A 140,039-nucleotide genomic window follows, 5' to 3' on the forward strand; every position below is an offset into this window, starting at 1 on the left:
CTTTGTATCCAAGTGCTTGGTATGTCAGCAGGTCAAAGCAGAACATCAACGCCCAGGTGGGTTACTTCAACCTTTACCGATTCCAGAGTGGAAGTGGGAACACATCACCATGGACTTCGTATCGGGCCGACTATCGCGATTTAATCTGAACCGTCTGATCGCGATTAAAAAAGAAATGAATCTGTACTGTTCATCGCGACGCAATCTGGGCCGTCCGTGCACGTGCAATCTGGGCTGTCTGTGCGCGCTTTTGATCTGGGTCGTCCATGCGCGCGGGAACGGATCTCAACCGTTCAATCGCGCGCACGCGGATCGCCCACGTGGCTCCCTTCCGCGTGGCCTCCTGCGTCAGCGTCTCTACCACGCGGCGCGTTCTGGTTGGACAGGACTGCTGACCGGGCAGCTGATGTAGCGCAATTTTTTTAAATTGTGTTTTGACCTTCGGTTTTTAAATTTTCTTTCAAAAATACCCATAGAACTCAAATTTTCACCCCTTTTTCCCAAAATTGCTTTCAATTAAATCCCTAAAATAATTTTACCATTTGTTATTATTATTTCTTCTATTTAATTAAATTAAACTAAAATTAAAACCATATAAAAATTTATATATTCATATATAAATTACAAAAAATTAAAATAAAATAATACTAATAATAATAGTAATAATTGGGGTGTTACAAAATATGTGTCAAAATTTCTGGTCACCAACTAATATTATTTACAGACAAATTAAACATACATTACGAAATGCGTTACAAGTTTTAAGAGCATTGGTTAATGAAAGTTTAGAGTTACATAATAATCAGTTAATTTGTTTATTACTTAATTTAATTAACGTTTTAGCCTTTAAGACCAATTTACCACATGGTAAAAACCTATATTATATAAATATATACATATTAATTCTAACATAATATTTTTAGAATATATATATAAATCACATCGACTCAAACCCACATGGAAGATGTCATCTGGTCATATTGCCCGATTGTTCGTATTTAAAAAAAAAAAAAATTGAAATATGCTATTTACAATGGGCATCTATAAAATTGAAAAAAACCTAATTAATCTAAATGGAGTTACAAATAAATTTGGGCCTTTACTAATTGCATAAAAAGAAATATATACCTTGTAATTATTCAATTTAATATATTATCAAATAAAATAACTTTTTCATGATATCATAAAATTTAAGGATAAATTTACAAAGTTACTCTTTATTTTAATTTTAATTACAAAAATATTATCTTCTTCTATTTTATTGTAAAAAAATCCTCCACATTTTATAAGCATTTTATTTTTGTAAATTATCAAAATACTCTTTTTTTTTTTTTTTTTTTGTAGATGAAAACAATGTGTCAAAAGATTACATGTTTATGTATAAGTTAAGTTCAAATTTATTATATTATTATATATTTTTTGTTTTTAACTATTTAATATATATATATATAAATTAATAATAATTTATACATCTGATATATAATTAAATTAGCTTCATTTATATTTTTAATTTTAGAACTATAGATCTTTATTTTTAAATATCAATAACAAAAATAATTAATTCGAATTGACTATGTAATTAACTTAGAATTAAAATATTATTTTCATTTAACATTAATATTTTTATTGTTCTGTTGTATTCCTTGTTGAATAATACTCAACTTTATTATTTTATTTCTAAAAAATATACTTTTTTTTTTAAATAAATACGAAATGATTAACTTTTTCTATGGACATATATAGCAAGAAAATATTAATTTGCAATTTAATTGGTTCCATACTGGCTAATTAACGTGCAGTACCTTTTTCTCACAAAAGTTACTAAAAAATTTAACTATATATCGGTATATATATAAATATATTAATTGCATTAACTCAAAAATGCTGCATTTATTTTAACAAATTTGATTAATTTCATTACAATGATTAAGTCATATATATATATATATATAAATACTTTATAAAATTCATCACTATGATCTACGTTATAACTTTTAACTTTACAACGGGTGAAAAGTAATTAACCAACAGAATTAATGGTTGTGCATAAATTCATAAAGCGTTACCCTGGAAATTAAATCATATAACGAACATCCCATACACTATCTTTTATATAAATATAGAGGAACAAGTAAGAATTCAGAACCAACGAAGCTACAATCTAGCTTTATTCATTAATTGATCTCTCTCAATCTAAATCAACATGGCAATTAACTCGAAGAACATGTCAATGTGTTCGATTACATTATTGTTAGCAATTTCTATGTTTTCATTTGCGTTTGCTCGAGATAATGCAAGTCCTCCAGATGAATTTCATTACGATGGCCCTAATGTCACACTGGAATTCGCTAAATTCTTAGTGACATGTGAAGAAGTCATGCCAAACGCACATTGTGTGAAACAAGTTTTTGGATACTACTATGACGATCAATATTTTGTTGATAAAGAATGTTGTTTGGAGCTAATTGATATGGGTAAAGAATGTCATGTTGCTTTGGTGAATATTATATTCTCGATGCGTGAATTTAAGGATGATGCACCTTTAGGTATTCCAAAGAGTAAAGAAATTTGGAACAAGTGTGTGAAACTTTATGGTGGCCAGTTAGCTAAAGCTCCGTCTTCTTTTGAAAGTTAAATTAAATCAGGATTAAATTGTTAAATTTGTATAATTTGAGATCTAACTAAAATATGTAACACTTCATATCAATTTAATATACATATATCATTTTTTTTTTCAGTATTTATTAATTTATTTTTCATTGATCTTTTGAAAAAAAAAAAAAAAAATTGAGCATAAAATTTGAGGTACAATCCAAGAATCTCAAAACATTTCATAAAATATCTCAAATTATTGTTTGACAATTTAATTGAATTAAGTAAATATTTATATTTAATGTATCAAATTGATTCAACCTTTTTTTATTTTTTATTATTTGAATATTTATATTTAATTAAAAAATAAAAAGTTTTATTTGATTGACTTAAATTATCACTTACTAATTTAATTCATTTTGTAAAAGCTCGAATCCTTACTAGGAGATTCCAAGAATATCATTCAGAAATAGTGAGATAAAATAATACTGAAATTTATAATTTAGCAGAAACAGTTTAGAGTTAAGGATTACATTCCTTACACAGTTAACTTAAAATGCCCAATAAAACTACATGAATGCCCTTGAAAAACTTAAGTGAAAAAAAAAGTAATAAAGAAAACAAATGTGATCAACCTCTGCTCGAAACTAGAAAATTAGAGAGGCAATCTACTAGTTAGTTTTCTTATTGTTCAGGATTCGGGTATTGGTTGTGACGACCCCGGAATTTTGAAATGAAACATGTGTATTAAAAAGGTCAAATGCAGAAGCGAAATAAAAATTTTGATTAAACATCCCTTACACTAAAACCAAAAACGTGCTCAAAGTATAAAAGAACAAACTAACTAAAAGAGAAACCCGAAAATAAAAGCTATAAATATGACTACGGAGTCTTCAGGTGTCCCCTTCGCCGTCTTCCTGCGGAACGGACTCAGGAACAATGTCTTCCTGATATGAAATGATTAAATAAGGAATGAGTTACACCAGCCCAGTAAAGACATCACACTATCTCACCGTCACGGAGGTAAAGGTGGGTAGAAAATACAAAAGACCAATGGAGCATAGTTTACAACAAATTCTTTTATCAATAATAAAATCCTTGCTATCCACTTACCTCGGTGAAATTCATAAAACAATATACGAAAGCAATAACATTATCATCATCATGAAATCATAGGAACTGTATAACATAATACTTATCACGCCTTTTGCATCTCAATCATGACACAACATATTTTTCCTTATTTACCAGCCTACTAGTATCCATGGGGATCCATAGGGGTCCCGCTACCCATGAACCTTTAACACTTGTAATCAGATTTCAGGGCCGTCCCCATACCCCGTCCGGTATGGGCGCCAAAACTATAAACCTCAATACCCCGTCCGGTATGAAGGTGAAACGGGCCGTCCCCATACCCCGTCCGGTATGGGCGCCAAAACACATAAGGTCTCCATACCCCGTCCGGTATGAGAGACCACAATCCCGGTAGGGTTCCCTACGGACCCGGTCCGTCCACAATCTCTCTGGATATCTAGTCAAGCTGACCACATTATACAATTATCAATTTACATAACCTTTCATTCCCCTTTTCCTCAGTCAGCATCATCAAATCACACACAAACAAGCAACCAGTAATTCACGCCAAACAAGCCAGCATACAACATCGGGTTCTCAGTCATTCAACCCATAATCAATAAAATAGTGATTTATGCACACGAAACTATGAAATGAGAACATCAGACATCATACTGCATTTAAAACTGTAAAATAGAACAAACAACAACTGACCGACAAATACACCAAACTCGAGCTCCATTAGCGACCTTAAACAATTTCACACATCTACTGATTCATGAAACACCATTTTATCATTTATTGAACTTTAATACCGTGATAGGAAATAGGGTGAGGGGTCCTTACTTATTTCGGGGTCCGAATACGGCTCTACAGTGCGCCTACAGGCTGTCCCTAATTTTCCCTGAATTCTTCCCGGGAAACTGAAACGCACTACTGGTACCTGCACGTGTCCCAAAAAAATTCCAAATTAGACCCAGAGCCCCTTTCGGCCAATATCGCAATTCCGGCACGGCGGCTCCGCAACCCTCGTGTGGATCGGGCTCTAGATCCTACTATTCTTGATCTGAAATTGTTAAATAAGAAATGAGCTACACTAGCCCAGTAAGAATATCATACTACTCGCCGAAATAGAAATGAAGGTTGATAGAAAATCAAAATAACTAATGGAGTACTTAATTAAAATAATGTATTTATTAAAATTAAAATCATTTATCGTCCACTTACTGCAGCAAGATTTATAAAACAATCTATAGAGACAATAACATAACACTTATCATGATTTTATATGCAATCGGTAACATGCACACATTATAAATTCATATTCAATAAATCAAACAATAACTGTCCTTTTTCATCAGACTGCTGGTATCCATAGGGGTTCATACGGACGTCCCTGCTACGCGTGAACCCTTTCTTTGAACATTCTCAATTAAAGGGTCGTTCCCATACCCCGTCCGATATGAGCGCCAAACTACTAAACCTCAATATCTCATCCGGTATGAGGGTGAAATGGGTCGTCTCCATACCCCGTCCTATATGAGCGCCAAATTACCAAGTCTCAAAACCCCGTTCGGTATGAGACAACGTTCATGGTAGGGTTTTCTATTGTACCCGGTCCGTCTACCATCTCACAGAATATCTAGTAAGGCTGTTGTTTCATCCATTCACTTAATCACACAATTTTCCAATTCAATCGTAATCACATAAACAAACAAACATGCTTCAGGGAATGCAATCATATTTCGATTTTTTAATTTAACAGTAGTCACGTAAGACAGCAATATATGCATTCAAACCATAAAATCGATAAATAAGATATAATTATACATTCAAACTGTAAAATAAATCGACAGAAATTAACAGAGAATAATTTTCGATTATACCTCCATTAATAACCCGTAATTAATTATACATATTTTTTAAAGGTTAAAAAAATACTGTATTATTGTTAATTTGGCTTCAATTCTATAACAGACGATAAGGTGAGAGATTCTTACTCAATTTGATGTCCGAAAAGCTAAACTGTTGGCTGCGCTTACTAGCGGTCCCCAGGTTCCCTAAATTTTTCTTTGAGAATTAAAACGCACTATAAGTACCTACAAATGTCCTAAAAAATCCAAAATTAGTCTCATGGCCCAATTTTGGCCAATTCCATAATTTCGGTACAACGGCTCTGCTGTGCTCTGGCGACGGCACCGCCGTTTGCGGCGACGGTCTGCATCGAGTTGGCTATTTTTAACTATTTTTGGCCAAATTTGGTCGATTTTGCATAAACTCCTACAAGAAAACACGTTAAGGGGCATTGGTTGGCCGAAAAAATATAAAAAACTGAAACTCACTGGCAGCGGGGTTCTCTGATGCGGCGGCTCCTCCGGGTCACATAGCGGTTGGGTGTTTTGCTCTGGTCAACCTGTAGAGAAGGAAACATGATCACAATGTAGAAAAATTATGCAGAACGGGAATCAAGAAGGGCCTCATCGGAGGCGTTTTGTGAAATTCCCTGCGACGGCACTAGTAGGCTTTGCCCATGGTTTCTCACCAATCAGTTGGTCTTTTTACTCCGATTTGGCCATGGGAGCGTTTAAAATTGAATTCTAAGCAAAGGGAGAAATTTTTACCTCTTTTAGCAGTCGGAAATAGCTCCGGCGCGACGGTAGGTGGCGGCAACTCTCCTTCCCGGTGGCTTGGTCTTCTTCTCTTGCAAGGGTGTCTGGCGGTTAGGGTTAGGGTTTGGTGTGAAGAGGGTTATTTATATCCGTCTCCATTTAATCTGGACCATCCATCACGTTTGATCTGGACTGTCCGATTGCGATTAAATAGGGAGTGAATCTGAATCGTTCATCGCGATCTAATCTGAACCGTTCATCATGATCTAATTTGGATTGTCTGATCGCGTTTAAATCTGACCTCAGATCACGTTTGGGGAGAGAATACATCCAGGTCGTCCGTGCGCGCAAGAACAGATCTGGGTTGTTCGATCACAGACACGTGGATCACCCGCGTGGCACCACGTCAGCGTCTACTACCACGCGGTGCGTTCTGGTTCGTCGGGACTGCTGACCAGGCATCCTACGTGGCACAAGTTTTCTAAATTATATTTTGACTTCTGTTTTTTTATTTTTCTTTTAAAAATACCAGCAGAACCTAAATTTTCACATATTTTCCTCAAACGTTTTCAATTTCATCATTCATCAAATTTCTTTCATTTTTACACGAAATTAAAATAAAAAATTATAAAAATTATATTTACAAATTAATTTTAAATTACATTAAAATTAATTTTGGGTGTTACAACTCTCCCCCTTAAAAGAAATTTGGTTTCTCAAATTTGTCTCTCTCCATCTTAATCAAACAGCTAGGGATATTGGGTTCTAAAATCTGATTCTAACTCCCATGTGGCCTCTCTCGGTGTGTGATTCTGCCATATGACCTTAACAAATGGAATTTTCCTGTTGCGAAGTAATCTACTCTTTCGATCCACAATACCGACCAGTATTTCTTCGTAGAACAGATCCTCCTGGAGTAAAAGAGGCTTGTGGACCAAGACGTGAGAGGGGTCCGTGTTGTACTTGTGTAGTATGGACACATGAAACACATTACGGACCTTAAAAATTTCTGAAGGTATGGTCAGTCTGTAGGCGGTTGTACCAATTCTTTTTAAGATCTCGAATGACCCAATAAACCGGGGGCTTAGTTTCTCCCTCTTGCCAAATCTACTGATTCTCTTAAAAAGAGTGACCTTAAGGAACACTCGATTGCATTTCTCAAATTCCAATCCCTCATCCGAGCATCCGTATAACTCTTCTGTTTGTTTTGAGCTATCTGAATGTTTTGTCTGATCTTAACTATTTTGGCTGTAGTCTCCTCTATAAGGTCTGGGCCGAACAGTTTTTTATCACTCACTTCTTCCAAACAGATCGATGATCTGCATGGACAACCATACAATGCCTCACACGGAGCCATGCCAATACTTGCTTGGTAGCTGTTGTTATAGGCGAACTCCTATTAGGGATAGACAGTCATCCCAATAGCCCCTAAAATAAAGAACACAAGCTCGGAGCATATCCTCAAGTGTGCCGATCGTCCTTTCTGACTGTCCATCGGTCTAATGGTGGAATACAGTACTAAGGGACAGTTTCATTTCCATGGCTTGCTGAAAGCTAGACCATAACCGAAAAGTGAACCTGGGGTCTCTGTCGGACACTACTGTCACTGGTACTATATGTAATTTGATTATTTTCTGGATGTACATTCTTACCAACTTGTCCAAGGGTTTGGTCATCCTGATGGCCAAGAAGTGGGAAGACTTGAAAAGCTGGTCAATAATTACCCAGATGGCATCATGTTCTGAGCGTGATATGTTCCCACTTCTACTCCAGAATTGGTGATGGCTGAAGTGGCCCACCTGCCCATTGATGTTCTGCCTTGACCTGTTAATATACCAAACACTTAGAAATAAAGTCAGCTATATCTCTTTTCATCCCGGTATACCAAAATCGGCGTCGCATACTTTGATACATCTTAGTGCTTCCGGGATACATGGTAAACTTTGAATTATGGGCCTCTGTCCTGATATCTCTTTTCAACTTACTGTCACCTGGAACACACACTTTGTTATAAAATCTGAGTAACCCATTGGCAGAGACTTGGAATTCTGAGTTAACTCCCTATTCTGCATATTTCTTGAGGGCTGCTAGGGTGGAATCACCGGACTGAGCTTCCTTTATTCTCTGAATTAACTTCGACTGAATAATCAGGTGGCTTAAACATGTGACTCTCTTCAGGTCTTGAAGTCGTACCTGTTGTGCAACCCCTATCTGCTTGCATTCTGAAACCATCATATGAGCTAATATACCTGTATTTTTCCTATTGAGTGCGTCGACTACCACGTTACCCTTACCTGAGTGATACATGATGTCACAATCATAGTTTTTGAGGAGTTCTATCCACCTTGTCTGACGTATGTTGAGAACCTTTTGAGTGAATATGTGTTTGAAGCTCTTATGATCGATATAGATTTGAAATGTCTCCCCATAGAAATAATGGCGTCAAGTCTTTAAAGCGTGGATAATTGCAGCAAGTTCTAAGTCATGGGTGGGGTAGTTTTCTCATGATTCTTCAACTGGCTGGACCCATAAGTTATGACCTTCCCATACTGCATCAAAACATAACCCAACCCTAAGTAGGAAGCATCACTGTAAACTGTATATCCACCCGATCCCTTCTGCAAGGCTAACACAAGTACGGTAGTTAACCGTTTTTTTAGTTCTGAAAAGCTTCTCTCACAGTTCTCGTTCCACTCGAACTTGACATTCTTCTTTGTGAGCCAAGTCAGAGGAGCAGCTAAACTAAAAAACCCTTCAACAAACCTGCGATAATAACCTGCCATCCCCATAAAACTACAGATCTTCTTAACTGAGGTCAATTTTTCCAGTCGAGTACTGCTTCAACTTTTTTGGGGTTCACTGACACTTCATCCTTTGATATGATGTGTCCTAAGAAGGTAGTCTCCTCAAGCTAGAACCCACACTTACTCAACTTTGCATACAACTTCTTCTCTTTGAGAACCTGCAAAACCTGAGTCAGATGGTGAGCTTGTTCCTCTTTGCTTTTTGAATAAACCAATATATCATCGATAAACACAATTACAAACTGATTCAAGAATTATTTGAACACCTGGTTCATTAAGTCCATGAAGATGGCTGGAACGTTGGTTAGTCTAAATGGCATACTAAGAACTCATAATGTCTGTACCTGGTTCGAAAGACTATTTTGGGAATGTCTTCTGTCCTGATTTTTACATGATGGTAACCTGAACGCAAGTCTATCTTAGAGAAGACCTGGGTAGCTTATAACTGATTAAAGAGGTCATCGATCTTGGGGAGAGGATACTTGTTCTTGATTGTAATCATGTTTAGATCTCTGTAATCAATACATAACCTCAACGTTCTATCTCCCTTTCTTAAAAATGTGACTTCAGCACCCCAAGGGGACACACTATATCGGATGAATCCACTATGCTGTAATTCAGTGATCTGTTTCCTCAGTTACTCCATCTCAACGCGGCTCATGCGATAAGGAGCAACCAAAATAAGCTGGATGCCTAGCTGAAGGTCTATGGTGAATTTGACTTCTTTGTTCACTGACAGTCCAGGTAGTTCATCCAAAAATACATCTGAAAAGTGTCAGACTATAAGAATCTCTTGAATACAAATTTCTTTCTTGGGTTTACCTAGTTAGAGAAAACAGTTGGGTTAAAGTACTTGATAATAAAAAAATTTGCCATGAGGGAACAAATATTAAATGATTTTATTAATTTGTAAATGACTCCTCATTAGGAGGGTTGAATACAACATTCTTGCTAAAACAATCTACAGTGGTGTGATACACCGATAGCCAGTTCATTATTAAAATTACATCAAAATCCCCGGTGTCAATTTCTATTAGGTCCATACTTAATTTCCTATCTCCTATATCAATGACACAGGCCCTGTATACAACCTCCTCCAGTAGTGTTCTACTCCCAAGAGTAGACACAAACAACACAGAATCAAGTTTTTCAAGTAATACATCTAATTTTAATGCAAAAATATTTGAAACAAATGAAGGTGATGCACCAGTATCAATCAAGACATGAACAAGATGGTTAAAAATAGTGTGCATACCCTGTACCACGTCCGGGTTAGCTTTTGTATCCAGCTGAGTGAGATTGTAAGCCCTACCCTGGATATGAGGTCTGGGTTGGTTCTGGTTCCTCAGGCACTCCCTTGCATAATGTCGGGTGCTACCACATATACGGCAGGTGTCGTTGAGATGATAGCATGGTCAGTCCCCATAATCCTTACCACAATGCTGATAGATCTTCTCGCGTCCTGCTGCTTAAACCTGAAGGGAAACCTGAGTCATCGGCTTGGGTCTCTTGTTCTGTTGAATAGGTGCAGTAGGTGTTGGTCTGCGGTGTGGGGCTGAGGACCTGAGGTTCCCTGATGCTTGAGGGAAGGTGCGAAGGCTCCTCTCCACTAATTGTGCCTTGGTCAAAACAGCCGAATAAGTACTAAACTCGAACACAAACAACTTGTAATACCCTAAATTAAATTTTAATGTAATTTAAGATTTATTTATAAATATAATTTCTTAATTTTTCAATTTTTAATTTTAATTTAGAGTAAAAAAGGAAGTAAATTGATGGATCATTAAATTGAAAATAATTTTGGAGAAAAGGGGCGAAACTTTGGGTTCTGGGGATATTTTAAAAGAAAATCAGAAACCGGAGGTCAAAATACAATTTAGAGAAGTTTTGTCACGTAAGATGCTCGGTCAGTAACCCCGACGAACCAAAATGCGTTGTGTGGCAGCGGACGCTAACGCGGTGCCATATGGGAGGCCACGCGGGCGATTCGTATATCTGCGACCGAACGGCTCAGATCCATTCCTGCGCACACGAATGACCCAGATGTGTTCCCTCTCCAAAAGTGATCGGACGGTCAGATTTAAACGCGATCGAACGACTTAGATTAGATCGCGATGAACGGTCCAGATTCACTCTCTATTTAATTACGATCGAACAGTCCAGATCAAACATGATCGACGGCTTAGATAAAAAATGGAGGGATATAAATAATTTCCATCCACACCAAACTCTAACCCTAGCCGCCAGACCCCCTCGCCGAAAAAGAAGACCCAGCCGACGGGAAGGTGACCGCCACCATCTGTCGCCACGTCGGAGCTCTTTACGACCGCCAAAAGAGGTTTTCTCCTTTGCTCAAAATTCAATTTTAAACACACCAATAACCAAATTTGGGCAAAAGGTCCGACCGAAAAACGTGGGCAAAGTTTGGTGGCATCGCCGCGGGGAATTCCACAAAATGCCTCCGATGAGGCTCTTTTCGATTCCCGTTGTGCGTAATTTTTTCACCGTTGTGATCACTGTTTCCTTCTATACAGGTTGACCAGAGCAAAACATCTAACCACAATATGAGCTAAAGGAGCCACCGCACCAGAGAGCCTCGCTGCCAGTGAGTTTCAGTTTTTTATATTTTTTCAGCTAACCGAAGTCCCTTAACATATTTTCTCGTATGGATTGATGCGAGAAAGGATGAATCCGTCCGAAAACAGTCGACACGAGGTGGACTGCCGCCGCCCGCCGGAGCACAGCGGAGCTAGCATGTTGGAATCTCAAAATTGGCCAAAATGGGCCCTGAGACTGATTTAGGGTTTGTTTGGGATATTTGTAGGTACTTATAGTATGTTTTGATTCCCGAAGAAAAATTCAGGGAACCCGAGAACCGCCAGCAGGGGCAATCAATAGTTTAGCCTTTCGGACATCAAATTGAGTAAGAATCTCTCACCCTATCCTCTATTATGGAATTGAAGTTTAATTTTAAATAATATAGTATTTCGTGAAATTTAAAAAATATTTATAATTAATTATGGGCTACTAATAGAGTTAGAATTGGAAATTTTTCTCTGTTGATTTATGTTGATTTATTTTACAGTTTAAATGCATGATAGTATCTGATTTATCAATTTTATGGTTTAAATGCATATATTGCTGCCTTACGTGACTACTGTTAAATTGAAAAACCAAAATATGATTGCATTCCCTTATGCATGTTTGTTTGGTTATGTGATTACGGTTGATTTGAAAAAATAGAGGTTAAAGGTAAACGAAAAACTTGTGTGATTAAGTGAATGGATGAAACGACAGCTTTACTGGACATCCTGAGAGATGGTGGACGGACCGAGTACACAGAGAATCCTACCATAAATGTGTCTCATACCGGACGAGGTATGAAAACTTGATAACTTGGCGCCCATATCGGACGGGGTATGGGGACGGCCCGCTTCACCTTCATACCAGACAGGGTATTAAAGTTTAGTAGTTTGACGCTCATACCAAACGGGGTATGTGGATAACTTGCAATTGAGATTGTTAAAGGAAAGGGTTCAGTGTAACAGAGACATCTCTATGAACCCCATGGATACCAACAGGCTGATAAAAATGGGCAATTGTTGTTTTGATGATTTGAATATAAAAGTATTATATGTGCTATGTTTCTGACTATATATGAAATCATGATATGTATAATGTTATTGTTTTTATAGGTTGTTTTTATAAATCTCACTACGGCAAGTGGACGGTAAATAGTTTTATTATTGATAAATGAATTGCTTAATTAAGTGCTCCATTAGTGGTTTTTGATTTTTTTCTACCAACCTTCATTTATGTGTCGGTGATGTAGCGTGATATTCTTACTGGATTAGTGTAACTCATCCCTTATTTAACCATTTTAGATCAAGAGGACCAAGATTCAGAGCCTGATCCGTAAGAGAGTTGCGAGTAGAATGCTAGTTTTCTTTATTTTCCATTCATTTCCTTATTTCTTTGTATTTCTTTCAAAATGGTGAATTTCGTAACACTAATTGGTACTTTAAGTTATTGTATAAGGAATATAAAGCTTGAACATTTATTTCGCTTTCGCACTTTAATTATCATTTATTTCATTTGGATATTTTTGGGGCCATTACAGTTGGTATCATAGCCTAAGACGGAGACCCCACTCGAACCTTCTAGCTTTCCTGCCTTTATCCATCATGCTCTCAAGAGAATATTGACCCAACTCTAGGAACTTGTGAACATATTCTGATACAGTCATGTCCCCCTAGACTAAGTGTATAAACTCCATCTCCTTTAGCTATCGAAGATGCTCTAAGAGGTACCCTGCATGAAAGGCCATCGGAACTGTTCTCAAGTGACTGGAAAGGGCAAGGTAGTCTACTTGAGTTGCCACCAGCGATCTGCTTCTCCCACTAGCATGTAGGTAAAAAGGATGACCTTCTATTCGGGAATCACCCTGAGGGTCTTGAAGGCCTTCTCTGTCTCAGCTAACCAGAACTCGACCTCTTCAAATGAGGATCCCCTTGCAAAAGTAGATGGATTTAGTCTTTTTTACCTTTGTATATAGCTTGGATCTATCATGAGAGGAGCTAGGTCCCATGGATGAGGGACTGGACTGTGTTGAGGATGGACTGGATGGCCTTACAGTGGTACTTGATGATACGGTGGAGGCACCGAATTGTACTGTGGTGGTACCAGGTGATGCAGTGGCTAGGGCACTGGATCATACTGTGTCGGGAGGTACTGTGGAGGAGCATAGTCATATTGGGGTCGCTCGGGATCCTCCCACTGTAAGGGTGGCTCAACCTATGGCAGCGAGGGAGGCTCAGGTAGCTCCCTCATTTTCTTCCAGGCCTGCTGGGCAGTAATGAGTCTCTACACCATCTTAAATAACCGGTCAACATCCTCTCTAAGTGAACCCTCTCGGGCTGCTCAATTTAGTGGGGATCTTCCTCTCCTCATCTATCTGTACCTGCATTTCACAAGGAATGGTTGAGTGACAATTTATTATTTTTGGTGTTTCTTAAGGGTTTTATGTAAGGAATGGGTCCGAGAAACGATGCTCTGATACCAAATGTAACGCCCAAAAAATTCTAAAAAAAATAAATTATGAATTTAATACAGAAGCGAAATAAATAGTTAAGGTTTACATTTCCTTACACATAAACTTAAAGTCCTAAATAGTGCTACAAGAATTACTATTTTGAGGGAAATACAAAAAAAATTAAGGAAATAAGCGGAAATTAAATAAAACTAGTATCCTACTCGCAATACTCTTGTGAATCGGGCTCTGGATCTTACTCCTCTTGATCTGAAATGGTTAAATAAGAAATGAGCTACACTAATCCAGTAAGAATATCACGCTACTCACCGACACATAAATAAATGTTGGTAGAAAATTAAAACAACTAATAGAGCACTTAATTAAACAAATGCATTTATTAATAATAAAATCATTTACCGTCCACTTACAGCAACGAGATTTATAAAACAACTTATAGAGACAATAACATAGCACTTATCATGATTTCATATGCAATCGGTAACATGCACATATTATAAATCTATATTTAATAAATCAAACAACAATTGTCCCTTTTCATCAGCGTGCTGGTATCCATAGGGGTTCATATGGATGTCTCCGCTACGCATGAACCATTTCCTTTAACATTCTCAATTAAAGGGCCGTCTCCATACCCCGTCCAATATGAATATCAAATTACTAAACCTCAATACCCCGTCTGGTATGAGGGTAAAACGGACTGTCCCCATACCCCATTCGATATGAGTGCCAAATTACCAAGTCTCTATACTCCGTCCAGTATGAGACAACGTTCACGGTAGGGTTCTCTATTATACCCGGTCCGTCCACCATCTCCCACGATATCCAGTAAGGCTGTCGTTTCATCCATTCACTTAATCACATAATTTTTCGATTTTCTTTATTCTCTATTTTTCAATTCAACCATAGTCACATAAACAAATAAATATGTATCAGAAAATGCAATCATATCTCGATTTTCTAATTTAACAGTAGTCACATAAGGCAACAATATATGTATTCAAACTATAAAATCGATAAATCAGATATTATTATGCATTCAAACTGTAAAATAAATCGACAGAAATCAACAGAGAATAATTTTCAGTTCTGCCTCCATTAGTAACTTGTAATTAATTATAGATATTTTTTAAAGGGTATAAAATACCGTATTATTGTTAATTTGACTTCAATTCAATAACAGAGAATAGAATGAGGGATTCTTATCAATTTAATTCAATAACAGAGAATAGGATGATGAATTCTTACTCAATTTGATGCCCGAAAAGCTAAACTGTTGACTGCGTTTACTAGCAATCCCCGGGTTCCTTAAATTTTTTTTCAGAAATTAAAACGCACTATAAGTACCTATAAATGTCTAAAAAAACCCAAAATCAGTCTTAGGACCCAATTTTGCCCGTGGTTTTCGGCCAATCGGCCAGTCCTTTTACTCCGATTTGGCCATGGAGGTGTTTAAAATTGAATTCCGAGTAAAGAGAAATTTTTTTACCTCTTTTGGGGGTCGGAAGTAGCTCCCGCGCGACGACAGATGGTGGCGGCTCTCCTTCCCAGCGGCTGGGTCTTCTTCTCCGACGAGGGTATCTTGCGGTTAGGGTAACGGGTTTGGTGTGAAGGGGGTTATTTATATCCGTCCCCATTTAATATGGGCCGTCTATCGCGTTTGATCTGGACCATCCAATCGCGATTAAATAGGGAGTGAATCTGGGCTGTTCATCGCGATCTAATTTGGGTCGTTCATTGCGATCTAATATAGACTGTCTGATCGTATTTAAATCTAACCATCTGATCGCGTTTGGGAGGGAATGCATCTATGTCGTCTGTGCGCGCAGGAACAGATCTGGGCAGTTCGATTGCGGGCACGCGAATCGCCTGCATGGCCTCCCGTCTGGCATCGCGTCAGCGTCCGTTGCCACGCAGCGCATTCTAATTCGTCAGGACTATTGACCGAGCATCCTACATGACACAAGTTTTTTAAATTGTATTTTAACCTCTGTTTTCTAATTTTTCTTTCAAAAATACCTTCATAACCTAAATTTTCACTCATTTTCTCCAAAATCGTTTTCAATTTCATCCTCCATCAAATTTTCTTTAGTTTTACACTAAATTAAAATAAAAAATTATAAAAATTATATTTATAAATTAATTTTAAATTATATTAAAATTAAATTTGGGTGTTACATCCGGTGCGACAACTCAGCCGGGCTCCAAAATTCCTTCCCTACAGTTTATGGCTTTTTCGGTCACCCTGCATCGAAAACAAGTTATTCGGCTAAAGGGCAGGGAAAACAAACCAAATGAGAAAAGGGTACGGCTTACCGGAGCGTTTTTTAGTTTCTGGTGCAGCAGTTCAACCGAGCTTTGCTGTCTCCTTCCTCGTGGTTCGCGGTTGTTCTCAATTCTCCTGCAACGAAAACAAATTATGTGGCTAAGGGCAGAGAGACGGGAAAAAATAGGAAGAAAAACTGCACTCATCAGTGCGTTTTGGGTCTCCGATGAGGCAACGCCGATGGCTGGGTTCTCCTCCGGTCGCCCTTCTTCTTCTTCTTCTTCTCCTGCGAGGGGGTGTCGACTAGGGTTAGGGTTTCGGTTTGGTAAAGAAGTTTAAATACTTTTCTTCCATCGATCTGTGTCGTCCATCCCGAGCCTAAATTATGGGCTCAGGATATTACATATTTGACAAAATATATGAAAATTTTTAGATAATACCCTCTTAAAGTTTTTAATCATTATTACAAATTTGAATAATAATACAAGATAATAATTTAACATATAAATAATGATACACTTAATATTTTAATTTTAAAAACAGTAAGTACATCAATAAGCCCTATGGCATATATAAAAACAAACTTAATTAACATATTTAATTTAGCATTTCAACCTACCCATGTGTCTCCCAAACAACGCCTTCACAACTTGGAGAATTGTTTTCTTTATTTATAAATGGAAGAAAACAATAAATTCACCTCATATATATAAATAACTATAAGACATGTATATATGCATTAAAAATCCGGGATTTCCTTCTAAAAATAAGAATTATATATGCAATTAGTAATGAAGAATATAACAAAAAAGCAATCCAGCTTGCATAAAAATAAAGAAAATAACAAAATTTCTCTTTAATGATAAATTTTTTTTTAAGTATTTTTATTTTTCAATTATTTTAAAAATAAATAAATATATATTTAATATTAATAATATATGAAAAATCAATTATATAAAAAATAATAAAATCTTCAGCCAATCGAGTATATAAAATACTGAAATAAAATATATGTTAATAATTAATAAAATGTTAACCCAATTTTAAAAAGTGAATTGACTTTTTAACATATAAATCTATTTAGCCCAACTTAAAACGAAATAATATATATAGGTGCGTGTACGATGACGTGAATATATTTATAGTTAGGTTGAAACTACAAGCAAACAAGATGATGGGAGCTTTATGATCATGGGAGGCGGGGGCACGGAGCAACAAGCTGCCCACTCAAGCATCTTCGTTGAGCACGAAATGCCGATGGGTCCATCGTAGGTATCCACCACGGTTGGGTTTTTGTTATTATCTTCACCGCCATTGAACTGGTGAAGAAGAGCTTTAAACATGGGAGAAGACTAGCATGCAAGAGGAATCAAGTATCGGATTCTTGATTTGTGTTCGGCTACATAAACGGGCAAGTAGCCATTAGGACTCCTTTCATTGCAGCGATCAGTAATCTTTTTACCAAGCGCAGCTTTTCGCGACATTTTATCATTGTCGCAATTGCTATACATGTATATTTAGAGTTTATATCAATCTTTGAGTTCAGTAAGACGACGAGAGAAGTAGAAAGTGGTTAGTAGAGTATGATATGTACTGGGTGGCAAATATTTATATAGTGAGCATAAAGCATCGACTAGTATATGTATATATTGATATTCATATATAATTCGACTATGTTCCTAATTTGGTAAAAGATTATTATGCAGACAAAAGTATGAAATCATTTTTTGATTTCTTTCTATTAGTGTTACTTTTACAAAAATACTGATCAAATCCCTTTTAAACTTAAGCCTATTGGGTTTTGTTATTTGTTAAATGACAAACAAACCCTTCATTTTATTGGGATTCCACTATTAATTAGTATTTACTTAACCATATAATATATCTATATATATGTTTAAGAAAAACATATGTATGCATATATTATAATTTCAAGTGAAAACGATTATTTCGATTATTTGTTTTTTAAGTTTTATTTTGCTTCGATCATATTATCTAACAATAACATATAACTTTTATTTTTTTATTTTTGCTAATCATTTGTATCATTAATTACATAGGGTTTGCCGAATATAATGTTAAATCTTTATTTTATTTTTATAATATATATTAATACAATAGTCAAGGAAACAATTATTTATTATTATGGGATCCATTATTTTTGTTCTCAATAAGCTTTTAGTTGATTAGTATCATATCCATGATGATCCATACTTCTAATGATTGTATTAGATTCGTATTTATAGTTATTGGTCGAATAAAAATAAATCTTATAGTAGAATTTAAAAAAGTACATTTAGTTGACACTTAATACAAGAAAAATAAGAAAAAGTAAATTTTAAAATAATAATAATATTATTATTATTATCTTCATCCTGGTTCATGACCCATAATCATCGGTTCTCTCTTCAAAATGATATTGTTTTGGAGGAACGGTTTTATCTCCACCACCCCCCCCCCCCCCCCCCCCCAAAGTTGATGAAGAAGAGAAAAAAGAAAAGGCAATTGACACTTAATACAAGAAAAATAAAAAAAAAAGTGAATTTTAAAATATTATTATTAGTATTATCTTCAACTCGGTTCATGACCTATAATCAGCTCAACATCAGCTCTCTCCTCAAAATGATATCGTTTTGAAGGAATGACCCCCTAAATCGATGAAGAAGAGAAAAAAGTAAAGGCAATTGACACTTAATACAAGAAAAATAAGAAAAAGTAAATTTTAAAATATTATTATTATTATTATCTTCATCCCGGTTGATGATCTAGAATCAGCTCTATCCTCAAAATGATATCATTTTGGAGGAATGGTTTTATCTCCCCCTGTAACGGCCCCAAAAATATCTAAAAGAAATAAAAGATAATTAAAGTGAGAAAGCGTAATAAAAGTTCAGGGTTTACATTCCTTACACAAATAACTTAAAGTACCAAACAGTGTTACGGAATTCACTATTTTGAAAGAAATACAAAAAATAAGGAAATAAACAGAAAATAAAAAAATCTAGTATCTACTCGCAATTCTCTTGCGGATCGGACTCTGTAACTTGATCCTCTTGATTTGAAATAGTTAAATAACGGATGAAGTACACTAATCTAATAAGAATATCACACTATATCACCGACATAGAAGTAAATGTTTGTATAAAATTAAAAATAACTAATGAAGTACTTAATTTAAACTAATACATTTATTAAAAATAAAACTATTTACCGTTCAATTACCGTGGTGAGATTCATAAAAACAAACTATACAGATAATAATATTATACAAATCATGATTCTATGTATAATCATCAATCATATCACATATTATAAATCTATGCCCATCATCAATAAACCCACCATAACTATCGCTTTTTTTATCAGCTTACTGGTATCCCTAGGGGTTCATAGGAATGTCTCTGCTACACGTGAATCCTTCATTTAACATTCTTAATTGCGGACCGTCCCCATACCCCATCCGGTATGAGCATCAATTTACCAAACCTCAATACCCCGTCTGGTATGAAGGTGAAGTGGGTCGTCCTTATACCTCGTCCGGTATGAGCGCCAAATTATCAAATCTCCATACCCCGTCCGGTATGAGACAATGTTTACGGTAGGGTCCCTATGTACCCGGTCTATCCACCATCTCTCAGGATATCTAATAAGGCTGTTGTTTCATCTATCTGTTTCATCACATAATTTTTACCGTTTAACATCTATTTTTTTCCGATTCAGCAGTAAACACATAAAATAAACTATACATGTATTCAAAGCAATAAAATCAATTAATAAGGTATTATCATGCATTTAAACTGTAAAACAATCGACAAAACAACAGTAGAGAGTTTCTAGTTTTGGCTCCATTAGCAATCCGTAATTAATTATGTATATTTTCTAAATTCACACAAAATATCGTGTTATTATTTATTTAGACTTCAGTTCTATGAGAGGGAATAGGATGAGGGATCCTTACTCAATTCGATGCCTGAAAGTTATGCTGTTCGATTACGCCTACGGGCAGTTTTCAGATTTTCTAAATTTTTTTAGGAATTAAAAAGCGCTAATAATATCTACAAATGTCCCAAAAAAACTTAAAATTAGTCTCAGGGTCGCCAATTTCGAAATTCCGGCACGGCGGCTTTGCCGTGCTCCCGCGACGATGCTGCCACCTGCGGTGGTGGTTTGCCTCAAGTCGGCTATTTTTGGCCGATTTTGTATTGATTACTGTGAGAAAATACGTTAAAGGATCTTGGCTGGTCGAAAAAATACAAAAAATCGAAACTCACCAGTGGCAGGGCTCTCCAGTGCAGCAGCTCCTCCGGCTCACATTGCGGTTAGGTGTTTTGCTTCGGTCAACCTGTAGAGAAGGATACAGTGATCACAACGGTGAAAAAATTACACATAACGGGAATCAGGAAGGGCCTCATCGGAGGCATTTTGTAAAATTCTCCACGGCGACGCTGCCGAGCTTCGCCGGTATTTTTTTGTCAATTGGCCGGTCTTTTTGTTTCTATTTGGCCATGGGTGTGCTTAAAATTGAATTTTGAGCAAAAGAGAGAAATTTTTACCTTTTTTGGCGATCGAAAAAAGCTCTAGTACGGCAGCGGTGGCAGCGATCTCCTTCCCAGCAGCCGGATCTTCTTCTCCGGTGAGGGGGTCTGGCGACTAGGGTTATGGTTTGATTTGGATGGAGGTTTATTTATATCCGTCTGCTTTTGATCTGGGTTGTCCATCGCGTTTAATTTGGATCGTCCGATCGCGATTAAATAGAAACTGAATCTGGACCATTCATCACGATTCAATCTGGATCGTCCATCACGATCTAATTTAGACCATCCGATCGCGTTCAAATCTAACTGTTCGATCGCGTTTGGGGAGGAACGCATCTAGGATGTTCATGCGCGCGAGAACGGATCTAAGCCGTTCGATTGCGGGCACGTGGATCGCTCGCGTGGCATCGCATCAGTGTCCGCTGCCACGCGGCGTGCCCTAGTTCGTCGGAGTTGCTGACCGGGCATCTCACATGGCATAACTTTTTTAAATTACAATTTGACCCCTAATTTCTTATTTTTCTTTTAAAAATACCATAAAACCCAAATTTTCAACCATTTTTCCCAAAATTGTTTTCAATTTCATCCTCATTCCATTTTTACTTTATTTTTACTCTAAATTAAATTAGAAAATTTTAAAAATTATATTTATTAATTTTAAATTATATAAAAATCCTATTTTAGGGTGTTACAACTTTATATTTATTAATTTTAAATTACATAAAAATCCTATTTTGGGGTGTTATCCCCCCTCCCCCCAAATTGATAAAGAAGAGGGAGATGAAAGTTATCAGTGGCTGACAGATAATGATGACAATGATAATGGGGATTAGAGAAATCTTTTTAACGATTCTAAACTTGATCATCCACATATATTATCTTAAATTTATTAATATAATTGGAGGGTAGTTAGGATTCAAATTAAATTCTCTTACAAATTAATTGATTTGTAATTAATTATTATAAAATTTTAAATTAATTAAAAATATAATTTATTATTTTTAAATAACCATAAAAACTAAATACTGTTAAACTACCAAAAAAATCAATCAACTTTTTTTTAGTTTCACTTATTATTATAATGTGCACCAGCAAAGATTTTACCAAATAGGCATGAAACAATCTACATTATTATAAAAAACAATAAATTCACTTCTAATATAGAGAACATTTATATAAATATATGGTAAAAAATCTCCAAACTTTTTAAATAAATGTTTATTATGGAATATTTAGATTACACTATTGTTTCTACATAAAACTTGACTCACATATTTGTACCTAGATTGAACATATATACACCACTGCGCCCATTGAATTTATTTTCATCTATATATTTAGTCTTTTATAGTTTTTAAATAACAAATGATATTTTATATTCTCATACCATTTCCTATCTCTATTACAATATAAGTTTATCTTTCAGTAAATATTCATGGAGAAAAATGTAGATGATGATCCAATGCAATATTCTGAAGAATGGTTTAACATGGTTGAACTTACAGGGAAGGAGTTTGAGCTTCCTAACATTTCAAGCACTTTTTACAATTGGTGGTTCAGCAAAAATGAAAACTTGTCTATGCCAAATCTCAATCTTGACGGTGATGCAAAACCTTCATTACTCAAGAATCATGAGTTGGATTCAAAAATTAATCAGCATCGTCAATCAATCTCTTCAACAGAGTTTCTCCAACTTCAGACTGATTGTTGTCAAGACACGAGGAGTTTAATGACGAGATCAAAAAGGTATGATTACATTAATGGTTTCACTGCATTGACAAATCAATTACTAAACACTTTAATTTAAATAGTGTTCATAATTAACTTTTCGAAAATAAGCAAATAAGTTCATTTTTCTAGCATTTGCAAGTTTTCTTATAATCTTTTTACCAAGTAGTAAACAATTTCTCCATTTTAGACATCAAGGTTCTATTTTTTATGAGATATTCTAATCTTGTTGGCCCAATTTAAGTACATTATTAATCGAATCATAACGAATAAAAATGAAAACACCCATTTGAGGAAGATAAATTCTTCTTTTCTATTTCATTACTAACTCCATGATTGATCAAGGAAGCTCAAGTAAAAATGCATACATAAAGATGAGTACAGGATGCATATAAGACAAGTATGTCCTTTCCATACTCATCTAACTTTAAAAATATAAACAAAAAACCACCCCATATCAAAAGCAGATAGATAGTTGTTTATCCTTTACCTACCCTACGGATAAAACTTTTCGCCTACCATGTATCCTTTTTATCCATTTTTTAATTTAAAAAAAATCTTATAAAGTTTTTAAATAACAAAAACTTGATAAAAAATCTTAGATATTAATAAATATAAAATATAATTTAAAATAATATCTAAAAATGATCTATTCAATAATAAATATAAAATAATGTTGTAAATATATAACATTTAATATTTGTTTAATTTGAGTAGAATAAGAAATAGACTTATTAATTGTATATATAGTGGGAGGTGCAAGTACGCGGTGTGTATATAATTAAATGTCTATTCGTTTCATACCCATTTTATTATAGATTCACACCTACACTTGTCTTGTACCTTATTTATTGCAAACAATTTCATGGGTGACTTGAATATTGTGTTTACCTCTATCCCATATGGCCAACTAACCCTTTTTTATGTCTTTTAACTTGAACGATTATGAACGATTATGCATCTTCCTTTAATGAAAGATCCAATATATGTAATAAAGCAATATCGTGCCAAGCTTCAGCTAGTTTGATTTCCATAATGCCTAAATAGAGAACAATATATTGACATTATCTAATGTTATATCTAAAACTAATAATATGATCCACATGCTACATGAATTACCATGTGAAGAAAAGGAAAATAGAGAAATGAGCATGGACTAGTTTTGCAGGTTTAACTCAACAAGCTCAAGGTTTAAAGATTCTCATCAAAGTGTTCAAAGTCAAATATTATCAAATGTCACAGACCAGATTTCTTTTACTAAGATCGATGGTTCAACTATCTTACATATTGTTCAAGATAAAGTAACAAATAAAATATTTTCATATGGCACTAACCAAATTTCTTATGCTAAAATTAGTGATTCAACTGACATGCCCATTGATCAAGATGAGAAGACAAACAAAATATCATCAAATTTCACTAACAAGATTTCTTCTATCGAAATTGATGATTCAACTATTGCACTTTTTGTTCAAGATGAGGTGACAAAAATAATAATGTCAGATGTTACTGATCGAATTTCTTCTGTCGAATTTGATGATTCAACTATTATGCCTATCAATCAAGATGAGATGACAGAGAAAATATCATCAAATATCATTGAGAAAATTGATGATTCAACTGTTGCACTTATTGGCCAAGATGATGTGACAGAGATAATAATGTCAAATGTTGCTGATCAAATTTCTTCTGCCGGAACTAATGATTCTACTATCATGGCTATTGATTAGGATGAGACGTCATAGAAAATATAGTCAAATATCACTGATAAGATTTATTATGTCGAAACCAATGATTTAATTATCATGTTCATTAATCAAGATGACATGATATAGAAAATATTGTTAGATATCAGTGATAAGATTTCTTCTACTGAAATAAGTGATTCAACTATTGCACCTATCGATTAGGATGAAATTGTAGGGAAAATATCCTTAGATATCATAAAAAAAGATTTCTTATATAGAAACTGGTGATTTAATTATTGTACATGTTATTCAAGATGAGGTGACAGAGATAATAATATCAGATATCATTGATCATATTTATTCTACTAAACCTTGTGACTTAACTATCATGCATATTGATTAGGATTGTATGATAAAAAATATCATCAGATGTCATTGACAAAATTTTTTATGTCAAAATCGGTGATTCAACTATTTCACCTATTGTTCAAGATGAGGTGACAGAGATAATAATGTCATATGTCACTAACCAAATTTCTTCTGCTGAAACTGGTGATACGACTATCGTGCTTATTGAGAAGGATGAGATGATAGAAAATATTGTTTGATGTCACTGACAAAATCTTTTCTGCCGACTGATGATTAGAATGACATGACAAAGAAAAGATTTTTAAATTCATAAAAAGTAATATATGTGCCCATTATAATTGAAAAGGAAGAGGATTGAACTTCTAATGCTTAAAAAAAATTAAAAGAATATTGGTGGCGAGCATTAAGAGTCATTGTTTTGATTTATAGTATTAATAATGTTTTTATGTGTTCGTGCTTCCATCTTTAACTTTAATGTTTTAATAATTAAATGAATCCATAATATCATAAGAAGTCTACTATTTTTCACCATTAGATTGACTAATTTAATATATAATTTTATGTTATATGCGAATGAATTATGCTTAAAAGAAGAGCAAATTAAATTGCAAATAATAATTAAAGAAATTTGGCTTATGATAAGGGTTCTTAGTGGCTTGAGGTTGAATTGGTACTAGGTAGCACTTAACGACTTTAGAAATGCTTTGGAGTTTAAATAACTAAACTTCAAGAAATTGAGGATGTCTGATAAGTAACATTAATTTTTACGTTAAAAAATTAGAGTTCGATTATTTTAAAACAAGGTATGCAGAATTTTTCATAAATTTCTTAATTTCAAGCAGATTGTATGGCGTTGATCAAATAAGAAAACTCCTATTCTCAATGTATAAAAATAAGTTCAATAATACTTTGATCTTTAAATTCAAGAACAAATTTATGATTAAATATCGATAATTAAGTTCTTAATTCATTATTATTAGTTACCTTAAAAGTTTAAATTAATAAAAAAATTGTTTATATATAAACTTACTAGATGAAAAATGTGAATCTAACTCATGTGTATATGGGACAATTATGACTAGGGAACCATACACTGAAATACAATATCATGTTAAATGATCAATTAAAATAATAATTACAAAAATTTAACTATAATTTATTAACTATAATCTATATGTTGCTAATCTCCCTTTTCTTTTCACACAATTACCTTAATGTTGTTAATTAAAAAATATGGATTTAAAAAACTGATCCAATATATTAAATACTTGTAATTAGATATGTTAATTAATAAGAAACAAAAACTCAAATCCCAAAATTTAAAGCGAACTAATTGAACATTTTTGAAACGCCAAAACCATCTCGCCACCCACAAAATATAAAACCATTATTCACCCCTTACCAAAAGTTAAAAGAACAAGAACAATAGTATACATACATATACAAATAATTATAACAATGACCAAACATCTCTTCCTACTATTAGCTCTCTCCTCTATTTTGATCTCGATTGCGAATGCCACCATAAGCCCAGCAGAAGCTCCCGATGATGACTTCGACGAATGCCCGTATGCATCATCACCCAGGTACTATGATTTCTTGGAAGATTGCATACATAAAATGCCTGAATTTTGTGGCCAAGAGGTGTATGGATACATAGTAGATGATAAACGTATAACCTTGGATTGTTGTCAAGCTCTTGTAACATCACTGGGGTATAAATGTCATATTAGAATGTTTAAGATAATTTTAGGATTTCGTGAATTGAAGGGGAAAGAAGTTGAACTTAGGGTTAAAACTGAGCAAGTTTGGGATCTTTGTGTTTCGGCTGTCACACCAGAATCACCAGAAATATCACCAATTTAAATTTTTTAATTAAATTTATATAAAAATTTATGATTATATAATAATCTCAAATTGAGAAATTATATTATATAACAGCTAGTGCAGTGTTATATATTTTCTAACACATTGTGCAATAGAGATTTGATATTGATGAACAAGTTTAGTGAAATTTTGAAATAGTAAGTTGTAATTTCATATTTATTAATTTCAAAAAATATAGTTAGAAAAATAGAGCATATATCACATTTAGTAGCTAAGCATGCATGTGGCTGCACTGAGAGATCTGATATATGGGTAAATATGTATGTATACGTAGAGCCCATTCGTATTGGCTCGTAAGAAAGGAAAAATTAAAACATTGCAGGGTGATGGATTAAATCAGCACCATACATGTCTCATTCTGCTCCAGACATGCCATGTTAGAATTAAGGAAGCTTCTTTTAGGTGATAACTGGCTATCAGCTGTACAACTTCCAACATTTATGAATTGAATTAATTCGTTGTAAGAAAATATAAATTATTCAATTTATTCTCTCTACTAATCTTTCATTTCAATTCTTGTAAATAATCATTATTCTTTAATTATATTAATATATTCACTAATAATATGATACACATACGACATATAATAATATAATATAAATAAATAATTTGAATTTATGATTTTTATAGAAAATAATAATAATAATACACTAAAAATTTTAACTAAATTGTAAAATGCCAAAAATATTGTTTCATTCATTAATCATTCAATATGTTGTATTGGCAGCACTACTGACGTAACTAACCGTTACCACATGGGACCCTCATGTTTAATTTCTATCTTTTCTCTCTTAATTTTGGATATTATTTTTGTAAACTTTTTTAAATTTAAAATGAAAGTATCTAGAGATCTATTAAATCCTAATTTGTAAATTTTATAAAAATAATTAAAATTAGTTCCTGAAGAGAAAAGAAAAATCTGATTTAATAAATTATTATACATATTAATTTTTACAAAATTATAATTATTATCTTTTAATGTATGACCTCCAATTAGACGATTTTGGTATAACGTAATATATTTTAGGGGCAAAATATATAGAAAGAGACAAATTTGAAAAAATATATATATAGAAGAACAAATATAAATATATTTCAATATTATATAATAATAATTGGGAAAACAAAATTAATATTTATAATTAATCTACGCCTAAAAAATAATTAAAAAACAAAGAAACAATACACATATTAGTGCATTTGGAACAAATAGTCAAAACTTACCTCAACTAATTTTTATAGTGACCCATATATATATATATATATATATATCTGTATTATCTACACTCCGCTCAAATTAGAGACCCAATAGAATGTAATATAATATAGTGATTGGCAGCGAAACTATCATTCCAAATATCACCCTGCAAAACAATTACATATAATTAATTTCACTACGTGTATATATATATACAGAAACTGTATTTAATATATATATATATATGTATATATACATACGCAGTGCTTAAAACATGAGGATGAAGATTATATTCCCTGGCAAAAACGAAGGGAACAATGGCTTGTGGGAGGGCAGCTTGTACAATGGAGAGTTTAAGTACGGTGCCTCTAAGCCCTACTGCAACTGAAGCTATTCCCATCACTCCAGGTCCAACCATAAACCTAGCTACCATCCAATACACTGTAACTCTTTTTCCACAAGCTATCAATCTGGGTTGCAATGCCATGAACAGCCCTTCAAATTTCATTCATCAAATTAATATACTTTCAATAATTTCCCATTTCGTATATACATACATATTCATCAACTTCATCTTACCAAGACTAAACATAGCCATACCCAGACCGGCTTTCGACAAAATTGTCACCGAATTGTCCATTATTTCGGGTTTCTTTATATCCCATCTGCTGACCCAGATTAAATTTAATTAACACTAGTTTGACCAATATTCTCAAATTGAATATATGTATATATGTATATGTACCTGCAAGAAATTAAGGCCCAAGTTATGCCGAGTACGCTGGCGTAAGAGTTGGGATTCCTTAAAAGTTTAAACCATACTGTTTTGAGAATCTGCCAGACCAGCTCCCAGGAGAATATTAATGGAGAAGAAATATCTTTTTTGTTATTCTGATCATCGGGAACTGCTTCTGTTTTCTCATATGTCATCATTGTCTCTACGTTGCTTTCTTCTTTTTCGAAAACTTGCACTGCCTTCTCGCAAACACCTACACTCATTTCCATAATATTATACTCATATATATGTATATATCCAAGCCTGTTTTTAGTAATACATATAACACTACAAGTGATGCAATATGCCACAATATGATCATCATAGTGATTTAAGTTTGGTTTCTGAATCTTGAAATATATATATATATATATGTAAATACCTTGAGAAACGCAACAGCCACATCGCCAAATGAACAAATGGACCTGTTTACAGTCTCCCTCTATGGCTGCAGCTTGGATAGGCTTTAACTTCTGCGAATCCGACGTCGTTAAACCACTCGCTACCACAACGCCGACAACTTCATCTTCCTCAGGAGCGCCAGCCACCAGTTCGTCACCTCCCTGAACCAGCTGAATATTTCTTTCATTACTGTAATTACCAGCCAGCTTCATCCTGTTGGCGACAAGAACATTCCTGGCAGCTCTATACTCAAACAAAAACAGCAATAAGGTATACCACATAATGCACTGCAACACCACGACTTGGACCATGAGAAACTCCTTGTCATCTCCGTACATGGATTTCAACAAAGGAATCCCCATAACCAGAGTGTTGGGGAGAGAGGAGAGGGAGAAAAGTGTTATTGCCCAGTCGAGATTTCCTTTTCGGGAGAAATTAGCCCAGCAAAGCAAGGCAAACAAAATTATAAGCTTGGAGATTCCGTCGGCGGCCAGAAAAAGTAAGTTCATTCTATAAGGGTTTATTCTTGAAATGAACTCGAATGAGAGGAGTGGGACGGCTAAAATGGCGACGAACCTGTTTATGCCGGCGCATTGATCGGGAGAAAATATGTTCCACCATTTTACAGAAGCGTAAGCTAAGAACATGGTGACGTAGAGAGGAACTACGGCTGTCAACACACAGTACAGATCTTTTATGCCAATCATTTCTTCTTCCTTGTGAGTTCTTTCTTCAATTCTCCGTAATCTAATTTTTGGGTGTGTATAATATATATATATATATATATATATATATATATATATCAAGCATAATCAGCCATTAATGGTGGAGTCGATTTCGTTCTCCATTATAGTATGCAGACAAAGATTATTCAACCATCTTATATATATATATGCCAAATGGGTGGATCAAAGACCATAAAATTTCTACTCTAATCTTCTTAAAAAGTATAAATTTATACATTTAAAATAACTATATATCACTTCAATACCAATATCAGTATAATTTAAACTTTAAATAACAAAATCAAATTTCTAATTGTGATCTAAAAGCAGCTAATAATTTTATCTCAGCAGACAGACCGACAGACAGAAGGGGACGTGGATTATTTTCGGCCGCATGGGGTAGGAGCAAAAGCGTTTAATGCTTAGAATTGAAGAATGTACGAATAATTTCCATAAATTTTATATTTGAAAGACAAAGGCTTTGTTTGTCAGAGTAAGATGGTAAAAATAAAATCTGAACTTTCAGGGGGTGACGAAAAGAGCTTCACGTGTATAGTGTATATAATATATATATATATATATATATGTACATGATGTGTGGAGAAGAAACGTTTCTGCCAACTAAATTACGTCATGGTACCAATCCTCGAACAGGGTAACTAAGTTAAGGTGCTTTCAACCAATCACAACTTGGTTTAAGTTGGCATTTTTTGCGGGCTATCTAAAAATTATTTGTATTATGTACTTATTATATATTATTATCATTTTTTTTTTAAAAGTTATCTTTTATTAATTAAATCATACATATACATAAATTATAACATAATATAATAAAAAAGATGTTGAAAATAATAATCTATAAATTTTAATATGTCTCAACTCTTTATTTTATTAAGGAGTTAAGTTAATATATATCATAAATATAATAATTAATTTTTTGAGTTTTCTTTTTTTTTGGACAGTTTATATATTAGATTTAAATGTATATTTTTTAATTTTTTTAATTAAATTCATGTATTAGTATTAAATATATATTTTTTAAGCCTTACACTTAATTATAGATTATAGATTAAACTTGATTATGATTAATGTATTTATAATTATAGTCGTTATATTAGTATCTATATACACGTATAATAAAAAGTTTATAAAAAAAAATATTACAAATTTAAAAATTAAATATTTCTATTAGTTTTATTTATTTATTTATTTATTCTGTTTCTTATAAATTATTACATAGAGGTAATCTATTTTTAAAAAAAATTTCTCAATAAAGGAGGCATAGAATAGTGTTTAATTAAATTTACTTCTATGTAGCTACTAAATGCTAATATTTTTGTTCTTAAACTTATTTTGTTTTATCTTCCATTTCAATTTCACTTGATAATTGAGTAGATTGATAGAGAAGTGTGTGTGTAGAGAGAGACACAAGCATTTGATATTGGTGTAGTTGGGCAAGAAGATGGTGGAAACAGCGATATGAATGCATGATATGTTGTGTGTTTTGAGGCAAAGAACCGACCTCAGGTACGATGTGATTACGACGGGGACGCATGCATGAAAAAAAATTAAAATCATAAAAAGGTTTAAATTATAATATATATATATATATATATACACAAATATAAATAATTGATGGAGGGGAACTCCCTCCCTCCAATCTCATGCATGCATGGTTGGTGTGGAGCAGACGCATGTGAATAGCATATAACCAAAGGGGCCATCTCAGACATGGCCCTCCTCCACCCTCATCTTGTCTTTCTTTCACAATTCATCTCTGTTTCTTTGTAAAATGAGTCATCAACTTCATTGAAAGCTATTATAAAATATACAGAAATGTATATCATCATTCAAATTCACAATTTTTTTTAGAAAAAAAATATATATTAAATATTTAATTAAGAAATAGTTGATTTCATAATAATTTAGAATCGGATAATTATCTTGTTATGTGGTAAAAATCGATAGCATTTTTAACAAACTATACAAGTATAGTAATGGTCAAAGTATGCTATTTTATCATGGGACAATCAATTATATAATATATATATATACAAGCTTCATAGATGAACAGAACGAATTTAGTGATTTGTAAAAACTAGAACCAACTATTAAATTAGCATTTGAAATTTAATATTTTTTTTATAATTTGATTCCTAATTCATTTGTTTTAAACATTTAGTTTTTTTTTTTATTTTCTAAAAGAAAAATTAAAATAGTTTAAGGATATTTAAATGTTTCAAAACTTCATTCAATAATAATATTTTAATTTAATAATTTTAATAATTAATTAAATTAATAGCAATAAATCAAATAATTTTTTGAACTATTTCTTAAAGTACTTAAAAGTGATAAAACTACATTAGTTTTTTTCTGTTAAGAATAAATTGTAACGAAAAGAATATTAAAAATTAAATTATAAGAAATATCATATGTTAATTTATTTTTTTTTTTTTTTAAAACATTATATGTTTATAACTATTAATTTGAAAAAGAAATGGAAGCCCACCCTTTTAAAATTTTCATTGGGTTTCATCGAATTGTAGGTTTAATCAAGGCCCAGCCCCAGACCCAGGGCGAGACCCAGCCCCAGGCCCAGGCCCAGGCCCATTTCTGACACCCCTCTCTCCATCATCTGTCATCGATCACCGACATTATTACCATTTACCCTAAAAAAAAAAAAAAAAAAGGTTAAAAAAAATATCTTCTTCTCCCGATTTTCCCTACTCGCCGGATGCCTATTTAACCTTCGCCTTAATCGTCTATTTCACTCTGTACTCTGTCAGCATAACTCACTTGAACCTTCATTTGAACCGGGGAACAGACTCATCCGTTTCACTTCCCTATTCTCTGTCTAGCCTGGTGAAATTAATCGGTACTTCTACTTCTCAAAACCAATATACTGAAAATCTGGGTGTCCCATAGTTCAATTGTGGTTGATAATAGCCGAATTCGGTTTGTGCTTCCTCTAGAAATATCTGGGTTTTAGGAGTTGATGTTTGGTTGTTTTTGGATAAAAGTTTTTTCATGATTTTTACGCCTAAGTTCGTCGGTTTGTTTGGCGATTCAGCTTAGGTACTGGGTTTTCCATTTATTGCGTTTCCAGTTTCCTATTGCCCATTTGTTGTATTTACTTGGCTATGATTCGTTGATTATTGAATCTGTGGGTGGATGTCTTGAGTTCGTTTAGAAAATATTGATTTGCAATCATCTTAGTGATTAGTTCTTTATATTAATATGCCTGCTTGTGGTGTTGATCTCAGTGTTAATAATTTTCTGCAGCTTTGTTTTTAATGAAAATAATGATAATATATTGATTCTCGTTAAATGGAATGGTTTCAGTGTTTCACTGTTGGTTTATGGCTGGTTGATTCAGACATTTGATAGCAAAGGACTTCATGCATCCCTGTGGCTTAGTTTCTGCTTTTATGGGTGGATGGTGGATGATTTTCGAGAAAATGGGTTTACCATGTGTTTGTATATGGAGTCTGTATATAGAATTGGCAGAATGTATGACTAATGATGCTCGCTGACTTGTTTATTATGTTGATGTTGCATGGATCTTTTTTTTCCATATCGGTAGTACAAAAGAGATTAGGGTTATAAACCAGTTAAATGTCTAAATTCTAGTTCCTATATATAGTGTTCTGCCAGCTGGTTGGGGTTCCTTGCCATAAATATATGCCATATTCGGTTATATGTCGTTGCTTGAATTAGTAGGTATTCACTTCTGCAATTAACCAACTGTTTTGCTGCCAAAGTGGGTTTTGGACCCTTTCCCGATAAACAAATCCATGATTTTCTTGTTCGTTTTGATCATATTGTCTTGGTTGGTTCCTTTGCGAGATCGTACATATACTTGGTGTATGTTGGCATTGAGTTTTGAATTTGATGATATTGATATCCTTTTACTCATATTGGCTGGTAACTCTTCTATGGTCCTTCCCATCTTGCTTGAATGCTAATTCAAATTATTCAAGCAAACAGTGTCCATTTTCTGTTCATCTGCAGATCAGGCCCATTGTCTTGTATAGTTAGTGCTCTGCCCCCAATTTGATTGTTTGTCAATTTTTACATATGGTCATTTGTTGGGAGAAAGATTGACGTGTATTTACAGTGACAACATACCTTAACTTTAGTTAGTGGCATTTCCATTTTCTCTTGTAATTAAATTGTAACTAAAGTGTGATTACTACAGGAGAGATGGCTGGACGAGGAAAGACTCCACTAGCTTATCAGGGAAGATATATCCAAGCTCCAGGGATTCTGCAGCATGGTCCTCCTGCTGGTCACCGGCCATTGGAGGCACTCCCCCATCCTGAGCTATTGGAAAACAAGATTACTGCACAGGCAGCAGAAATTGAACAACTTGCTGGGGACAATCATAGACTGGCAGCTACTCATGTTGTATTGAGGCAGGAGCTTGCTGCTGCACAGCAAGAAATACAAAGGCTCAGAGCTCACGTGGGAAGTATCCAGACAGAGGGTGATATTCAGATTAGGGTTCTAATTGATAAAATTAATAAAGTGGAAGCAGATATTATGGCTGGTGAGAATATAAAAAATGACCTCAGACAGGCACATATTGAAGCGCGAGACTTGGTTAAAGCTAGACAAGAGCTTACTTCCCAAATTCAACAGGCTTCTCAGGAATTAGAGAAGGCCAAGGCTGATATTCAGAATCTCCCGGTGTTGCTTGCTGAACTTGAGAACCTGAGGAAAGAGTACCAGAGACTGCGGTGAGTCCAGTAAAATTCTTACAAGTACCTCTTATCTCTTTCTTTTTAGACGATAATATAAAAAAACATAATTGAATCCTTTCTTATCAATTTAAAATTTTTGGATAACTGGTCACCCAATACAATTATTTCACGTTATTTAGTTCTGGTTCTGTTTTGTATGCACTATTTGACGTATGAATTTATGTCCTTTTGGATTTTCTTCTAAAATGACAATAATGAAGACAACAAGATGGTTTAAGCCAACAAAGTTTCCTCATGACCTCTCTTTTTATTTATGGGAAATCAAATTTTAGGACGTCATAATCCTGGGATTTTTTGTTTATGGTAGTTATTTCTTTCATATTTTCATTTCTTAACGGAGGGATATAGTCCCTTTTTAATCTATTTTTGCATTCATTTGAACATGCTCTCCTTTCTATATTAGAGGCTTATCACATTTTCTAGTTGATTAGCTGTATCTTGTAGTTAGCTTATTCCTGTGGTTTTATCGGAAGGTTTAAACTTGGCTTCCTTGCCAGGATGTGGCAATCACGAAATAATATATAATAAGTATTGGAAAGAAACGAGGGGGAACCAGTATCTTCTTTGTAATCATAAGGACACTGGTATAATGAAGGGCATGTTTGTACGAAAACAAGAAGTTCAAACATTTTCCAGCTAAATCTCCTCATGAACCAGAAGCAATTACCAATATAGTTTACTAGAATGATTTTTTTTCCGGAAATGGTGTCATATTTGCATGCAACATTAACAAAATAGTTTACATGACAAGAATTTTATTTTATTCTAAATTCCAATTTAATTATCATGGCACATAAAAGTCCTTAGTGGAGCCTAATTATTGTTTTTCCACCTATTATTTGGTAAATATATAGTGCAATATTTGAGTATGAAAAAGGGGCAAACATAGAGCAAGTGGAGCAAATGAAAGCCATGGAAAGGAATCTATTTGGGATGGTGAGAGAAGTGGAAAGGCTGCGAACTGATGTCTTGAATGCTGATAACAGAGCACGCGGTAAAAATCTTGTCTGTACATTTTCTTATCTGTTTAAAATCTCCTTGAAATCTTTAATTTTTTCTTTTTTTGGCTGATGCTTGTGATGCTGCAATATTATAGCACCAAATACATATGGGGTTGGCTACGAATCTAATCCTCCCTATCCGTCCCCATTCTACCCACCAGTTGAACGGAAAGGTGGTGCCTATGTTGATGGAAGATCTCTCATGCCCACCGGTATCAGGCCAACAGGTGAGGGGATGACCCAACATGTCAGCAGCAATATTGGAGCTGCTGCTTCCATGGTCGATGGTGCAAGGATTCCTGGTGGTAGTGGTAGTGCTGCAGTTCGGGGGCTTACTGGGAACACTGTACGGGGAGAACCACATGATCCATCACTTGCTTGGAGACGAGAGTAGAAAAGCTAAGAAGTATAATATAACTGTATGTACCTGTTTTGATCAGTAAGCTCTCAAGATTTAAACCCAGCTTAGTTGTTATTGGTTATGGGGGGTTATGACCCATGTTACAGCAAATATTTATACCAGTCAGCAGGCAAAGAGCTGAGAAGATTATTTTTTAGATTCTGTATTTATCTTTGTAGGTTTAGCAACATTGTCAGATTTAAATAAATGGTTCTTCTTCTTGCGATATTTCCCTGTTTTTTTTTTTGCTTCAATGAAGTCCAAACCATTCCAGTCTTGCTTTTGTTTTGAAAAGAGTTGTTTTTAATCAATTAGAATCATTGGTTTACATCTTTTGTTGCCTTTTCTTTCTTAACTTGATTCTTAATCCCAAATTCATGAACTTACGGTGTATATTTTCTCTCTCCTCTTGTTGTACTTGAAATAATTTGCACATTTCCTTTATTAAATGTTCTTTACTGAGTCTATTTGTGTCTTTTCAAATATTTAGTTTCTTAAAAGAGAAACCTAGAAGTTCCATATTTCTTGAATTTCCATGTTTGTGTTGTTTTTAAAGCACTTTTCTTTGTTTTGTGTAGTCAGGATGAGTAAATTACTAAGTGATTTATAAATAAGTTTGTATATATGATTGGATTTACTTTGGGATTCTTGTTCCTTCTTTTTGGAAAAATATTAAGATTTGAGAATTGAATTTTATTAAATCAAAACTAAATTTTATAATTCCCAGTTTAGATTAACATCTAGTAAAACTTATATAAAGATGCTCTCAATCATCATTCCATAATGATGAACTACATATCTAACATAAAAGCAAAATTTATTTATAAACAAATTACATCCTCCCTAGTAAAAATTTATGAAGCAGAATAGCGCTCCCACATAGCGGCAAAAAACAAGAGCAAATGAGAAAGAATGAGGAATAAAGTAATCAAAGCGAGGAATAAACCAAGTTTCCACCATTTACTTTCTAATGTAGTCAAAAACCCCTTTCTGCAAGCTTGACAATCATAGCATAACATCTTCCTCTCGTTCTTCCACAAATCACAGTCCTTATCTCCACCTTCTACCCTTATTTCTTTTTGCTTCTCCCAAACTGTTCCATTCACTTTCTCCATTCCACAGCTTGCTGGAGGTCTGCAACACCCGGACTTTCAAAACAAACAAACCCATGTTAAATATATACACGAACACACACATGTTCTAGGGGAAATATGAATACAAAAGAATAGATATATATATATATATATAGAGTACCTGGACTGATGGAAATGTCCGGATGACCTGAACTCCTCTCAACATGGCATCATCACAAACTCCCCTTTCAAATATGCAAGCTTTAATGCGGTTCCAATTATTGTCGTCTTCAACTTTCAACTCAAGCCACCTCGGCGACGCCGGTATGCTTTTACTTTCCATCTGGTAAGCTCCCATCAGTCCCAGACCCATCGTCATCATCACCATTAACGGCACCATCACCACTATCAGACCCGGCATCGGAAACTTACCTCTCAACAACAACCCTCCATTGCTGATCACGAAAGCCAATATCAACCCCACGCATACTCCGATTTGGTATCTAGGCAATCTGAGAATGTCCTCGCAGTCGTAGTTTTTCATGTAAAATAGCCATATGACGGATGCGAGGATCGGGAGAGAGAGAACGAAAGAGAGCATTGTTAGTAAACCTGAAATTTTCTTGGCCGGCGGAATGAGTCTTTCCGGTAACATGGTAGTGGTGTTTGGATCTTTTTTTGTGTTTGTTTATGAGGATTTTTTGATCGGTTTTTCTTAGTGCAGTAGAATCGGGACGATGATCTAGTATTACAGGTTTAGCATTCTCTGACATGTCGGTGAAGAGAGGAGCAGCTGATTGAAGAAACCATATTAGAAACTACGTGCATGTGCGTGTGTATATATATATTAAAGCCTGAAAGATGTTTATCAGTACCTACATATGTATTGGATCTTATATGGCTTTTTCATGTATATATATATATATATATATACATGCTGAATACCATACCTTTGTTGAGAGTTTACAAAGTCAATATTGGTTAATTTGAGAATTTTAAGGGATATATGGAGAAAAAGTTAGAGAGATATTAGCAACTGTTTCCTGGAGATTTTGATGCTCGTTATTCACTCCACATTTTCAACTAATTCACGCTGCTTTTTACTCCACAGTTTGACTTCGCGCGGTAAATTCTTGTTCTCATTTGTTCCGGATGTGTTTTAGCCGTTTACTACATTTTTCTTGAATTCACATTTTCATTAATAAGTTACTAAAAATTTGAATTAATTTTGCGCAATAACATTATTATGATACAAAATTACATAATTTTTAACAAAATTTTTTAAAAACTACTACAAAATCATCGTCTATTTTTCCTAAATGCCAAACGAAGTCATAATTATAAAGCATGTGAAGGAGAGACCCACTTGGGAGCTACGAAAGCAGCAATCGCGGAGTACAAGCAAGCCAAGACAGCTCGGCTGAGTTGACCATAATCTAGAGAGAAAAAAAAACAGCAGCAGCACAATACAAGAAGCCGAAGCAATGCTCAAAACACCAAGGATTTAACAAGAGATCATCCAAATACAATTCAAAACGGGCACAAGCAGCTCGATAAGACAAACCCGCAATCCAAATCCTGGACTTCTGCAGCAAATGGGATTCTGAAGAGACCAATAATCCTAACACCAGCAATAACAGAACTCATCCACTCTCTTGCAAACAATCAAAACTGATAAAAGCTCCATTGATAACCAAAGATAAGTTGGATCAGCTCTAAATGGAAGCTCAGCAAGGAACACCAAGATACTTGAGCAGGCACACAAACTAATGCAAACACAAAACTCAAGGGAACACCATTATCAACCAGCAGAATAACAGTTCTACGAGAAGTTATGGAAAAAAACCACAATGGGGTTGGTAATAATAAAACCCGCAAGAAAGAGGGACAAAATAACAGCTCAACCCCTTACTACCACACAACAAAATATTGCATTCCGCACATCTCCAGCCAAGCAAGGTAATCTGTCCTCAGCAGACTAACAAGGTCTCTATTGGATTTTGAACAACCATGTTTGTCAATTAAGAATGGTGACAAACTTGATTTTTTTTTTTTTTTTTTTTTTGAGATAAAAAGTAATAATAAACTCGAGCCTTCCCAAAACATTATTCTAAACTTGAAAAGAGAGACAAATCTTAAAAAATTTCCCCATTATGGAAAAAGTAACATAAAAGTTTTCTGTGACTCGAGAACTTCCCTCAATTACATTTGTAGCAGACATGTCTGGCTTTAGAAGGCTCAAGCATAACATATAACATCAAAATGAGTAGAAAATAAAATGTCCTACAGAGTTAAAGCTCGAATGTAATTAGGATTGGTGCTAAAAAAATGTATAGCACCGACGTTAATATATGAACTACAAAGTTTCAGTCTTTATGTCATGTAAAATTGGAAGAGAAATGCTACATGGATAAAGACCTTCAACATATATGCCAACAATCTATGCTTCCACACTTAATTCCAATTTCCCTGTTGCCTCCTCTTCCAACTCCTTGACAGCTCTTATTAGACCTTGTGTAATTCCACTGAGATGCAAACCATTCTCTTTCATCTCCTCCAACAGCTTCTCTGCTCTTCTCCAATCTAAAGCCTTTAGGCACAAGGATTGGATCAATTTATTGTATTCATCAACATTAGCTTGAACCCCAAAGTTCTTCATCTCACCTAAAAGCTTCAAAGCCTTGTCATATTCTTCAAGTTTGCAATACCCCCGAATAAGAGTGTGGTATGTTATAGGGCTAAGCTTAGAATGCTTCTTTTTTGCTTCGGAGAGCACTTCACAAGCATCCTCCATTTGGCCTGCATTTGCATAACCACTCATCACAACTGTGAAACTATACACATCTGGTTTCAACCCCCTACTCTCCATCAACTTTATCATTTCCTTTGCCTTGTTCATATCTCCAGCCTTGGAGTAGCCACTGATAATCATATTGAAAACTGCATTTCCGGGAGCTGGACCCTCTTCTATCATTTTTAGGAGAAGTGTTCTCGCCTCATCAACATTTTTCATTCTGCATAAACCACGGATAACAGAAGCAAATGGTTTGATTGCATATTTTTGTATTTCTCCTGAGAAATCACCCAACATCTCCAAAGCTAACTTCACAGTTTCATCCTTCCTACAGAGAGAACTGATCAAGAAATTAACAGAGGTCCGAGGTGGATCTTCGTTCTTCTCCTTAGCCAACAAATAAACCAAATGGGCTTCTTTTGCCTTATCGCCCTTGCACAACAAGGATATGATCCTACCCACTTTCTCACTATCAGGCATGGTCCCTGCATCGAGCATCTTCTCACAAACACTCCAAGCCGAACCAATAATGGAGCGCTTACAAAGTGCTTCGATAGTGAAATAGTAAGTTTCTGCATGTGGGGTGCACCCAAATTCCCCACATTTGTCAAAAACTTCCAAAGCTGCCTTTCCTTTACCCAACTTTGATAAAGAAGCTATTAACTCATTGAGAATCTCCGTGCTTAATAGACCATCCTCCTTTTCCCCAACCTCCTTAATCAAATCCCACAAAGCATACACTTCCCGCTTCCTCAAACCAGTACTGACACCATGAACAAGAGCTTCCACAACAGGCCTAGTCAATTTGAACCCCGGCTTCTTCATTGCCCACCTGAAAAACCCAATCAAATTCTCACCCAAAACACATGGAGTCCCAAGCACTTTAACGACAAATTCTTGATGCAAGTCCAAACCCATACTATCAAGGCTCGACGCCAGAGAATCGCCAACGGAGCTCTGTAAAAGAGACAGGAGATTCTCCAATTTCTCCACGTCAATTTGATACACCTCCTCTGTACTATCATCAGTACCAACAGTCTCCATCTGGGCATCATCAAAACTCGCAGAAAACCCTTCAGAAATAACATTTCTTTCATCAATGCTATCGAGCTGGAGGTTACCATCTTCACCAGTGCCTCCATCTCCATATGTAAGAGATTCTATCTGAACATCACCATTTTCACCAATGCCCAAAGAAGACTGATCCAATGCCTCAATATTATCATTCCCTGGGGCAATACCCTCTTGCTGGGTATCCCCATTTTGATCAATACCGAGGGAAGAGAGAAATCTACCTTTTTGATAAATAAGTGAAACCCGAGCAGAATTCAGAGGTAACTGAGACTGAGATATGATTGAAGAAGACAGTACCTTAGGGCTTTGAGTTGCACGGAAATTTCGTGCAACGAACCTCGTCCGTGCTGCAATAGATCTCCACATCTCTCCCGCAAAAGCAAATGTTTTAGCTTTGGACTAGTTCTGGTATCCGCAGTGTGTATCGAGTATACGAACTATGAAACTTAGAACTTAGGGCGTTGCTAAGGTGGTTCAGTCAAAATAATCCATTGGGTCGGGTTTACCTATTTGGGTCAAGCCCACCCGACCTTCCAAAGTACCTTTTTTTTTTTTTTTTTTTGCTTCAAAAAAATAAAGAAAATAATATTTATATCATATTTTATATAACTATTAAAATTTTTATCTTGTGAGTAACACGTGAATAACATTTAATTTTCTTATTACTTTCATCTGTATATAATTTAATCAACATTCCAACAATGTCTATAACTCAATATAATATTAATAAATATATCTAAATTAATATTTTAGTCATATATAAAAAATATAAAAATAATTTAATGATAAAATTAAAAAATACATAAATTTAAATTAATTCAAAAAAATTTTAAAACAAACATACTATAGAAAAAATAAAAATTAAAGGCACTAAATTTCTAATTAAACCTCTAAAAAAATGTCGAGACTAAATGGTATATAATCTTACAAATTTTAAGTACAAAATTAATGGTCACCGGGCGAGACGGGGAACATTAGCTAGGTCCTCTCATACCCCCGAGTTTCCTAATTCCTTCTACCGATTCTCGCTTCTTGCTCTCTGATTGGATCAGTCATGGCAGACGAGGTAAATCTTCCGTGTGCTCAGTTTCTTTCTCTTTCGCGGTTTGTTTCCTGGGAAACTTCAAAAGCGAAGGAAATTCTTATTTCTATCTTCAAACCCAATTTTCTAATGAGATTTCAAAGTTTTTCTCGGTTATTTGCCACGATTTCTGTTTCATCATGAGGAAATGGTTTCAGTTTCAATATGTTTTCTATGGATCGCAAGAATCTGTTGAGTTTTATTTCTGTTTAATCAATCAACAACGAAATCCATATGCATTTAGTCTTACTTGTTTGTTATGCATTTATACCTAGCATTTGCGCACCTTAGTTCGATGCGATGGGTTGTTTGGATTGATTGTGGGATTAACTGATATAGGCTAAATGTATATATGAACACATATGAAATAAACACGTTATTTGGAAAATAAATTGATGACTTTATGGTTAATCGTTCAGTAAAACGTGTAATTTTTTAATATCAATGTCTGTAGCATTTTTTAATGAACTGGGGAAAGAGGCATACTTATTGAGAAGGGTTAAGAAAGGAATTTGAAATATCAATTTCATGAAATTTCCTCTTTTTAACTCTTCTTTTCTGCCCGGGAAGCCCCTGGAGATGTGTTGTGCATAATTGTTATGTTGGCTCTAGACGGAACTTGGGAAATCTGTAGTAAAACGGGTTGCTAACATAAAAATTCGAAATTCTACTTGACCATCCTCATTCAAATTATAATTGTTTATTACTTTGTTACATCTTTTAATCATACATGTTGCCAAGAGTTCTGATTATTAGAACTTATCTTTCGATTTGTCATTTTTTAATCTGTAATTTATTACTATTAGGGCTTTTTTATACAAAATTTCACACTTTACTTGCATATGAATGTTTCCAATGAATCCAGGACTGAGCTAGGTTTCTATGGATTTGTGGATTGTGATGAACTTTTGGGTTTGGATGTAGCCATTAAGATTGGGTGGTGTTTTCTTTTTATCCAACTGTCAGTTGTACATCTAAAAATTTTCTCTCAATCAAGGATCAAAATTTATTCTCTCCTTTAATAAGTTCCTGCTATTGTTTCGTTCGAACTTCAGTTGTCCCAGTATTTGTCATGGTAAAGTTACTATACCAGTTTTCTAGGTTGACCTAAGGATCTGCTAGAACTTTTTTTAATCTTCTTGTGTTGCTTTGAGTTGTCTCTTTGTCTGCTTGTCATGGCATTACGAAACTTTCACAGCTGCCTGTTTATTGCAGCAATCCTTCATTTCAATGCATGGGAGGCTTGTATCATGTCAGTCTTAGGATATAATTTTAACTTCCTTGTTTACATTATGTCTCACTGGTGTTGTTTATCAGATTGAACTGAAAACAGTCCCTGTGGATATTAGATTCCCTGCAACGAATCAGACAAGACATTGTTTCACGCGCTATGTTGAGTTCCATAGGTAAAGTAGTTCCACTTTTTGCTACTGTGCTTGATGCATGACTTTGAAATACCCTTTTTCTGTTTTATTCTTTAAGCACCAATTTAATTTGCAGGTGTGTGGCAGCCAAAGGTGAAGATTTTAATGAATGTGAAAAATTTGCCAAATATTATCGGTCACTCTGTCCTGGTGAATGGGTAAGTACACAAGCCTATTGTCTTACTGCAATAACTGAATATTTGTTTAGTTTAAAATCTGAATATGCAGTGCTAGGTTGGGTACTTTTTCTTTCTGAGTATGTTTTTGAGAAGTACTTCTTATCAGCATGGGCATGCGAGTGAAAGCTGTGTTGTTACTTGTTGACTCTCAACATGTGTAGATTATAAGCAATTACTAGTGATCTGTGGTTTTTGATATCAAATGTTATATAGGCAAGTATTTGGAGTCACATGAGGGCACAGATGCCTAGCTTGACATTAGCTGGATAATTGGAACTGATATACTTATAATTGTTGTTATAGAAATATTTCCAGTCTTTATCTCTGTAAAATCATATATTTATTATGGATATCATTATAACATGATTTAGAGGAGAAACATCTACATTGTTGTGTGCCTTTGCATCTTCTTTACATCTCTGTCGAGCATTTTTCTTGAAAGAAGTGAATTTCCTCTTAGAAGTATCTCTTTAAACACATTATTCTATAATTTCCAGTGAATTATTCTTTAAAGATTGCCAGGATGTCCAACAGATTGATCTTTGCACTTCATCTGTGGTAAGTCATTCATATGTCTATTGAGGACATATTATGGTGGATATTATGAAGAAATCATTTTGGTCAATATATTCAGAAAAATTAGCTACTTCTGTTTCAATCATTGTGTTTTAAGTTGGTCAATTCACATAAAAGAATGAGTATTAGATTCTACTATTTGTTAATTCAAATTCGTTAACTTTTCTTCCAGTACCGTGCATTGGTGTTCTAGCTCAATATTGACCATGTGCCTAATTTTGTGCAGGTTGATAAGTGGAACGAGCAGAGGGAAAATGGAACTTTTGCTGGTCCCCTGTGATCCCTTTCCAAGGATTGTTTGACCTTTCACAAGTGTGGGAAGTTCATCTTTCTCTGTTTTATTCTGGTTTACGTTGAATTTTTTTCAGTTAATAAAGAACCAGTGAGGATTTATGGCAGTATTGATACTTGAATTTTGTGCAAAAAGTCGATTGAGAACTTGAACGAAAGCTTAGCAAAAATTTTTTATGTTCTTGTTTATAATTCTTTAATTCTGTGATTCATTTGAGACCATTCAACCTTTGAAAATAGAAGCTCGCTGCATGACCTAGTAGTTGATTACGCACAAATGGTTGAGATGACATGTTATAAGCCCTGCCCTACCTACCTCACTAGAACTTGACAAACGGACCCAAGAGGCTGGAACATTTGTATGACTTGAAGCAATTTGGAGGAAATTGTTGGGTTTGACTAAAATGGAGAAAGAGAGATGGCAATCACAGGAAGTCTTTTACAAAAATTTTGAACCAAGGTACCAGTAAATGTTGATAGAAAAAATCTAGCTTATTTGTTGATACGAGTCTATGCCTATAGCATTTTTCAGTGAAGGGGAAAAAACCTAGAAAGCCACCAAAGTTTCCTGGTCGGGCATGGTTATAAGATAAATGATTATGAGCTGGGCGTAGGCAGCATGGTCTCCTCTTTGAGATGTTCAAGCATTGCGACCTCTGTTGATAGCTACCAAATAAGCGTGTGGAGTGTTGTTGTTGTGAAGTTGTATGTAGAGAAATGGATTTGAATTGTATTATATTTTTTTAAAACTAATAGTCTTAGTTACAATTATAATTAAAGATTTTTTATGTAATTTGTTCTTAAATTACTTGCAAGTTGATATTAATAATTATTTAAATTCTTCTGTTTATATCATGATGATGTTCCAAAATAATCTCCTTAGTCTCAACTTTTTGCTTTTCAGAAATTATTTCTTCAGAGAAGTAATAATAGTGTCTTCCATAATAATCCCTGAATTAAATAATTAAAAAAAAATCACTAAAAATAAAAATAATGTTTTTTGTAATTAATTTTTTAAAAAAAAAAAATTCTCTTAATTAAAAATATTATATTACTCTTAAGAGATAAACAATCAGAATATTTTTAATTAATTTTATTTTAGTGCTAAAAGATATCCTGGAAGTTAAATTAAAATTTCTGAATAAATTAATAACAAAAAAAAAATGCTAGATGAAAAAAATAATTATCATTAAATACTTAATTTAATATATTTAAATACTTAATTGATATAAAGTTACAGCGATCAAAATAAATTAAATTTTACTAAATTTATTATATTTTTTTTAAAATTATTATAATACTTAGCTGATGCTAAAATCTACACCCAATTTTATTTTTTTTAATTAAAAAAAAAAACAAGGAATTCTTACACCCGTCAATTTTGACTCCGTTGGATGGAAAGAACAAATAAACAAATAAAAGGAGGATGCATTCTCGTGTAGACATTTAAAAATGTGATTGTCACGTGTTAAATGCAACATATAATGAAAACAACATCATTATATTACATATGATTAGTTGATGGATTTTGACCGCAGTAATTTTTAAGTGGTTATAAAAAGTTAAAAGGTAAAATATACCCTCCGCAATGAGGTTTAATTATAATTGGGGATGATTTGAGAAATCTAATCATTTTAAAATTTGAAAAATTAAATTGTTGATTATTAAGGTTTTTTGTATTTGACTTTCTAGAGTTTGACCCACTAATTAAGATAATTACATGTTTCAAAGTTTAGGTATAATAATGAAAAAGACCTATATGAACAGTTGACAAATGTATAAAATTAATAATTCTTTCCCCTTTCCTTTTAAAAAAAATCCCAATAAAATATATGAAAAATTACCTAACCGTGTAGGTATAGGTTGAATTAAGAGTAATAGTATAATATATATTTTAATAAACTAATAGAAAAGACGTTTCATAATACTCAAATTACTATTATATAAAAAATACATGTTACATGTAGTGTTCTAATTCTCAATCTTTCGAAAATTTGTCACGGAACGCATCCCGTCTTATAAGATAATGACTGAAGCATACTTTCTTAAATTATATGAACTCGAGTTAAAGTAAAATAACTTAAATTTATTAATAATAAAATAGTCGTAGAAGCGTTACATCCCTTAAATATAAAACATAAATCTATATACGAGACTTTAAATTTTCTTACTTATATTACTAAATAAAAGTACAAAACAGTAACCTTAATATTAGAGTATAGGCTTCAAAAATTTTCTCTGTATCACCGCTCGTTCTACAACGTTACCTCAGTATTTGGAAGATGATAAGAGATTTAGATAAAATATTGCAATAAATAATATTATGAAATTGCAGTATAGTACACGTTTATATAGTTTATTTACACATAACAAAACATATATCATATAATCTTTTCAAAACATATACGAATCAGAAGACGAAAGTACAAATCAGAAAATAGATTCATATTGTATACTTCATTACTATTATGAATAATCAATCAGTTACCATATATTATGCGTAGACATAGATACTTATCACTGGTTCCGCATGTACCCGAACACGGAACGACATATATTAGTACCTTAAAACACTATTATCTTCCGAACATGAAACAGTTAGGACACACAGATCAGATTGTTTTTCGATACACCCGAATACATAACAATTATGTATGAGTACACACTTATCACTTCGCCAATATACCCAAATACGGAACGGTTATATATGATCATATTGAAACCTAGCATAATGTAGGTGATTTTAGAATAACTTCTTTTCATAATGAGTGATGAACACATATCAAAATTACATTTCAAAAATACAAAGCGAAATAATATTTATATTGAATTAAAACTTTATCAAATATTTACTTAGCAAATACGGAAGACGAATAAAATACGTGCACATTTTTATACTGAAAATTCGTAAAATACTTCAAAATTACGTAGGTTACGAATCTATAATATCCACTTATCTTAGATTTTTAGCAGTCGTAGTCTTAATTCTAGTAGAGTTTTGCCTTTATTTATGACTTTTTTTTCTAAAAAATTCGACAGAGTTTCAAGATGATTTTTTGTCACTTTCTTGACTTAAAAATTACAACACAATACTCAAAAACTAATTCAAAATAAAAAAAAAAAAAGAAACCAAACTTCAAAATTTTAAAAAAAGCTTATCCAATGTAATCGTGAGTCTTACTCCTCTTCTCATTTTCTTTCTCCATTTTTATAAATTTAATAGTATTTTTACAAAATTTTTATCTAAAATCTCAAAATACTCTAAAAAAACAGATTTCGTACTTCTCTTTATTCCTTCACCTCTATATTTTTTATTATTTTTTTCTCATCTGAAATGTCTATTCCTCCCTTCTCATATCCCCTATTTATAAGAGTGAGAGCAACGAGGAAAATATTGCCACCATTCCGTCATACTATTTCATTTAAAAGTTATCACATTTTATCATGTCACTTCACTTAAAAAGTTATCACTTTTCACATGTCGTTTTATCTAAAAGACATTTTCATATATCATTTCATATAAAATGTTACCACTTTTTAGATATTATTTTATCTAAGAGTTGTTACTTTCTGTTGTGTCACTTTATCTAAAAATTACTACTTTTTATACGTCACTTTATCTAAAAATTATCATTTTTTGTTATATTATTTTATCTAATAGCTACCATTTTTCATTATAACAATTCATTTAAGAAGTTCTCACATTTTTTCATGTCTCTTCATACTTATTTAACTCTTTTATCTTCATCTATTATTTTTCTGTTTGACTCTAAACTGTATCTTTAATTTTATTATATACTTTCACACACATATAAACTTAAATTAAATATATCAAATATAAAAAATAAAATCAGAAATATTTTCAAACTATCACATGTATAATCTATATATATCATAAAAAATATTATAATATTAATTTAAATGCATACATATAGATAGAAGGCCAAAACCAAAGCACAAAGTCTAAATTTAAATAGTTTGTTTTTGTTTTGTTTATTTTTTTAAGTAATTATTATTTATTTTTATAATTACAGCTAATTAATTTTCTAGGAAAACAAGAAAAAAATTTGAACCTGGAAATTTCAATTCCACGCGTAAAGGTGTTAGAGGAGATTGATTTTACACGGCATATCTGTTTATGTTTGGTTTGAAAATTCTTAAATGGAAAGAAATTCACACACTTTATGTTAAAAATAATATTTGAACAAAATTATAAATCGTCGATTGACATTAAAATTTTTTTTTAAAAAAAAATTAAAACAGCTTGATTTTTGGGGCACCATAAATAAAAAGTATAATTCATAAATAGTAGTTAAGAATTACATATATATTTAAAAATTTTAATTAATTCCAAACACAGCAGTAATTTTGAAATAATCATAAATTATATTTTTTAAAATTTATTTAAATTAATTATTTTAATTTTACTAGCATATTAATAAATTAAATTTTTTATCTAATTAAATAAAATATTATATTAAATTAATAAAATAATAAATTATATGAGTTAAATACAAGTGAGCGATGACTACAATAATTATTTATATTTATAAATTAAATAATTTAATTTTTATCTTAGAAGTGACTATTAACCCATAATTATAGTAATTATATATTTTTTAAACTAAATATTATAGTTTTTAATTTGTTTAATATAAAATAACATCTAATAAAAATAATTTATGTATTATCAATTGTGACGTAACACCTTAATAATTAAAACATTTTTTGGGTTCAAAAGATTTTTCTGTGTCAAATCTGGAATTTTCATCAACCCCCTGCTTAGTTGGCGTCGTATAGACGCGAGTATACATAAGTTGCGGTAAACGCGTTAAGCGCGTAGGAAATCAATAGTTTACAAATCCGTTACTCTCCTAATCCGTCATACTAGTCAAACGAACCTTCACTGCAACCTCTACATTTCAGTCGGTTCCGTTCCTAAATCGAACACGAGAATCAGTATTTTGACGCGCAAATACACGTATAAAACCTATCTCCATCTTCTTCTCCTCTCATCATCTCCATCATAATCTTTTGTTCCGATTTCCTGTTTTTTCTCTCTAGGTATTTTTCGCTTTCGCAAACTTCCTTCGCTTTCCCTTCCTTTTCTCGCTACCCAAACAACCGCCTCGCACCGTCATGTTTCGTCTCAGCAACAACCTCGTCGGGATTCTTAATTTTCTAACGTTTCTACTCTCCATCCCGATTCTTGCGGGTGGAATCTGGCTGAGCAAGAATGGCGCCAGCGAATGCGAGAAATTTCTTGATAAGCCGGTGATTGTGCTCGGCGTCTTCCTCCTTCTGGTCTCCCTCGCCGGACTCATCGGTGCCTGCTGCAGAGTTTCATGGCTGCTCTGGCTTTACCTAGTTGTCATGTTCTTGCTGATTGTACTCGTTTTCTGCTTCACCATCTTCGCTTTCGTCGTTACCAACAAGGGTGCGGGTGAGGTGTTGTCTGGTAAAGGGTATAAGGAGTACAGGCTTGGTGATTACTCGAATTGGCTTCAAAAAAGAGTGAGCAACGCCAAGAACTGGAACAAGATCAAGAGTTGCTTGATCGACAGCAAGGTCTGCACCGAGTTCCATGATAGGTTTGCTAGTGATACTGTTAACGACTTCTTCAGCGAGCAGTTGACGTCTATTCAGGTATGGATTCATTTCTTCTCTTTACACCTGTTTGGGATCTGAGATTACAATTCGGAAAACCTTTCATCTATGGGTTTTTGCTGGTCTTTGTGAAATGATTATCAATTTTTATGTGGGTTCAATCTTCTCAGATCTGTGTTTACCTTATCTTCCTAACACGTGAATTTTGGGTTTTGATTCAATTGTTTGAGATCTCAATTTAACTTCTCTATCCCACTTCCATAGTTAGGCAACCAAATGAGAGTTGCATATGGGTGTTTTCCAAAGTGCGATTGTTTGTGTCTTGGCATAGTTTTTGAATTTGGATTAAGGTCAGAGCCTCAATTTTAAAGAAAAAGATTCTGTCTGTTCTTTATTAAAAAGTTGTGTGTCTTTTTGTTTTTCTTTTATATTCTCCTTTCAGATAACATATTTTTTGTGAGATTAAAGGTCATCGTAAATTTCTATTTTGATATTTAGAGTTAACTTTATCTGGAAACATAATCTTTTGCTCCATAACCTGAATCTTTTGTTCAATAAAATTCAAGTTTTCATGAAAAAGACTGATTTCTCGTAGGAAAAACTTTTTGACCATATCAAGGGCATAAGTGGATTTCAACTAATGACCTTCATTCTACTTTATTATCTTGTTTGCTCTGTAATCTATGTGGCTCCATGATCAAGTTGCAGATCACAGAAACGAATTTACTCAGTTTTTTTATTGCAGAAATAAACTCATAATTGGATTCCCAATTCTTTGATACAATGATTCATTAACCTTTCAGAGTTCACAATATTTCTTTGCGCCAACTTTTTTTGGGGTTAAGAGTAGCATGCTTCTCCGGTGTTGTTTTAAGTCTGTCTTATTTGTTATGTGCATATATCTATGGCTCTTTACTGGGTTTTGTGTATGATTTATGTGTGTAGAGGGTTAAGATTAGCATTCTTCTCTATTTTTATTCTGAGTGTATGCTATCTGTTATGTGTTTATATTTTATTTGCGTCTATTCTGGGTTTGTGTATGCATATATGTGTACGTGTATGTAAATCTATATATCTGGGTACTGGGTTTCTGAGATACACTGAATTTGGGTAGTGAACTGACAATGGATGTTGTTTGTTTATTGACAGTCCGGTTGCTGCAAGCCATCAAATGACTGTGACTTCACCTTTCAGAACCCAACAACCTGGACCAAAACCACCGGGCCATTCAACAACACGGATTGTGATGCATGGCAGAACGATCCAAACATTCTCTGCTTCAACTGCCAAGCCTGCAAGGCTGGACTTCTTGACAACATCAAGAACTCGTGGAAGAAGGTCGCTATTGTCAACATTGTCTTCCTCATCTTCCTCATCATTGTCTACTCTGTAGGCTGCTGTGCCTTCCGGAACAACAGGCGAGATAATGCTTACAGAGCCGGATGGAAGCCTTGAGGTTTTTAATTAATTGTTTTATTTCCACAATTACCTAGCCATCTAGCTTTGTGACTGGGATATAATTAGAGCTGCTTAGGAGGTGGTAGTGATTATTATTATTATTCTTGCTTTTGATTTCTCTTCTTCAGCTTCTGTTTATGTTGTATAGCATTCTATGCTACATTTTGGTTTGTTTTGTGGAGACATAAGCGCAGATATATCAGCCTTGCTCTGTCTATACACTTGAATAATATATATCATATTTTCTTCCCTTAAAATATTCTTGCATTCTTATCTTTAGTGCTTATGTATTAGAGATCCTTGAATAGAATTAAGCGACGACAATTCAAGAACTCAAAAAACCAAGGTTGGAGAAACTGACTTGATATGGTTTGTTGAGTTGATTGGAATTTATTGAGTTGCTGGTGTTGACGGCAACTAGACAAGTTAGATATTTTAGGGGTATTATTGGTCCCACCAGCTTCATATTCCAAAAAATGAAATTAATGGTGTTGTTCAGTCTTGGTTTTGGCCATTTATAAAAAGTGGGAATCAAATTCAATGCGTAATTGACTGGTTTTCGAAGCAGTTGAGAGAAGGTAAGAAAACTTGCATATATGGATCTGTAGTTTTCAGTGTACAAAAATTTGGTGGAAAAAAAAGCCTGAATTTCTATTAATTTAAAATTGACAACACAAGCCCCGTGTCTTTAAAGGATATTTACAGCATATAAACTACTTTTAAATAAAATAAATTATCATCTTGTTAAAACGCATCTGTACAATATTTTGTTTAATTTTTATATTTTAAAATATTTTTCTTTTATTATTGATGCATTTTTTATCAAAATTTATTATCATTTTTTGTGGAGCACTTTTCTCCGATTTTAAAAAGAAAAAAATGAATAATTTTTGGTACATGTCCAAATCTTTTACAATTAAAATATTACGATTATTTTTATGCTAACAATTTTTCATCATCTTTGTCTTTTTGGCATGCTTAGTATAGTGAAAATTTTTTGTTTTTTGTTATTGACAAAGATTTTTGACATCTTGAGCTTCTATTATTTTTTCACCTCCAATTGCTTTTCTTTGCTTCACGACTTGCAAAACATTGATTAATTTTACAACTGTAATTTTTTAGAAATTCTTAAACTCTTTAAATGATAAAAACAAGAATTATTTCAATAATTCCATTGTTTGAAAACACTTCACCAAGCAATTTAATTTTGTTAACTATTCTTTGATATCTTCTAATTTATTCATTTTTCGAATCTCAAATTCTCTTTTAAAATTCAAAACCTGTATCAAGCTGGTTTAGTTTGTAACGCCCCCATCCTAACTAGGGAGACGTTATCGTATCGTGTTATCTCACCTCAAGACAACATGCATCATGCGACTAAGACACATCATCCTATTCATCAAAATATACAAAATATCTTTCCAGTAACGCTTAAAGAATCCATGATCAATCAAGATGATACTCTATATTGTACGCTTCTAGTCTCAACTACAATAGGGTGTATACATTTATGTTATTATTGAGAAAAACATCTCATACTAACAATCACTCCCTCCTTAAGTGGTATGTTCCATTGCTAGGTATTCTGATTCAATCTCTTATTTTGACACATCTGAAAATAAAAATAATGAGCATAAATAGGTCTAGTAAAACAAATGTAGAACTTGAAATTAAACAATAGAAATTGGTTAAATTCCTATCCCGATACCCCTACCCCTTCCACTTTCAGTTGCTATGCCTATTCCCCTCCTACAGTACCATAACTCACCCCAAGAGGATCCCTTCCGCCATTTCGCTCAACCAGACAGACTACCTGACCATAATCCTTTTTAGATGCTCCCATCGGACGTCGAGCGTCCCTAGCACTCACCTCTGTCATCCGCGGCCACCGAATGACCACACCATCACAACTAATAACACTAGAACACACATACACCGACCATTAATTGTCCACTCACACACACACACACTACGTTCCACCTATATCAACACTCTAAAACTAGCAACCACCAGCCCAGAAGAGCCACACACACACACAACCATACCAGTATACACATACACCGGCCATTAAATGATCACTCACACATATACTTCATTCCATCCATATCAACACTCTAAAACCAGCAACCACCGGCCCAGCAGAGCCACAAACACACCACTCACACATAACCCTTGCACTGCGTCAGTTTTAATAACATCTGGCCTCTTCAGACCACACACACACCACACTTCCACTCTGGTCTGGAGAGGCCATCCACATACATCAACCAGTCCACCATTCATTTCAAAACTGGAACTAACGACCTGTAAAGGCCACATTACCACTCCGGCCTGGAAAGGCCACTCACACTGACTTATAAAACATGTCCCCAATCCACACTGAACCTGCAAGAAACCTGGCTTGTGAAGCCACACACACACACAAGGCATACCACACATCTCACGACCTACAGAGGCTACCCCAAACTGCACGCACCTTCTGTAAAAGCCACACACATACACACGCATGTCATACAATTATCCAAACTGACCTATGAAGGCCACGCACACACTAACTGAGATCATCGCACTCTCATCCCTTCCCTCCTACCACACTACCTCACTCTTTTCCTCAATTTCTATGACTTTGTCCTAACCTACCTTATGTGCATTCAGCTCCAGCTCCCCACCCACACTCATTCAGTCATATCCTACCTTTCTGCCAAACTAATCCTACTCCCAAACGACATCAGCCTGGTGTCTCTGGCTCAATTTTGTGTCTCTCACATGACTATCTCTTGTTCACATGACTCAATTGTAACAGTCCAAAATTTTAAAAGAAATAAATTATAAATTGAATGCGGAAGAGAAATAATAAATGTAGAGTTTATATTTCTTACACAATAATTTAGAATACTCAATAGGGTTACAAGAATGACATTTCTAAAAGAACAACGAAAAATCAAAGAAATAAATAAAAAGTAAACAATTGGACATCTTATTCGCAACCATCTTGTGGATCGAGATCTGGATCTTGGTCCTCTTGATATAAAATGGTTAATGAAATAGTGATCTACACTAATCCAGTAAGAATGTCACACTACTCATTGATACAGAAATGAATGTTGGTAAAAATCATAAAAACAACTAATGGAGCTCTTAATTTAAGTAAATTCATTTATCATAAATAAAATCATTTATTGTATACTTACCGTGGCGAGATTTTCAAAACTGACCTATAGGGGCAATAACACAAATAATATCATAATATCATATTCAATTAAGCAGAACAACTTTTCATTTTTATCTATCTACTGGTATTTATAGAGATTTATAGGAATGTCCCCACTATGCGTGAATCCTTATTCAATATTGTTAACTAACTAGTCGTTCTCATACCTCATCCAGTATGAGCGCCAAAATACAAATTCTTAATACCCCGTCCGGTATAAGAGAATGTTCACGGTTGGATTTTCTATACACCCGGTCTGTCCACCATCTCTCAGGATATCCAGTAAGGCTACCATTCATTCATTCACTTAATCAAGCAATTCTCTATTTACATTTAATTTTCAGTTTTATAATTTAACTATAAATCATGCAAAATAAGCAATACATGCATCAAGGAAACACAACTGAATCATCTTACCAACTCCAGCATATTATCATGCATTTAAAATTGTAAAATCAATCAATCAACTAAAACAGGATAAACAATGATAAGTAACTGGTTCTGTCTCCATTAGTAACCTGTATTAATTATCAAAATTTTCTAAATTACACAAAATGTCGTATTATTTATAATTAAACTTCAATTCCATAACAGAGAATAAGGTGAGAGATTTTTACATGAATCGGTGTCTGAAACACTAAACTTTCAGCTGTGCCTACTAACGGTCCCCGAGTTTTCTAACTTTTCCTGCGAAGATTGAAACACGTTTTAAATACCTAAAAATACTCCAAAAATCAGTGTTAAAGATCTTTTTCGGCCAATTTCTAAATTTTGGCACGGCAGCACCGCTACCTGCAGCGGCGGTTTGACTCGGACTGACTATTTTTGACAAGTTTTGGCTGATTTCGACCGATTTTATACTAATCCCTGTGAGAAAATACATTAAAGGCCTTGTTTGGTCGAAAAAGTTGAAAACTGTAAACTTACCAGCGGTGGAGTTTTTCGGTGCGGCGGCTCCACTAGCTCACCTTCGCAGTTGGTGTTTCTCTTTGGTCAACCTATATAAAACAGAATGGTGAATACAATGGTGAAAAAAACACACAAAACGGGAATTAGGAAGGACCTTATCGAAGGCAATTTTTTATTTTTCCTGCAGCGGCGGCACCGAGCTTTACCCACAATTTTCAGCTCATCCACCAATCTTTTTGCTTTGATTTGGCCATAGGGGTGTTCAAAATCATCTTACCAACTCCAGCGTATTATCATGCATTTAAAATTGTAAAATCAATCAATCAGTTAAAACATAATTAAAGACTTTTTTCGATCAATTTCAAAATTTCGGCACGGCAGCACCGTCGTGCTCCAGCAATGGCACCGCCGCCCACAACGGTAGTTTGCCTCGGATTGATCGCTTTCGGCCAGTTTTAGCCGATTTCAGCTGGTTTTATACTCATCGCTGCAAGAAAACACATTAAAGAACCTCATTTGGCCAAAAAAGTCGAAAAATATAAACTTACCAGTGGCAGAGTTTTTCGGTGCAGTGGTCAAATTTTTTAGTGCGGTGACTCCGCTGGCTCATCTTTGCAGTTGTGTATTTTTCTTTGATCAACCTATACAAAATAGAATGATGAATACAATGGTGAAACAATCACATGAAATGGGAATCGAGAAGGGCCTCATCGGAGGTGATTTTTAGTTTTTCCTGCGATGCCCGCGCCGGGCTTTACCCACAGTTTTCGACTTATCTGTCAGTCCTTTTGCTCCGATTTGGCCATGGAGGTGTTCAAAATCATCTTACTAACTCCAGTGTATTATCATGCATTTAAAATTGTAAAATCAATCAATTAGTTAAAACATGATAAACAGTGATAAGTAACCGATTCTGTCTCCATTAGTAACTTGTAATTAATTATCAAGATTTTTTAAATTACACAAAATGCCTTATTATTTATAATTAAACTTCAATAAGGTAAGAGATTCTTACCTGAATCAATGTCCGAAACACTAAATTTTTAGCTGTGTCTACTAGCGGTCCCCAGGTTTCCTAAATTTTTCTGTGAAGATTGAAACACATTTTAAGTACCTAGAAATACTCTAAAAATCTAAAAATCAGTGTTAAAGACCTTTTCTGGTCAATTTTAAAATTCCAGCACGGCACCACCATTGTGCTCCGGCGATGGCACTGCCGCCCCTGGCGGCGGTTTGCCTCGGACTGACCGCTTTTGGTCAGTTTTGGCCGATTTTGATCGATTTTATACTCATCTATGCGAGAAAATATGTTAAAGGGCCTCGATTGGCCGAAAAAGTCAAAAACTATAAACTTACCGGCAGCGGAGTTTTCCGGTGTAGCGGCTCCACTAGCTCACCTTCCCAGTTGGGTATTTTTCTTCGGTCAACCTATAGAAAACAGAATGATGAATACAATAGTAAAAAAATCACACGAAATTGGAATTAGGAAGGGCCTCATCGGAGGTAATTTTTAGTTTTTCCTGCGGCGGCGCCGTCGGGCTTTACCCGTGGTTTCCGGCTCATTCACTAGTCCTTTTGCTCCGATTTTGCCATGGGAGTGTTCAAAATTATCTTACCAACTCCAGCGTATTATCATGCATTTAAAATTATAAAATCAATCAATTAGTTAAAACAGGATAAACAGTGATAAGTAACCGGTTTCATCTTCATTAGTAACCTGTAATTAATTATTGAGGTTTTCCAAATTATACAAAATATCGTATTATTTATAATTAAAATTTAATTTTATAACAGAGAATAAGGTGAGGAATTCTTACTCGAATCAGTGTCTGAAACACTAAACTTTCAACTGTACCTACTAGTGGTCTTCAGGTTTCCTAAATTTTTCTGCGAAGATTGAAACACATTTTAAGTATCTAAAAATACTCCAAAAATCTAAAAATCGGTGTTAAAGATCTTTTCCAGCCAATTTTAAAATTCTAGCATGGCAGCACTGTCGTGCTCCGGTGATGGCACTGTCGCCCGCGGTGGCGGTTTGCCTCGAACTGACTGTTTTCGGTCATTTTTGGCCGATTTCGGCCGGTTTTATACTCATCCCTGCAAGAAAATACATTAAAGGGTCTGGGTTGGCCGAAAAGGTCGAAAAATATAAACTTACTGGCGGCAGAGTTTTTCGGTGCGACGGTGGAGTTTTCCGGTGCGGCGGCTCCACTTACTCACCTTCGTAGTTGGGTGTTTTTCTTCGGTCAACCTATAAAAAATAGAATGGTAAATATAATTGTGAAAAAATCACACGAAACGAAAATCGGGAAGGGCCTAATCGGAGGCAATTTTTAGTTTTTCCCGCGGCAGCGGTGCCGGGCTTTACCCGCGGTTTCTGGCTCATCCGTTAGTCATTTTGCTCTGATTTGGCCATGGGGGTGTTCAAAATCATCTTACTAACTCCAGTATATTATCATGTATTTAAAATTATAAAATCAATCAATTAGTTAAAACAGAATAAACAGTTATAAGTAACCGGTTCCGTCTCCATTAGTAACTTGTAATTAATTATTGAGAATTTTCAAATTATGCAAAATACCGTATTATTTATAATTAAACTTCAATTCCATAATAGAGAATACGGTGAGTGATTCTTACCCGAATCAGTGTCCGAAACACTAAACTTTCAACTGTGTCTACTAACGGTCTCCAGGTTTCATAAATTTTTCTGCAAAGATTGAAACACGTTTTAAGTACCTAGAAATACTCCAAAAATTCAAAAATCAGTGTTAAAGACATTTTTTGGCCAATTTCAAAATTCTGGCATGGCACCACTGTCTGCGATGGTGGTTTGCCTCGGACTGACCATTTTTGGCCAATTTTGACTGATTTCAACCAGTTTTATATTCATCCCTGCAAGAAAATACGTTAAAGGGCCTCGATTGGCTGAAAAATCGAAAAATGTAAACTTACCGGTGGCGAAGCTTTCTAGTGCTGCGACGGAGTTTTTCGGTGCGACGGCTCTACTGTCTCACCTTCGCAGTTGGGTGTTTTTCTTCGGTCAACCTATAGAAAATATTATGGTGAATACAATGGTGAAAAAATTACATGAAATGAGAATCGAGAAGGACCTCATCGGAGGTAATTTTTGGTTTTTCCCGCTGCAGCGCTGCCGAGCTTTAGCCGCGGTTTCTAACTCATCTGCTAGTTCTTTTACTCCGATTTGGTCATGAGGATTTTCAAAATCAAATTTTGTGCAAATAAAAAAAAAATTTACCTTTTTGGGCGATCGGAGGTGGCTCCGGTGTGGCGACGGGCAGCGGTCGGCTCCCTTTTCCGACGACTGGTTCTTCTTCTCCAGCAGGGGGCTGGCTGTAACACCCCAAATTTATTATTATTTTTATGAATATTATTTTGTTTTATTTTAATTTTTTGTAAATTTTATATGAATTAAATGATTATTTATGTAATAATATATAGTTTTAATTAGTCTAATTTAATTAAATGGAAATAAAAATAATAATAATGATAAAAATGGGTAAAATTATTTTTGGGACTTAATTGAAAATAATTTTGAGAAAAATAGGTGAAAATTCGGATTCTAGTGGTGTTTTTGAAAAGAAAATAAAAAATCGAGGGTTAAAACGCAATTTAAAAAAATTACGCCATGTCAGCAGCCCGGTCAGTAGCCCCGGCCAACCAGGTCAAACCGCATGGCAGAGACGCGCAATTTGTCATCGTGTTCATGATGATATCTTAGTTTACTCAAAAAGCAGAGAAGAACATGCTCACCATCTTGCCCAAGTTTTGCAGGTCCTTAGAAACAAGAGGTTATATGCGAAGTTGAGTAAGTATGGATTCTGGCTTGAGCAGACCGCCTTCCTAGGATACATCATATCGAAGGAAGGGGTATCAGTGAATCCTGAAAAGGTTGAAGCGGTACTTGGCTGGAAGAAGCTGACATCAGTTAAGGAAATTCGTAGCTTCCTGGGAATGGCAGGTTATTACCGCAGGTTCGTTGAAAGATTCTCCAGTCTAGCAGCTCCTCTAACTCGACTCACAAAGAAGAATGCCAAGTTTGAGTGGAATGAGGACTGCGAAAGAAGTTTTTCAGAATTAAAGAAGTGGCTGACCACTGCACCTGTGCTGGCTTTACCGAGTGGATTGGGAAGATATACAGTTTATAGTGATGCCTCCTATCTGGGCTTGGGTCGTGTCCTGATGCAGCATGGAAAGGTTATAGCATATGGGTCGTGTCCTGATGCCATTATTTATACGAAGAGACCTTTCAGATCTATACCGATCATAAGAGTTTAAAACACATATTCACTCAAAAGGATCTCAACATGCGTCAGAGAAGGTGGATGGAACTCCTTAAAGAATATGATTATGATATCTTGTACCATCCGGGTAAGGGCAACGTGGTGGCAGATGCTCTCAGCAGGAAAAGTGCAGGTATCTTAGCCCATGTGATGGTTTCAGAATATAGGAAAATCAGGGTCATACAACAGGTTCGACTTCAGGACCTGAAGAGAGTCACATGTTTGGGTCGCCTGACCGTCCAGCCTGAGTTAATCCAGAGAATAAGGGAAGCCCATTTACTTGACCCCGCCCTAGTAGCCCACAAGATTGATGCAGAACAGGGAATGAGCTCAGAATTCTGAGTCTCTACCGATGGTTACTCTGGTTCCAGGACAGGGTGTGTGTCCCAGACGACAGTGAGTTAAAGAGAGACGTCATGACAGAGTCCCATAGCTCAAAGTTCGCCATATATCCCGGAAGCACCAAAATGTACCAAAGCATGCGACCCCGGTTTTGGTGGAATAGGATGAAGAGGGACATAGCTGACTTTGTATCTAAATGCTTGGTATGTCAGCAGGTCAAGGAAGAGCATCAGCGCCCAGGCGGGTTATTTCAGCCTTTACCGATCCCGGAGTGGAAGTGGGAACATATCACAATGGAATTCGTAACGGGATTACTCAAGGCACGTTCAGGACATGACGCCATCTGGATAATTGTTGACCGGCTTACCAAGTCTTCCCACTTCTTAGCCATCAGGATGACCGATCCCTTAGACAAGTCGGCAAGAATGTATATCCGAGAAATAGTCAGATTGCATGGAGTTCCAGTGACAGTGGTATCCGACAGGGACCCCAGGTTTACTTCTCGATTTTAGAGTAGCTTTCAACAAGCCATGGGGACAAAGTTATCTCTCAGTACTGCCTTCCATTCTCAGACTGATGGACAATCAAAAAGGACAATCCATACACTTGAGGATATGCTCCGAGCTTGCGTCCTTGACTTTAGGGGCCATTGGAACGACCATCTGCTCCTGATAGAATTCGCCTACAACAACAGCTACCAAATGAGTATTGGCATGGCTCCATATGAGGCGTTATATGGGCACCCATGTAGATCGCCGATTTATTGGGAAGAAGTGGACGATAGAAAATTGTTTCGTCCGGAGTTGGTAGAGGAGACCACGTCTAAAATAATTAAAATCAGAAAGAACATTCAGACGGCTCAGAGCAGGCAGAAGAGTTATGCGGATACCTGGAGGAGAGATTTAGCATTTAAGAAAGGCGACTGGGTGTTCCTTAAGGTCACTCCTTTCAAGAAAATTAGTAGGTTCGGCAGGAGGGAAAAACTGAACCCCCGATTTATTGGACCATTTGAAGTCTTAGACAGGATTGGTACTGCTACCTACAGACTAACACTGCCTCCATAGCTCTCCAAGGTCCACAATGTGTTCCATGTATCCATGTTACGTAAGTACAACCCGGACCCCTCTCATGTCTTGACTCATGAACCGCTTCCACTGCAAGAGGACTTATCTTATGAGGAAGTACCAGTTGGTATCATGGGTCGAAAGAGCAGAATACTCCGCAACCGGGAAATATCATTTATAAAGGTCGTGTGGCAGAACTACATGCCAATGGAGGCTACATGGGAGATAGAATCAGACTTTAAAATCCAGTATCCCCATTTATTCGATCAAGAGTAATGAGAGAAATTTGGGGGACCAAATTTCCTTAAGGGAGGGAGAGTTGTAACACTCCAAATTTATTATTATTTTTATGAATATTATTTTGTTTTATTTTAATTTTTTGTAAATTTTATATGAATTAAATGATTATTTATGTAATAATATATGGTTTTAATTAGTCTAATTTAATTAAATAGAAATAAAAATAATAATAATGATAAAAATGGGTAAAATTATTTTTGAGACTTAATTGAAAATAATTTTGGGAAAAATTGGTGAAAATTCGGATTCTTGGGATATTTTTGAAAAGAAAATCGAAAACCGATGCTTAAAACGTAATTTAAAAAAATTACACCACGTCAGCAGCCCCGGCCAACCAGGACATGCCGCATTGCAGAGACGCTAACGCGGGAGGCCAAGCGGAATGGAGCTGCGTGGGCGATCCGTATGCGCGCGATTGGATGGCTGAGATCTGTCCACGCGCGCACGGACGGCCCAGATTCATTTCTAATTTAATCGTGATCGGACGGTCTAGATTAAATCACGATGGACGACTCAGATTAAAAGTGGAATGTTATTAATAATCTCATCCACCCCAAACCCAAACCCTAGCCGCCAGAGCCCTCGCTGGAGAAGACCGCCCAGCCACCCCAGGAACCGACCGCCGCCACCCGCCGCCGCACCGGAGCACTTTCTAGCCATCAAATGAGGTAAAAATTTTCTCCTTGGCTTGGATTTCGATTCTAAACCCACCTGTGGTCAAATCGGAACCAAACCACCAGCCAATTGGCTAAAAATGCCGCCGAAGCCCAGCGGCACCGCCGTGGGTTTCCTCGATTTTTGCCTCTGATGAGGCCCTTCCAAATTCCCGTTCAATGTAATTTTTCCACCATTGTGACCACTGTTTCTTCCTCTACAGGTTGATCAGAGAAAAACGCCAAATCGCGACTCGCACCGGAGGAGCCGCTGCACCGGAGAGCTCCGCCGCCGGTAAGTCTCAATTTTTTGTGTTTTTTTGGCCCACCGAGGGCCTCACGTGTGTTTTCTCGTAGGAACTGGTGCTAGTTTGGCTGAATTCAGTCGAAAACGGCCGAAAACAGCCAACCCGAGGCGGATCACCACCACGGGCGGTGACGCCGTCGCCGGAGCACGGCAGAGCCGCTGTGCCAAAATTTTGAAATTGGTCGAATAGGCCCTGGGTCTAATTTTGAGTATTTGGGGACATGTATAGGTACAGAAAATGTGTTTCAGTTCTCGGAGAGAAATTCAGAGAATTTAGGGACTGCTCGTAGGCGCAGTGAAAAACCAATTTTAGACTCCAAATCAAGTAAGGATCTCTTACCCTATTTCCTATCACGAAATTAAAGTTTAATAAATGATAAAACGGTATTTTATGAATCAATAGATATGTATAATTAATTAAGATTGCTAATGGAGTGGGAATCTGATATATTTTTTGGTCAGTTCTTGTTTTATTTATTTTACAGTTTTAAGTGTGTTACGGTATGTGGCTTATTTATTCTATGATTTTGAATGCATGAATCACTGTTTGCTTCACTGCTGCTTGATTTTGTGAATTTAATATATACTTGCCTTGTGTATGTACATTTCTTGCTTAAATAGTTATGTTTGAATGGGTAACGAAGACTAAGGATAAATAAGAATGGAATTGAATTGATAATTTGGTAAGTTGACAGCCTTACTAGATATCTTGGAAGATGGTGGACGGACTGAGTCCATAGGGAACCTTACCGGGAACGTTGTCTCATACCGGACGGGGTATGGAGACTATAAATGTTTTAGCGCCCATACTAGACGGGGTATGGGGACGGCCCGCTTCACCTTCATATCGGACGGGGTATTGAGGTTTATTATCTTGGCGCCCATACCGGACGAGATATGGGAACAACTCTGAAATTAAGTTGTTAAGGTGAATGGTTCACGTGTAGCGGGAACCCCTATGGATTCCCATGGATACTGGTAGGCTGATAAAAGAGGAAGTTTGTTGCCTGATGATTGAAATATAAAAGTATGACACATGTTATGTTACAGAGTGCATATAATTTCATGATATTTATAATGTTATTATTTTCATAAGTTGTTTTCATGAATCTCACCGAGATAAGTGGAAAGTAAAGGGTATTATTATTGATAAATGAATTTGTTACAAATTGTGCTCCATTGGTTGTTTTTGTTTTCTACCATCTTTTACTTCTGTGACAGTGAGATAGTGTAACGTCTTTACTGGGCTAGTGTAGCTCATTCTTTACTTAACCATTTCATATCAGGAGGACTTGTTTCCCGAGACCGTTCCGCAGGAAGACGGCGAGTAGAAGCCTAAAGATTTTATAGTTTTCCTTATAGCATTCATTTTTAGTATTTTCTTTAGTTAGCTTATTCTTTCATATCTTTAATACGTCTTTCATATTTTTAATACGTTTTGGTTATTGTGTAAGGGATGTTAACCATAATCTATTTTATTTTGCTTCCGCACTTAGAATTTTTAAATACATCTCCTTTTAATTTCCGGGGCCATTACACTGGCGGTTAGGGTTAGGGTTCGGTGTGAAATGAGAATTTGTACCTGTCTCCCTTTAATATGGATCATCCGTCACGTTTGATCTTGACTGTCCGATCGCGTTTAAAGAGAAAATAAATCTGAACCGTTCATCGCGATTTGATTTGGACTGTACAATCGTGTTTAAAAAGAGAACGGATCCGGACTATCCACGCGTGCGGAAACAAATTTGGACCGTCCAATCGCGGGAACACAGATTGCCAGTGTGGCCTCCCGCGTGACACTAAGTCAGCATACCTTGCCACGCGGCGCGCTCCGATTCGTAAGGGCTGCTGACTGGGCGGTCCTACGTGGCACATTTTTTTAAAATTACGTTTTGATCTCTAATTCCGATTTTTCTTTCCAAAATACTCCCCGAACCCAAATTTTCACCTATTTTTTCTAAAAATATTTTTAATTTTATCGTCCACTTATTTTTTCTTAATTTTTACATTAAATAAAAATTTATAAAATTAAAATTTATATTTCTATATATTAATTTTAATTTTTAAAATAAATTCCAAGTATTACATCAATAGACATTGAAGACTAGAAAAGAAGGGATTCGGCAAGTATTACCATAATTGAGTTTGAAATTCTACATTTTTTTACCTCTCGCCTCCATTTCCCATTCCTCAGCAACCGTTCACTCAATCTTCCTCTTCCTCAAACTCTCCCTAAAATTTCACACCAGTTTGTTTCCTTCCTTCTTCCTTTACCTTCTCGGACTCTCTCATTCTTCTCTTTCTATTTTACCCTTTTTCATTTTCTTCCTTTTATACGCAACCCAGCTTCCAATCCTACCCGTTTGAAAATCCCTCCCCTAATTTCTACTGTTCATTTTATCTCTCTATATCTCTCTCCTATTCTCTCTCTCTTCTTCACCTATGCTAAGTTATTACAATTTAAACGAATCTCATATTTTTTTAGAGTTTCACAAGCTGGTAAAAATCACTTTAAAAATAATACAAATAAATTTTTGTTTTGGACTCTTTAATTACATTTTCAATTACATTCCACAGATCAAATTATTGTTAACATATTTGCATATTTAAATTGTAAAGATTCAGCAGCTATTAAATTTAAATTGTAAATTTAAACATACAGTTGTTCCAGTAAAAGATTCAGCAGCTACCGCAACCTCAGGTGGAACTCCAGGTTTGATAGTCAATTTATATTTAACACTTGCTTTTTTAGTCTCTGTTTGTGGGTGACATAAGAATTCTCGCAACAAAACAACATTTGTTCGACATAAATTCACAAGATTTCTTTGTATTTTTTGCACAAAATATGACAATTTTAGTTGCATTTAAAATTTAAAATTTTATTTGATTTCTACGTTTTTTTGAGATAATTTATTTTTTGAGATATTTTTAAAATATTAAAACTATTTTTTCAATAAACTAAGAGATATAAAAAAAATTCTTATGGAATTTAAAAAAAAAATTGTTCCAAGTGAATTTTTTATTAGGGCATTTTAAAAATTTTATATGTAAAAATTTTGTTATTTAATAAAAGATTTCTAAAAAAGTTTCTCAAATTTATGTGTTAAAAAAATGCATATATTCTTTAAAAAAAATCATATAGAAAAAGATATTTGAGTGAGGCTGTAACGAGAATCAATTAACACAACTTGTGTTATTTAATATTAACCGGTCCAATCAAATTATCCCAATTGAATAAATATATATATATATATATTTAAAATAAACAAAATTCACCAACATCTAAGCTGGAACAATTCGACCTCACATCAAAAAAACACACCACCCCCCCAACCCTAAAATCTCTAATCCCACCACCATCCAACCGCTCTTCAAATTAACACCACTACTCGTCGGAGCAACAGCAGGTCCCTCAAATTCCGCCGGAGAATGCGCTGGAGAGATCCCGCTGTATCTATGCCTTGCCGCCATAACCACCACAATCACCTTCTGCCCTTTCTCGCAATGCTCCTTCGCTCCGCTGATGAAATAGAATGCTCCTGATCTGTCCAGCTTGACCTTGCTGTTGCCATCTTTGTACTCTGCGATTGGGTTCGATGTGCTGCAGCTCAGGTAAGCTTCCCTAGTTACTTGCATCACCGAGTCTTTTTCAGCGTCGTACTTCCACACTGAAACCACAATAGAATGTCATATCAGATAAGGAGGTTAAGTCTGCAATTGAGGAAGAAGAAGAAGAAGAAAATTACCAAGAGAATCGCCAATGTGAAATCGTGAGTTTTCGGCCCATTGATTCAGGGATTCGGACTGAGAGGAGGACGGGATCTTCCACGCATCCGTCTGGCCACCGACCAAGAATTCTTTAGCTTCAATAGAACTGAAGAACACGGAAACTACCAGCACCAAATAAGAAAAAGCTCGAGTAGCAGCCATTAACAGAGAAGATCAAAAACAGCAAGAGCTCAAGTTGCAGAAAGAAATTAAGAGAATATGAGAGTTAAAAGAGAGAGAGATTCTAACTTTGACGATGGACATGAGCCGGGGACTTGGGGTATTTATAGGGAAAAGCCAGAAATTGAAAGAGAGAAAGAAAAAGTAGCCGTTGAAACTAGTTGTTCGGCCATGATTGTATTTAGAGAAAAAGCCAAAAAGAAAGTATATAACCGTTAGAAGGTGAAGTGTCAGTGTGACCTCCTAGATATCTGCGTCTGTTCGTTTCAACTCAACGGTCAAAAAAAAGGAGGAAGAAGGAACATCAGGAGCCCTTTTATTTATTTACCGGACCGGTTCGCGATGACCGAACCGGAATAAATATTTTACGGTTGGACTAACAAACCGAATCGGTCAAATTGAACCGACCGGTTCGTTACAAGCAGATTAACACATGGCGACTTATTACATCTGCATGTAACAGCCTACGTGGACGAACAAGAAACTTTTCCAACCAAACGTGGCAAAACCCCACTGCATGCAGTTGCCGATATGAGTCAAATCGGCAACTGGAAATCGAGTCTTAGTACAATTTTGGAGATGACAGAGAGGCAAGAGTGGAGGAAAACGGCCGACACCCACAAGATGAGGCCGGAAGATGTCAAAGCTGCAGGTTTAGATTCATCTAAACGTCCACCAGGTCAGAATCCCGGCGAAATCCTTCACCAGAGGCGCATATTACCTTACAAGCTCTCAAACATGGCCATCGGCGGCCTCCTCATCACCGCCGCCATCGGTTACTTTGTTTTGTACGTCAAGAAAAAGCCCGAAGCCTCCGCCGGAGACGTCGCCAAGGCCGCCGCCGGCAGGAGTTCTGATTCTGATAACAAACCACCCAACAAATAGTTCACATCATTTTCTTTTCTTTCTTTCTTATGTATCCTTTTCTTTTCTGGGTAATTTTTAAATCTTGTGTTAATTAAGCTTATAATAAAAAATTACGTCGCCGAAAGGTTATTTATTGAATTACTCAGTGATGATTGAGTTACAAACACAAAAATACTAGTTCTAGAATTATGAACTCTGTTTTTCCTCGATCGTTCTTGTTCAGTCAATATATATATATATATACAAATATTCATGGAAGGAGCTGGTTGCCGTTTTGATCGACATTAATTGAATAGTTATCAGAGAGGAGAGGTTCTTGTAGATCAGATTTGCTCTTCTTCTTATTTGAAGATTCATCTTCCAAAACTTGAACAATCATGGCATCGCCATTTTTGGGGTTGGACTTATCTGTTATCTCTTGTTTCATCTCTTCAAAGTCTCTGGCTTTTCCCCAAAGAACAACGTAGAGACCAATTATGACAGCTGATGCACCCACCAAGCTGATGACAATTACACAGATAACATCAGTTTGTGTAAATCTACCTACGCCACCTTACATCGTTTCTCATACATTTATACAGATATAGATATAGATATTATATTACCTTCCAATATACGTTTCCTCGTGCAAAAACAGAGCCGCGAAGACGGCGACAATGACAGTGCAAAGCGGGTTGAACATGGCGGCGAAGAGAGGACCCCTTTGCGAAATGCACCATGCTTGAACGAAAAACGACACAGCAAGTGCTATTCCCTGGTTCACAAAGAGCCCGTCACCTTTAAAATCTACACATGATTATACGTCGGACTTGTTTTTTCATTAGAAAGAGAACATATATAAGCAACGAGAAAATATTTACAGTGTATAGGCAACAAGAAAATTCAAAAAATGAACCAAGAGCGAAAGCTCCCAGCAGGTTTTTCTCGGTGAGTAGCGCAATCGTCGTTGATTGTATCGTCGCCAAGAAACACATCCAGGCAGATGAGTACAAGTGATCGGGGCAGCTGAGTGAAATCGGAACCTGTAATTTGAGCGTTAGAAGACAGACAGGCAGGTTTTCGGAAGTGATAAAAAATGGAGAGAGAGAAAATTTTGAGGTCGGAATACCTGCAAGATCATCCAAAACGACCAGCAGAAACTGCTAGCTAGCAGAAGAAGACAACCCAGAAGCCAGTTGTCCCCTTGTTGGCTCAAGAAAGACTTTGGTGAGTTTAATAGCTTTGGACCTTTGACCACCGCCATGGTAACTGCTCCACTTACACATACAACTGTTCCTATTATCTTCACAATGATTCTTCGATTCACTTTCTCCCATCTAAATCAACAAAATTTATCATAATAAAACTATTCTCGTAAGTTAGATTCAACAATTTCCGAAGGACATTCTCTGAAACAGAGAGGAGAAATTATGTTTACCCAAGAATAGCTGCCATAACAAAGGTGACTGCAGGGATGAGATTAGTCATTGAACTTGCAACAGTTGAAGAAGCCAAGTAAAGTCCTTCAAAGTATGCATTCTGATTGGCTGTCACTCTACCAATTTTTAATAATTAATCAAATAATTAACCACCAAAAAGATTCAATTATCGGCAAAACAATTACCCAATAAGAGAAGCCAAAGAGATCCAACCAAAGGTCTTTAACCCTAAACAAGCTCCTCCATCAGGATTCCTCCTGCCACACAAACCCATTTAATAAGAATTACACAGAGACTCTCAATTGCTAATTTTTCAGTCTTAATTACCTTCTTGAAAAATAAGCAATGGGGACAATAACAAGAGTTGCTATGCCCTGCCTGTAGACTACAAAGACTCGTGGGCTCAGTCCTTGAAGCAGAGCAGCTCTGGTAAACAGAGCAACTCCTGCATAAGTGAATTGTAAGCCAATCATACCCAAAGCTGGCTTGTAAACATCCATTCTTCTCCACCACATGTAACCCTTTGTATGATAATATATATGTGTGCGTGTTAATAGAATTATATACTTACATATGTACAGTGATCAAACGAGAATTGTTTGGCCGTATATAATGATTAACATTGTGACGCGGTGATTAAACAACGACAAAATCTGATAAAGAAACGTGGTGTTCAGTAGCTGGTAATTGTTGACGTGGAGTTGAATCAGTGATAGAGAAGCATGAGTTGCCGTCTTTGAGTTTTGCTTTGTCATTTTCTCACATGGGAAGGTCCTCATCCCTTTTAAAAATTTTGGAAAGGAAATGCCCATGTGAAGTTTTCACGTGGAGATGCCGTAGATACATGACTCTATAAACGTCCCGACAAGTTTTTACAGAAGGTAATTTCTTTTTCATCTTACAAAATCGATCCTTAAGAGCTTGTAACCATGTGGGGTTTGAATAGGATAGGCTGTAAATCAAGTCAAAAAGAATTTTGGTTCTTATCTTCTGCAGATGGTATGTGGGTGTTCTTCTTCTTTTTTAAATAAAAAAAAAAAATTGTTTCATGAAATTTGTGGTGATTCATGAAGCTGAAGACTAGAATTTTGATGGGTCTAGAAGTTCGTTGGCTGCATTAGGCTGATTTTGGGATATTGCTACGGAAGATGAGGACACCCAGTAACATTATCAGAACCTTAAAATAATTTTTTACATAATGATATTATGATTGATGACGATCAAAATAAGTTGAAATATATATATATATATATATTATTTTTGAAAATAATAATATCAGAAAATTTCTCTGCCTATCAATTGACTTAAACAGAAGAATACAACAATTGTAGCTGTCATTGTGAGTCATTCTGATTCATGGTATGAGAGGGAAGATGTTCCTCCAAATCAAGCTTGCAATTTTGTTTTTCAACCAAAATTTCCACATCTTCTGCTGTTTGATCTATCGGGGCGCTTCAATCTTTACCCGATCTTCGGATTTTCCCCAGAGCACGGTATATAAACCTATAATCACGCCGGTTGCTCCTATCAAACTGAAACAAAATCGAAACAAGTTATATCTAATTAATCTCCCAAGAATTTTGAATTCAAAATAGGATAATACCATGTTAATAATCTATTACCTTCCAATGTAAACTTCTTCATGAAAAAATATTGCAGCTAAGATTGTAACAATAACTGTATTTGAAGGTCCGAACATGGCAGAGAAAACAGGACCTCTATGTGAAACACACCAAGATTGATGAACGAAGAATGATAGTGCACATCCTATGATTCCCTATTTAGACAAAATTGAGTGAATCAATACATGCATTGAGTAGTTTCTTTAAATACAACTCTCCCAATCCGGGAAAAAAAAAAAAAAAGATTATTCCGGTTGAGTAGTTTTTGGCCTGGGAGCAATGCCATTGAAATTGCTCCACCAACACATATCAAGTATTAACTATATATTTACCTTCTCCAATCAACATTACAAAATCAATCACTCATATTTAGAATGTAAACTAGGATAGTTAATAATAAAGGGAATTCTAAGTAGAAATTTAAAATAGTTTCTCCAGATTTCATATCTAATTCAAATTACTTCACCCGAGAATAGTTGCCGGCAGAAAAGTGATGGCAGGGACTAAATTACACATTACACATTGCACTTGCTATTGATGATGAAGCCACCAAGTACATTCCCCTCAACAAACATGTTCTGTGACTCGTTGTTATAAATATTTCCGTATATTATGTCTAAAGTTTAACACAGTAATTTAAGTACAGCATACCCAATAAGTGAGGTAAAAAAATAACAAAGAGAAGCTCTTTAATCCCAAACATCTACTGGGTTTTCTTCTGCCAACAGAAACAAGAAAATGGTCAGCAATTATTTTGAAATTATGTGTATATTTACATGACATGCATGTAGTGGTGTGTGTGTGTGTGTGTCTGTACACCTTGAGAAAAAAAGCTATGGGTGCAAGAACAAGAGTGGCTATGACTTGTCTCTGTATACAACAAAAGACTCTGGGACCCATTCCTTGAAGCATGGCAGTTCTAGCGAAAAGTGACACAGCTGCAAAACCCAATTGTAATCCTATCAAACCCACCCATCTCAATGTTCTTCAATTTTGCTTCTCTCACCTACTACACACGCGCGCGCGCACACACACATATATGGTATACACACATGCGACGCAAGATTTGTATGTACATGCACGTGAGTATATTATTAAGAACGGCAAGTGGAAATACAGTCATGATGTTCATAAGAAAACAGAGCTAATGACAATATTACATATTCGTACTTTAATAAGGAATATATATATATATATATATATATATATATATATAGTATATCATCATCATTTTTATTATTATAATTATATTGGAGTGAGGTGACATTAACATGCAAATAAATAAAAATTCCTAAACGTGACTTTGGGTTTTGTCTATTTGTTTTCATCAATTGGTTTTGTCTATTTCTTTCGTCCTAATAATAATAATAATTGAAAAATATTTTTTATAATTAATTATATTTCTAACACACATTTTAATTATATAAAGTACCAAAATAATTATTTCAGCGAATTTTTTGCCTCAAATTTTAATTATTGAAAAGCTTTTTAATTTTATTTCATTTTGCAACATGTTATATTTGTAATACCCGAATCCAAAATTTAGTTCAGAATCAAATTTTAGTATCAAAAAAATAAATAATTAATTATTTTTAAATCAATTTAAACTTAATTTTGTTAATTAATTAAAAAAATAGGTTATGTATATAATTAAAAGTAATTTTGGAAGAAAATAGTGAAAATTTAAATTCAGCGAGTATTTTCAAAAGAAAAATTAGAAACAAGTGGTTAAAGTACAAATAATAAAAAGTTCGACCACGTAGGACTGCTCAGTCAGCAGCCCCGACAAACCGAAGCGCAAAGCATGCTGATGTGGGTGCCACATGGGAGGCCACGCGGGCAATCTACGTGTCCTACAATCGGACAGTCTAGGATCGATCCCACGCGCGTGGACAATCCGAATTTCTTTCTCCCTTATGCACGATCGGACAGTCGAGATCAATCACGATGGACGATCCAAATTTATTTCTTTTTTAAACGCGATCGGACGAACAAGATCAATCGTGATGGACGGTTCAGATTAATACGAGATTGGTATAAATATTTGACATCACATAGGAACTCAAACCCTAACCGGCAGCCCCCGCTAGAGAAAAAGAACCAAACGCCAGAGAAGGAGGCCGACTGCCAACCGCCGTCGAACTAGAGCCACCGCCGACCACCAAAAAAGGTAAAAATTCTCTCTACCTGCTCGGAATTCGATTCCGAGCATCCTTGTAACCAAGTCGGAGCAAGAATGACAGCGAATGAGGCGAAAACCTCCGGCAAAGACCAGCAGAGCTGTCGCAACTAAAATTCTAAAATTTCTCTGATGAGCTCCTTTCCGATTCGCGTGTCACACAATTTTTTGATCATTGTGTTCACCGTCCTTTTCTGTGCAGGTTAGCCGAAGAAAGAACCCCAGCAGCAAAATAAGGACCAATGGAGCCGCCGCACCTGGTGACCCCACGCCGATAGGTTCAGTGATTTTGGTAATTTTCTGACCAACTGAGACTCCTAACGTATTTTTTCGCAGAGATACGGGTAAAGTCGGCCAAAACCGGCCAAAATTGATCTGATTAAGATGGACCACCGACGTGGGTGGCAGAGCCGACACTAGAGCACGATGACAGCGTTGTGCCGGCCAAAATTGATCTGATTAAGATGGACCACCGACGTGGGTGGCAGAGCCGACACTAGAGCACGATGACAGCGTTGTGCCGGAATCCCAAATTTGGCCGAAAAGAGTTTTGAACACTGATTTTAAATTTTTTTTGGATATTTTAGGTACGTGACAAGTGTTTTAAATTCTGTAGAAAAATTTCAGAAAATTCGGTACCCGTTAGGAGGCGTGGTTGACAGTGTGACGTCTCGAAATACTGATATGGATAAGGACCTTTCACTTTATTCTCTGTTACAATTTAGGGTTTCACGATATATAATTTTGTATTTTTGTAAAAAATTAGAAACTCTAAAAATAATTACATATTGCTAGTGGAAGCGTAATCAGTTAGTTCACAATTATCTTGATTTTTTATTTATTTTTCTGTATTGTCCTACTTGCTCGATTTTTGTATAGTACATGTTCTTAATTTATAATTTAATGGTTTTATCAATTTATCTGATTATTTTGGTTATATACCGTCACCATGAATGTAGTTTAATTGATCTGTGAATATGATATGAGATATTGATATACGTTTGTTAGTTGTTTGTTGATGAAAATCTGTGTGTGAAAGATTTATTGGTTACTTAGGAAAATGGTGGACGGGTCCGGTACATAAGAAACCCTACCGTGAACGTTATCAGACGGGGTTGAGAAGTCCCTTATCGGAAAAATTTGAGAGATACGGTTCACCTTCATACCGGATAGGGTATTGAAGTGATGGAATATTTAACGCCCATTATCGGACATGTTATGGAAACAACCGGTCAATTATAAAATTAGATATTTAGTTCACGAGTAGAGGGGACATCCCTAAGGATCTTTAGGGGTACTAGTAAATAGGTAAGAAAAGAAAGTTATTGTCTCTTATTCTCCTATGCATGAAAATGAAAAGTGGTATTGATATGGATCTTCATAAGTTATTTTTGGAAAACTCGTTACAGTTAGTATCAAACAAACGTTTTCAAGTTTAAAAATATTTAAATAAAGTAAGGGTTCCATTAGTTATTTTTTTAATTTTTACCAATCTTCAATTTTTCGTATCTGTGATTAGTGTGATATTGTTAATGGAGTGGTATAACTCACCTTTTCATTAATTATTTTATATCAAGAGGATTAGGATCCAGATCCCGATCAACAAGAGGGTTGTGAGTAGTTTACCACCCGAACTCACTTCAAGTGTTAGTGAAGGCTGTCTTATGGTACTTTTGTATTCGCTCTTCTTTTTATTTCTTTAATTACCGATTGTCTTTTAGAATGAATATTCTCGTACCTCTATTGGGCATTCTAAATTATTGTATAAGTAATATAAACTTTAACTTTGTTAATCGTTTCCGCATTTAATTTTATGAATTAATTTCCTTCTAAAGTTTTGGGGCTTTACAACATTTTAATTTATTTTTCAATAATAACATAAAATTGACTTAAATAAAAATTTAATTTTATAAACATAATCAAATTATTTAAAATTTTAAATAAAAATATTATAATTAAATTTTAAAAATTAGTTTTTGAAAGTGTACGTAAAGACTTTAATGTTAAGATGGAAATATTTTGTTAAGATGAAATGCCCATGTGAAGTTTTCACGTGGACATGTCGGGGACACATGAACCTGTATATATCCTAACAAGCTTTTACAGAGCGTAATATCTTTTCATCTTCCATATTTGAGCAGGGTAGGCTGTAAATTTATGGTGATTCATGAAGAAGAAGAAGAAGAAGACTAGAATTTTGATTGGTTTAGAATTCGGTTGGCTGATTTTGGTATCTTGCTATTGAAAGTGAAGACACCCACTAACGTTATCAGAGCATTGCAATAATTTTATATATGATTGATGATGATCAAAATAAGTTGAATTATATATATATATATATATTGATTTTCGAAAATAATAAGAACAGAAATTCTCTCAGCCTATCAATTAACTAAAACAGAAGAATACAACAATGTAGCTGTCATTGCGAGTCAGTTCTGATTCGTGGAGTGAGCGAGAAGACATTCCTCCAAATGAAGCTTACAATTTTGTTCTTCGATCAAAATTTTCAAATCTTATACTGTTTGATCTCTCGGCATATCGATTTTTACTTGATCTTGGGATTTTCCCCAAAGGACAGTATATAAACCTATAATCACGCTGACTGCTCCTATCAAGCTAAAAACAAAACCAGAGCAAATTAAATCTAAATAATCTTCTAATATTTCGTGGAAGATAGGATGTTACTATATTAATCCATTACCTTCCTATGTAAACTTGTTCACGAAGAAATATTGCAGCCAAGATCGTGACAAGAACTGTATTTAAAGGAGTAAACATAGCAGAGAAGACAGGACCTCTGTGTGAAATGCACCAGGACTGAAGGAAGAATGAGACTGCGGATCCTATGATTCCCTATTCATACAAAATTGAGTAAATCAATATATATAGTGTTTTAGTCTTTTCAAATCCATTTATTAATTTAATTAATTAATTAATAAAAGTCTTTTTTTTTTTGAACTATTAATTTAAATCTTTTTAATTTTTTAAAAATAAATAAATAAATGTTTGAAAAACATCGAAAATAACATTAAATTGATAATATGCATAATCAAATTGGGTTTTAGTAATATTTCTTATTAATAATTTTTTTGAGCAAAATGGTAACTCACTAGAAATTTATTTTTACTTTAGGTTCAAACAATTCTATTTTAGTTCTAACCAAAGTGTGGTCTGATCTAATTTTTAAGTCCTTGGATGGAAAATATGAACACCCTCAAGTCATAATGGAAGCTCAAAATGTTGTATAAATAAAAACAAATATAAAATACCGCATAGAGACAGGTAACAAGTTCAAGATTTGAATGGAAAGTCCATCTGTTTCCACCAAAAGTGTAATGGCTGCAGACTGCAATCCACCCAAAAAGCACATCCAAGCCGTGGACGAAAGATGATCAGGATAGCAAGCAGAAAGCGGGACCTATTTTATATATATATATATATATATATATATATATATATATATATATATATATATGAGTTCAAAGACTATTTAATTTAAAATCATTGTAGATGATCAAAATAAAAGAATAATATTTTATTAAATTCAATTACTTAACGTACCTGCAAAATTAACCAAAGAGACCAACAAAGAGTGCTTCCAAAAAGATAAATACAACCCTAACAACCAGTTTTCCTCTCCCAATCCGAACAAAGACTTCCCCGTAAGAATCATATATGCATTGAGCAGCTTCGGACCCCGGAGCAGTGCCATTAAAATTGCTCCGCCAGCCAACACACATCAAAGTTCCTATAATTTTCGCATTACTTTTCATGCTTCCAATGTTTATCTTCTCCAATCTACAACCCAAAATCAATCACTCAAATATTTATTTCTGTAATACAGTTTCTCCAGATTTCATATCTAATTCAAATTACTTCACCCGAGAATCGCTGCCAGCAGAAAAGTGATGGCAGGGACTAAATTACACATTGCACTTGCTATTGATGATGAAGCCAAGTACATTCCCTCAACAAACATGTTCTGACTCATTGTTATACTGCATGAAAACCCCAACATATTAATATTTCCGTATATTATGTCTAAAGTTTAACACAGCAATTAAGTATAGCACACCCAATAAGTGAGGTAAAAAATAACAAGGAGAAGCTCTTTAATCCCAAGCATCCACTGGATTTTCTCCTGCGACCAAAAAGAAGAAAATGGTCAGCACAATTTTTTTGAAATTATAAAGTGTGCATATTTACATCATGACATGCATGTAAAGCTAGCTGTATATACGTATATGTATGTACGTACGCACACCTTGAGAAAAAAGCTAAGGGAGCAATAACGAGAGTTGCCATGGCTTGTCTGTAGACAACAAACACTCTGGGATTCATTCCTTGGAGGACGACAGTTCTAGTGAGGAGTGACATGGCTGCATAACCCGATTGTATTCCTATCATAGCCATGGCTGGCTTGTAATCATCAAACCCACCCATCTTAATCTTCTTCAATTTTGCTTCTCTATTCTACTACATATATATATATACACACACACAGCACATATATGGTATATACATATGCGACGCGAGATTTGTCTGTACATGCACGAGTATGTAAATATATATATATATGTTATTGAGAAGCGCAAGTGGAAATACAGTCAGGATGTTTGTAAAAAAACAGAGCTAATGACAATATTACTTATTCGTATTTTAATAAAGATTATATATATATATATATAATATATATAATCATCATCATTATTATTCTATTCAGGTGGGATGACATTGACATGCAAAAAATAAATAAATAATAAAAATAAACTCCTAAACGTGACTATACAATGGTGGTTCTTTCTGATTTTGGGTTTCTTCTTTTTTATTTTCATCAGTTAGGCCCGTTATACGATGAACATGGATGGGCTGTTAGGTAGACGATTATACTCAAGGCCCACTAATAATAATTACTGGACTATATTTTTTATAATTATTTATATTTCTAACACACACATGTTAATTATGTAAATTACCAAAATAGTTATTTCGATTAATTTTTTAAAAAATTTTAGTTATTAAAAAATCTTTTTAGTGTATTTCATTTTACAACATGCTATCTTTTAATTTATTTTGCAGTAATGATATAAGATTGATTTAAATAAAATTTTGATTTTAATAATATAATTGTATAAAATTTTAAATAAAAATAATATTTTAATTTAAATTTTAAAAATTACTTTTTGAAAGTGTACGTAAAGACTTCAATATTAAGATGGAAATATTTTCTTTTTTTAAAAAAAAAAAAAAAAAGAAAAAAAAAAAGGGCTAAATCTTAGTCTAAAATCTTGGTCATTAAAATGTCTAAATCAAATTCTACAAAAATGTGACATTGCACCGGTAATCACAGACTGATCGCACGATTGGACGTTGGAACATGACACGTGGCAAAATCAGAGTGGGTAACCGAAACAGTACTGCAGTCAATGAACTGGAGAGAAAGCAGGACCCGATCTACTCCCAAAACACCCCATCCTTCTTTTCCCCTTCTTCTCTCCTTTCTCACCTTATTTTCACGAATTACCCCCACCTGACAAACAACACCCCACCCCGAGATCTGCCACCGTCTCTGTAAATCCATGGAGTCTCGAAGGAGAAGAGGATCTCACTCGCTTGATAAATCGATTATCGCTGCAATTCTCGTCCTCCTGATCCATGGCTCATATTCTTTCTATCTCCCCGGCGTTGCTCCCCAGGATTTCAAAAAGGTGACCTCTCTCTCTCTCTCTCTCGCGCTCTCTCTGCTGGTAATCTCTGTCGTGCCTATGCTATGCAAATGTAGTCCCCTATACATATCTGTTTGCACTTGCTTGATCTGCTTCTATCCTTTATTACTTGGATATGCGTTCAAGTTTGATCTGCCTTTGATTTCAAAATTTAACATGAACCGTGTTTGTTTGGGGGAGAAAGTGAAGGATTACTTTTCTTTGCTTTGCTGATCGAAAATTAGGAGATTGCATTTCTCTAGTAGTCTCTTGGAAATTGATGATATTGTGAAATGTCTCGATTGAATGTTAATATTTCGCGTTCTCTGCAATCAGAGTTATATATTTAGTTTGTGCTAACAGCTTTTGTGATTGTTACGCATATATGTGTTTGTATTACTTAATAAGGTTGCATTTTAGGATAAAGGTATGCTTACATTTTAGTTTCAGTTTCATATCAATTGATCTTTCTATTAATCGGGTACTTAGTGCTATGATAAAATCTGGTCGGTAACTTCTGGTCGAATCTGCACTCGTTTGCTTTCAGAATGCAGGACATTTGAAAGCAAATAAAACTTTTCCTTCTGTAAATCCGAAGAATATTTCAACAACAAGATCAGATGCTTAGAGCAGTTTTCTTTATATTGATGTTTGCGTTAACTTAGCTCAAATTCTCTAGGTTATCTAATTAGTTTTCTTCTTGTCATAAAAAGGCATTGTCTGCAATCAAGAGGGAACTCTTATTCTTGTTAGTGCTAGATTGCCAGAACCACACTGCCTATATAAATAAGCTCCCTGTACTCTTTAGGTCATAGGGCGAAACAGCTGGAGGGACTATTCTCTTTTAAATTAATAATCTTTTCTTATTAATCCTGGATTTGTCCGCACCACATTTCTTTAGAAATGCTCTTTGTTTACCTTAAGGTCATAACTAGAAATAGCAAGAGGAAACTTCTAGTCGCATTTATAATTATCCATTATTAGTGCTGGACTTGACATCACCACATTGCTTTAGAAATGAGCTCTTAGGTCATAATGGTGAAATAGCAAATGCCAGCTTAATTCTTTTGTTATAGTGCAGTTGTTTGGATTTTGGATTGTTATTGCTTAACATCACTCTGCAGTCCTTTTGTGAAGAGGATGAACTGAATCAAACATATTGTTTTTGGGGTTAAAGATAAATTGCCTAACACAGAGACTGTATGCTTGACTTGCAATTGAGCGATTTAGTTTTCTTTCAATCTCGGGCTGTGGTAAAGATACTTTGTATATTCCTGTATGCAAGAAAAAAGCAATTGTTTTTTCTTATTTACGTATATTTTTATGTCACTGGGTGCAGGGAGATACATTGATGGTGAAAGTGAACAAGTTAACCTCTATAAAGACTCAGCTTCCTTACTTGTATTATTCTCTTCCATACTGTCGCCCCAAAAAAATTTTGGACAGTGCAGAAAATCTTGGGGAAGTGCTTCGTGGTGACCGTATTGAGAACTCCCCTTATGTGGTTGGTTTAAAAGTTTTGAGTATATGCCCCCATAGTTACCTTGTAGGGCAGTTTGATTATTTGGCTATCATTTTCTCTTGCAGTTTAAAATGCGGGAACCACAAATGTGCAATGTTCTTTGCCGGCTTACACTTGATGCCAAACTTGCTAAAGAGTTCAAAGAGAAGATTGATGATGAGTATCGAGTTAACATGTATGATTGAGAACATGAATTCATTTATCAATTTTCTTGATAATTTTGATGAAGTAGTACTTTCTAATTTATTTGCTGTGCATGTGGCAGGATCCTTGATAACCTCCCTCTGGTTGTTCCCATTCAAAGGTTAGATCAGGAGTCTCCTCCTGTTTACCAGCTTGGCTATCATGTTGGACTTAAAGGCCAATATAGCGGGGTAAATATTTTACCTCTGAGTCTTAAAAACTTTGTTGTGCATAAAGTTACTTTTGATTGAAATTTCTTACTTGTTCTGGGTTTATGCAGAGCAAGGAAGAAAAATATTTTATACACAATCATTTGGCATTTACTGTCAAGTACCACAGAGATTTGCAAACTGACACTGCGAGAATTGTTGGATTTGAGGTCAAGCCATTCAGGTTAGTTCTCTTGATTGACATTTCTTCATAAAATGGTTTCTTCTTGTTGATCTGATGATTTCATTTTTTATTTAAATTCTTGATTTGCAGTGTAAAACATGAATATGAAGGAACATGGACAGATAAAACTCGTTTGACAACTTGTGACCCACACACAAAGCGTACAGTTTCTAGTTCTAACTCTCCTCAAGAAGTTGATGTCAAAAAGGAAATTATATTCACATATGATGTGGAGTTCCAGGTCAGATTCTGTTTGTTGAAATTTAATTACGTCCAAACTGTTGTCTACCATAAATGACTTTTTATTATTGTTTTCTTACTCTCTTGTCTGTGTTACAGGAGAGTGATGTGAAGTGGGCATCCAGATGGGATGCATACCTACTCATGAGTGATGATCAAATTCATTGGTTCTCAATTGTCAATTCTTTGATGATTGTTCTCTTCCTGTCAGGCATGGTAGCAATGATAATGCTGCGGACGCTTTACCGTGACATTTCCAAGTATAATGAACTTGAAACCCAAGAAGAAGCCCAAGAAGAGACAGGATGGAAGCTCATCCATGGTGATGTTTTCAGGCCCCCGATTAATTCAGATCTACTATGCGTGTACGTTGGGACTGGTCTTCAGTTTTTTGGCATGACACTTGTCACCATGATTTTTGCCATTCTGGGCTTCCTATCCCCTTCAAATAGGGGTGGTCTTATGACAGCCATGCTTCTACTATGGGTCTTCATGGGCCTGTTTGCCGGTTATGCTTCTTCTCGCTTGTACAAGATGTTTAAAGGAACAGAATGGAAGAAAAATGCTCTGAGGACAGCAATCATGTTCCCAGCTGTTGTCTCTTCCATTTTCTTTTTCTTGAATACTCTCATATGGGGCCAGAAATCATCCGGGGCTGTGCCATTTGGGACAATGTTTGCTCTGGTCTTCTTATGGTTTGGAATTTCAGTTCCACTTGTGTTTGTTGGTAGCTATATCGGATTCAAGAAGCCAGCAATCGAGGAGCCGGTGAAGACAAACAAAATCCCAAGACAGATTCCAGAGCAGGCTTGGTACATGAACCCAATTTTCTCAATTCTGATAGGAGGAATCCTCCCATTTGGAGCTGTTTTCATTGAGCTCTTCTTCATTCTTACCTCAATCTGGCTGAATCAGTTCTACTACATCTTTGGTTTCCTTTTCTTAGTCTTTGTTATCCTCGTTATCACCTGTGCCGAGATAACCATTGTGCTTTGCTACTTCCAGTTGTGCAGTGAGGACTACTTATGGTGGTGGAGGTCATATCTTACTTCAGGCTCCTCTGCACTCTATCTCTTCCTTTATGCTACTTTTTACTTCTTCACCAAGCTTGAAATCACCAAGTTGGTTTCTGGTTTATTATATTTTGGGTACATGCTAATTGCCTCATATGCATTTTTCGTGGTAACTGGTACAATTGGATTCTATGCTTGCTTTTGGTTCACAAGGCTCATCTACTCTTCTGTGAAAATTGATTAACTGATGCAATTTGTGTGCTAGACATCCAATCTCTCTCTACAGCAAGTAAGAAGCAATATGGGAGGTACAGTTGTGCTTTTTCAGCTGTTAGCTTCTCTGCTCGTTTTTTCTTTTTATTTTATTTTTTTTTTTATTTTTTTTTTTTGACAGAAACAAGATTCATATATCCTGTTTCTATGGTAGCTTTCAATTTTTATTGTTATTGAAGATAAATGTCTAATGTAGTGAATTTTTGTTATATTTTTGTACTTTTTCGATATATTCTTTATTATGACAATTCTGAAGATTGAGGAGTAAATCAGAGTTATATGTTAAATTCTGAATCCTTCTTTCCTTGTCTTGGATCAATATCTGTTACACCCCTGAGCGGGATTAAAATCATATACAAAATGCTGTTCTCCTGAACCTGGAGGATCCATGAGACATCTTTTGTCTCACAGATTTTGTTCATATGAAAACTGCCGACCTGCAACGCAACTCCGCTTGACATAAATGATTGAAAGCATTGACTATTATACTTTTGTTTAATTTGGTAACTTTCTAATGGCAGTCTGATCTTTTTGTTTAATTTTTGTAGCCTCACCTAAATTATTAGCTTTTTAGAACACTATTTTTATTTTATTTAATTTAACTTAATTCAATCTTGAACTTCAATCTGTTTGCATTTAGTAGTTTAAATTCATGCAAATAATTTTTATTTTTTTTAAAAAAAAAAAATTAATAATAACAATTCCATTGTATAATGAGAGAAAATCAAATTATATGGTACTAAACCCTATACAAAAATTAAAAGTATAAAACTGCAATAAAGCCCAATGATACACAGGTGGAATTCTAATATTTCCTTCAATTTATGTTTTTAGACTCTTTATGTGTTTAGTTTTTGCTCCTAAAAATTTTAATAGAATTATTGGCCCTCACCCACCCAAAAAATGAATGCGTAGAAGCAATTTAATGTTTGTCAACAATTCAAATCACCAATACAGATATAAAGCCTTCGCCTAAGAAGACATATGTATATATCCATGGTATGTACATACATACATACATATATATACATGTGTGATTGACAGTCTTCGCTGTCATATTTGGATCTCGTTTGGTAATTCAAAGTTCCCTGTCCCCTTGAAGGTACATATTTCTTTATATTCATATTGATGGCATAAATGTGATATGTACCAATAATATGTTATTAACAAGTCTCCAAACTAATGCGTAAATTACTGCCAAGTTATACCACACGGGACTATTCATTTTCATGTTCGTGGCCTTAAATCATAGGAATAGGAAGAGCCAAAGATGACGAGGGAGATGCTTTATACCATATATCATAATATATATTTATAATATATCAAAAATTTTTACAGGGGAATTATTGCAAATCTGCCGTTTATTTTTTTCAACTAAAAAGTAACAGAAATTTTATTATTCAAATCTTTTTGTTGTACTAATATAATTTATATATTCTCATAATTAAATTAAGCATAGATTAACAGATAAAATTTTCATATTAAATATGAATTAGGAAATACCCACGAGCCTCTAAAAATAAGTTGGAATTCAGTCTAGACTCGTAAATTGCTTCGATCTTAATTAGGTTATGCATTTTATTTTATATATTTTTAATTCCCTTCATGGGTTGGACGAAACCATTTAGCCCACATCCCAGGCTCAGAAAAACCCGAGCAAATAGAGCACAAGGAGCCCATTTACCTTGAACCAGTCGATGGTAAAATTACTAATTTGCCTTAATAGTAAAATTACAATATAAATTTTTTTAAGTTTTTTTTGCCTTACCCACTCTTTAAAAACCACTTGTAAGGACCCTTTTAGATATAAAATAAATTATTATATAACTTTATGTATTAATATATTAAATAAAAAGTATGAACTGAACAAAAATTAAATACAGCAAAACCTTTGTGTTCAACTCCAAAGTGTTGTCGTTTTGTAAATATCTGCATTCACACCTATTAAGATTAAAAAAAAGCCAAATATGCTTTGGCATACATATCTACGCGGGTATGTATTATATTCATTCATATGCGAGTGAGTAGTTAGTTGGGTACACATAAAATCATGTCGAGCTTTAAGAGCATAAAACCTGGAGAGAGAATCTCCACAAGTTGAAAATCCAAACAGCACTTACCACTTCGTGAGACACACATAAAACATACAAATATATACATGTACATATACATACATATATATATATATATATATATGTATGTGGGGTGAGCTTTTTAATCTTAATAAAAAGAGAAAGAGAAAAAGAAAAAGAAAAAGTAGAAAGAGAAAAAAAGAGGTTGGGCATAAAGGGAGCCATTTGGTCCCCCCACAAGGGCCATTGCCCAATGGGACCCTCTCGCCATCATCATTTATTAATGATGGTTTATGCTCACGCTTATTCATTAATCAAACTACTTATATTTTACTAATTACTTATAATATTTGATTTTTGTCCTTTTCATCCACTGTTGATTAAGACTTGAGTCTGCCTTTTTTTTTTTTTTTTTTTTTTTTTTTTTTTATGCTTTGGATTCCTTTTGCTCATACCACCCATTTCTCCTTATTAACATATTTCTTAATTTTAATTTTGAATTTTAATTTACGTTTTTTTTCTCTCTATGTAATATACATATAATTATTTTATTTTCATTGTCTTATTTATTAATTTATTGTTGTTAACTTTTTTATTTCATTTCTTGTGGAAAATAATTGATGAACTTTTTACTTTTCACACATCTTTAAAAGAAAAACATTAAAAAGTACTATATTATTTTAATATTTTTTTTATAACCATGACCTTTATTTATATTCTCATATCTATTTGTAAATGATTTTGAAAAAATAGTTATATGTCATATATTGTAAATATTAAGATTATACTCAATTGATTCGTTCACACACTGAGATAAAAATATTGTAACATGTTAAAAATATATATATTATTATAATATTTTTTTATAACAACGACGTGTATGAATATTATATAATTTAACTAATCTTGATTGTTTATTTACATTGTCATATTTATTTGTAAACAATTTTAGTATGTATAGTATTATTTTATTTTTAAAAAATAAATAAATTATAAGAGACGAATATTTAATTTGAATAATGTTAAATTCAAATCACCAAAATTTTCTTGTTTAGAGTAGAAAAATTAGTTATATATCATATTATAAATATTAAAATTATATTCAATTCATTCATTTACGCATGATATAAAAAATTTTGTACTAAAATCACATTCATAATTATTTAATACAATAGGATAGCGAGATAGTTTTGTTACTTCTTATGCGTGTGATTATATTTTAGTTCTTGGTTTACAATCACAGTCTTCTTTTTTCTTCTTCTAAAAACTTGTTGGATGCTCAAATATTTTAATTGGGATGATAAGTAAGTCTTGTGGGTTCTCTTTGCTAAAAGCTTGTCTGTACAAATTTTCAATTGTTCTTTAATTGATATCAATCTTGTTAGGTGCTTAAATTGAAGTTATGGGTCCCTCTAAGATTTTACTAAATTGCCCCCGTTGGGATTAAAATTGGTAGGTACATGCTTTGAGAGTATGAGAATATTAAAATAAGTCTAGACTCACAATAATATTTGTATTACTTTTTTTTAATATGAAATAATAATATATATATTTAAACAATTATAATCAAATTATTTGAATATAATTAATATTATAAGTTTAAAATTATTTTAACACTATATACTTGGCAAGTTATTTTTCATTGCATATTATTCACGACTAATAAAAAAAAATTTTATACGATCAATCGTTATTTAATTTATTCGTTGGTACGTCTATTTTTTTTAATAAAAATTGTGAGTTTGAGTTGAATTGTATTCTGTATATCTTTATTTTTTGTAAAAGAAGAAAAAAAAAAAAAAATGTATCAACCCCATCAATTATCTAATGGAGTTCAAAATATTAGATTGGATAAATAAATTATTTGTTTTAATAAATTATATTGGTGTATATAAGTTACTTTATCCAATATCAAAATAAGCTTTTTAAGTTTTTTTTTATTCATAAATATGTATATAAAAATTGGAGGACCTATTAATTAAAATAATTAAATTGATTATTTGAGTAAGGAGACATACAAGTAGTTGTTGGATGGGAAAGGCACAATTATTAGGCAGCTGTAAAGGATGAGTCTTGAGAGGAGACCTTGGTCCAAAACCTTATTATTAATAAGCCCAATTAAGAGGCATGAGTGGGTGCACATGTGCAATTTAGGTCCCCCTCCTTTCCTGCACCACAACTACATATACATACACACATATATATATATATATATATATATAATATAATCACAATTGGGACTGACGTTCGACTTTTATGTCACATTTTACCATATGGCTTGAGCGAGTATATTCATTTATGGTTTCTTTTTTCCCCTATGGATGCATAGTCAATTTTGTTTTCCTATTCAAATACCATTTATTTATTAACCTTATTTATGTTTCTTTTAAATTAGTGGTCCGATACATATCAAGATTTTGTAATCATAAATGTTTTGTTAATGATGGTATTATTAGTATTGTATATTGTTATCGTCGTTACTATTCTAAATCCAACAGCTCACGCTATAAAGATATAATAGTCATAATAATTATACTGATAATTGATAGAATAATTAAATTACTGACATTAATCGAATAATGATCATTAAATTTTCTTTTTTAGTGGTTTTATCGTTTCTTAAAATTTTAAATTTTGAATTATAAAGTGGATTAAATTAACAAAGTACGCGACAATTGAAAGTTCATTCATATTAAAATGATTTTTGTTCAAAATATCTTGATTTACTCTGCTGGATTTTTTTGATATTGTTTGCATTTAAGTGTCAACTAATTATTTTCATAATCAACAACGGAATATTGATTCTATTTGTTTAGTTAACAAAATATATACTCTAACATCAATTTATAACAATGAATAGAGAATTTGAGTTATTCCCATTGAGTGACTCAACCAAAATCATCATTCAAAGTAAAAATATAATAAGGTGATTCAAATAAATCGAAATTATTTATTACGAAACACCTTAATATTTAATTAATTAAATAAAATATATTTTTATTATCATTTAAATACTAAGACAATTTTTTATTATAATAATTTTAAATACCTAATCTCTCGTATCAATATGGTATATTTAAAATTTAGCTTTCAAATTATTAAATATAAAATAAAGTAATTAAAAAATTATTAAATTAGTTTTCAAATTTTAATATTTGTTACATATTAACCTTTAATATTTTTTTGTTATAATTTAATGTTTCATATTTTTTTATTTGTTTCAATCCTTTTTTTTTTTTTTCATTTTTTGTCTTAAAATTGTTAGACACTTCAAAAAATAATTAAAAATAAATAAAAATATTATTAAAAAAATTAGAAATCAAAAAATGTACAAGTGTTAATTTTGAAAATAATATATTAATCTGCTCAAATAATTAATGTGTAAAATATACTATTATTACCTACTAGGCCAACTCTAAGGAACCGGAACTATAAGAAAAATAAATTTATAAATTTAATGCGAAAACGATTAATAGAGTTACAATCTACATTTCTTACACAATAATTTAAAATGTCCAATAGAACTACGAGAATATTCCTCCTAAAGATAAACGAAAATTAAAGAAATGAAATGAAAAACGAGTAACTAAACATCTTAGAACAACCTTCATTAGCACTTGAAGGGAGTTTGGATAGTGAAATATATTTTGATAGTGAACTACTCACAGCCCTTTTGCTGATCGCAATCTGAATTTTGATCATCTTGATATGAAATAATTAATGAAATGGTGAGCTACACTACTCCAGTAAGAATATCACGCTAATCACATATACGAAAAATTAAAGATTAGTAAAAATTATAAAACAACTAATGAAACACTCAATTTGAGTAAATTCATTTAATATAAAGAAGACCGTTTATTCCGAACTTATCGTAACGAGTTTTCTAAAACAACCTATGAAGACTCATATCCATATCACTTTTCACTTTCACATGTAAGATAACAACAAACAATAACTTTCATTCCTTACCTGCTTACTTGTACCCCAGGGGGTCCATAGGGATGTTTTCCCTACTCGTGAATCCAATAACTAATTTCAACAATTAACCAATCGTCCCCATACCTCGTCCGGTAATGGGCGCCAAACATTCCATCGTCTCGATATCTCGTCTGGTATGAAGGTGAATCACATCTCCCAAACCTTTCCGGTAAAAGAGTTTTTAGTTTCGTCCAACTAAGGTAAATGTTCACGATAGGGTTTTTTATGTACCGGGCCCGTCTGCCTTTTTTCTAGGTATCCAATAAGTCTTTCACATACAAATTTTCATCAATAAACAACTAACAATGCATACCAATATCTCATATCACATTCACAAATTAACTGAACTACATTCATGCTGACGGTATATAACTAAAATAACCAGATAAGCTGATAAAGTTATTGAAGCTATAAATTAAGAACATATACTATACGAAAATCAAGCAAGTAGGATAGTACAAGAATTATTAAGAAGGATGCGAGCACTCTCTCACGTAATATTGGGTATCCCATATATGTGACAAGTATTATTAAGAAGATAGCAGGGTCGGTCCTGATAATTCTTACCATAGTGCTGGCAAGTCCTACCGCGGCCTGTTACTGGAACTTGAGGAGGAGCTTGAGTCACTAGCCTAAGCTTCTTGTTCTGTTAAACCGGTACAATTGATGCTGGTCTGGAGTGTGAAATTGAAGGTCTAGGATTTTCCACTGCTAGAGGGAAGATGCGAAGGTTCTTACCTACTAACTGTGTCTCAGCCAGAACGGTTGAGTAAGTATTGAGCTCAAACACATACAGCTGTTGTCTGATCTCTGGATGTAGGCCCCACTTGAACCTTTTTGCTTTTCTACCTTCATCCATCATGCTCTCTGGGAAATGCTGGCCCAAATATAGGAACTTTCAGGTATAATCTGACTCAGTCATATCACCCTGAACTAGGTGTACAGACTTCATTCCCTTCAAATGCGAAAAGTGCTATGGGAGATACTCGGTATTGAAGGCTTATCAGAAATTATTCCCAGATGACTGGGATGGGTAGGGTGGCCTGCTCTAACTCTCACTATCGACCTGCTTCACCTACGGACATGTAGGGGGTAAGTACAACCTTCTATTCGGAAACCACTCTAAGAGTTGCGAAGACCTTATCTGTCTCTGGTAGCTAATGCTCGGCCTATTCGAAGAAGGATGCCCTTGTAAATGTAGATGAATTTAGTCTCTTATACCTCTCGACATAGTTGGGTCCATCATGGATGGAGCCAGACCCCGTTAAAGAGGGACTAGATTGTGCTGGGGAGGCACTAGGTGGTCCCGTGGCGGCACCTAATTGTATGATGCGAGCACTGGATTGTACTGTGGCGGCAGTAGAGGGCCAGACAATTCCCTCCTCTCTTCCCAGGCCTGCTGGGCAGAGATAAATCTTTCCAGCATCCTGAAGGATTGATCGACATCCTCTCCTCATATCCTGGTACCTCCACTTCACAAGAAATTGTTAAGCGACATGTTGAGTTTAGTATCTTTAAGTTTTTGTATAAGAAATGGTTCTGAGGAACGCGTCTCTGATACCAACTGTAAGGACCCAGAACTAGAAGAAAAATAAATTCATAAATTTAATGCGGAAGTGATTAATAAAGTTAGAGTTTACATTTCTTACACAATAATTTAAAATACCCAATAGGACTACGAGAATGTCCCTCATAAAAGATAAACAAAAATTAAAGAAATAAAACGAAAAACGAGTAACTAAACATCCTAGGACAACCTTCACTAACACTTGAAGGGAGTTTGGATAGTGAACTACTCACAATCTTCTTTGTGATCGGAATCTGAATCTTGGTTCTCTTAATTTGAAATAATTAATGAAAAGGTGAGATACACTACCCCAGTAAGAATATCACATTAATCACAGATATAAAAAATTAAAGATTGGTAAAAATCATAAAATAACTAATAGAGCACTTAATTTGAGTAAATTCATTTAATATAAAGAAGACCGTTTATTCCGAATTTATTGTAACGAGTTTTTCAAAATAATCTATGAAGATTCATATCCATATCACTCTTCACTTTCACATATAAGAGAATAAAAAATAATAACTTTCCTTTCTTACCTGCTTACTAGTACCTTGCGGGGTCTATAGGGGTGTCTCTCTTACTCGTGAATCCAATAACCAATTTTAATAATTAACCGGTAGTCCCCATACCCCATCCAGTAATGGGCGCCAAACATTCCATCATCTCGATACCCCGTCCGATATGAGGGTGAATCATATCTCCGAAACCTTTTCGATAAGGGACTTCCCAGCTCTATCCGACCGAGGTAAACGTTTATGGTAGGATTCCCTATGTACTGGGCCTGTCTAACTTTTCTCTGGTATCCAATAAGTCTTTCACATATAAATTTTCATCAATAAACAACCAACAATACATATCAATATCTCATATCACATTCACATATCAATTGAACTATATTCATGCTGATGGTATATAACCAAAATAACCAAATAAATCGATAAAATCATTGAAGTTACAAATTAAGAACAAGTACTATATGAAAATTAAGCAAGTAGAACAATACACAAAATAAAGACAACTGATAACTAACCAGTTTTGGTTCCACTAGTGACTTGTAATTATTTTTAAAGTTTTTCAAATTTTCACAAAACATAAAATTATACATTATTAAGCCTTAATTTATTGTAAAGGAGAATAAGGTGAGAGATTCTTACTCGGATCGGCGTTTCGAGATGTCGAGCTATCTACTACGCCTCCTAACAGGTACTGGTTTCCCTGAATTTTTTTATGGAACTCAAAACACTCGTTACACATAAAAATACTCCAAAAATCTAAAATCGGTGTCCAAAACTCATTACGGTCAATTTTTAGTGTTCCGGCACCAGGATGCTGCCGGCTCCGCCGCCCACAGTGGTGATATGCCTCGGCCTACCCGGTTTTGGTCAATTTTGACTGGTTTTGGCCATATTCCTACAGAAAAATACGTTAGGGATTTCGGTTGGTCGTAAAATCTAAAAAAAAACTGAACCTACCGGCGGAGGGACCTCCGGGTGCGGCAGCTCTGCCAGTTTTCCTTTGCGGTTGAGGTTCTTTCTTCAGCTACCATGCACATAAAAAATTGGTGAGCACAATGATAAAAAAATCACGTAAAACGGGAATTGGGAAGGGGCTCGTCGGATGGGTTTTGGGGTTTTTACCGTGGCGACTTTGTCGGACTTTACCCATGGTTTCTTGCTTACCTGCAATTCCTCTTGCTCCGATTTGGCCACAAAAGTACTCAAAATCGAATTTCGAGCGGGTAGTAGGAAATTTTACCTTTTTTTTAGCGATCATTCTCCTTCTCCAGTGTTTGATTCTTCTTCTCTGGCGGGGGCTGGCTGTTAGGATTTAGGTTTTCGTATGATACAAAGTATTTATAATAATTATGAGTTGATCTGGGACGTCTATCGCGATCGATCTCATCCATCCGATCACGCCTAAAGAGGAAACGAATTTGAACCGTTCATCACGATTAATCTCGACCGTCCGATCGCGCCTAAGGTGAAAATAGATCTAGGTCGTCCACGCATGCAGGATCGATCCTGGGTCGTTCGATCGCGGGACACATGGATCGCCAGCGTGGCCTCCCGCGTGGCATTGACATCAGTGCACTTGACCATGTAACGGCTTCGATTCGTCGAGGTTGTTGACTGAGTAGTGTACGTGACTGAACTTTTTATATTTACACTTCTGCCTTCTATTTTTAATTTTTCTTTAAAAAACACTCATTGAACTCAATTTTTTACCAATTCTTCTCAAAATTATTTTCAATTTTGTTCCTAATTCGTCTTTCTCAAAAAATTCAGTCAAATTAAAATAAAATAATTTTTTTTAATTATATATATATATATTCTATAATCTGTAAAATTATCCCGGACCAATTTTTTGGACTCGGGTGTTACACCAACTATTGTATACAAATTACAATATAGTGATGAGTTATATTATAGAAATTTTAGTATTTTAAATATTACATTTTAATGGAAGTAATTTATTTCTAATTTAAATTTAAAATAAAATACCGATATATATATACATATATATATATGCACACAGGCGCATACACGTACTTGTAGCTGAGTTTTTGGCCAAGGATGTTTGCTCATTTTTGTGGTTCTAAATTGTGGAATGCCCAAAATCATATACAGATATATATATATATATATATATCTATACACTAAAAATTAATAGTAACTTACATATATTTATACTCTTTCTAAAAATTGTGGACCCATATGGGACTAAGACTGTACACAAATCAACTTTCGTTTTTAATGCAGTTTTTGAGTTTATAACCTCTTTTTATCCACTTTCATTTTCTCAATTACTACTTAGATATTGACATGATTATGGATTTTGGGCCACTACATTCGAAAAGCTACGGCTACTTTTTATTACATGAATATATATATATATATGTACATGAAATTTCAATATATATAATATTAAAACAATTAATAACAATGAAATTTTAAATCTTTAAATATTATTTTGTATTCTTAAAAAATTTCGTTTTGGGTATTATATATATATATTTTATAAATAAATAAATATTAAAAATAACAATCACAAAATATTTTAACATGAGAAACGAAATATAAATTCTTATAATTTTTAATTTTATTAAATTTAATATTATAAATTAACTACTATTAATTTATAAAATAATAATCATATACATTTCAAATAAAACATAAGGTCTTAAAATGGTAATATCAAACGTAGTCCTCAATAAATCATTAAATTTGGCCGTAGAATAATTTTTATAATGATTTTTGTAATCGTGACTTGTTAAAAAAAAAGAAAAAAAAAAAAAAAAAATGGTGCAAAGGCACATGAAGCCACATGGATCATCACTTCACATCGTACGAAATAATAAATGATGGGATTATCAAATTTCTGCAATCATGAAGTGAAATTTGAAATTGTACTATTTACACTTAATTTATTTACGTTGAAACTGTGGAAAGAGATATTTTAATAAATATATAAACTTTTATTTAAAAAATAAATAATTATTATGTACACTAATAAAGTTCTGATTGTTTTGTAAATTTATTTTTTATTAAAATTATAAAAATACTCATTTGTTTAATTTTAGAATAATTATATTTTTTTATAAATATTTATTAATTGATTATAAAAATTAATTATAATATAATATAAATAATTTTTAACTAAAAACATGTAGAAAGGCACAATTTACCTCAACTCGTAAACTTAATTAAGTGTAATGTACATTATTATTAAAAATTTAATTGTATTATTATTGGTTTATAAATATTATTTAAAAAAATATAACTGTGGTAAATAGTTGAAATCAGATTCTGTATTATATTTTGTTTTTTTGAAAATAAGTCTTTCATATATGATTCTTTCTCGCTGCTCCACAAATTCGAATATTACACTCCTTGACTACTTTCCTTTTTTAATTAATAAACATAATTTAATATATAAAGCGTTATTAAACTAATTGATGTTTCTTTACTGCTCAGCTTCTTACACGTGTCGTATTCTAGTTGCTCGATGATAGAGAGTCCCGTCACAGTGCTGTCCAAGGAGCAAACGCCGATCCCGTAAAAAAGTCAAAGGACAAAAAGCTACGCGTCAAGAATGCAGCAAACAGTAAAAGCCAGGTGCTAAAGCGAGCAATGATCCCACGCGCGAGTGATGCAACGCTTGCGATTCACAATGACACGCGCGGGAAAAACAGGTGAGAAGCAAGGGTAGAACGGGAAAGGAAAAGGTGCCGTGCTTTAACGGCATAAAAGTCCTCAGAGCCACCCTGTACATAGACTACCCAGTTCCCTACTACCTGTTCATACATTACTTGCACAACAAACACCACAACGTATTCACACACCACTTTGCACAAACAAAACACACAATCTTCTCTCTTTATTTTTCCTTTTTTTTTTTTTTCTCTATTTGCTGCAAAAATTTCAGGGAGCCGAGTCAGGGTCGAACCTCTCTTCATTCATGGCGTATTGAGTAAACAGAACAAAAGAAAGGAAAAGAAAAGAAGGAGAAAGGGTGTGGATGTGATGTCATCGAGATTTGCGCTGCAGAGAGAGAAAGGGAGGATCTCCAGCAGATCAGGTTGATTTAAAAGCAAAGGCGGCGAGAATTTATTGATATGATATTTGATAAAGAGCATTAACCTCGCCTCCTCCCTACATTTCCATTTTTTCTCTCTCTCCAAACAGTCCGTTTACTCTCTCCCTGACGCCATCTTTTCTCATCTCCCTTTGTTTAGTCTCTGTTGCGATTTTCCTGTAGGGGATGATTTACTCCTTGTAGCTGTACGTACTCTCTCTCTCTCTCTCTCTCTCTCTCTCTCTCTCTCTCTCTTTCTCATTCGTTTCCACCCTACATGTTTCTTCTTTCTTAATTTTATTTCTGAAAGAAAAGGAAATTGCTAATTGGTCTTGTATATCTAAAGAGAGCGTCATCAGTGTCATCATAATGGCTGGAAATGAAATGGGAGCAGCGTGAAATTCGAGGAGCTGGTTCATGGGGGAAGAGGCATGGCATGGGAAGGCGGGGGTTGGTTGTCGTCTCAGTCCAATCACCAATATTCATAAATGTAGCGTGTTCTAGAGAGATCGAAAGGGGAGAACAGTAACTTCTCCGTAAAAAAGGTGAAATCACCCTGTTCTTTGGTCTCGGTTTGTGAGAGGGAGATAGCCTTGGACTCTTGGGTATTTTGTCCTTTGTGTGGTGTTTGGTGTTAACGGGCTGCTTCAGAGGAAACAGAGCTCTGCTTCGTGTACACGCCTGAAGGTTCGTCTTGTTTTTTCTTGGGTATTTTACTCTGGGGGTATTTTGGGAAAGAGAAAGATGAAGTTTATGAAGCTAGGTTCGAAACCTGATACGTTTCAAGCAGATGGCAAATGCACCAGGTAGGATTAAGCATGCTGCTCCCTTCATTTGCTGTTAAATTTCCCTGCTGTTTTGCAAACTAGTAGGCATGCCAGTTTTTTTTTTAATGCTCAGTTTCTCTATTTCTTTGTTTTAATTTTCTTAGTGCCCCTTCAACCTTGGGCTTGTTTTCTTTTTTTTTTTTTTTGGTTGCTGTTTAGTCTTTATCTTGCTATAATGATTTGTTTGCTCATGCTTAAGCAATCTGCTCGTTTCTTTGATGTGCTTTTGTTTTGGTGAAATTGTCTGGATTTCTTCGCGTTTATATATATATATATATATATATATAGTTGTACTCTTTTGAGATGCATATTACGTATTAGGAAAGTATTTTTTGTGGGCATTATTTTTGTAATGTTTTTAGAAATTTGGTTGTTGTTGCTATAGTTCCAGGCAGAGGTTTAAAGAGGACAAGTTAATGAAAGATCAACCACACCTATTTAGAGAAAAATCATAAATCTCAAGGAACTAAAAAGCTTTTCCTCAGTTCCTTTCTGGAAGTATATATTTATTTGTGCAACTTTATGATTCTCATTTGTTATTATCATTATTTTTATTATTATTTTTGTGGGGAGAGAGAAAAGAGAAAGAGAGGGGCTTATCTGAGATGGTGGTCCAGCTGTTCAAACTGTCCTCTTTTTCATGAGTTGGTGGTCCAAATGTGGGAAAGGTATAGGGCATAGGACATCACTATGAGAATCTCTTTCTATGAAATGCTCATGCTGTGAAATGTAGCATTCACTATCCACCTAACATCGGGGTTCTCCATCTCTGAACATAAAGTGATTGGTGGTGTTACAGGAAACTTGGATTTTACCTGTTGGCTGCTGCATGTGAAGATTGATATGTTTCATCTTTTTCCTTATCAAGACCGTAAAGGATCACATGGAATTGTTACTGCTTTGATTTTGCCGAGTTAGGACCTCTAAGTTGATAAATTTTGATGATGTGCATTGTGCCTACTCTTAAGGCATTATATCCCCGCAGTTTGGACCCCTAGTTTGATAATCTATGATGAATTAGAGATAAAAAAAAAAAAGAGCTTTCTGATGAATGCTTTTTGCGTAAGGATAATTCTCTTTACTGATAGATTATTTCTCACTGTATGTATGCAATGACCAATTGAGACCTCTACTTGTAGCTGAAACAGAAATCAGTTACTGAATCGGACCTGAGTGAGTGTGTGGTCATGGTGCCACCATTTTTTCACGGATCGACCGTGGAATAGTCTTTAGAAAATCGGTCCCCCCCCCCCTCTAGCTTAATGAGATTTGTTTGGACTATCCTAGCTGATCCTTGTGGTTTCTTTTTTGGAAATTGTTCTTATGAAAGGTATGGTTTTATGTGGACCTATAAACTGGAATTGGGTAAATAGGGGTAGCCCAATGTCGTTAATGTCCAAGGATGTTGTTTACATTCTCTTTCATCTACGCAATGACTTTCTAAAGTCAGGCTAGTGGCTTTGAGTATCATGGTTGCACTTCATATTATGTCTGACTTGTTTCATGCATTTATTATTATTTTTTTTCTAAAAAAACATAATCCAGTGCAGAGTAACTATTGGGTTTTGACTGATTTAAGATTTGAAAACGTTCATTTATTGTCACCAGACTGCAGACACTGTATTGAGCGAACCTAGTAAATAATTGGTTAATATGCCTAGTCAGCATTTGGATGTGTCAAATACATCTTCATGTAGTTGCTGAAGGACGGGGTTTGAAATTTGTGCACTAATATCTGGAAACTATTGTTGGATAGGTGGATGATAAACAGACATTTCCCTGTTATCTTTTCCTCTCTGAATTGCAATATTTGCCATATTACATTTATTTATTGCTCCAGTGTGGGCTTAATATGATTCAGCTGCCCCTGCAGGTTTGTGACTTCTGAACTGGCAACAGATATCACCATAAATGTTGGTGAAGTGAAATTTTACCTTCATAAGGTATATATTTCTTGTCATACTCTTTCTGCCAACAAGTTGGATATATAAATTCTCTTTTGATGGTTAATTTGTAATTTTTTTTTTATATTTTAGTAGGCAGCAATTAAATTTTGAAAAATTCATGGGAAGTTCATATCATTTTTTTGTTAGCTTTTATCCAGTAATTAGGAATTAGTTTGTCTGTCTCTTCACTCGCATGAATTATGGATCTTTACAAGATAACTGGGATTCAGTTTTTGGCTTGGCATTATAACTCCTACCAATTAAAGGAAAATACTTGATACGGATTCAGTTTTTGCTAAATTAGGTGAAACACTGTTATCATATTAAAAAATCTTCAAATAAGTTCCTATACATTTCAAATACACCTGAATAGATCATTATAAGATCACTGGGATTCAGTTTTTGGCTTAGCATTATAACTCCTACCAAGAAAGGGAAAATACTTGACATGGATTTAATTTTGGCCAAAATAGGTAAAACACCGTTATCCTTTTCAAAAATCTTGAAATAAGTTCCTATACATTTCAAATACACCTGAACTTCTAAATAATGAAAAATGTTATGTTATTTGCCAGTAATTAAATGTCATCTGTAGATAGCATTTTAGTTCTTCTTTGTTTTTGATTTCTCTAATAATTTAAGATATTATTTTATAAAAAATAACAATATTATGTTATTTTCCATGTCAGCTGCCGCAAATGCAAAATTTCACATCACCTGCCACACACACACTAGCTACCAGAAAACATATATTTTTAACATCGTTAATTTTTTCATCTACCGAAAGATTTATTTGAGCGGAAATAAAAAACTTCACATGGAGAGCAGTTTTTTTGAATATTTTTAAATAATAGAAAGGTGTTTTACTTATTTTGGCATTTTAGTTTTCCTAAGAAAATGATTCAAAGCAATTATCCCTTTGTCCACACAAGCATTGGATTGTTGAGAAACTTATCAAAACTTGATATGTTAAACTTTTTCTTATATGATTACCTACATAATTAATTGCTTACTGGAATCGGTTCCCTCACTGAAATCAGTGGTTGAAATAGTGATTTATGATTTGATGCTTCTGTTTATGTTTGCAGTTTCCTCTTTTGTCTAAGAGCAATCGGTTGCAAAAACTAGTTATGAAGGCCAATGAAGAGAATTCTGATGAAATTAATATGGCTGATTTTCCTGGAGGACCGAAAGCATTTGAGATTTGTGCAAAATTCTGTTATGGGATGATTGTTACGCTTAATGCTTACAATGTTGTGGCTGCTCGTTGTGCTGCTGAGTATCTTGAGATGACTGAAGAGGTTGATCGGGGGAACTTGATTTTTAAGATTGAGGTGTTCCTCAATTCAAGTATCTTTCGCAGTTGGAAAGATTCCATTATTGTTCTACAGACTACCAAGTCTCTTTTACCATGGTCTGAAGATTTGAAGATTATTGGAAGATGTATAGATTCCATTGCATCGAAAACCTCTGTGGATCCGGCAAACATCACTTGGTCCTACACATATAATCGGAAATTATCTGTGCCTGATAAAATAATTGAGGATGGGGTTAAGTTCCAAGAGAAAAACGAACCTGTTCCAAAAGATTGGTGGGTTGAAGATATATGTGAACTTGATGTTGATCTGTACAAGCGGGTTATGATTGCTGTCAAGTCAAAAGGAAGAATGGATGGAATCGCGATCGGGGAAGCACTGAAAACTTATGCAGTTAGATGGTTGCCAGATTCTGTAGATGCTGTGATTTCTGACACTCATGCCAAGAGGACCAAATATCTAGTAGAAACAATTGTTTGTTTACTTCCTTCAGATAAGTTTGTGGGTTGTTCGTGTAGTTTCTTACTGAAATTGTTGAAAGTTACCATTTTGGTTGGAGTAGATGACTTTGCACGGGAAGATTTGATGAAGAGGATTAGCTTGAAGTTGCACGAGGCTTCTGTTAGGGATCTATTACTTCCAGCACGCCCTCCTCAGACCACTTTATATGACATTGAAATGGTGCGATGCATTTTGGAACAATATATGATGCAAGAAAAATATAATCGCGCCTCAGATGACAAAAGCGAGAGGGGAATCGATGATTTTGTTTTAGGGCATGGATCATTGTTGGCCATTGGAAAATTAATCGATGGGTATCTTACACAGATTGCACATGACCCTAATCTTACCCTCTCAAGTTTCATTGACGTGTCTCAGTTAATTCCAGAGTCTGCAAGGCCAATTCATGATGGTCTGTACAAGGCCATTGACACCTACTTGAAGGTAAGACTTTTACACTTCAATGCTCCTCAGTAAATTGCAATTGCAACCCAAACTAATGAAATGCACCTTGTTAATGTGTTATCAGGAGCATCCTAGCATGACAAAAGCTGAACGGAAAAAGATATGTGCAATGATGGATGTCAAAAAACTAACGACAGAAGCCTCAATGCATGCCGCACAGAATGAACGGCTCCCACTGCGAGTTGTGGTACAAGTTCTCTTCTTTGAACAGATTAGAGCAAATGCTGGGGTTCAGGCCCATCATAACAATCACCATGGCATGTCAAACTCAACAACGAACACTGACGAAGAGTGGGAAAAGAGTGTATTGCAAACTTGCAAGTCAACGAAGAAACATATGGGAGAAACAAAGATTAAAGATGAAGAGCCGGGGAAAAATGGGAAACTAGCCAAGAAGAACAGTAAGAACAGCAGAAGTGGTGTACAGTTGCTGCCATCTCGCTCGAGAAGAATATTTGATAAGTTGTGGGTTGTAGGCAAAGGGCATGGAGAGAGCAAGAGCTCAGAGACGTCAGGAAGTTCACAGAGTCCAACCTCTTTTGCTCCCGGGGATACCAAGTCTTCTGGTTCGTCTTCCAGACATAGGAGGCACTCCATATCGTAGAGAGCGATTGTGGAGGTCTGGGTTAGGACTCAGTGGTTAAAAAGCAGAGCAGCAGATCCAACTGTTGAAAGTGTAAAAAGAGGTAGGATTTTGTTGTAGCTGGTGACGAGAGTAATTTTTGCGCCTCTGCTTTAAGGTTTTATATCTTTCTTTAGTAAGGAATTCTGATGATGCAGGAAAATGTAATCAATTTTAGTCTTTCCTTTAATCAAATCCCAATTGTAAGATTATGCATCTTTTATATGAAGATTATTGAAATTTATCCTCGCTTTTTAGCCCTTTATACCCATTTGAAAATTTAAAAACTATTTACTTAAAAAAAAAAATGTAAGCTTCTTAAATTAACATAAAAATTTGATTTTTTTTCCATAAATATTTTTAAAATTTTAAGATAGATTATTAACAAATAGAAGATTAAAATTAGCAAAATGAATGCCAAGAAATCTTTGTTTAACAGCGTAATCGTTTTTAGTAAAGGTAATTCTTGTAAATTTGATCCCTGAAATCAAAAACAGTATATTTAAAAAATCTTTACAGGCATATTCGTTGACCTTCCCTGTACGTTGGCCGTCTCATCTCTTATCGATGAGTTTAATGTCTACAACTCAGACTGATAAACGAGACAAAAACGAAGAAGAAGAGAGATGGTTTTCGTATTCAGAATCAGCGTATTGCTTATTCTCTTTCTCTCCGCCACTCTATCTTTACCAAGAGTCTCTGGATCATCTCCACTTTGCAGAGCATGGCTCGTCCAGTCTATCCCCACCGACATGCCTCACCTCCCTCGCGTCCCCGGCGTTCTCTCCACCGGTAATCCTCGAATGTTTCATTATCTCTTCCTCTCTTTGGTTCCCGAGAGAACCTCTTCGTAGGCAAGTAAATGAAACTGGAAATTCTGTTCATGCTTTTACCGTTGGTTATGTGATTAAACGTTCACAGGACATGTGTTCAAGTGGCTGGCCGGTAACTCTACAGAGAGATTGGATATAATTGCGCAGTATTGGCAGCTAAGAGCGCACCCTAACGATCCTCGCTCCGGGGATTACGGTTACTCAAAATCTGATATGCAACGTTTTGGTGCGCCTGTGGGTTCCCAGGTTTATAAAGCAATTGATGATGCTGCTGATCGCAATGTTAGTATCAGGCATGTATTTCGATTCTTAGCGGCTTTTGATGAAGATCTTTTCGTTTATATGTTTCAAGTAGCAGCCTGTTAGATTAATTCCCTTATTATAATTTGAATCATTTGCTTCTCTCTCCAAAACACTTTTGAAAGTTTGCCCACAAATCTAGTTGTTGAGAACATTCAAGGTGAATGGTTGTTTGGTGAGAATTTTGAATGTAGTTTGTACGAGTCTATGATTTTATGTATCTCAGTAAATTATAGTTAAACTTGATGGACTGGACAAAGGACATGTATGGGATTAATGCGATTATTTCACACTCTATTTGGCCAACAACTAAATTCTGCAAAACAAAGTGTAATACATTTGAGAATTCATATTTTTATGTTTAGAATAATTTCATTCTATAAAAATCATTTTGAAATGAATTAAGTGTTGAATAACTAAATGCATTTTAAGTAGTAATAAGTTCAAAGGTATTTGGAAATGAACCTGGAAGGTTGGAGAAAGAGCTTCAGATATTCCACATAAATTTTAAAATGTTGCTGTTTATATTGAGTATCAATTTTCATTTCCAAATGAATTCCATTTCAATTAATCTTTTCCAAACAGAAGCCTAGTGCTTAGTAATGCTTAGATGGATTCCATTTTACCTTGTATTCTTCTGTGAATATAATTCTAGGACTGTACTAAATTTTTTCGTGTCTGTAGGTGTTTTACTGTCTAAATTATATATTTCCCATACTTTGTGCTATTGAATTTCTTTGCAGGCTACTATCACACTCAGGAGTGTATCCTGACTACACCAAGGAACCTTCGGACCTTGCTTCAGGAAGGCCAAATGTTAAGAATGCAACTTTATTACTTGGTAAATGGTGGGGTTCAGGAATAGTCCATACAAAAGTTTGGATATCAGATTCTCGGGACGTCTACATTGGGTCTGCAAATAATGACTGGAAATCTCTAACACAGGTTTTAAGAATAATGCAAATTAAGCTTCAAACTTGCTCATTCTTCATGTATTTCGTTGTTATAATGCTGTTGTCTTTAAGGTGGCAAAAGATAAATATTTTGTAGCAATGCCTAGGATATGAATAGTCAATCCTAGCAACAGCTTGGATACCAAAAGCACCCATATCATCTCTCCCCTCTCTCAAGCTCATTCTCTCATGCTACATCATGAATCTGCAGTCTGAACATTTTCTTTCATAACTTATCCTAGTTCGCTTGGAGATTATTTTGATGTATATCCTGGATTGTAGGAAGGAAATCTTAAACTAGAGGAATGTGAGAGAAACCTTAAGAGGGTCCAAATCACTGACATAATATGGATTGATCAATGAATTTTTACTGCTAGAATTTGTGTTTTAGACTTAGGGTTGATAAAAAGATGTCTTCTTTAGTTACTGTTGGTTTTTAGTTTATCCTTGTGGTATGTTCTGATCAACAGATTCTTATAGGTAAAGGAAGTTGGAATTTACCTTACCGGATGTCCAAGAGTGGCAAAAAAAGTCATGACCTACTTTGATAACCTGTGGAAGTTGACAACTCTAGATTCCTCTTCTTATACAAGAATAGTATCAGACCAGCAATGGCAGGTTAATAGGACAGTTCCATGCTGGTCCCATTTTCTTGATGCCAAAGAGAGATGCAGGTATTTCCATGATCCCTTGTTAAAAATCTATTTTGGTTGAGTTGGTGATCTGTTTTCACATGTGTATAACGCGTAAATATCACTCAATTTTGACTTATTTTTCACATGAAGAGATTATTACCTGGAAATCTCATATAAGATCACAAGGAAACTAGAAAAAGAAAGCATTTCACACGTGATCATCTAAGCTAGTACTTTTTTCAATGCATCCATAACCAAATTAACAGTCTGTTTTGAGTATATGAACAGCTTCCATGAGACATAACTTCTCTATTTACAAGTTATATTGCTTAAACTTCAATTCACAGTTTGCAAATAAAGATGAAGCATTATGATTAGTTACCAATATATGTTACTGTAGGTCTCCTCTTCGGCGATCTGTGGAGACTCCCCATGTATCAGGCTATCCTCCAATCTCTGACCCTTATTTGTTTAAACTTAAATTTGAGACACCTGGATACAATTATTCAAATCTGCAACCTCAATTCAGCTATCTCTCCTTTGCTCCACCAGAAGTGAGTTCTCATTTTGTTAAATCTTTTTGCATCCTATGTTATGATGTCTCTTCTCCATAATGAATTATAGGCATTTATGGAGAAACTGGATTTTTTTTTTTTTTTTTTTTTTAAGAATCAACTCCAAGCCTGTATGTTAGAAAGAAACTATAATGAACAAAACCTAATAAGATGTAAAAACATCATTCTACCCTACGCTGATGACTGAATAAACTACTTGTATCCCATAGACAACTGTAAAGGTCCGGATTTTAAGAGAAAATAAAATTATAAATTAAGTGCGAAAGCGAAATAATAGAATTTAGAGTTTACATTTCTTATATAATAATTTAAAATAGTCAATAGGGTTATGCGAATGATCATTTTAAAAGAAATTACAAAAATCAAGAAAATAAACAAAAATGTAATAACTGAGCATTTTAGAACGACTTTTACTAACTTTTGAAAGGAATCCGGGTGGTGAATTATTCACAACCCTCTTGTTGGTTGGGATCTGCATCTTGGTTTTCTTGATCTGAAATAATTAATGAAAGAGTGAGTTACACTAATCCAATAAGAATATCACACTACTCACTGATACAGAAACTGAAAGTTGGTAAAAATCATAAAAACAACCAATGAAGCTCTTGATTTAAGTAAATTCATTTATTATAAGGAAAACTATTTATTGCATATATTTACCGTTGCAAAATTTTCAAAATCGACCTATAGAGACAATAATTCAAATAACATTTCAATCTTATTTTCAAGTGAGTAATAGTAACAACTTTCCATTTTTATTTGTCTACTGGTATCCTTGAGGGTTCATGAGGATGTCCTACTACACGTGAACCAATATTTACCGTTGTCAACTAACTGGTCGTCCCCATATCCTATCCGGTATAAGTGTCAAAAATACCATCCTTCAATACTCCGTCCAGTATGAGGGTGAATCAGGTCGTCTTCATACCCCATCTGGGATGAACGCTAAAATACCAATTCTCGATACCTCATTCGGTATGAAGCAACGTTCATGGTAGAATTTCCTATGTACACAGTCCGTCTACCATTTTCCAGAATATCCAGTGAGGGTACCATTCATTAATTCACATGACCAATCAATTTTTTTTTTTTTTCATATTAATTACTAATTTCACAAATCAACCGTAAATCACGCAAGACAAACAATATATATATTAAGGAAGCACAATTGAATCAATTAACCATTCCAGTATATTATCATATATTTAAAGCTGTAAATTCAACCATCAGTTAAACATGACAACAAATAAATAACTAACTGGTTTCCGGCTTTATTAGTAACCTATAATTATTCTCAAATTTTTCTAAATTATACAAAATACCATATTACCGATTATTAAGCTTCAATTCCATAACAGAGAATAAGGTGAATGATTCTTATTCGAATCGGTGTCCGAAACACCGAACTTTTTACTGCGTCTACTAGCGGTCTCTGAGTTTTCTGAATTTTCTTGCGGAGATTAAAACACGTTTTATGTACCTAAAAATACCCCAAAAAAATTCAAAATCGATGTTAAAAACCTTTTCCGACCAATTTCATAATTTCAGCACGACGGCACTACCGTGCTTCGGCGACGACATTACCGCCCACGGTGGCGGTTTGCTTCGTCCTGACCGTTCGGTCGGTTTTATATTCATCCTCACGAGAAAACACGTTAGAAGATCTTGATTGACCGAAAAAAGTCAAAAAATGAAAACTTATCGGCAGCAGTATTTTATGGTGTGGTGGCTCCACCGACTCACCTTCGCGGCTGAGCGTTTTCTTCAGTCAACCTGTAGAATGGTGAACATAGTGATAGAAAAATCGCACGAAACGAGAAATGGGAAGTGGTTCATTGGAGGCGGTTTCAGGTTTTGCCCGCGGCGGTAATGGGCTTTACCTGCGATTTTCGGCTCATCCACCGTTCTTTTTGCTCCGAATTAGTCATGGGGGTGCTCAGGATCAAATTCCAAGCGGATAGGAGAATTTTTACCTTTTTTGGTGGTCGGAGGTGGCTCCGGCGCGGCGGTAGTCGGCTTCCTTTTCCGGCGACTGGTTCTTCTTCTCCGGCAGTAGGTTGTCGACTAAGGTTTGGGTTTGGTGTGATGTGAGATATTTATACCTGTTTTGCTTAAATTTTGGTCGTTCATCGCTTTTGATCTCGACCGTCCAATCGTGTTTAAAAAGAAAATGAATCTGAATCGTTCGTCGCGATTTGATCTCGACCGTTCGATTGCACTTAAAGATGGAACGAATCTGGGCTGTTCATTGTGTTTAATTGCGATCATTCGATCGCGCTTGAGGAGAGAATTGATCCGGACCGTCCACTCACGTGGGAAAGCTTCAGGGCCATCCGATTGCAGGCATGCAGATTGCCGGCGGGACCTCCCGTGTGGCACCGAGTTAGCGTGCTTTGCCACACGGCGCGCTTCGGTTATTCGGAGCTACTGACTGAGCGGTCCTACATGACACAATTTTTTTAATTGCGTTTTGGCCCCCAGTTTTCGATTATTCTTTCAAAAACATCATCCAAACCTAAATTTTTATCTTTTTTTTAAAAAAGTTGTTTTCAATTTTATTCTTAATATATTTTTTTCTTAATTTCACATTAAATAAAAGGGTATTACAAAATCAGACCGAAAGGAGTTCATTTCCAGCAAATTTTAGGTTCATTGTCTGTCAAAAGAACAGATACATGATGGCTAAATTCCTCTGGTGATACCTTGGGCTATATTTGGACAAATTATTTGTAGAATTTATTCAAAAAGTCATTCTTATTTTAGCTAGGGAAGGATGAAAAATTCTTACAAAATGATAAGATTTACCTTGTCGGTAATTATAATTAGAATTTAGACAAACCATTTCAAATTCCATCAAGAATTGCAGTTTTTCATGCTTAATATGAGGATGGATCTTTTTAGCTTAAGAAAAAAGCAATGGATTTCCAGATGGATTCCACAATGAAATTCATTTATACCAAATAGCCCCAATCTTAAGTAATAAATGCATTATTTACTTGTCACCCCATTTAATGCGGATGCATTTGCTGTTAGCTATTGTTTGGCAGGTACCAGGCTGATGAGCAGGCATGGGTGGATACTATTAAATCTGTTGGAGATGGAGCAATTGTAAGGATAAACACCATGGACTGGCTTGGTCAATCCCAATATACAAAGCAAACAATTTACTGGTCATCTCTTTCTTCTGCCGTATCAGAGGTGCCTCCTGACACACTTAACTCTTCTGTCTATCCTTTGCTGCTGTTATGAATAATTAGTTACTAAATTAGCGTGCAAAGAAAACCTTTAGTTGCTCCTCTCGTAAAAAAAATTTGATGGTTGATGACTAAAAATCAACTAGTTTCAAAAACGGAGGTCATATTTGAAACAGATCAATTTGAAAATTTCATACATTAAGCGTGTATGAGAATCTTATCTGAAGTAATAAACTTGAAATTCAATTTCAAGTTTAACTGAGAGATAATGAACTCCAAATTTACTTAAAAATCCGCATATTTTAATTTTTATCATTTTCTAATAAATTTTAACATCTCTTCATTGAACTGAAGTGTTAATTTTCAAGTGAATCCTTCAAAAAAGAATTCTTGATTCATCCCAAACATAACCCAAAAAGCATCATTGATCTATTTTTCTTGCTAGGCATCTGCACCTTGGTTATTGATCTTTCTGTTTTTTATGCCCCCATCTTTCTCAATGTATATCCAAGCTAAAGTTTTTCTTTTCCTTCTCGTAATTTTTAAAATAACAGGTGATATTCTCCAAACATGCCAAAGTGAAAATTTTGGTGGCATACTGGGCACATTTTATCAGCAACACAGATCAGTATCTGAAGTCTCTTCTATACAGCAATGTCCTCTGCTCCTCTTCAAAGTACAACAAATGCTCTGGCAAAGTCGAGATCAAGTACTACAGGGTACCAGGTTACAACCTGACTGGACCTGCAACTAGCAACGGAACCAACACCGGAAATATCTATCCGGGCTTCACGAGAGTAAATCACGGAAAGTATGCAGTGAGTGATGTACGAGCCCATATAGGTACCAGCAATCTTATCTGGGATTACTTTTATACTACAGCCGGTGTTAGCTTTGGCACATACAATCCCTCCATTGTTTCACAGCTTCAAGAAATCTTTGATGCTGACTGGAATTCACCATATGCAACTCCCATTGAGGAAATTGGTGGAGCTCATGTTTATTCTGGCAAATAAATGTTTGATGGTATTCTAGTTTTAGTTTAGGGAGGACAAAATAGCAGTTGAACCTCCGCACTCTATGTTAAAATAAGTGAATTATATAAATTTACAAGTCTTTTAAAAGAAAATAAATGCATTTTATTGAAATATATAATAATATAAATTTTTAATAAATAATTATAAAAAAGTATAATTTAATTCAAATTCATAATTTTTTATATAAAAAAAAAAAGAAATGTCAACTTTAATTTTGATAAAAAATCTGATTATTTTATTTGAATTTATCTGGACTAGAAACTAGCTTAATGTACATCTAAATACAAATTTATAAAAGTTCAAAATTAAACAAATTGAAGTAAGAAAAAGAAATATTGTCGTGTAATTGTTTAGATAATAAACAATTTTATAAAAAAAAACAAAACATAGTTACTGAACTGTTAAAAAAAAAAAAGAAAAAGACCAAGTTATGGTAGAACTGTAATTTGAGGTAATTTTTGAGAAACCATTGTGTTAAAATTTAACCTACGCAAGTGTTTCCATTTTACCGACGGTGAAGGCAAACTGGAGATGGCAACATGGATGAAACCGAATTTGGTTTGGGACGGGCTAACGGGTCGGATCGAATTTGGTTGGGGTCGGGTTCATTAATTCGAATTCAGGTCCTGAATCTTTATGGCCCACAACTACCGCGTATTGAATCCTGTTTTGTCTGTTTGCAGAACCAACTCTCGACCTCAATTGCTTCCAAGAGAAAGAGGATTTCTTTTATTCACTCTGACTCTCAGAGAAGAAACTCCGATTCCTTACCCTCTCTCGCTCTCTCTCGTTTATCTTTGCAACATACAAAACATCTTTATGGAGAAGAAGATTTGTATGAGGAGAATCCGTTCATCATCATCACCATCAACGTTGAGGTCGTCGTCGGAATCTGTTTTCGGAGTGAAAGCTCGGGTACAACTACAGCCGTACAATCTTTTGGTTTCTTTGGTATCTCAGCCCTCTGATCGATTGACACCTTGGTTCCATCTTCCGAAATAGCACCCAATCTATTTCTCGTTCGTCGTCTCCATTATTGACCCGAGAATACAACAATTAATCAAGAAGGTTTAGTTCATCTTCTTTGTTATCAATAGCGCGGTTCTTTTCCCACTTGTTTTCATGGAGAATTTGAATTTGAAATATGTTTGAGTTTATTTTTGGTTAGTTGATTACATTGGTAGTTTCTAGTTACAATCTCAAGTTGAATGAAGAATTATGTTATTAAAAAAGAAAAAAAAGCTTTTTTGTCAGTGAAACAAGCGTGCCCATTACTGATCTGTAATCAATACTGATAAAGAAAGTCAAAAAGCTCGGATATTTGATTTGGAATTTGTTTTAGACAGCGTAGGAGATTAATGACATAATTGGGTGGAGAATCGTAGTCTAGTAAAACTATAATATGTCCGTACATTCGTTTGATTCCTAGAGTCAACGACTCGGTGCTTGATCAGTTGACTTGTGTATTCTGGAGACTGGAAGCTGCTTTTGTTGTGACTTAACCTCTCTCTAGACTATGCGATCTAAGAATGATAACTGCAAATATGTGTTTAATTAATTTTTTATTTTTCTCCCGTAGTCAGTTGAGTATTTGTTTCCTCATAAAAGTTAATTCTTTGTTTTGTGTTTTGCTCAGCTTAAAGTGGTTTATCAACCTGTGATGCTTACCGAATGAATGCTTCTGCAAGCTCATCCAATATGAAGACGTCGCAGACACGGACTAAATCATCTGGCTGGGCTGCCTTTAACATCAAGCAGCGAGAGAAGCAAACCCTCCCACCAAAAGTCAATAAAGATCCTTTCCCACCTATCCCGGGCACTTCATCCACTCTGGATCCCTCAAGAAACTTAGCCAAAGTTAATCATCTTTCAATAAAGTCCTTTTCATCTGTGCTTGCACCTTCTGTGGAGTTTCCACCCTTGGCAAAGAATAATGATCGGAAAAACCAAGTTCATGAGAGTGGTTATGTTAGTCACCATAATGATAAGGTTCTTGAGGAAGAAACTCGTGATTTGGCTTTTAAAATGCTCAAAGAGATGCACTGTTGGGCAGATGATCGCTTGATTGAGGATGTATATGTTGCTACAAATAACAATTTCGAGAAGGCATTAGCTTTGCTGGAAGGAATGGTTTCCTCCAGTAGCTCTGAGGAGAAAGAGGAAACAAGAACTTCAGAAAGGAGTTCAATGATTAACGAGTTCCAATACAACAGAGAAGGAGACAGAAGTTCTTTACCAGGGAAGACGACTAAGCTTACTGATATAAGCTCGACAATTTCAGATGGTCTCAAAGGCACTGATAAAGATCTGTCAGATGGACATGCTTCGGACTTTGAACTGATCATGGAGTGCTTAAAGTCTATGCCTATTGAGCCTGACTGGGAAGAGGATGATATTTACTTAAGCCATCGGAAAGAGGGGCTCAGAATGATGAGGTATATGCTCTTTATGATTGAATAAGTTTGAATCTTCAATTTATTTTTTCTGCTGGGCCGCCATTGAATGGCATTTCTTCCAGGTCTGCTGTATTAAATGCATGACCATGACCATGACCATTTATATTTCTCATGAACGATGAATGGGTCGAGTTCAACTTAAGTCACTTCTTCTCAACTCAGCTTCAGGTTAAGTTGCAATACTGAGGTCATGGCTTTTGAAGTAGTTGGGACCATAAGTTTAGTCTTCCAGTAGCACATCTATTCTAATTCACTATTTATATTTCTCATGAAAGTAAACTTCAGAAAATGAGGGTGAAAAGTCAAGGATGATTTATTTCACATAAGACCTACTGAAAATCATGGTATCCTTAAGTCTTGGAAGGTAAAACAACAATTTATGAAATGTTGGCATAAAGTTTTCTGCACAATAGTTGAGATGGATTTTCAGTTGTTTTGGGTTTGATTAGATCGGTGATTTACAAATGGATCTTACAATTTTTTTGAAATCCATTTATTCCATATACTCTGTAAATGCTTGTGAGAGGACAACTGATTTGATTATTTTTGCTCGTTTTACATGATGGAATCAAATTCTCAATGAGAAGTAGAGCCATGTAATCAACTCATTTCATGATGGAATTAGCTGTGTATGAGTTGTCCCTTTAATATCTTATTTCTCTCCTGTGATCATGGTGAATTTAAGGATGAATAGTTTATCCGTACCATGTGGTACATAGTGAGATATCATATTATTTCTTTTGAACAGGTCAGCATCACAGCATTCGAGGACAGCCAGTAATGCCTTTTTGAGAGGCGATCATTATGCAGCTCAGCAGTACTCACTAAGGGCTCAGGAAGAATGGTTAGCTGCTGAGAGGCTTAATGACAAGGCAGCTAAAGAGATTCTAAGCATCAGAAATAGCAGAAACAACATCTGGAAATTGGATTTACATGGTCTTCATGCAGCAGAAGCTGTTCGAGCCGTGCAGGAGCATTTGCAAAAGATTGAGACCCTGGTAACATTCAGTCATTCAGTATCCCCAACTAGAGTCCAGGAAAAGAATGGGATCACACGCAGTCCATCATTTGAGTCTTTTGATAGTATGAAAGTGGAGAACTCACATAAGATTCGGGCACCATTTAAGCAGAGACAAACAACATTAGAAGTTATAACAGGTACCGAGGGCTATGTTTGGTTTTACTATCAATTTTTCGTAATAGAGTATGACTACAAGTTAAAATTATTCTTTTGAACTAATTGTACAACAACTGGGTGTTTAAGACAGATGAAAAATATTTGGACTAAATTGTAACAGAAAAATATTATGGACTAAATTATGAAAAATGTTAACCTTCAAGGACTTATTTAGTAATTTGTCCAAATTCTAGTTCCAGGAATAAAGAATTAGGGATAAAATGGAATTGATATAAATGGGTTGTAAATGACTTCAAAGGAGCACGTAAACAATATTATCTGCTCTTATTTGAAGTTTCATTCTGCAAATGCATAATGTGAAAGAACACTGATTCCCACTGTTTTCTCTTCCATAGGCATAGGTAATCATAGCCGAGGACAAGCTGCACTTCCTACGGCAGTGAAGAATTTTCTTAATGAAAACAGGTGAAGCATTTTCCATTACATAACAACTTCATCTCTTCCCACTTCCCCTCTCTCTTTTCTCACTGGATTTGCGAGAATAATTTGGAATGAACGGAGGCAACATGTAAATTAGTTTGCTTGTTTTTCAGATACCGATTTGATGAGGCAAGACCTGGAGTAATCTCAGTTCGGCTAAAATTTCGTCACAGGTGAATCAGAGATTGAGTTTGATTCCTGCAGCCAACTGACTCAAGGCAGGATTTTTTCCTAAACCTCCAAGAATGGAAACCAAGTCTTGATGATTCAGACTAGAGCCATGTATATTACTTCGGTAAATTACATTAGAGGGATTTATTTCCCTGCTTAGATTTTATTGACACTCTTTACATTTTTAGCTGCAGTAGACAACTATTTGTATCATAGCATGGTATTATGGACCAATTCTACCATTATTATTGTTTATTATGAGCTTGAGGAACTCTCATGTGTTTTAGTTTAATGCACGAACTTCTACATCTCAGGCACTATTTTAAGAGATAAAATTACTTTTTTATATCTTAAAACATATACATATATATATTATCTAATGACAGCAATATAAAAATTAATATTTTCTAAAAGAACAAAAAAATAAAAATTATATATTTAAACATAAAAAGTAAAAATATTAAATGAGTTTGATAATAATAAAATTTCATTTAATATTTAAATAAAAAAACTGGCATATAGAAATATATCTACTCAAAAACACGTATATATTACTCATTTTTAATATTTGTAATCTATTCTTAAATATCTAAATCAGTTATGGGCAACCAAAACCACTAATCTTGGATCATAAAAAAAAAATGGACTGGTTAGGGATTGCTCATGTTATTCTTAGCATTCATGTATTTAGTCAATAAAAGGAAAAAGAAAATGAAAAGCTTTTATAAGCTCAAGTAAGTAACTTCCACTTTAAATTTAATGGAGGATTCCAAACACGTTTATGGACTTGGATTACAGTTGGTTTTGGGCTGTCAAAAATTTGGGGATCCATGATTGAAGTGTTATTCTCGACCCGTGAACCGATCCAACAAATCCAGAACTCGGTTGTTCGATCCGTTTTCAACCAAAAGCAGACGAGAGAGACTGACTCCCTCCTTGATCACAAACCCGAAACCCCCACCTGTCACAAAGGTTGAAGGAACTGTCGGAGTAGGGCGGGCAGCCAGTGTGGACACGAGCCGTCGTCTTCACTTAGAAAATCTAAAAGAAGAGGAAAGCGAGGATCAAAACATGCAGAGAGTGAAAGCTTTGGTAACAGTGAGACATTCCCTTCAAGGTGTCCGGTCTTTCGCCAATCAGAGAAGCTTTTCTTCTCAACCAAACTATGCTTCGGATGTTGATACGCAAGAACAGGTCATTTAGTTCATATAATGTAGATTGTATGTATGAATATTTGCAGTCTTCTTCGACTTTAACAGTTTTTATGTGCGAAATTGCTCAATCATGCTTATATTTTGTAATTTCTTTTGTTTCTGTGCCTTAATTTCTGTATTGCTTGATTTATTTTCAGCAGAAATGGAGCAAACTATTTCCTTTGTTTTTTGGGAAATGTTATTTATCATGTTTTTATGATTTTAGGTTTTAGTAGAAGGAAGAGCTAAATCTAGAGCTGCCATTCTCAACAGACCCTTTGCTCTTAATGCCCTCACCTCTTCAATGGTTTGTTCTCTTTTTTTCTGGATGTTCATTGTCATGGGTATGAAGTAAGGTTTTAAGACAGACTTGATTCTTTGTTTTTCTACCTCTTGAGTTATAGGTGGCTCGGTTGAAGAGATTATACGAGTCATGGGAAGAAAACCCGGATATTGGATTTGTTCTGATGAAGGTATGATTATTTAACATTGTATTTATACACCTAAGAACAAGTAGTGTTCTTGATAACTTAGTGGGCATGCTCAAACTCATTCTTGAAAGCATTTTTGTCACTTATTTAAATTAATGAAATTTGATGAACTTGCATGAAGTGCTTTAAGAGATGGATCAGACATTTCCATCATGTCATTTTTCATGTCTAAGCTGCCATCTTGAATTTCCTTGAAGGGTAGTGACCGAGCGTTTTGTTCAGGAGCAGATGTAGTTACTCTCTATCAGTTGATTAGTGAAGGTAGGTTACCACTAAGTTTTGTAAAAGTTGATTCAGACAGTGCAATTTTTGTTCCTGCATTCAATAGCTGGCCAGGGTTGGTAGATATCAATTATCTGCTGTAAGTGAGAATGGATATATGGATTTCCAAATAACAAGTCATCAGTGTGCAAATTTTTCGAAGGCTCATAGGCATGCATACTTGATAATTTGCAACTAATGTTACATTGACTGCTCTATTTTCATAGCTTGAAACTCCTTGTGTAATGTTTCTTCTGCTTAAATTACATTATTGCTGTTTTTGCAACAAAAATGACTAGTATACTTACTAATGCTGTCATACATGCAGGAAATGTTGAAGAATGTAAACAGTTTTTCAATAAGTTATACAAGTTTGCGTACCTGCAAGGGACATATTTAAAACCACATGTGAGCACCCGGCCTGCTTTATTTGTTTCTATATGTCCAGCCATTAGGTATATTATTTTAGGTACATGTAATTGCCTGGACAAAGAGCTCTTTCTCTAGGAATTTCTTTTCTTGCATTTTTGGACATCTTGCAAGAAACGGCTTTGTTAATGTGTTACTCAAGAATCTCTTGGGTTTCTCCTTTCCATTAAAAAAAGCAGGTAAGTGGGATACTTTGCAGGTTGTGTTAGAGAAAATGTAGGTTGATAGTTTATCCTCCAGCCTAACAGTGGTTCTAATAGAGAAAATTTTATGAACCAGTGTTATGCCTTTATTATTTCAAAAAAGAGTGGCTCATAAAATTCTCTATTAGAACTTTCAAGTCTCTTATTTGTCCTATAAGTTTCAAAGAATCAATAATTCATACCCATGCAGTTACTTTTGAAGTGTATCAACATATAGTGAGTATCCTTCATTCATTGGTCTTACAGGTGGCTATCTTAGATGGCATTACCATGGGATGTGGTGCTGGAATCTCTCTGCCAGGGATGTTTAGGGTCGTAACAGATAAAACTGTATGTCCTATATACTTGCAAATGCAACTTTAACAGATGTTTTGACATATCTTTTGTGAGTTGATGATAAAATCTTTATGCGATTGAATATTATTATGCTTAGAACCAATCAGAAGTAGAATTTTCTTAGTAAAGTTGCTTTCAGTCTTTTGTACTGCATTCAGGTGATAGTTCTTTTGCAGGCTTTTTCTCATCCAGAGGCCCAAATGGGGTTTCATCCTGATGCAGGAGCTTCCTTTTATCTCTCTCGTCTACCTGGTTACTTAGGTAATTATCCAACTTCAGTTTTCAGTATTTAGTTGTTTGCATAGCTTGACAATGTTCTTTGGTTTGAATTGTTTTTCTTATTGTATTGTGTGCTTGTCTAAGGATTAAATTGAAAATTCCTTCATTTAGTGAACCTATGTTCTAGTTTACCTTTGGATGGCTAACTTTAGTTCTCAACTCAGGTGATCGGATTAGAGAGAGAACCTTATGAAACATTTTTCTCTAGAGGTTTATGCACTCTTTTTCTAGTTAGAACCTTAAGTCAGAGAGCTTCAACCCATATCTTTTTTCAAGAATGTCTCCGCAGTTGGTTTATCTTATTTTTTTTCGTTCTGATTTCAGCCAAATGATTGCTAATTGGTATAGGGAATGATATACGGGAAAATAGTTCCATTCATAACCGTAGGATAGGTACTTGGAGAAACCATCATTCAAATATGTCGTAGCAACATATTTTGAATCCAATTGGAACTTTGATGTGCATGCTACACATCATCATACACACATCACCAATGGAAGCCTCATGTCCTATATCCACAAATGTTTTGATGTTACCTCATCAAGGAATCAAATGCAACAGAAACAATGTTTTTCTTTTTTGTGGATGGTTTTCTTATCTCTGCAATATTGTCTTTAAGATTTTGGATACTGGATATTCAGTATTAGGATTGCTCTGGGAATGATATCTGAGATATGCTATTTTTGCAGGGGAATACTTGGCTCTGACGGGAGAAAAACTTAATGGTGTTGAAATGATTGCTTGTGGCCTAGCAACTCACTATTGCTTAAATGCGGTAAATTTGTTCATATCCTGTTTTATGTTTCGATAGCTTTCTTACATTCTGCTACACAGCCTTAATTAGTGAAAATATTTGGCAGAGACTTGGTTGGGTTGAAGAACACATTGGCAAATTGGCAAATGATGATCCTTCTGTTATAGAAACTACTCTTGGACAATATGGTGACCTTGTTTACCCAGACAGAAGCAGCATCCTTCATAAGTAATTTCTGACTGTAGCTTAATTGTGCCTATGTAATACTGTTAATCTTGTTGAATATGGATAATGGAGTTTCAAGTGCATGAATAAGTGTTTCTTTTTTCTTTTTCTCTCTTTTGGGTGAAAAAGAAATTTCTTTTTATCTAACATAGATTTTTTTCTTTTTTCGTTCAGGATTGACACAATTGATAAATGTTTCAGCCATGACACAGTCGAAGAAATTGCTGATGCGTTGGTGAGCTTGTCTCGATGTACATATATGTCCATGCATAAATATATAAGGAAATCTTCTTGTGTTCATTGATGAGGTTGAACTGAATAAACTAACAACTAATGTGAGAGTTGCCCACACTCCCATCTTAGATTGTCTCCATTTTCTAGGGGAAAAATAGTATCACACTTATGTGTAGCATAGAAACAAAGTTAAGATAGTTATTTATTCTGCATTTGGTCACTCAAACAAATGAAAGTTTGGTGTTAAATGTTGATTTCCACGTAATCGTGTTGAAAGCAACTTTTTGTTTATTGTTGATCCAATTTCCTAGTGAATTTCTGTTTTAGTTATATTAAAATGTTGCTCAGGAAAATGAGGCGGCCACTTCCTCTGATGAATGGTGTACAAGAATGCTAAAAAAAATGAAGGCGGCCTCCCCTTTGAGCTTAAAAGTCATTTTACGATCAGTAAGTTGCCAATTTTAGCATATTGTTTGTTACCGTTCAAACAAGAATTTCTTTGACTTTGATTCCTTTTGTTATATTTTAGATAAGAGAAGGTAGATTTCTCCCTCTTGATCAATGTCTTGCACAAGAGTATCGGATATCCCTCCGTGCTATCTCAAAACAGGTCTCTAATGACTTCTACGAGGTACGGACTCTTTAGTTTCTTATGTAGACTGAATATTACTGAATTGAGAAAAATTACAGTGTTACTTCCTGTGTTTTATAGCCTTAGTTTCTGTTTGCTATAGTTTAGTGTCTTATCATTTGATTTTTTGTCGTCTTGTCTAAGGTCCTTAATTTTTTAAAACAATGGTCTTTTCTTTTGATTATTCTTTTGTTATAATTTTAATTTACTTAGCATTGAACTTCAATGTTTTTATATTTACAAACTCAAAAGCCTGTAGGTATCTTATAGAAAACTAAGGTTTTCATAAAATGACCAAAATCAAAGTACAAGATACTAAACTCTTACTAAAAAAAAGGTCATAGAATTTGAACTACAATAAAACCAAACCACAGATGACTAAAACTGTACTTTGCCTTGGATTTTTTCTTATTATATTATCTTTACAAATTATTTATATAGGGCATTCGGGCACGTTTGGTGGACAAGGATTTTGCTCCGAAGGTACTGAAATCTGATTGTACTGCTCATCTCCAAATTGCCTATATTCTTCTTTGCTTATGAATCTGTAAATCCCAAATGTGCAGTGGGATCCCCCAAGTTTAGAAGATGTGAGTAAAGACATGGTGGACTTTTATTCCTTACCACTTCAGGAACCTGAGCCTGAGCTGGAGCTACCGACAGCAACACGAGAACCTTACATTTGAAGTGCATTCACATACAATTAGAATATGAATGTTATAATTTGTGGTCTAGACATGTGAAAGTTTTTCTGATTTTTTCTAGTTTCCTTTTATTCTTTTTCTTAGGACCACGGTTCTTGGATCCATTGATGTCTGAGAGAGATGAGGTTAGGAACTATTTTATAGAACAGGCATCTAATGATGTAATATCTTTTTTGTTACTGTTAGTAAGCTATCAAATAACTTCATATTCAATGATCGTTTTAATTTTTCTTCAAAAAATAAAGAAAAAATAGCACCAAAATATATTCTGTAAATAATTTCTACTAGTTGCATTAACCTGTGTATTAATATAATTTGATATGATTTCGCATGGACAATAGTTAAAAGCATCAAACGTTATTTACATAAACACAAGAATCCTGACTGGTTCAATGCCAGACCTAACATAAACTGAAATGATCTTGTGATTCTAACACAATTTAAGATTACAAAACATCTATCAGCTTCGGTGAATTTACATATTGCCTGAGCCTGGCCTTCGTGCTAAAAGCTCAAGTGAAAAACAAATCCTGATCTAATCAGCATGAATAACTCTGAACTTTACAACCAGCAGGCAACAAAATAAAACAAGTTCTTTTAACAGTTATGTGACAGTAGATGGTTTCTAGTGACACCAGGAACTCAACAGAGTCGGGTTTCAAATTTCAAACTGATACCCATGCTGAAAAGTTCCTGGCACAATAATTTGGCTCCATATGGGACATTAACCCTAACAATATGATCCACAGTTTCGCAGATATGACAATATGGACCTCTTACTTTGCGGCCACCAGGAACTGCCCTCTGGATCACATTAGCAACATTTTCGCACTTTTGGCAAACATGCATTTGAGAGGAATCACTGAGCGTGAAAAGACGTTCGTGCAAATTTGCTGATGCACCATGAGCTATGAGGCAATCTCGCTCCATCTCGCCAAACTTGACCCCACCAAATCGCTTCCGGTCGGCTACTGGCTGTCGTGTGAGGGGGTGGACAGGTCCAGTGTTGCGGAATTTCACTTTGTCTTCGGCCATGTGAACCAGGCGCTGATAAAATGTTGGGCCCATAAATATGAGGGACTGGACCATTTCGCCGGTTCGACCATTATATACCCTCTCATTTCCCCATCTTGAAAATCCAGTCCTGCCAGATATTCGATAAGAAGAAAAAGACTTGGCCATTAAACATGGAAATAATCTGTAATGCATGTCGATTAATCTGAAAAATCATGCAATCTGGGAAAGAAGACTAAACAGAATCTAAATGAGCATTTGATTAAGCTTAAAATACAGGCTGTTGAAGATTTCTTTAAATAAACTTGCATTATTTTAGTTCCATATTTACTGAAAGTATTATAATAAGTGGTTGTATTAAAATAAAAAAAATAACAACTTTATTACATCTAAAAGAACTTGGACTTGAAAATGTAACTACCAAATCATTTGACTGTAGTATGCATATTTACTTTGTCAACTACAGTTTTTTATGAAGGTTGTCATTGCACCTTAAAAATTGCCTAACTTATAAGCTCTTCAATATCCGCCAACCACATTAATAAATTAAAAAATGTCTCAAAGCATATACACTCTTCCAAAATAAGAGCCATGTGTCCTTTATAAGGTTAACTGTCTGCAATCAGCAATGGAAGGGGAATAGACCACACCATCTATGATTGGTATAGATGTTTCCTAAGAGGGGTAGCATCCTAGCACTTTCCATAAACAAAATGAAAATGGAATGAAAAATCTCAGCATACTATAAGCACGATGCACTCCCAAATGGGGCAAAGCTTGATAATGATACCTGTGGAGCTGCTCTGTGATAGCCTCAACCGAGAGGGTAGAAAAAGGGGTGGCATATTTCATCACTCCACCACAAGCAATCCCCTTACCAAGAGCAGCTTCTAATAGTTGACCAGGTGTTTGTCGTGAAGGAAATGCGTGAGGATTTATCACAATATCTGGAACTATCCCTTGCCTTGTGAAAGGGAAATTCTCTTGTGATTCCAAAAAGCCCAGAACACCCTTTTGCCCATGCATACTAGAAAACTTGTCTCCAAGGCAAGGAGAACGAACCTGCACCACCAAGTAAAGATCATTACAAAGGTACGCAGGGGTTTCTACCGAGATTTATTGATGCCATTATAGTTATGTTTTGTCCACACCATTGATTGTACAAAAAGAATCAAGTCCAGTAATACAGAGATGTCCTACCTGCCTCAGGGATACCACAGCAAAATTTTTTCCATCATCATTAGAAGACAGTACTACTTTCTGCACCATGCCCTTTTCTGTATGTTTCAGTTTTATACTGTGATCAGCCCCAGATTCAGCACATCTCCCAATGACAATATCACCACTTTGCAAGTTAGCACCAACGAACGGAAAACCATCATCATCAATGCTGTCAACTCGACCAAGTTTACTTTGTATCTTCCCAAAATTCACAGGATCATCAAATTTCCGTCTCTTATCCATCAATTCCTTGTTTTCAACCTCAGCCTTGTAACTTCTAATGTGCTCAGTTCGAAACATACCACGCTGTAAAGAAGCTTGGTTCATCACCAAGGAATCCTCTTGGTTGTACCCCAGGTGGACGTTGACAGCCACAATAGCATTCTGGCCATTGAACAATTCTGGTCTTGGAACTATTCCATCATGACCTAAAGGATATCCTGCTTTGCCAAGACAATCAGAAGTCGTTGTCCGAAAAAGGGGCCTTTGAGGGTAGAACAATTGGTGAGACAGGGTATCCACTCTAATGCTAGGATTCGTGGTAGAAAAACCAATAGCCTGCTGAGAATGCTTCTGAGCCTGGTAGAGAACCCTCCTTGCATGATCATGATTTGCAAATGGTATAATTCCACAACTTAAACCTAGTAAGAAAGACATGTCCAGCTCACAGTGAGTATACTTCTCAGGCTTTTCAGGCCGCTTCCCATCATTTGCAGTTTGCTTTCTATCAACTTCCTCTAAAAGATATTTAATACTCCATGCAGTATGACAGTCTTCTTCTTCTTCTGTCCCAACAAGCTCAATGATCCCCATGTCCAAAAGACTTTCAAAAGAGTACTGTTCTCCCTTGAGCAAATTTGTTTTGCTTAAATTCTCCACAACTAGTAGAGGACGAAGTATCCTTCCAGCATCAGTGAATATTCGCACCTCTTCTTCCTTTACATCTCTCTTTATTTCCATCTATAAGGAAAATTCATTATTAAATAATTACAGAAGAAAGAACTTGGTAAGATAGAACAGAATTATATGCACTGCATAATTACTCCGTCTAAGAACCAAATCAAGCATTTTAGATTTGAGATTTTGAGATTATATTTTGGCATTTATGAATAGGGTATCCTAGTTTACTTATTGGATAGATTATAACTATGATTATTACACAAACATTGAGTACTACTTTGACCATTGAGATTTGAGTCTCTAATTTTGGTTCTTAATATATTTCCCTTGAGTGCTACTCCTATATCAGTAAGGTTTCCTGAACTCTCTCTCCTCCGTGATTAGTTCCAACTGCCAGCCTCTAGAGTGGAATAAATATGGCAACCACATTTAAAATGAGATAAACTGAAATTCTAATATTTGTACAAATATTAGATAAAGAGAACCTGATGATGTAACTCCTGCTGCCGTCTTCTGCTTCTCAACTCAGCTACAAAATAAGCAGAATCTTCACAAACTCCAATCCAATCCCCATTGAGAAAAACTTTATGTTTTCCTTTCAGGGAAGTAAAAGTATCATTTACCACACTCTCCATTCCACACTCAAACAATTTGTCAACTATAGGTTCACGTATCTCTGTACTAACAAGTCCTGTAACAGACAAGTTTTTCACAAGCCCACAATTTTCACCATCAGGAGTAGAAATAAAGCAAACTCTGCCCCAGTGAGAAGGATGTCTGCATTCAGAAAATAACAGTATAGATAAATCAAAACCATTCTTGACAGATACCTGAAACATCAAACACAGTCTAACAGTCCAAGCTCTTCAAGAATCAAGTCTGCTCATATTGGAGCAAAAAAGAATAGTATCTCCACGTTCACATTCAAACATCTGATCATGTTAGATGCCAACAGAAAGAACAAACACAATACATCAACATATTATACATAGATGATTAGAGAAAACATTAACAAAAATTTCAGATAACTATCCGTCAGTTATATGTAAACCAGTTATGTTTATCAGTCACAAAAATATTCAAGCAACCATATCTGACAGTTGGAAACAGTTGGGTATAATGATGAACGCAACAAAGATCATGACATGGTCATCACACATCATTGAGTTAAGTAAGGTTTCGACAAAAAAGTTAACCATAAGGATGAGCATAATCCATTAAATGATAAGAGCAGCATAGTTCAAAAGAACTTACGGGTATCTGGCATCTCCCACCTTCCCTGTGTACTGAACCTGTTGTCGTGTTTTCCTCATATCAATCATTGTCTGTAAGGGGTTTGCTCGCCCAAGATTAGCCACAACGCCGGAAATCCTTTCCATCCGTTTGAAAGGGTGTGACCATGCCCCAGTTGAGAATGCTCTTTGAAGGCCATTGGTAATTATTGACGCATCCAAGTAGTGTTCAATAGGCTTTATATCATCTCCATTTAGGTTCTTCTGAAAAGCCTTTGTCATGCTCTTCCTTGCATGTGCAAGATGCACCTTTAGCTCTCGCTCAAGCAACTCACCAGCCAATTCTAGCCTCTTGTTCCTAAAATTATCCCTATTATCACATTTTCTTTTTCCAGTATAGGCTAATAAAAGACACTTCACCATGTAACCAAGAAACCGAGCCTTTTGTTTTAGGCCATGGAGAGTGGGAAATAGGTACAAGCTCAGGCACTCTTCTATACTGTCACCAGGTGGAAACCTAGTATCTTTTATTAGTTTGCCTACATAATGTAAAGCTTTCTTCCCTCTCCGGAAGCCCTCACATTTCTCATCAGCATCATGAATTGAAGCAAAGAGCACATTTATTATATTGGCATCATCACCATCATAATCAATCAGACCTATTATTTCCCTGTCTGATGAAACACCAAGGGCAAAGAACAATATCCACAGAGGGATCTCTGTTGACAAAAGGTATACAGCAAGAACTTTCTCTCCTCCTTTAACATCTTCAATTTTAGAAACCCCTACGAGTCTAATGATTAATCTGTTCCTCTTTACTTCCGATCTATATGCAACTGTCCAGCCCTGACTATTTGAAACCCACAGTCTCTTCAAACAGATTTGCTCTTGTGCAACAAAAACCTGCAACAGTATGACGTAAAGTAACATAGTGGCAGCAGAACGAAAATGACATCCTTACAGAGAAAACAGAAACTGTGTCATATTTACATCATAATCAACACTCTCTGGTGACTAAGACCATATAGAAATGAAGCCACAAAAAATTGAAAGCTAAAGCACATATGGGCAGTAACATCAGATACCACAATTTAGGTTCACTTGACTCTAATACTTGCTAATGGTACGAAATTTGGGATCTGGCTCCAATATCTAAAGCCAACACATAATTTAAAGGTCAAGCCTGGCAGGAAGCAGTTGCAAGTACTGATAGTAGTGTACATATCTCCGGTACACACAATTACGAGAAAAGTTTCAATCTTGAACTCTGTAATTGCAGGCCCTCTGAAGAATGTAGCTTAAAGTAAATGGGTAAATGTTTATTTCAGAAGATATTCGGTTCCTTAAGATTACAATCCTGAAATAGTTATTTGATTAACTGAACAAATTGCATGTTTGTAAATGTTCACCCCAGTGAGAGAGGGGGATGGTGAAGAGGTTAAAAATGAAGTACATAACAAAATGCCAATAAAAATTACATAACTTTATAGCTAACCTTTTCTGCGCCCTTAATAATGAAATAGCCCCCATGATCAAACTCACAATCACCTTTCTCAACCCCCTTCATCCAGCACAAATCAGATTTCACCATCACAGGCAACCTGCCAATTATGATCTCCCGATCTTCATCTTTTATTATAGTCTTGTCAAGAAGTTGTTCATCTTTTCCAGTTTTGAATTTATCACTTCTAACAAGTTTCTTAGTGTATACCTGGTCAGTTAAAAGGATGTAAGTAACACTATTAGACATTGAAAAAATTCAGGAACAATAGGGGGAGGTCAAACTGTAGGGTACAAACATAAAAGGTCCACGCGATTTAAGCACACCACAGTTAACTTCTGAAAACCCAAAAAGAGAGAGGGGGGGGGGGGGGGGGGGGATACTACAGCTAGTCAATTGATCACGAGAATGATGTCAGGCAAAAACTTCCGGCAAAGCGTTGTTGTATTTGGGTACAGAAGCCATGACATGTTACCCACAAAGGGGTATTAGTACCGCTAGAGCCAGAGGCTCTTGGTTGATGTTAGGGAAAAGCTAGCAAGAGAATATGATAGAAGTAGCATTATTTATGCATTTAGTAACAATTCCCATATTCAATTCAAGATTAGTTTCCCATGAGAAGCAAAACAGGAAATATTAACGGGGATGTAAGGAATATGTTTTGAAGCAAACACATCAGCTTCTTAATTGTAAAGAATGTTGCACTTATATTACTTTACTGGAAATATTAACTTTTAAATTCTACTCCTTGCCAGCCAGGTCTACTACGCCAGACTTTTTTAGAAAGTACTGAAGGGGTTCAAGCATATACTTTAGCTTGTTCGTAACAAAAGATACTACCAAATATAGTACAATATTTACCATTATTAATATCAAATGCGAACAATCCAAAAGGACAAAATAGATACAAATTTATAAGATAAAACAATATTTCTGTTAACCTGCACATGAACATTCACTTTCATCCTGGACGCGTAAGTCATATTCTGAAGCCTGGCATGCCTAGGGAGCATATTCTTTTCATCACAATTAGTGCCACCAACAAAAGTTGGTTGATCAACAGTGACCTTCCCAAACCTCACAGAAGCATAACGCCAATCATTATCTCCCTTCTTTGATGGATCGTAAGTAGGCTCGATTGTCATCTCGCCATAAGAATCAAAAACCTTTTGGAGGCCGTGCTTGACGAAGTCATTATATGAGTTGATTTGATGACTATTGAGACCATACTCCTTAAAAAATGAAATTGACGCATTTCTACAGAGCTTTTTCAAAAAATCTTCCCCCAGGTCATGTATGTTGACTTGTTCAATATGATCAAGATCATTCATATCTACATCATCTCCATCTGAAGACTCTAAACCCTTACGAGTCATACCTATATCTTTCTTAGCATCTGATGACGCACCCATATGACTGAAAATCTGGCCAGAAACAAACAAGAAACGAATAAATTAACTATCAGAAAAGGGAGAAGACCAAATTTTACATCCACATACCCTGTTTGACAATAGAAAACATAAAAGAAAATAAAACTAGCACCATTCAGCCATTTCCTATTGATTTTGAAAATTTCTCCACAACCTTGTAGCATAACCCAGGCCCTAAAAAGTATACTACTCATTCCTAAGGGAAAAAAACAAACAAAATCGTGAGCTGAAGCAGAAGAATGCATGAGTTTCTTCCTCTGCCATCTTACTCAAATTTTTGGAGGAAACAATTCCCCTTTGCTAGAAGTAGACAAGGGGAGAGGGCAAGAAATAATTCCCTAACAAAGAACAAAGTAACTTCAGTTTCAAGCATTATGAAATATGGACACGTGCGGTTTACCTGAAAATTTCATGCAAGTAATCTAGAAACTTTAGGTAAAAATCGGTTCAGGATATAAAAAGAAAAAAAAGCCCAGGTCTCTGAATATGGTGTTTTCTTTAAAAAAAAATTATTCTTGCCTTTCTGGTTCTGCTCAAGTAAAATTAAGTATAAAATCCCTAATACATATCAGGCATCAACCAACTGAATTGTTAAAACTCCTAATAAATTCTGAAGCATCTTACTCTTGAACAATCCTTAAAACCATACAACAATATAAGCATAGAGTAATCTGAAAGGAAATAAAATTCCAGTTTTTTTCCCGTTCTCGTCAAAGATGTTTGTCAATCAGGCATACCGTTTATATCACACGTTTCTTCGTTGAAAACGATAAATTTAGAGAGACGAAAACGCCTTCTCAAACATCAGACTCCTAAATGGACGTGGGAAAAAGTTACATCCAGTTATACATTCAAATAAAGAAACCCTTCCAGAAATCACAGAACAACGTGAAACTTACACTTGAACTCAGTAATGCACTAATGCTCGAAAGCAATACTAACAGTATAAAGAGAATACTGAAAATATAAGATGTATATCTGGCATTTCAGTGCTAAACAACAGTAACCTAACGAAACGAAGAGAGGCGCTAGACATCAAAAGCAAAAAAAACAGTAACTAGAGAGAGAAGGCGTTACTAAAGAGAGAAACAAAATCAGCGACTTACATTGAGTTTCTCCCAAATGTGCTGTCAACTAGAGTATAAACCCTAAACCCTTTTGCTGTAAATTTTTCACAAATCCTGAGTAGCAAAGTGGGATTTTCACACTGTGCTGGCCAAGTGGGAGAGATTTCTGGGGTCTTTCTCTTCTTCGTCTTCTTCCACGATCAGTCCCACGCACAGCGCGGGTGCATGTATGTCGTCTGTGTTTGGAAAGAGAGAAAATTTTGGCAGGAGTTATTTTTGAACAGCGAGAAATGAAACGTGAGCTCATAGGTGAAATGACATATATGCCCTTTAAATCTAAGATATCTTGTACCTACAAGGGAAAGGGGAAAGGGGAAAGGGGAAAGGGGAAAGGGGAAAGGCAAAAGGCTCAGCTCCCTTGTCGAGTCTTTTAATTTTCATCAAATTAATTGAAAATAAATATCAGTTCTGAATTTCGGTTAAATTTTAATTTCATCAAATTAATAAACCCAGGTGTAATTATCCCGACTTAATGATTTTTTTTTTTTTAAGATTATGGCTACTTAATTTAATCCTAAAATTATGAGTGGGGTAATTTATAGCAATTTATTTATAGACTTTTTTTAAAAAAAAAATAACCAATGTATTGTATTAATATATAATATTTAATTTAATAAGAATAATTATTTATTTTAATAGTGTATCGATGGAATAGTTATAATCAAATTAAATTATTATTATTATTTTTTTGTATAAAATAAAAATTTTATTGTGGTTAAATTTATTTATAATAATCAGCATTTTTAAAAAAAAAATTAAAAGTAAAAAGTTTGAGGATCGCAATAAATTAAATTAGTAGTATTTTATAAGTAAAAACATTAATTGAAATCAGACGAATCAGAAAGTTTGAAAAGTGAGAATATGAAAGCTTTTGACCCAATCACGCACTCTTTGGCTAACTTGTATTTATATGGTCAACTATTCAATTTTTTTATGTCAATTGTCAATACTTGTGGATTCGAAGCAGGGGTGAGATATTAAGGTTTAAAGTACAAACCCATTAATTGTTGAGGGTGAAATGCTTGTAAAACTTAAAAAGAGTCAGTTAATTCTTTATAAAATATGTTGAGATGCATGAGTTGACTGAGTATTTAAAAATAAAATATTATTTCAATAGTTTTATGACCTCAACTGAAGAAATTACAGCCCCACTTCAAATTATATAAAGTTTTTAAGTCATGGTAATGTTAAATGGACAGAGCCACAGTTGTGTTCATCAAAAGATTATATAATTCGTTCGTACTCCTCGGTAGTCTTTTTTCAGTCGAGGCGGCGGAGGAGGTACTCAACTTGAACGAGTTTAGTAAGAGGCATCACCCACTCTTCATAGAGACGAGAAACTACGGATGGATCAACCTTGGGCTCCCCTACAGTCTTATTGTCACTCAGAGTCACTTCTTGCCCAAATGTCATTGTTTTCTTCGCAACCCTCTTTCTTACCATCTCTTCTACATCTGGGAATGTCAATAACTTCATCAAAGCATCTCTGTCCTGAAAAAGCATTATATGGCAAAGCAAAAAATATTATGGTCGAAATAAGTCAGAGAACAGGAATTAAGAAGATGAACAATGATCAACTCGTTCAAAAAATATTAGAAGAGCAGTTAAGGAATCATATGACATGGTGTCGGACCTCATTGTTCTTTCTTACTGCCGAGTGAAAAAGTCAGTGCAAAATTTAGTTTGCTAAGGACCCATCTTTACCTTAGCACGAATTGCTGGCTCGTAGTCCTTCGGTGCATCCCTGAACTTGATCTCAGCAACAAATTTTCCATAATGTATTCTTCTGGAGAGGGCCTGAAAGAAATATTTATAATTTTCAATTAATTTAAATTTTTTTTCGGATCATAAATTATCTTTTATAAGTTCAAATTTTTGTAAAAATCCGTTAAAACCCACTTGTTTAACGTCCATGGAAAGTCAAGTTTTAATGTTTAAATCTTGTGCGATGCAAAGAAGGACCTATGTTGATCAATATATAAATAAGCTTTGGGAAAATAAATCGGTTAACTCTACTATCTAACATCTTGGTCCTATGAAATTCTCCAAGTTTTATGTTGACCAGGGGAATTCAATTATCTTAGTGCCTAAGAAACCTAACAGATTGGTCAGTAAGTAGTAATAGTTTTGTTATTTTCTTCGACATACTCATTTGCTTCAACCTTGAAAAACAACTTACTTGCAGACACTCCATATCACTTGCCGCCGTGGATGCATAGTTGCCATCATCACCGGCTTTAACAAACAATGGCAGCAGTTCCTTGAAATACATATGCCATATGTCTTTGTTTATGTTAATGGAAGCAGCTGCGGGATGCAAAATCTGTAGTTTGGGATTAGCCTAATTGATAATACCTAAGCATTGAAATGGTTAAAACAACGTTTTGGAAAACCAACTACCCGCGGATATTTGTGAGGAGGCACCAGTGGATGTGGTAGATGATCAGGGAAGAAGGGATGTTCTTCCGGATTTACATATCTCCCTGCCTGTAAATAAAAGATGATCAAGAACCAGAAGTAGAAATTAACTGAAGCTGATTGTTATAGTTCCAGTAAAGTGCGAAAAGAGAAGTCAAACATATCCTACAGAGACTAACTTATGGACAGTGGGACATGCAGCTAATTGCCATAAAGTGTACTTGGAAAAGTCGAACAATTCTACAGGGACATGCAGCTAATTGCAATAAAGTTGCATCAATTATGAGAAGAGAAGTCAAACATATCGTACAGAAACTAAGTTACTGACAACAGAGCTAGAAAAAAAATACCAAATTATGCACAAGGGTCTGACTTGCTATTGGGTGAATTTATTAAATTTTGGTGAACATTTATTGTAGAAATCATCGCCGCGATTGCCCTTTCTCAGAATACCCGTAAATCCAAAACACGGCCAATCTGTTCCCTTGATCACTATAAAAAGCTTTATTAGCCTGCTTTAAGAAGAAAATCAATTTGTTCCGCGTTACAATCATGTTTTGGCACTAATACACCGCGTTTCTCTGTTTGCGATAGAGCCATAAACATGTCGCACGATTATTATATTTGATTTGACAGAAAAAAGAGAATCGGGTATTGATCTTATTATAATGGTAAATAACCACAGGGGAAAGCTGACCTGGTAACTAACATCCAATTGAAAGGGCATGAGTTTTCATGAAACCGGGAAGAAACTTTTGATTTTTTAAACGATAATTTCAACGTGAAGATAAATATTCCACTACAAGACAACGCAAAGGACAAAGAACAAAGAAAGCAAAAGGCTAAAAGCCAAAGCAGAGTGGAGGAGGAAAGAGACGAGACTTGACTTTACCTTGGCTTGAACGGCCTCGGTTTCTCTAACAACAAAGTGTACCAAAGGACCGCGAAATCCATGAATTAAAGAGGGAGACTCAATGTAGGCCGGAGAATTGAGAGGAAATTTAGCTCTCTCTATCAAACTGAAAACAATTGTGTCCTCTTGCCTGATCAGTGCGTCTCTCACAGTATCGAGAGTAAACTCATTAGATGAGCCGAATATAGAACTTGTATCCGCTTTCGCCATGCTGCAACAAAGAGAGTATAAACAGAGAATTGCCATCACCGTTAGCAGAGACATTTTCTGTTTAAAACCCAAAAGAGAAGAAGAAGAGGAAGAAAAGGACGAAGAAGAAGAGGAATAGGTATAAGCACAAGACAGAGGGATTCAGTTACAGCAACCTACCCTGAAATAGAGGTCGTAGTTCTCGGTTCCTCGCCCGCTGACTTTTCTCTCGTTGACTTTCCTAACGCAGAGAGGAGCTGGAAAGTCGCAAAAAGAGAGAGGCCTCGAGTTTTTTTTTTTTTTTTTTTTTGGTTTCAAAGTCGAGTTGAAATCTTTGATTTTGGTTTTGTGGTTTGGTTTTCTGCAAAAGGGAAAAATAGGTACGTGAAAAGATGAAGATTGAAGTTTTTAAGTGCGGCAGGTGAGGGGTGCGTAATGCGCACTCTCAGTGGTCACCTTTTTCCGTTTGAGTGGCTTAAAAAGTGTCGCATCCACGTGGCATGGCGTGATTGCTGGAGATCGCTTGGGAAAACGGTAACTGGGAGGGGGCCGGTTAGCTTCCGAAAGCGGAAACGCGTACGCGGCAATTTCTTTGTTCGGGCTGAAGCTTGTATCCCAAATCTATTTATATTGAGCCCACTATGATCATATAACTTATGAATACAACCTATTTGTTTGCTTTTTTTTTTTTTCAAAATTTAATCTTAATGAAAAAAAAATAATATATTTATTAAATTTAGTGTGCATATATAAGATTTTTTTTAAAAAAATTAATTATAAATATATAACAATATTTATATATAATTCAAGTTAAGTTAAATTTATCGAGAATCTCGATTGGTCTAAAAATAATATAAATTTTGCAAAATCTATTTCGGATTTAAGATACATAAAATTTTAACACAACTTGTTGTCATTTTTATAATTAAATAACAATTTCTTGAATTACTGAAATATATATATTTATAAAATAAAAATTTCTATTACACATTACTAATCTCCTAACTCTCTCTCACGAGTTCAATCATTCAATATAAGAAATATAGTAATATATTTATGCATTTGATAAATAATGTTTATATTTTTAATTTATATAGTAATAAACTACAGTTTACTTCATATATAAATAACTAATTTAAATAGGACATAACCTAATTTTTAAAATAAAAAATTATTTTCATTAAACGTTTTATTCTCTGTATAATTAAAATTTAAATAAAACTGAATTTAATGATAGTTAAAAAAAATATGACGATATTAGTCCAAATCATCAATGCAATTTTCTTAAATGAGAAATTTTTATCTTTTATTCGCAATAATAGAGTTCTAGTAATGATTTTATTTATAAGATGTCAATCTTTACAATAAACTTTTTAATATTTTTTATCCTACGCAAGATTTAGACATCTTAAATTTCAGTAATAACTGATGAAGTTATACAAATACTACTTGTAATGCCAACAAATTCATCTGTTAGTTCTTATTTCTAAATAAACTCTTAGTAATAATATAATATGAGTAGTCTAACACAAGATTTTGAGCATTCAATTTAAGTCTATCATCAAAAGATATGTAGTAAACACTATTTGTCATTCTTTAAATTAAAAAAGTAATATAGTTCACCAAATTTAAATCTAATTTAAACTCCAATATTTTCAATCTTACACGTAGTGTAAATTATAATAACATATCCAACTGCACCATAGAGCATAAAAAAATGCAATAAATGTTACACCATGCCAGAGATGACTATAAAACTCCAAGGTTTTTCAACATGAATCATTTTTACATATGTATAACACTCTTTCACAAATCCTTAAATTCCAAGAGAACGAGAAAGAAAATTACAGCAAACTTGCAATTCCAAACACTTGCTTCAAAGCAGATTCAACTTACAAACTTCCAATGGGCAAACCAACAGCAATGTTCCTTTTTTTTCCTTTTCCATTCTTTAAACTTGTCTAATATTGATGTTATTTATCATTACAGTTTTGTAAATCTGTAATGCACATACTATGCAATCCTTTGACCAAAAAGGGCAAAAGGGTAAAAGCAATTCAGCCAAACACAGTATCAATTTAATCGATCAGCAACTTACAGATCATTAATCAATTCTAAGAAGCCATTGTACAAGTTGATGCTCACCTCAAAAAGGGACAGATTTCTGGCCCACATTTGGAATAAGCTGTGGTTTCTGTTATTGAATATGCTGTGAAACGAGTCTTGCTGTGTCTCTCCACCAAGAAATCTCCTTTTCTTTCTCATGAAGCCTCTGATTTGCACATTCTAAAGCAGCTTCTAGCTCTCTTATTTGTTCTTGCTGCCTGGCTTCCAGTAATTCATGCAATCTTCTTTCAAGTTCACGGGAAGGAACTCCACAGTTCACATCACAGTGCACCTCTTGAGAGTCACTTGCAGGATCAATGACTTCCGGGGAGCTAGAACCAGGGCTTCTACTGGAAGCAGTGTCATTAACACGAACCTATCATTTAAAAAAATTCAACTCTCGTAACCATGTTGGATTCAATTTAAAATTTAATCCTAAAAAAGCTAGATATAAAGCTCCAATAGGTAATTTAGTGGACTGGAGAAATCTCCACAGGTAAGTTTGTCCAAAGCATAGAGATTTCTCATGAGTTGCCATTAAGGCCACAAGCATGGAGAACTTAGAATAAATATCTAAGACAATGAGATACTCTTTTTGTTATACATGAACAAACACTACCTTCATTTTTTGTTCCTCTGGATGCCTCAGAAACTTCTCTGCGTCTAAATGGAGTTGCAGGCGTTCTAGCTCAGCCTGGAGTTCTACTTCAAGCTCATCAATTCCTTCGAGAGTTTCTCCCATATCAGGTATGCTAAATCTCAAAGACTTATCACATGCCGTGATGGTGGATACTTCTGGTAAAGTGAAAGATCTTGGCAGGATTTGAAGGGGAAGATTTTTATTAGATTCTGGACTCTCTGGAGCATCTTCGGAATATGCATATGCACCATCTGGGGCAGGTGGTTCAGGCAGCAGATGTTTCCTCTCAAGTTCTTTGACATTTCCAAGGAGCATTTCCATTTGTTTCCGCAACTCAACCATCTTTTCAAGTTCATTTTTGCTACAAGCCATAAGGTACAAAAGACAACACCCAATTGCCATGTTGAAAGAGTTTTCTGCCCTTCGAGATCCTGCATAATTTTTTAAACATATTAGCACATCAATGAAAATTATTTAAATAATTACCTGGGAAATGAAGAAATAAGATAAGGTTGTCATCCATTCCATAGTCAACTATGTGACATCGTTTAAAGTAGAGAAGCATGTTAAAAAGTTCTACAGATGGCATGTCAAACAGAACTGAGATACTTCCTGGGCACACGTGCACTAGTGAAATTAAATGAGAGGTACAACTCACGCGCATACAAAAGGGAAGATAAAGAAAATTACTTTCCAAATCTACACTTAGAAATTTCTATAAACTGTAAACAAAAAAATGGCAATCGATCATTCAGATGAATTAATTGCAGACTGAATCATATAAATGAACGTCAGAGAACCACAAGGACAAAGAAATTATCATCATGGCAAAGTATTACAATGTAAGACTGCATACTTTGTTTGGAGCTGCATTGGCTGGACTGGTGACAGGGGGATTAGTTCATTACCAATGCGTCAAGTAATTGTGAATATGGCACTTGATTAAAAGCAAGTGACAATAATGTTGCAAAAACATATTCTAAAGTTTGTGTTATTTTCTTGATGATACTTGTTGGTACCAAATGCAAACCAAGTTCTAGAATGTACAAGGGAGACTAATAAACACCCCAAGAGCAGGACAATAAAGCTCAGTACTATATGGAATAGAAAAAGTATTTGTTATTTCCATCAAAAGAAAGAGCTATTAAGTATTAAACTTTGAAATCCAAGTTCTTCTTCCATAACCTTGAGCATGTCAAACCATGTAGAGTCGGAGATTTCTCTTTTAAAACCAGTAGGAAATAGCAAAAAACCAAGAAAATTATGTAAAATCACCAGAGACCTAGTGGTGTCTTAAGATTGCAAGTCTTTACAAAGGAGTCCCTTAAGGCAAATTTTCAGTATCCTGTATCCACTAAGTCAGGTTTAGAAGAGCTTGAAACAAACAGCCAAACAAAATCAAGTAATACTTTATTTACCCAATGGCAAGGTGGAGAACAAAAAAGTAATTGAGATAACTAGATTTGTACTTAATATTTACTTAACCTGTTGGAGTAGAAATAATTAATCGAATTATTAATCAGTTCAATTAATTGTTTAAATTAATAGTAGATATGGCTTTATCGTGTTCGAATGCTAGCTGCCCTAATTCTATTAAAAATTAAGTTTGCACAAGAGAGACTGTATGATATAGTCCTTCAGTCTGTTAGTACTACTCTTTAGCTTACTTTTTAAATAATCTGTTCGATCATTTATTTAACACAATTAACCAGTTAATCCTTATTTAAAACCAATCAGAGTTGTCTACAGTAATTTCTTTCCAACCACCAGGTCAATTACCAAAGTCCTGCTTAATTCTCCTCAAACTTGAACCCTAACACACAATTTCCAGTTCTCCTAACCTCCGTATAGCTCACCTTCTATTGCGATCAGGTAACATTCCAATAACATCTAAGAAGCTATAGATACAAGTATACTCAAATTACAAACCGAATGACGCAAAACAACACAACTATAATCGACCAGAAAAGTAAGCAATCAATTCCAACAGATCCTTCCACATCCAAAATAAAACCAAACAATAAAGAAAAATAGAGGAAAATGGTAGAAAACAAGCTTCTAACCTGACTCCTTACTTTCCGGTAGTGAAACCAATGAGTCACTCCTATTCAGTCCATTCCTCGACCCACTGACCTCCGCCGCGTCATCCTCCCTCTCCCTCTCGTTCCTTCTCCGCTGGCTTCCCACCGCAGGGTTCCTCCCCTTATCCCTCCTCAACCCGGACATCAACCGGCCAAGGATCGTCCTCGGTGTCGAGCACTCCATCCGTAACCACCTAGTCGCTCTCCTCCCCCTACTATCGTCCATCAGAAAATCAAGAGAAAAGCACCCTTGGCCTCCCTCTTCTTCGTCCTCTTCTTGGAGCAGAGTATCGGCGATTCGCAGAGGAGTAGGTTTTTGTGATTCAATGTGGAATATAGAAGGGTTTAAATCGAAGGGTTTGATCTTCATCGGGAATGAGCTTTTTGGAAATGAAAATGCAAACACGGCAGGGAATTAAATGTGGAGGGTCAGTGAGAAGACTGGGAATGACAGAGCAGAGGCATGAGTGGTTTTTATATGGAGGGAAATGTTCAAATGTTTGAAGATGCTTCCTTTACTTTTTATTTAATTTGCCATAAAAGCCCACATTTCTACTAATTTTAATTTTGAAGCATTACATTTTTATTTTATTAATTTTTACTTTTTTTCCCATTTAGAGAGAAACCCATTTTGTCAAATTTTATATTTTTAGTAAATAGTTAATTTTATTTTAAATTATTTATTTATATATATATATATATATATTATAAAGTAACGAACAAAGAATGGGTGATTAGTATATTAATGGTAATTTTTGCTTGCTAATAAAAATACAAATTTATATCTATTTCATATTTAAAGTACTAACCGAAATATAATTTTAAAAAATATTTAGACATGATAATTCAGTAATAAATATATAATATTAAATATTTATTAATTGAAATATAATTGTAACGCCCAAACAATTGGGCATTTTTGTTATTATATTATTAATTTTATTTATTAAGTTTAATTTAAAAAAAAAAAGAGCGTCACGTCAGCGGCCCAGTCAGCAGCCCTGGCCAACCAGGACCTGCCGCGTGGCAAGACCACGTGGGCGATTCACGTGCGCGCGATCGGACGGCCCAGATTCAATAAAAAACGGACGGCCCAGATTTAATCAAAATGGACAGCTGAGATCAAAAGGCAAAAGGGTATAAATAGAACCCCCACACCTGACCACAAAAACCCTAGTCGCCTGCCCTCGCCGGAGAAGACGAACCAGACGTCGGAGGAGCCGGCCGCCGCCACCCGCCGCTGCACCGGGGAGATTTCTGACCGCCGATCGAGGTTGATCGGAGTCGAATCACCAAAACACGAACCTCGCCGGAGAGCCGCCGCACCCGAGAGCACCGCCGCCGGTACCAGTAGTGCATTTCAGTTCTCCGGAAAAAATTCAGGGAAAATTAGGGACAACCTGTAGGCGCACTGTAGAGCCGTGTTCGGACCCCGAAACGAGTAAGGACCCCTCACCCTATTTCCTATCACGGTATTAAAGTTCAATAATGATAAAACGGTATTTCTTGAATCAACGAATGTGTGAAATTGCTTAAGGTCGCTAATGGAGCCCGAGTCTAGTGTGTTTGTCGATTAACTGTTATTTGGCCTATTTTACAGTTTTAAATGCAGTATGAGGTCTGATGTTTTCATTTCATAGTTTCGTGTGCATATTTTACTGTTTTATTGATTATGAGTTGAATGACTGAGAAACCGATGTTGTATGTTGTCTTGTTTGGCATAAATTACTGTTTTGCTTGTTTGTGTGTGAATTGATGATGCTGACTGAGGAAAAGGGGAATGAAAGGTTATGTAAATTGATAATTGTATAATGTGATCAGTCTGACTAGATATCTTGGGAGATGGTGGACGGACCGGGTCCGTAAGGAACCCTACCGGGATTGTGGTCTCTTATACCGGACGGGGTATGGAGACCCTATGTGTTTTGGCGCCCATACCGGACGGGGTATTGAGGTTTATAGTTTGGCGCCCATACCAGACGGGGTATGGGGACGGCATTGGAATCTGATTACAAGTGTTAAGGGTTCACGGGTAACGGGACCCCTATGGATCCCCATGGATACTAGTAGGCTGGTAAAAGAGGAAAAATATGTTGTGAAATGATTGAATTACAAAAGGCGTGATAAGTATTATGTTATACAGTTTATATGATTTCATGATGATGATAATGTTATTGCTTTCGTATATTGTTTTATAAATTTCACCGAGGTAAGTGAATGGTAAATGTTTTATTATTGATAAAAGGATTTGTTGTAAATTATGCTCTATTGGTCTTTTTGTGTTTTCTACCCACCTTTACCTCCGTGACGGTGAGATATCGTGATGTCTTTACTGGGCTAGTGTAGCTCATTCCTTATTTAATCATTTCAGATCAGGAAGACATTGTTCCTGAGCCCGTCCCGCAGGAAGACGACGAAGGGGACGCCTAAAGACTCCATAGTCATATTCATAGCTTTTACTTTCGAGTTTCTCTTTTAGTTAGTTTGATCTTTTATATTTTGAGCACGTTTTTTGTTTTAATGTAAGGGATGTTAATCGAAATTTTGACTTCGCTTCCGCATTTGACATTTTTAATACACATATTTCATTTTAAATTTCCGGGGCCGTTACAATAATTAAGAATAAAAAATAAAAATTTATTAATTATACATTAAGGGATGGGACTTGTGTGGGATAAATCAATTATTAAATTTAAATTCATTCTATATCCGTTTTAGGTGTATAATTTTTTACTTGATTATGCCTCATACTCTATTAATTTTAAAATTTTACTTACTCTATCCGGAATGAGTTGTACATTTTAGTGTCGGTCCGCTTTAATATATATCTCTTATGTTACATTATTAGTAATGACAAATTATTATATTATAATAGTAATATACGTATAATATTCAGAGCCAACTTTACCAGAACAAGTTTATTGAAACTCAAATTATTTCAAATGATATATATTTCTAGCATATTTCTATTGCAAATTTGCAAAAGAAATACCAACGATAATAAGTACCCCTTTTGTTATTCTTTTCCAATGAATTATTGTTTGTAAAACTATACTAAATTTTTGTTGAATAATTTTTATAATATATTTTTATATCGATAAAATAATTTTATTTTTAAAATATTGTTTATAATAATATTTTATTAACTGTTTTTAAATATAAAAAAATGTCCAAGTACAAACAAACATTTATATTTATGACTGATGTGAATAAAAAGTTTAAGTTACCTTCTTAGATATAGAATAACAATTTATATTGCCTAATGAAGCACTTGTCTAATGGTATGGTTTTAACTCTGCATTTTTTTTATCGATCTTTATTTCTTATGATATGATTTTATTTTAATTTCGTTTTTGGGTTCTGGTCCGAGATTATGATGATCTAGTTTAAATGTCTTTCTATATACATTTGCTCAATAACTATATATTAATAATATGATTAAGAAATAAATACATGTGAATTAATAGTATTTATTTAACCTTTAAATTATAATTTTCAAGGAATAAAATGTCAAATTTAACACTTTAATTTGTTTATTAATTAAAAATAAAAATAAAATTATATCTATACATAATTGTAGAATTACTTACGTTGAGTCAACTACTGGTAAAATTAGTTAGATGTGCTGGTAGGTAATTTCAGTTTTAGATGAAGTGACAGGTAGCTTTAGTATAATGTTTTCTAGTCATACAACTTGTATATAAGGAGAGTTATGTCTCCTAAAAACACAATTAATAAAGAAGTAATTTCTTATTCTGCTTCAATATTTTGAGTTTCTTTACTCTTTATTTTGTTCATGGTATCAGAGCTCTCGATCTACTATTATTGCTTTTTTTAAAGAATTTTCTTGTTAGATCTATTGCATTTTTTATTGTTCTTCTTACTTATTGAATGATGGAAACTGAGAAAGAAATATAGAATCGATCTGCTGAAACAGTAATTGATCACATGAGCATTAAAGATGAAGATTCTTTAAAATTGCAGAGTTCTGATCATCTAAGAATGATTTGGTCACTAATCCACCAACATGTAATAATTATTTGTCTTGGTCACGTGTTATGAAGATTGCATTGGGTGCAAAGATGAAATTAGGGTTTATAAATGGAAAATGTTCTAGGCCAGAAAGTGAATCAATTGAATTTGAGAAGAAGTGGAATCGAGTATATTACATGGTGACTTCCTGGATATTGAATTGTATTTCTAAAGAGATAGTTGAATCTTTCTCTATACAAATTATGTTAGAGGGATAGAATTAGAGGAGAGATTTGGTGAATTTAATGGGTCTTTACTATATCAATTATAAAGAGAAATTGCCTCTATCAGTCAAGGTAATTTGCATATAGTTAAGTACTATAGAAAGTTAAAAAAATTATGGGATGAAGTTAATTGTTTGACATATACTCCTCAATGTACTTGCCAATGTTGTTCTTGTGGTGCTTCTAAAGCAGTTGTTGATATGATTGCATCTACTAGACTGATTTAATTTCTCATGGGACTCAATGACTTCTTTGATCATATGAGGAATCAGATATTGGTAATGGATCATCTACCAACAGTAAACAATGTTTATTCTATGATCTTTAGGGTAAAAAGACAAAGAGATGTGCACAACGTGTTAAATGAAAATACTAAACACAACGCAATGTTAGCAATAAATCAAGTTGCTAGAAGAGGTGTTTTTTTTGGACAACAGCATTCCAATAAAAGCAATAAAGGTGGAAGAAGAAGACGAAATTCATTTAGGAAAAAGACAGATGTGCATTGTAGTTACTGTAATCAAGATGGACATTTGAGAGAATCTTGTTTCTAGCTATATGGTTATCCCGATTGGTATAAGGAGATAAAGGAACATAAATCACAAATAACTGGAAAACGTTATATAAATGCAGTTGATGCTCCATTAGATGATGAGAAGTTACATAATGCAGTGAACGATAATTGGGGAGTAAAGTTGAGTTATATGATCTAAGAGGAATTTAGTGAGTTCATGAAGAATAAAAATGTCCAGGTTAAAGATGTCAACTTTACTCATTTCAAGGATTTTATAGGTTTTGTTGTTTTATATGCACTAAATTTAATTGCCATATGTGTGTAAATCTTATACAGGGGCATCTAGTCATATGTGTGTAGATCTTACACTAATTCATTCATCCACATAGATTATTAAACCTACACCAGTATGTTTACCTGATGCTTCTGTTAAGTTTGTTCATTATATAGGTGATGTACAACTGAATCTTAATCTTATTTTAACAGACATTCTTCATATACATGCCTTCAAATTTAACCTTTATCCATAAACAAATTATCTGTTTCAGCCTTAATTATTGCTTTTTATCCTAACTTTTGCATATTACAGGACCTGAAGACTAATCAACTATTAGCAGTTGGAAAAATGGTTGCAAGGTTATACATTTTAGATCACAAGTCATTTCATTTAGACACTATCAAGGTCTATACTATGTCACTGGTACAAGAAGTGCAAACCATTCCTAATTCCACTTTTGCTAATATAAACACCGAGACTTGTTCTTAAAATAATATGTCAATAAATTCCTTTTCTCTTTGACATCACATATCAGGTCAGTCATCTTCTATTGTACTCAAACATCTACTTTTTGTATCCTCTCAATTTTTTGATAATAAAATTTGTGATACTTGTTCATTTTCCAAACAAGTCGATTACTTTTTACTCCTCGTATTATTCATTATGTTAAGTCATTACAGCTCGTTCACATAGATATTTGGGGACCTTATAAACATTCTTCAACTACAGGTGCCAATTACTTCTTGACAATTATGGATGACGATACAAGAGCTACTTGGACTTATCTCATACATCATAAATCACAAATTGTTGGACTTTTAAATAATTTTTTAAAAATGGTAAAAACACAATTTAACACTTTGGTTCAATAAATAAGAACTAATAATGGTTTATAATTTCTTAGTCAAAATTGTCAAGCTTTATTTCATCATAATGACATATTGCATCAAAAA

General features: G+C 34.8%; 20 protein-coding genes across 26 annotated transcripts; 11 read left to right on the forward strand and 9 right to left on the reverse strand.

Annotated features, from left to right (window-relative positions):
• Positions 1-2,203: 2,203 nt before the first annotated feature.
• LOC148253067 (protein DOWN-REGULATED IN DIF1 11-like) lies at positions 2,204-2,635 on the forward strand. Its single transcript, XM_088208522.1, has one exon. It carries the CDS (start codon positions 2,204-2,206, stop codon positions 2,633-2,635), a length of 432 nt encoding a protein of 143 aa, XP_088064648.1.
• A 23,538-nt stretch (positions 2,636-26,173) lies between these two features.
• LOC148253068 (protein DOWN-REGULATED IN DIF1 11-like) lies at positions 26,174-26,581 on the forward strand. The gene has a single exon (XM_088208523.1). It carries the CDS (start codon positions 26,174-26,176, stop codon positions 26,579-26,581), a length of 408 nt encoding a protein of 135 aa, XP_088064649.1.
• Positions 26,582-27,687: 1,106 nt separating this feature from the next.
• Positions 27,688-29,920, reverse strand: LOC110809220 (putative auxin efflux carrier component 1d). The gene is made up of 5 exons (XM_022034977.2): positions 28,958-29,920; positions 28,546-28,789; positions 28,380-28,465; positions 28,061-28,295; positions 27,688-27,966 (listed from the first exon to the last, which is right to left on the reverse strand). The coding sequence occupies exons 1-5, from the start codon at positions 29,682-29,684 to the stop codon at positions 27,900-27,902; spliced, it is 1,359 nt and encodes a 452-aa protein (XP_021890669.1). The 5' UTR covers positions 29,685-29,920; the 3' UTR covers positions 27,688-27,899.
• A 2,459-nt stretch (positions 29,921-32,379) lies between these two features.
• On the forward strand, positions 32,380-36,094 carry LOC110809219 (protein FLX-like 4). Of its 4 annotated transcripts, XM_088207730.1 has the most exons (5): positions 32,380-32,577; positions 33,045-33,212; positions 33,901-34,441; positions 35,320-35,459; positions 35,562-36,094. In XM_088207730.1, the coding sequence occupies exons 3-5, from the start codon at positions 33,906-33,908 to the stop codon at positions 35,858-35,860; spliced, it is 975 nt and encodes a 324-aa protein (XP_088063856.1). In that variant the 5' UTR covers positions 32,380-32,577; positions 33,045-33,212; positions 33,901-33,905; the 3' UTR covers positions 35,861-36,094. The 4 variants fall into 4 exon arrangements, with proteins under 4 accessions (XP_088063856.1, XP_088063858.1, XP_021890668.1 ...); XM_088207732.1 differs by lacking the exon at positions 33,045-33,212 and having other exon boundaries at positions 35,628-36,094; XM_022034976.2 differs by lacking the exon at positions 33,045-33,212 and having other exon boundaries at positions 32,381-32,577.
• A 617-nt stretch (positions 36,095-36,711) lies between these two features.
• Positions 36,712-37,785, reverse strand: LOC110809214 (tetraspanin-15-like). The gene is made up of 2 exons (XM_022034971.2): positions 37,121-37,785; positions 36,712-37,014 (listed from the first exon to the last, which is right to left on the reverse strand). Exons 1-2 carry the CDS (start codon positions 37,592-37,594, stop codon positions 36,721-36,723), a joined length of 768 nt encoding a protein of 255 aa, XP_021890663.1. The 5' UTR covers positions 37,595-37,785; the 3' UTR covers positions 36,712-36,720.
• Positions 37,786-39,070: 1,285 nt separating this feature from the next.
• Positions 39,071-41,256, reverse strand: LOC110809240 (small ribosomal subunit protein mS80 (rPPR6)). The gene has a single exon (XM_022035002.2). The coding sequence runs from the start codon at positions 41,171-41,173 to the stop codon at positions 39,380-39,382; it is 1,794 nt and encodes a 597-aa protein (XP_021890694.2). The 5' UTR covers positions 41,174-41,256; the 3' UTR covers positions 39,071-39,379.
• A 457-nt stretch (positions 41,257-41,713) lies between these two features.
• On the forward strand, positions 41,714-44,535 carry LOC110809239 (cytochrome c oxidase subunit 6b-3). The gene is made up of 4 exons (XM_022035001.2): positions 41,714-41,873; positions 43,206-43,294; positions 43,389-43,470; positions 44,294-44,535. Exons 1-4 carry the CDS (start codon positions 41,862-41,864, stop codon positions 44,345-44,347), a joined length of 237 nt encoding a protein of 78 aa, XP_021890693.1. The 5' UTR covers positions 41,714-41,861; the 3' UTR covers positions 44,348-44,535.
• Positions 44,536-49,307: 4,772 nt separating this feature from the next.
• On the forward strand, positions 49,308-51,680 carry LOC110809199 (tetraspanin-8-like). Its single transcript, XM_022034953.2, has 2 exons — positions 49,308-50,004; positions 51,115-51,680. The coding sequence occupies exons 1-2, from the start codon at positions 49,498-49,500 to the stop codon at positions 51,418-51,420; spliced, it is 813 nt and encodes a 270-aa protein (XP_021890645.1). The 5' UTR covers positions 49,308-49,497; the 3' UTR covers positions 51,421-51,680.
• A 14,003-nt stretch (positions 51,681-65,683) lies between these two features.
• Positions 65,684-66,703, reverse strand: ENODL15 (early nodulin-like protein 15). The gene is made up of 2 exons (XM_088206994.1): positions 66,260-66,703; positions 65,684-66,181 (listed from the first exon to the last, which is right to left on the reverse strand). The coding sequence occupies exons 1-2, from the start codon at positions 66,441-66,443 to the stop codon at positions 65,817-65,819; spliced, it is 549 nt and encodes a 182-aa protein (XP_088063120.1). The 5' UTR covers positions 66,444-66,703; the 3' UTR covers positions 65,684-65,816.
• A 38-nt stretch (positions 66,704-66,741) lies between these two features.
• Positions 66,742-67,466, forward strand: LOC110809234 (uncharacterized). Its single transcript, XM_022034995.2, has one exon. The coding sequence runs from the start codon at positions 66,993-66,995 to the stop codon at positions 67,344-67,346; it is 354 nt and encodes a 117-aa protein (XP_021890687.1). The 5' UTR covers positions 66,742-66,992; the 3' UTR covers positions 67,347-67,466.
• Positions 67,444-69,314, reverse strand: LOC110809233 (WAT1-related protein At4g28040-like). The gene is made up of 7 exons (XM_022034994.2): positions 69,074-69,314; positions 68,932-69,003; positions 68,746-68,862; positions 68,437-68,644; positions 68,189-68,350; positions 67,934-68,082; positions 67,444-67,828 (listed from the first exon to the last, which is right to left on the reverse strand). The coding sequence occupies exons 1-7, from the start codon at positions 69,259-69,261 to the stop codon at positions 67,579-67,581; spliced, it is 1,146 nt and encodes a 381-aa protein (XP_021890686.1). The 5' UTR covers positions 69,262-69,314; the 3' UTR covers positions 67,444-67,578.
• A 5,538-nt stretch (positions 69,315-74,852) lies between these two features.
• Positions 74,853-77,066, reverse strand: LOC110809218 (WAT1-related protein At4g30420-like). The gene is given in 10 exon segments (XM_022034975.2): positions 74,853-75,166; positions 75,252-75,403; positions 75,820-75,878; positions 75,881-75,968; positions 76,112-76,168; positions 76,170-76,277; positions 76,279-76,348; positions 76,432-76,548; positions 76,626-76,691; positions 76,815-77,066. Coding segments are annotated over 10 exon segments (999 nt in total). The 5' UTR covers positions 76,994-77,066; the 3' UTR covers positions 74,853-75,063.
• A 958-nt stretch (positions 77,067-78,024) lies between these two features.
• On the forward strand, positions 78,025-82,173 carry EMP1 (Endomembrane protein 70 protein family). The gene is made up of 7 exons (XM_022034974.2): positions 78,025-78,258; positions 79,595-79,759; positions 79,843-79,952; positions 80,043-80,151; positions 80,241-80,353; positions 80,444-80,594; positions 80,693-82,173. The coding sequence occupies exons 1-7, from the start codon at positions 78,130-78,132 to the stop codon at positions 81,848-81,850; spliced, it is 1,935 nt and encodes a 644-aa protein (XP_021890666.1). The 5' UTR covers positions 78,025-78,129; the 3' UTR covers positions 81,851-82,173.
• Positions 82,174-93,598: 11,425 nt separating this feature from the next.
• Positions 93,599-99,998, forward strand: ENP (Phototropic-responsive NPH3 family protein). Of its 2 annotated transcripts, XM_088206925.1 has the most exons (5): positions 93,599-94,283; positions 94,424-94,883; positions 96,766-96,847; positions 97,939-99,111; positions 99,197-99,998. In XM_088206925.1, the coding sequence occupies exons 2-5, from the start codon at positions 94,822-94,824 to the stop codon at positions 99,734-99,736; spliced, it is 1,857 nt and encodes a 618-aa protein (XP_088063051.1). In that variant the 5' UTR covers positions 93,599-94,283; positions 94,424-94,821; the 3' UTR covers positions 99,737-99,998. The 2 variants fall into 2 exon arrangements, with proteins under 2 accessions (XP_088063051.1, XP_021890647.1); XM_022034955.2 differs by having other exon boundaries at positions 93,608-94,883; positions 96,778-96,847.
• A 261-nt stretch (positions 99,999-100,259) lies between these two features.
• On the forward strand, positions 100,260-107,377 carry LOC110809236 (uncharacterized). 2 transcript variants are annotated; one of them, XM_022034998.2, is made up of 7 exons: positions 100,263-100,546; positions 100,676-100,880; positions 101,631-101,832; positions 102,321-102,514; positions 102,876-103,029; positions 106,084-106,248; positions 106,799-107,377. In XM_022034998.2, the coding sequence occupies exons 1-7, from the start codon at positions 100,381-100,383 to the stop codon at positions 107,258-107,260; spliced, it is 1,548 nt and encodes a 515-aa protein (XP_021890690.1). In that variant the 5' UTR covers positions 100,263-100,380; the 3' UTR covers positions 107,261-107,377. The 2 variants fall into 2 exon arrangements, with proteins under 2 accessions (XP_088063052.1, XP_021890690.1); XM_088206926.1 differs by lacking the exons at positions 102,321-102,514; positions 102,876-103,029 and having other exon boundaries at positions 100,260-100,546.
• Positions 107,378-107,958: 581 nt separating this feature from the next.
• LOC110809226 (smr (Small MutS Related) domain-containing protein) lies at positions 107,959-111,797 on the forward strand. The gene is made up of 5 exons (XM_022034982.2): positions 107,959-108,349; positions 108,918-109,716; positions 110,486-110,895; positions 111,271-111,340; positions 111,469-111,797. The coding sequence occupies exons 2-5, from the start codon at positions 108,953-108,955 to the stop codon at positions 111,530-111,532; spliced, it is 1,308 nt and encodes a 435-aa protein (XP_021890674.1). The 5' UTR covers positions 107,959-108,349; positions 108,918-108,952; the 3' UTR covers positions 111,533-111,797.
• Positions 111,798-112,333: 536 nt separating this feature from the next.
• On the forward strand, positions 112,334-117,480 carry LOC110809243 (ATP-dependent caseinolytic (Clp) protease/crotonase family protein). Its single transcript, XM_022035007.2, has 14 exons — positions 112,334-112,720; positions 112,946-113,026; positions 113,124-113,192; positions 113,408-113,471; positions 113,800-113,879; positions 114,350-114,433; positions 114,616-114,700; positions 115,409-115,494; positions 115,580-115,701; positions 115,873-115,933; positions 116,281-116,379; positions 116,462-116,563; positions 117,005-117,046; positions 117,130-117,480. Exons 1-14 carry the CDS (start codon positions 112,598-112,600, stop codon positions 117,247-117,249), a joined length of 1,218 nt encoding a protein of 405 aa, XP_021890699.1. The 5' UTR covers positions 112,334-112,597; the 3' UTR covers positions 117,250-117,480.
• A 172-nt stretch (positions 117,481-117,652) lies between these two features.
• On the reverse strand, positions 117,653-125,920 carry LOC110809212 (DNA-directed RNA polymerases IV and V subunit 2). The gene is made up of 8 exons (XM_088208490.1): positions 125,672-125,920; positions 124,077-124,559; positions 123,130-123,345; positions 121,657-122,537; positions 120,888-121,179; positions 119,482-120,462; positions 119,072-119,343; positions 117,653-118,411 (listed from the first exon to the last, which is right to left on the reverse strand). Exons 2-8 carry the CDS (start codon positions 124,545-124,547, stop codon positions 117,910-117,912), a joined length of 3,615 nt encoding a protein of 1,204 aa, XP_088064616.1. The 5' UTR covers positions 124,548-124,559; positions 125,672-125,920; the 3' UTR covers positions 117,653-117,909.
• An 856-nt stretch (positions 125,921-126,776) lies between these two features.
• Positions 126,777-129,592, reverse strand: CM2 (chorismate mutase 2). Its single transcript, XM_022035006.2, has 6 exons — positions 129,393-129,592; positions 129,003-129,234; positions 128,093-128,179; positions 127,872-128,015; positions 127,397-127,489; positions 126,777-127,183 (listed from the first exon to the last, which is right to left on the reverse strand). Exons 2-6 carry the CDS (start codon positions 129,231-129,233, stop codon positions 126,953-126,955), a joined length of 786 nt encoding a protein of 261 aa, XP_021890698.1. The 5' UTR covers position 129,234; positions 129,393-129,592; the 3' UTR covers positions 126,777-126,952.
• Positions 129,593-130,958: 1,366 nt separating this feature from the next.
• LOC110809211 (protein POLAR LOCALIZATION DURING ASYMMETRIC DIVISION AND REDISTRIBUTION) lies at positions 130,959-134,499 on the reverse strand. Of its 2 annotated transcripts, none has more exons than XM_088208292.1 (3): positions 134,034-134,499; positions 131,938-132,389; positions 130,959-131,694 (listed from the first exon to the last, which is right to left on the reverse strand). In XM_088208292.1, exons 1-3 carry the CDS (start codon positions 134,407-134,409, stop codon positions 131,410-131,412), a joined length of 1,113 nt encoding a protein of 370 aa, XP_088064418.1. In that variant the 5' UTR covers positions 134,410-134,499; the 3' UTR covers positions 130,959-131,409. The 2 variants fall into 2 exon arrangements, with proteins under 2 accessions (XP_088064418.1, XP_088064417.1); XM_088208291.1 differs by having other exon boundaries at positions 134,022-134,497.
• Between the last annotated feature and the right edge of the window lie 5,540 nt (positions 134,500-140,039).

This window comes from Carica papaya, chromosome 7 (assembly GCF_054855325.1).
Source record: "Carica papaya isolate Zhongbai chromosome 7, ASM5485532v1, whole genome shotgun sequence".
In the NCBI taxonomy this organism is placed as follows: Eukaryota; Viridiplantae; Streptophyta; class Magnoliopsida; order Brassicales; family Caricaceae; genus Carica; species Carica papaya.

What these genes read in the sequence shown, in the direction of transcription:
- LOC148253067 (XM_088208522.1), top strand. Translation starts at nt 2,204, where the DNA reads ATGGCAATTAACTCGAAGAACATGTCAATGTGTTCGATTACATTATTG.
- LOC110809226 (XM_022034982.2), top strand. Translation starts at nt 108,953, where the DNA reads ATGAATGCTTCTGCAAGCTCATCCAATATGAAGACGTCGCAGACACGG. An exon ending in AACATTAGAAGTTATAACAG is followed by an intron (nt 110,896 to 111,270) that starts GTACCGAGGGCT and finishes TCTCTTCCATAG; the next exon opens with GCATAGGTAATCATAGCCGA. An exon ending in AATTTTCTTAATGAAAACAG is followed by an intron (nt 111,341 to 111,468) that starts GTGAAGCATTTT and finishes CTTGTTTTTCAG; the next exon opens with ATACCGATTTGATGAGGCAA.
- ENP (XM_088206925.1), top strand. Translation starts at nt 94,822, where the DNA reads ATGAAGTTTATGAAGCTAGGTTCGAAACCTGATACGTTTCAAGCAGAT. An exon ending in GCAGATGGCAAATGCACCAG is followed by an intron (nt 94,884 to 96,765) that starts GTAGGATTAAGC and finishes AATATGATTCAG; the next exon opens with CTGCCCCTGCAGGTTTGTGA. An exon ending in TGAAATTTTACCTTCATAAG is followed by an intron (nt 96,848 to 97,938) that starts GTATATATTTCT and finishes TTATGTTTGCAG; the next exon opens with TTTCCTCTTTTGTCTAAGAG.
- LOC110809236 (XM_022034998.2), top strand. Translation starts at nt 100,381, where the DNA reads ATGGTTTTCGTATTCAGAATCAGCGTATTGCTTATTCTCTTTCTCTCC. An exon ending in GATCGCAATGTTAGTATCAG is followed by an intron (nt 100,881 to 101,630) that starts GCATGTATTTCG and finishes ATTTCTTTGCAG; the next exon opens with GCTACTATCACACTCAGGAG. An exon ending in GATGCCAAAGAGAGATGCAG is followed by an intron (nt 102,515 to 102,875) that starts GTATTTCCATGA and finishes ATGTTACTGTAG; the next exon opens with GTCTCCTCTTCGGCGATCTG.
- LOC110809234 (XM_022034995.2), top strand. Translation starts at nt 66,993, where the DNA reads ATGAGTCAAATCGGCAACTGGAAATCGAGTCTTAGTACAATTTTGGAG.
- ENODL15 (XM_088206994.1), bottom strand. Translation starts at nt 66,443, where the DNA reads ATGGCTGCTACTCGAGCTTTTTCTTATTTGGTGCTGGTAGTTTCCGTG. An exon ending in TCACATTGGCGATTCTCTTG is followed by an intron (nt 66,182 to 66,259) that starts GTAATTTTCTTC and finishes TTGTGGTTTCAG; the next exon opens with TGTGGAAGTACGACGCTGAA.
- LOC148253068 (XM_088208523.1), top strand. Translation starts at nt 26,174, where the DNA reads ATGACCAAACATCTCTTCCTACTATTAGCTCTCTCCTCTATTTTGATC.
- LOC110809239 (XM_022035001.2), top strand. An exon ending in CGCTATGTTGAGTTCCATAG is followed by an intron (nt 43,295 to 43,388) that starts GTAAAGTAGTTC and finishes TTTAATTTGCAG; the next exon opens with GTGTGTGGCAGCCAAAGGTG. An exon ending in CACTCTGTCCTGGTGAATGG is followed by an intron (nt 43,471 to 44,293) that starts GTAAGTACACAA and finishes AATTTTGTGCAG; the next exon opens with GTTGATAAGTGGAACGAGCA.
- LOC110809199 (XM_022034953.2), top strand. Translation starts at nt 49,498, where the DNA reads ATGTTTCGTCTCAGCAACAACCTCGTCGGGATTCTTAATTTTCTAACG. An exon ending in AGCAGTTGACGTCTATTCAG is followed by an intron (nt 50,005 to 51,114) that starts GTATGGATTCAT and finishes GTTTATTGACAG; the next exon opens with TCCGGTTGCTGCAAGCCATC.
- LOC110809214 (XM_022034971.2), bottom strand. Translation starts at nt 37,594, where the DNA reads ATGTTACCGGAAAGACTCATTCCGCCGGCCAAGAAAATTTCAGGTTTA. An exon ending in GGACATTTCCATCAGTCCAG is followed by an intron (nt 37,015 to 37,120) that starts GTACTCTATATA and finishes TTGTTTTGAAAG; the next exon opens with TCCGGGTGTTGCAGACCTCC.
- CM2 (XM_022035006.2), bottom strand. Translation starts at nt 129,233, where the DNA reads ATGGCGAAAGCGGATACAAGTTCTATATTCGGCTCATCTAATGAGTTT. An exon ending in CCGAGGCCGTTCAAGCCAAG is followed by an intron (nt 128,180 to 129,002) that starts GTAAAGTCAAGT and finishes TTTTATTTACAG; the next exon opens with GCAGGGAGATATGTAAATCC. An exon ending in CTCCTCACAAATATCCGCGG is followed by an intron (nt 128,016 to 128,092) that starts GTAGTTGGTTTT and finishes CCCAAACTACAG; the next exon opens with ATTTTGCATCCCGCAGCTGC.
- LOC110809211 (XM_088208291.1), bottom strand. Translation starts at nt 134,409, where the DNA reads ATGAAGATCAAACCCTTCGATTTAAACCCTTCTATATTCCACATTGAA. An exon ending in ACCGGAAAGTAAGGAGTCAG is followed by an intron (nt 132,390 to 134,021) that starts GTTAGAAGCTTG and finishes AAAATTATGCAG; the next exon opens with GATCTCGAAGGGCAGAAAAC. An exon ending in CAGAGGAACAAAAAATGAAG is followed by an intron (nt 131,695 to 131,937) that starts GTAGTGTTTGTT and finishes TTTAAATGATAG; the next exon opens with GTTCGTGTTAATGACACTGC.
- LOC110809243 (XM_022035007.2), top strand. Translation starts at nt 112,598, where the DNA reads ATGCAGAGAGTGAAAGCTTTGGTAACAGTGAGACATTCCCTTCAAGGT. An exon ending in ATGTTGATACGCAAGAACAG is followed by an intron (nt 112,721 to 112,945) that starts GTCATTTAGTTC and finishes TTATGATTTTAG; the next exon opens with GTTTTAGTAGAAGGAAGAGC. An exon ending in TAAAAGTCATTTTACGATCA is followed by an intron (nt 116,380 to 116,461) that starts GTAAGTTGCCAA and finishes GTTATATTTTAG; the next exon opens with ATAAGAGAAGGTAGATTTCT.
- LOC110809233 (XM_022034994.2), bottom strand. Translation starts at nt 69,261, where the DNA reads ATGTGGTGGAGAAGAATGGATGTTTACAAGCCAGCTTTGGGTATGATT. An exon ending in GTTATGGCAGCTATTCTTGG is followed by an intron (nt 68,645 to 68,745) that starts GTAAACATAATT and finishes TTGTTGATTTAG; the next exon opens with ATGGGAGAAAGTGAATCGAA. An exon ending in TTTCTTGTTGCCTATACACT is followed by an intron (nt 68,083 to 68,188) that starts GTAAATATTTTC and finishes TTTGTGAACCAG; the next exon opens with GGAATAGCACTTGCTGTGTC.
- LOC110809240 (XM_022035002.2), bottom strand. Translation starts at nt 41,173, where the DNA reads ATGTGGAGATCTATTGCAGCACGGACGAGGTTCGTTGCACGAAATTTC.
- EMP1 (XM_022034974.2), top strand. Translation starts at nt 78,130, where the DNA reads ATGGAGTCTCGAAGGAGAAGAGGATCTCACTCGCTTGATAAATCGATT. An exon ending in TTAAAGGCCAATATAGCGGG is followed by an intron (nt 80,152 to 80,240) that starts GTAAATATTTTA and finishes GGGTTTATGCAG; the next exon opens with AGCAAGGAAGAAAAATATTT. An exon ending in CATATGATGTGGAGTTCCAG is followed by an intron (nt 80,595 to 80,692) that starts GTCAGATTCTGT and finishes TCTGTGTTACAG; the next exon opens with GAGAGTGATGTGAAGTGGGC.
- LOC110809220 (XM_022034977.2), bottom strand. Translation starts at nt 29,684, where the DNA reads ATGATTGGCATAAAAGATCTGTACTGTGTGTTGACAGCCGTAGTTCCT. An exon ending in TGGGCCTTAATTTCTTGCAG is followed by an intron (nt 28,466 to 28,545) that starts GTACATATACAT and finishes CTGGGTCAGCAG; the next exon opens with ATGGGATATAAAGAAACCCG. An exon ending in CCTCATGTTTTAAGCACTGC is followed by an intron (nt 27,967 to 28,060) that starts GTATGTATATAT and finishes ATTGTTTTGCAG; the next exon opens with GGTGATATTTGGAATGATAG.
- LOC110809219 (XM_088207730.1), top strand. Translation starts at nt 33,906, where the DNA reads ATGGCTGGACGAGGAAAGACTCCACTAGCTTATCAGGGAAGATATATC. An exon ending in AAAGAGTACCAGAGACTGCG is followed by an intron (nt 34,442 to 35,319) that starts GTGAGTCCAGTA and finishes GTAAATATATAG; the next exon opens with TGCAATATTTGAGTATGAAA. An exon ending in TGCTGATAACAGAGCACGCG is followed by an intron (nt 35,460 to 35,561) that starts GTAAAAATCTTG and finishes GCAATATTATAG; the next exon opens with CACCAAATACATATGGGGTT.
- LOC110809212 (XM_088208490.1), bottom strand. Translation starts at nt 124,547, where the DNA reads ATGGGTGCGTCATCAGATGCTAAGAAAGATATAGGTATGACTCGTAAG. An exon ending in AAGTGAATGTTCATGTGCAG is followed by an intron (nt 123,346 to 124,076) that starts GTTAACAGAAAT and finishes TTAACTGACCAG; the next exon opens with GTATACACTAAGAAACTTGT. An exon ending in GTGGGAGATGCCAGATACCC is followed by an intron (nt 121,180 to 121,656) that starts GTAAGTTCTTTT and finishes TTCTGAATGCAG; the next exon opens with ACATCCTTCTCACTGGGGCA.